The sequence below is a fragment of the Argiope bruennichi genome, chromosome 4 (assembly GCF_947563725.1).
Source record: "Argiope bruennichi chromosome 4, qqArgBrue1.1, whole genome shotgun sequence".
Taxonomy (NCBI): Eukaryota; Metazoa; Arthropoda; class Arachnida; order Araneae; family Araneidae; genus Argiope; species Argiope bruennichi.
This window is the reverse complement of record NC_079154.1, coordinates 78672918-78793995: the sequence shown is the minus strand read 5'-3', so window position 1 is coordinate 78793995 and position 121078 is coordinate 78672918. Positions and strand designations below refer to the sequence as shown.

Sequence of the window (121078 nt, the reverse complement as noted above, 5' to 3'; positions counted from 1 at the left end):
TGTCTGATAAATGACGTGAGAGCGAGGAAAAGAAACTGTGGGGGAAAAGAGAAAAATCTAGTGAATGAGTGAAACGGGTCTGCTAATGAGACAGTCTACTATCTAGATCTGTCTTCTTTTTCCAACTGGATTGCCGAAGTTGGCGGTTGCTCCTGACAAATGCGTTTCTTGTTGCAGCTAACAAAATGCGTTTGTAGCGTTTTGTTCGGATGATTCCTGTTGAAAACATTTAACGTTGCTGATTCTACTTCTAATTTTATTTCATTTGATGAAAGGTCTGTTGATGCGTGCAGCAAAACCTGAAGTAACATAGTAAAACATCTGATTAAGATTAACTATCACGCGCCTGCTTTAAAATCCAATAAATTAAAGTGAAGGAATAAAAATAATTTTAGGTCTGGAACCATTGGCAGAGTGGTGGCAAAAGATTTCCGGAGTATAGTATGGAATCGTGACTTAGAGTCCTATTGGTATTCTAAATCATCATCAGTAGTTTTGTAAGAATAAACTTCCGCAGGGCTTGGTAATGATATTATTATTATTTTGCCCTTCATCATATTTTTCTCTAAAAAGTCTCAGATACGAATATTGACATTTTGTCCCCATGAAACTCCCTAAAACTGGCGCACGAAGCATCAGTACCTTCCCTCTAGCTCTAGATGGCTAAACATATGTCAAGAACTAAAAAAAAAAAAAAAAAAAAAAAAAAACCCTTTTAAACAGTACAACTGATAAAGAGGGATGTCATTATTTGTAGGGCGGAGCTCTTGAATGCAAATGTGGTTATTGATATTCTACAACACAGATTGTTTGACCTAAATTTGGCACAGATCTATTTTAGAGGTTGAGAATGTGCATTTTAGATCTATGTTTTTTGAAGTTTTAATTAGAAATTTATTTAATTAAAATTTTACTGAGATTTTAACGCTTTTCTGCCGTAGCTCTTGAAAATATAATTGCACAAATATGATTTTTACATTATTTTAAAATTAAGAAAAAAGATAAATATTTTTTTAATGAGATCAAATTAGTTGTTGTGCATTTTTTTTTCTTAGGTTTGATGATTGAAAAATATTTTTTTCCCCTAATTTTCAATAATAGATTTCATTTTTGTAATGATATTCAAATCGTTTTCATTGTTTCATCAAATACTTAACCGCGTACTTTTTCTTTTGTTGTTATATGCATAGGGAATAATATTTTTTTATTTTTTGTGCAGCTTCCAAATAAGATATTAGAAACTGAAATATTACGTCATGGGATTAGACTCCATTAGTAAAGTTCATGTACATAGTAAATAAAACAGGTTTAGGGCCATAAAAAAACATGGTTTAATTTCTGTCTTGATCCAATAACTTGTTGAGGAAATATGAACATCAAGTTCTGCATAAAATATTTTATCGAAATTAGCATAATTAATTCTCCTGACGAACCAGCTGATTGTCAAAGATATCTAATATTAAATACAACGATAATAAATGTTCCTTTTTAAAACTTACAGTATCAATTCTAAAGATTAAAGTAATACTTTAAATATCAAGTCTAAAGACTAAAGTAGTACTTAAAGTATCGAGTTTAAAGACTGAAGTAAAAACTGAAATTCAAGCTATCTTAAATATTGCACCCATATAATATGTTTGCCGCAGTATAGAAAAATTTTGTCCTTAAGCAATTAAATCGGCATCATAAGAGGTGTGTGTTGAAAAGAGAGGATATTGATACTTCGAGACCCTGTCTCATGGGACTCACTCGAGGATAAATTTTTCAGTTTTTCTTCAACTTTTTAAAGCCAAAATTGACCAATAAGTAAGAATATTATTTACCATGGGCATATTGCTTACCATTTTTACGTCGCCATATTAAACCTAATTCAATCAACTAATTCAAATGCATAACCTGATGGAAGTACGGAACATCGTGGCCAATATTTTCCTAAATGACAGAAGGCGTTTGAAATTAATGAATCTATTGGATTACAAAGCGAAAGCATTTTTCAAATATGTATTTCAGTGACACTGGCTGCCGGCACCCTGTGGAGAGAAGAACAGGCTAGTCTTACAATAAATATCTGTGGGTTGATCGCATGTGAGGCATTTTTAACCGTATGACAAGAGTATCTATAAAGCATATTAAGCACTTGATAAAATATATATTCATAAATCGAAGGAATTATAATATATTTAAATTAAATCAAAAACTTATAGAGCTTATATCCTTTAAACGTGATTAATTATGATGTTTAAATCCATATTTCATGTAAGATTTTAATCTTGATTTAAAATGATATCCTAGGCGCACAATAAAGTATTTGTAAAGAAGAAAGGTATTCTAGAAGTAAGATATGAAAATTTTCAATTGAAAAAAAACACGCTTTATAATTAAAGGAATTTTACTTTCCCAATTTTCAGAAATAAAGTTTACTTTGGGAACGAATGAGGTTATGTAGTACATTTGTTGTTTAAAAGCAAGCAGTGCTACAATATTGAAATGAATATAATATGAATGATTGAAATGAATATAATGTGAATGATTGAAATGAATATAATGTGAATATTTGAATGATTTTCGATGTAAGATGAATAAATTCTATATTCATTATTTTTTTCTTAATTAAATATCTATCTTATAAAACTAATTTTAACTATAATGATATCCTCAATTCCATGCCTTATCTGAAGATATACAATAAATTAAAAAAAATTCTAACAATTTGTTACATTATATTAGAAAATAATGATGTTTTTTTAATGTATAAATTAGATAAATAAAATTAACACTAAACTGACATGTAGATCTCGTTATTATTGCTATTTGACTTCAAGACTCACATACACGATTTAATTGGGGAAGAGTAGAATTAATAGTTTAAAGAGAGTAACTTTAGAATACCCTTGAGAAAAACATCAACTGAATATACCCCGATTTCTTTTCAGCTTAGAAGAGAGGATGGTCCAATTCAGTTATATTAACATCCCTTTAAAAGCAACATTAGGACTATTTCGGGACAGGTTTCATAATTTTGAATTATGGTCAGATAACGACGACGACACCAGAGCTGGTACCCTCTCCTTTCCAAGGCTCCGCGCTATAAGAGCGCGAGGACATTTTGGCCCTGAAGGATGTAACAGTTGCCAGACACGACGGTTTGTCAGTGGAATCAGGTCTCGAACCTGAGCTCTCCGGTTCTCATTCCGAGACCTTAACGCAAGGCAAACTTCAGCGCTTATCAAGCTTTATACACTATTGTAAATATTATAGCTTCATTTTGTCTGTTGAATATGCCTTCAAAAAGTATTCATTACGTAAATAAAGACTTTCCTTAGGGCCAGCAAATTTTTTTCTGAGTTGGTTAAAATGAAAGTATCAAAAGGATATTATTTTAGGATTTTAGTTTATATGTCAAAATGTTTCTTTTTTGTGTGTGTTAAAACGCAAAATCAGAAATTCTTTACTAACAAATCAAGATTATTTCGTTATTAAGATACTTTTTATATGCCTTGAAGCTTGAACCTTTTTTTTTTTTAATTTTTATAATTGTATTTCTTTATTTCAAATGATTGTTAAAATTCGTCCCTAAATGCTCACAGAATCAAGAGAAAAAAAAATACCAATCAATGGAAAAGCCCAACAAATCTTATTCTCTGTTGAATGAAGTTAAAACCTCAAAAACAATTCAGTTGAGCCCAACAAATAATAAACTATTTTTTTTCGCAATAACTTTGATTGGACACATATTGCCCTCACTTCAGCAAGCTAAGAAACAAGGGCCCTATTAAACTTTCTGAGGACCCCTTGGATAGTGTAAATCTCGAGGCCTTTTTTCTCTTCCACAAAATTTTAAAACAATTTTAAAGAAAGGTAAATTTTGCGAAAATGGAATAATAAAACATTCAATTGCGGGCCACTTTCAAAATAGTTGATTTCTGTATGTCGCGTGTAAAAAAATGCGAAATTAAAATTTAGAAATGATTTTAAAAAAAGTAAACAATTGAAAAAACAAACTTTTTTTAAAATATTAAAACAGCACATTCTTTTAAAATTATAATATGCCATTCTATAAAATTGTGAAATGATAATTAATTGTGAATATAACAAGAATAATGTTATTAAACTTGTACAATACTTGCTTTTAATTCGAGTAAGTTCGATGGCATGGCTTTTATAAATACGCATTTTTACTACTATCATGAAAAATAAACTTTACGTCTTTATTAGTCATTATTTGTACGAACGAACAAAAACTAAATATCTTTCAAAATCTCGTAAAATAAATTCCATTGGTTTAAAGTCATTTAACTTCTCTCATAAACTATTTCACTTATTTAACAAAATGGCCCTGGTACCGAATCTAAAAGGATAGCTTTGAAATTCATCTCAAGATTGGCGCGTGTCAGCGATCGAGGGAAGTGTTCCTTAGGTTAAAAATACAACTAATCATTAACTTGGCATGAAAATGCAATAATTTGGCGCAAAAAAAGAAAAAAAAAATCCCAGAATTGAATTTAGCAGCTCATCCGAAACAGAGGCGTGGAAAAAAGACGGCGAGTATTTTGACATGTGAAGGTTCAGGAATGGCAAAGAAGCGCCAAATTCATGTCAAACTTCAACAGCATCGGCTCCTTTTACCCCTCTTTTATTTTCTGTCATATAGTTTAGTTAACTCATTAGAGTGAGAGGGCTACTGTTTATTTAAGGAAACGCGGAAGATAGCAGATGCAGTGTAGGAAATAATTGCTTTCCTACGTGTTAGAATCTCCGGTATTTTTACGAGCAAGTTTAAAAATACACAGGGAGAAAGTGTGTTTTCTCAAGTACTGTGGATGTTGGAATATGCTTTCACTTCTTTAAACGTATTTCCTTGTCTGAGAATCTTAAAACGATTTATTTAGAATCCTAAATTTAATTTAATTTTGTGTAATTCAGAAAAGTTCATTTCAGTTTCATTAAAATTTGTTCAATTAAGTGAGTGCAAAAAAAAAAAAAAAAAAAAAAAGTACTGTAATCGATAAAAATTTCATTTTAGAATTGATTAATCAATTTTTTTAGTTCTGACTGAGTTTGAAAAACACATTCCTGGAATTATGTATAATTGTGAACAAAATATAATTGAAAAAGTGTAACGAAGCAGAAGGTTGAAATATGGTATTTTGTAAATAATCGAAGGGTGTAAATTCTATCACTTGGTGTGTACAGATAAAAATATATACACCTGTCTCAAAAATATGAATGACAAATTTCATATGAAATCCTTCAGAGGCTGATCAATTTTTCTGTGTATTTGTATATGACCATAATAATGCAGAAACATAATCATCTTGTTCGATGAAATTTGTCTCATAGCATTATGGCCTTATTATACATAAGTATCAAATTTTAAACCGAATCCATTGTGGCGGATTGATGTGCGCACATCAACCTTGTGGTTCGCAGCCCAGTAACATGACCACGATACAAAAGCAACTGCTCATGTAGCGTAGCTGTTAACTGGCTTATAAGCTTTCACTGCACCATAATAAGACTGACTATTTATCAGTTTTGTAGTTATGCATATGGGAATGTGTTTATTCCAAGATGCAACAAGCTATATTTAAAAATTTTGGCAAATTATCCCTAAATTACATTTGTAGATCTCTATCAAATTTTGGATCAAGTTATCTGAAGAGTTAAGGGTACTGTTCCAAAGAAGATATTCAATTCCCTTTAGAGTTTTGGCGAAACTATTCTCAAATGCATACGGTGGCATGCGACAATATATCAAAGGTGATAACACATATGCCAGGTTCCATAGATACAATATCTTATAGAATTTGCCTTTGTGGACTTTATAGCTTTCAGAGGCAGATTTCAACGTCAGCCAGCCAAACCGAATTCTAATAAAAGAATAAAACCATTTGCACTTTTAAAGCCAATAATGAAGATTACGGGCGAAAAAGCCAAATTATGTCCAGAGCGAAATTTACTTTTCCTAAGCCATTGAATACTGTGTTCTCTTCTGTGTATGGCTATACTCAAAGCGCACCGTATTGTGGATCAGAGAGAACACTTCCTCTGATTTTCTTTAATTTTATTTTAGCAATATTTGATCAAAAACTACATGTTGAGACAGAGGTTGCATATACATTTTTACTGATTGAACTTTTCTGGTAAACGGAAAAAAGTTTATTCTGGGTCAGAAATACAGTTTTAAATTGATAAATGATGGGCTTAAATTCATAAACTTGACAGCTATATGGCTTTCATATATTGAAACATGAGGTATTCTGCTAATAACAAATTTCTTTAAATATTGATAGTGTAAATAATGTGGATTGATGTTACAAATATCAATATTAAATTTTCAATTTTTTTCTGAAAAATTGTGTATTATAATAGTGGGAAAATGAAAGTGCCGGAAAAATTTATTTTAATGTACACTAATTTTAAAAGGTTTGCATCATGATTCGTAATTCAATTTTTTCTTAAATCAAATTTTAAGGCTGATAAGAAAATTAAATTATTTCTCTTTCTTTGAACCTAAGTATGAATATTTTGTTTCCAGTGTTCATTTTTCCACATGAAATAAAGTAATTGGAGCCATGCTACAGTCACCTGATAAAAACACAAGCCTTTATCATCTAACTTTCATTTTTACAGTTTGTCAAAAACAGAATGCAATAAATACAAATATGTAAAGATGAGTATTACATATTTATATGAAAATTAATATGAGATGGTAATTTATATTAATTCGTTCAAGTCGTATGAATTGCCCGCTATTTTATAAATTTTTACAAAATCTGCTTTACATAAGTAGTATTTATACTACTGTTGGCAGTGTTTATTTTTCGACATGCGATAAAATAATTGGAGCCATTCTACAGTCACCTGATAAAAACACAAGCTTTTATCATCTAACATTCATTTTTACAGTTTGTCGAAAACAGAATGCAATAAATACAAATATGTAAAGATGAGTATTACATATTTATATGAAAATTAATATGAGATGGTAATTCATATTAATTCGTTCAAGTCGTATGAATTGCCCGCTATTTTATAAATTTTTACAAAATTTGCTTTACATAAGTAGTATTTATACTACTGTTTGCAGTGTTTATTTTTCGACATGCGATAAAATAATTGGAGCTATTCTACAGTCACCTGATAAAAACACAAGCTTTTATCATCTAACATTCATTTTTACAGTTTGTCGAAAACAGAATGCAATAAATACAAATATGTAAAGATGAGTATTACATATTTATATGAAAATTAATATGAGATGGTAATTCATATTAATTCGTTCAAGTCGTATGAATTGCCCGCTATTTTATAAATTTTTACAAAATCTGCTTTACATAAGTAGTATTTATACTACTAATGTTGAGAAGAAAGTAGAAGTACTAATGTTGAGTCAACTTTCTGAGCAAATTGAGACAACTTATAACAGAGCAGTAAACACTCTACTACTTGAACAGATGTTCACAAATTCACAAAAAGGAGGAAGAACAGTTCTAAATAGTTACATAAAAATGAATCTAACATTCTCCAGACAGATGTCTTTAATCAATGTCGTTTAGTTTCTTTCATGGTCGTTTAGTCAGACAAAATAGACAGAAAAGTCGGGCCCACCTTGGTGGAATGAGTAATTGAATGAGTCCGACGAAAAATCGCTTTCGATCTTCTCAGCTCCGCGGCATGCTTTGATGCGTCCTGATAAATCGACCCTTCAAACTGAGTTATCAGGGAAGAGTCAGTGGTAAGCGGACAGGACAGACGGGATTTTTCGCAACTTCAAAGGTCCTGAGGAATTAATCATGGCAGGTCGTGTTTTTGTGAGATTGTGGATTCGAGAGTCGAAATAAAGCTTGTATTCTTGACAAAAAAGGCAACCTTTGGAGACATTTTTGGGAAAGAAGCTATGAGTAGAATTTATTAAATAAGTTCTCAGGAATCAGTTTTTCTTAATATGGTTCAGAGCTGTTGCTGAATCTGCACACGAAACCAAAGGCTACTTCAAGGAAAAACGATAACAAATTCAAAAATAAATAAATACATAATTGCATGTAATTAAAATAAAAAAACAAATTGCTTGCAAGGAATTTGTTTAATTCAAAAATTTTTAAGAAGATTCGATCCTCTATTCCGTAATATCGTAGCATGATAAAGTTCCAGTATATTTTTATTTTTTACTTAAAATTTAATAAGATTAAGTTGAAAAAATGTTATTTTTAAACTTTTAAATTTACTCTTAATTATGTACAAGCAGCGATAACGTGCATACACATGTGCACACACATACATGCAAAATATATTTAATATTGTCACAAAGTGGATGAGTATAAATGTAGAAATATTATAAAATTATTATGAGAAACATAAAATGTATTTAAAATATTTTTAAAATGTATTAAAATTACAGTAAAGAAGTACAGAAATAAAATTAGTATGATCGAAATACTTATTTTTTAATTTTAAAATCGTATAAAAGCAATTTTCATTCAAAAATATGCTTTAAAATTATTGAAAAAAATTCTGATTAATTTTTAAGGAAAAATTCGATTTTAAATCTTTGAAAAATTTGTTCTTAGTGAAGTTCTTAGTTAATGGTCTGTCTTATAAAGAAATTTGAATGATTTTTTTTCCTACTGCATATCGCATTACCCATATTGTATGACATAATTTATAGAGAATATGTCAGACTATAAATAGTATCATGTTAAAAACAACAACAGTAAGGGAGAAAAGTCACATGAATAATCTATTTTGCTTTTATTATTTCCCATTTTGCTTGATTCAGTCCCATTGGTCATAATTTATAGAGAAAATGTCATAATTTATAGAGAATATGCCATTGGTCATAATTTATAGAGAATATGCCAGACTATAAATAGTATCATGTTAAAAGCAACAACAGTAAGGGAGAAAAGTCACATGAATAATCTATTTTGCGTTTATTATTTCCCATTTTGCTTGATTCAGTCCCATTGGTCATAATTTATAGAGAAAATGTCATAATTTATAGAGAATATGCCATTGGTCATAATTTATAGAGAATATGCCATTGGTCATAATTTATAGAGAATATGCCAGACTATAAATAGTATCATGTTAAAAACAACAACAGTAAGGGAGAAAAGTCATATGAATAATCTATTTTGCTTTTATTATTTCCCATTTTTCTTGATTCAGTCCCATTGGTCACTTAAATGTATTTATAGTAATAGCTACTAAGTAGAATTCGACAGAAGCCAAATTTTTAACATTTTAAAGTTCTATTTTATCTTTTTCAATCAAAAACATTTTTTGATAAATAAAAATCAACAACGTTTAAACATTTCATACGAATAGGTGGGAAATTCGGAAAAAATTTTCAAGATAGTACAGAGAGTCCTAAGGACAATAAGTCCTGGGGGCTTTGCAGCTGATTTGGGATATCTGAACAACTTAGATGTATTAATACAAAGGAGAAGGAGATAAAATGAGGTTGCTAGTGATTTATGTTTATAATAATAATTGTTTAAAATAAACAATTATGGGAATTTTTCAAATAAACTATATTATGTTGTTTTTTAATAATGTTTATAATGATATTCAAATAAACTCAAATTTCCATTTTTAGTTAATTTTCAAAAAATTGTTTCCGTTTAAAAAAAATTAATCTTGCCGTCTCTGGTGCAGCAAAATGGGCGGATCTTTGAAGGATGCGCAGACATGAACTGGTACGTCATCTCTGTCATATTCGTGCGCACATAAGTAATGATTTTATCGTTTACATTTCTAATACCAAATACCTGTAGTATCTTCAGTAGGCTGTGAATAGAAAATAATCGCAGTAAAGGCAATTTTTAAAAACTGTTTCCTCAAAATATTGAACTTTTCGAAAACATTTTTCATCGATTCCTAGTTTCATTCTCACAATGCACATGTTGCAAATTATTACTGAAAACTGCAGCAGCATAAAACATTTAGACAATTTGCTGGAGATCAACACTTCAAGAAGTAAATCGAGTAACTACTACTCCTGTGTATACGTCTCTTTTTTTATAGCTCCCGTCACATAAAATCGTATTTTCGAGGAAAAAAAACACACTATAAATCTCAAGTCCTAATAGAGATATCACCAGGATTTCCACATATTCGAGAACCTTCAGTTTGGTTAGAAAAGTCGCTCAATTCGTTGCCAAATAGTCTCCATGTTTGCGGCCACTGTTGGGGGTCATTGACGTGGCACCATTTGTCCGATCTATCTATAAAGCTCTCTTTCTTAATTATGAGATTAGTTGCCTAAGAAAGAAATACAGGGCATCTTAAAGCGCATCTACCTTTTTCATACTTTACTTTTAATTTACTAATACTACCTTTATATACAAATATATATATATATATATATATATATATATATATATATATATATATATATATATATATATACATATATATATATACCAAAGTTTTTACTTGCCTTACAAAAGATTATTAAATATAAACATTCTTCGTGGCACTGTAGATATCTTTTTCGTAAACGTTTGAAATTCCAGACTTATTAGCTGCAATTTGAGCAGATCTTGAAGATGACAAAAAACTTCTCAAAAGTTGATAAAAAATAGACTAAAGATCACAAAACACTTTGTACTATCTTCAATGTAGACATGCTGGTATTCCTGGAAAACGATAATTTTAGGATCAGGGTGATGAGACTATATCAACAACAAGAAAACATGTTGATTCTAGAATAGGAGAAATGGATTATTCACTCAGATATTTGATGTGGCACGAAGCCGGCTCATATTGAATCTTTGCACTGTAAGTAAAACACTTAGATTTATTATTTTAATTTTAGTATGTAAAGGATTCTAATGTCACGCCAAATTGCCCGAACATTTTTTTTTAAAAGATACATTTTATTTTCAGCCATCTTGTAATTTAGTTTCGTCACAATATCAACTGACACGATGTTTGTTAGTTCCATCATTAGGCACCATGAAAACGTCTGAAATCAACGACAAAGATTTCGATCTATTCCAATAATTTCCAAGATTTCACATTTGTATAAATCATTGTTAATTTTGAAACTTCGATATATTTTAGTATTCTGCATGGTATAATTATTAATTCAGATATACTTATTTAAAGGATAAGTTTATAATGAATGTATATCTTAGTATAATCTGTTACCTAATTGACTGATCGCATAAATATTATGTCCACTTATATAACTTATCTGTGAAGTATATATTAATATTCATTCGTTTACTATGGTTACCTTATTCTGCCATCGCGTTAACATGCACACGAACAGAAGACATACGAACAGTCAAGTATCCTACCGATAGGCGCCTCAGATATGAAGATGAGAAGCTTTGGGCATGATAGTTGGTTATTGCTGACCAGGTCGGTACAGAAATGGTGTCGGGGTCGACTACCACCTATTGATGACAGGACGTTGCTTCCAAAAGGAAGGGTTGTACCGCTGTCAGTGATGGCCCTAATGATTAAACTTTAGTTCCCGCAAATGATGTCGCGACGATCAGATTCTGATTTTATCCATGTGCCCTCAGGGCTTGTAGGAGTAGTCAATGTGTGACTACCAACAATGACGCATTTAACTATTTAGTTTATTTGGTACAGAATATAATTTACAATTACTTTGATTTGGAGTTATTACTGTGATCAAAACTGTACTCTAAATTTTATCCATCGAACTCGTTCAGCTTTTGAGTTATGGTGTTCAGATACACTCGGCTGAACAGATAGACAAAAAGACTTGTATTTGAAAAAATTTTCTCAGAATCTGATAGAAATCTATTATTTTAGTGAAAACACAAGAGGCAAATTCCATTCGTCTAGCTCCTTTTGTTTTATCCTATTCAAAGATAGAGTGACATAATTTTAATATGATTTTTTTAGACTAAGAGTAATTTGAAATGTGAAGATTCATTAAAATTTCGCAATCGAATTTTGGTGATCTTCGTATGTGAAAAAGTAGCAGGAGACGATCAATCTATAAACATTTAAAAAAATTGCATCTGGTTTTTATTTTTTAATCCTTGATATGATTAATGCAGTTGTATTTGATAAATTCCTATAAATGCATACATATTTATATTCTTATAAATATATACAAACTAAAAAATGTGCCCTTCTAGAACGGACTATTATCCTGTTAAGAATATTTCATATATGATTGTCATATATTACGTAATGAAAAAAGCATGCAGAAAATATATTGATGATTAAAACGAAAATTGATTAAATGAACTGAAAAATGCCTTTTGCGTAAATTAAATGCTGGTTTATAATTTAAAAAACAAAGAAAATTTGTGCATCCTATAATCATATTTCATGATTATGATATCATGTTAAAATGTACTATTTATTTTATGATCGGCATTTTTATAATTCGCCACTGTGCACACATTATTTGATTTTTAATTAGTTTAAAGCTTAATAAAAATTTTGAAAATTACTTTCTGACTACGTGCATATTGTCCCAGAAATAACTAAATTCTAAATGTGGTCAATGATCGCTTCTATCAAATATTTAGAGTGTCTTTCTTTTTATTCACGGCGTGCACAATATGTAGATAGCATGCATCCTAAAAATTTTACCAAGCCAAAATTGATAATTTTTTATTCAAAGTTTTTAAAATTCAATTTTGTTATATCTGGTTATGAATTTGAACATACATAAACAATAACAAAGTATATATAATTTTATGTAAAAAAAGAAAAAGTAAGAATTTAATGAAAAATATTTGGCATAACCGTGGCCTGAAATTAAAAATTTTTATTTTTAATTTTATGTATTTTCATATAGTACTTTGTTTTTCATCAAATTTTTAATAGATGGCGCCACAATATTCCTTGGACTGTTGAAAGGTAAAATAAGATGAACGATATTTCTCTCCAAAACAAGTTTCAAGATTAAAAAATTAAGTAGGACTCAGTTTTATACCAAAATTAATGATTTCTTTAAGAAAATTGTTCAGAGTGGAGCTCGCTCACTATACACAAGAAAAGTAATTTAGTATTAAAAAAATGTCGCAAAAAAATGTAGGAAAAAAATTTAGTATTAAAATATATATATATATATATATATATATATATATATATATATATATATATATATATTACCGGTCAAAATTAAACTTTAAATTTTATCTATATTTTTGTCGATTGATTTTGAAATTCTTATCTTCTGCTTTAAGTTAAATCAAAATCTTAACTAAACCAAACGAACAAACTTTATTAAATTTGATAAAAACTGTTATTAAATATATAAATATATTATTATTGTAAAATGATTTTTTCCCTCGTTCTTTATTTTATTTATTTAGAATTTGCAATTCGTTATTGTAAATACTTTAGCTTAAAACTAATTTTTTTCAATTTATCTGTCAGATACAGGAGTGAATAAAAATTCTACAAAAGTCTATCATTAAAAACATGCAAAAATCAAGTTAACATTTCCGAAGATATAACAAATATATATTTTTTTCTTCTAATTAGTCTAAGATAGTGACTTTTCTTTTTGGCTCAAACAATATACTCACTAGAACAAATCTATGCATGAGCAAGAATAATTCATTGCAAGTTTTCAATAGAAGTACTCTAATGTATTTCGGTAATAACCTTTACTTATAATAAAGATAAATGAGTGTGTGTTGGCGCTCTACATGCTAGGCCGTTTGAGCTGCAGCTACCAAATTTCGCACATGCAAAACCTTGAAGGTCAGAAATGGCACCTAGAAGCGACTGTTTTTAATTTGAATTTTTATTATTTAAAAATTAAGCGAAATTTTGGAATTTTCCCGCTTTAACTTCCGAAAATATTACAGCACCAAATTGATTTTTTTACATCATCTTAATACTCAAAAAATAATCTTCTAGTAATACAAATGTTTTAACCTATAAATTAAGTTTGAATTTTAATGAATTTTTAAAAGAATATTTTAAATTTGTTATATTTTAATTTATTTCGCGTAAAATGAAAATAAAATTTAACTTGTACGAGCACGTTATGATTAAGGGACAAAATTAGCTTTTATCAGCGTGTTGCCATCTCATTGACAAAAACTGAAAATAAAAAATTAAGTTAACTCTTACTGCCAACAAAACTTAGGAAAGTGTAATGTTCAGCACGTGTTAGGATGGTATACAATAAATATGAAATCTGATATTTCCTAAAAAAAAAGAAAATAAATGCAAGAAGTAGTTTTCTGTGACTTTTATAGTAGTTATATTATTAATTCAGTATTATTTAAGATTTACAATGTTTCATATATATAGGATATCTCCTCTAATCAAGACTCAATACTAATTTCTGAACTTTTATTAATTGGCGCATATCTAATAATTTTTTTAAAATAAAATAATAATTATATTTTCTATAATTCGAATCAATAAACGTTCTGATCAATTAGAAATTTTAAATTTTCATACAAATCCTCTGTTTTGAGAGTCTTATTTAATAAATTATTCTTGTGACACTAAATTTTTAAATAAAAAAAGTTTCAGTCTTTTTTAATTAAAATTGATTGAGCTATGAAAATTTTAATGCTTCCATTCTATTTCTATAAAAATGCGCGATTTTAGATCCTTTCAATGACTGTCTTGCAGAAAATGGCAAATCAGCGCTTGTACTTTCTCCGAGACTGATTATCTAAAATAATGAAATTGTTGAGTGTTCCAATATAATCATATATTTAAAGCTTTATAACTCATTTAGGCTTGATCTTAGAAAATTGAATCAAGATTAGCCAGAACCTGAAGTAAAAATTTCGAGTTCCCATAGAGCATAATAGTCCGAACTAATTATTTCAACAGTTTTCGTTTCGAACAGTTTTTCTTTCATGCAAACAAAACTCAACTACTTTTGTCTCTTTCTGTCTAATAATAATGAAAATTTAAAGGCGCTAATGAAAATAAGGTTTGATTCGATGCTGGAATGCGCATATTTTGGTGATTCTTAGAAAAATACTTATTTGATTTTAGAGAAATCAGTAACACAATTCACTTAATCAGTTCGCTGCCTTCCAAGATCTTCTTTCATTTCAAAATTTTCTTGACCCACATATATTAGCAGAAGATGGTATATAATATATTAGTTTGCGAAAATTGTATTTTATTTGTTACTCAGGTGCTGCTAGTTTTGATAAAGAGTGCTAAATTTATATGTATTCAAATAATAGTTATTTTTTCAAAAAAATATTTCATAATAGTCATTTATCTTATTAGGAGTTTTTTCTAACAAACAATTTATCTTAACATCTTGGTGTAAAAAAGAAAAAAAAAAATTCAGATTTCGTCAGCAGAAGGCGTTATGAAGATTGGGCCTGGAATATTTATTATATTGAGGCTTGAATTCGCAAGTGGGTCTGTTAGCATTATGCAACATCTTTAGGATAATGTGGGTGGGGGAAGTCAATTATTGATGACGTATCTAAAGCTTATGAGCTTTTGTATGATAAAAAGCTTTGAATTCGATACTGTAGTTGGGACTAGGAGATTCTATCAAGGTTATTTCGCCGTAGAGAGTATCTCTAGCTCAAACAATGGTATGGACTGTATTCATTTTTCAGACAGTTAATTGCAAAAAATATCAAATTATGATTTTATTAATGTAAACTAAATTAATAACGATATAAAATTAGACTATTAAATCACCCTCGTTTCTAGAAGATAAATGTGAATAGCAATCCTAGATAAGAGAGTTTTATCTCCTATTTAGCAGAGACGCATTTATCCCATAGCCCAGCTCACATGAATACTCATTCTGCACTTCTCTCTTTCGCCACCTGAGATTGGCTCAAAAAGGCACTGCAAGTAACTAAATAGAAAGTATACAATAAATTAGTTTTTTTTTTTTTTTTTTTTTTTTTTTGAGATTTTCTAGAAAACAGATTATGGTTAAGGGAAAGCGACCATTGATGATAAATCTAAAAATCATGAAATTCCCTATCAAAAAAATTTTTCAAATTGGACTTATAATTAGAACAGGGGGACTTTTTTTTTGTTTTATGGGTGGATTAGATTTCATCGGGTTTCAAAGCCCAATATTCTGTGAATACCTTTGTTATTAATTACTTGACAGTGTGAGAGACAAATTCTTTGAAAAAAACATCAATAGTAAAAAAAGTAAGACAATATCAGAAAATAACAAATTACAACAAGAGCACACAGTGTTCGAGGGCAGCTTCCGGATAATGATTATTATATAAGCTGTCTCTATTCGAATTAGAAATAGAAACACTCCTTCAATAAACTGAGAAATGCTTAGCTGTGTAAAAATCTTCTGAAGAATGTTTCGCAAGAACTAACTATGGGAAGAAATTCTAGTCAAATTAGGAGCACTTATATGTTGGATTTAAGTGTTTCTCATTACTTCGCTTCAATGTAACAAAAACGCCCTCTCACTACTGTCACAAGAAAATGCATGTCTTGCTCATCGCATCAGCTCGAAAATTCGGCAAAAAGATTTTTGGAACTACTCATGAAAAAATGAATCATACTGGAATAAAGCGTGCATTATAATGTGATGAAATATTTTTCTTATGTCCATGTAAAGTTTAATGCCATCTCTAATAAAAAGTGCCAAGATTTTCTGTCATTTAATAACAGAAATTATTATTTTCTTGATTCTTTTGGTATAGCATTTCCTGATAAACGAATGTTGAAGCAAAAATGCTTCTTATTCTTCATAAATTCTTCCTTTCTTTCAAACCTAGAAATTTATTTTAAATAAAATTATTGTAATCTAGCTATTTGAATGAATTTCTTTTTATTTGAAGTAACCAGATTTAATGAATAGTGGACTTTTCTAATATTTGATAATTATTTTCAATCCATATTTCCGTTTTATTCAGATGCTGAGAAATATTTCTGCTTCTTTTCTTATTTTTTTTTTTTATCTTACTCAAATTTTTTTTGATTTGAAGTAAACAGATTTAACGAATATCAGATGAATTTTTTTCTAATATTTGATAATGATTTTCAATTCGTATTTCGATTTTATTCAGATGCTGAGAAATAGTTCTGCCCCTTTTCTTATTTTTTTTATTTTACTCAAATTTATTTTACTCAGATTTCTTTTCATTTGTAGTAAACAGATTTAATGAATAGCAGATGAATTATTTTCTAATATTTGATAGTGATTTTCAATTCATATTTCATTTTATTCAGATGCTGAGAAATATTTCTGTCCCTTTTCTTCTTATCTTATTCAAATTTTTGAAAATGAATAATTTCAGATACTGGTTTCAAACTCATAGTTAAAAGTCTAAATTCTAATTATGTAATAACATCTTTAGGCATTTTCTCTTTTAAGAATTCTTAAGCCAACACTGAACAAATTACAGTTTATTTTGAGTAGTTTTTACTTTAATAAGATAAAACTGAATCATATACATGAATTTTAAAATAATTCTTTACAAAAAGAGTTATAATTTTTTTCTGTTTTTTTAAAAATAACTATGCAAAAAAGAAACTATTTAGTTAAAAAAAAAAAAACGATCTGTATATTATGTAAAAAACCCTTTCTTGCAATGGTTTTTTATATTTGGGATAAATTTAAAAAATCTGAAAGCCAAAGAAATTATTTGATTTTTTTTTTTTTTGAATAAGAAACGAAATTTAAAAATGCATTCGAAGTATTTTCTTCTCTATTTAAATGTCCTTCCAAAACTTTTTTTAGAATTTTCTTTTATGTTAATAAATTTTTAAATTTGAGCAGTTTAACTTCCACATTTTTATTTATCTGAGTGATAGTTCATTTAAAGAAATTAATCGAGGAATTAATCATTAGAACATTTTTTAAATGTTTGATGCAATCATATTCCGTATGACTCAGTCCTGAACTTCCTTGAATAGCAAGTTATTTTAATCAAAATATTACAAAAAATCTAAACTGAAAGCTTAATTATAAATAAAAAAAATGCATTTATTTTTTAAAAAAAATCCACAACGTCATGTTTTTCTAGTGTCCTTATGTCCTGTTGACGTTCTTGTGTCAAATTCAAACAAACAAAACAATCACAACTTCCAGGAGGGTATAAAATCTTTTTTTTTTAGAAATAAAACAAAAAAGTGCGATAATAATCATTTGAAAGACAACCATTCATGCGTAATAAAGGGAGGGGGCGACGGGGCGTTTTCGGTTCAAGTGGTCGCCGCGTTGAAACGGATCCGGCGCGCGCCACTCTGGCTTGCACCCGATAGAATTACCCTCTTAATTCCGCACACACGGAGCTCTGGAGGGTGACCACATTTGGCAATCGATGTAGTGCTTCAATCCTCCGTGTTTGCTAGAAAATAAAATGGCCAGAAAATGTTTTACGACTGAAAATTTTGTTGCTTTACAGGAAATGGCAGTTTTATTCATATTCCAGATTTCCAAAATCGTATATTTTTATCGATTTTGATTAAAATTCCATATAAGCAGTTTTTAAATTATAAACATTAAGATAAACTGAAATAACAAAGTATTAAACTACGAATCACTTCAAAACCAACTTCAGCATTTAGCGTATTAGTAAAAAATGTCTAAATTTAAAAGTAATTTAAATTAAGTAGTTAAAAATTACATTCAGCGCATTCTTAAAAAAAAAACACTGATTATAATGGTAGATATAGGCTTAAGATTTAATTATCCAACTGCAAAAGGAATTGGAGCTTATTGTTCTGCAAACGAATTTTTAAAGGGGGAAAAATCTAAAGTTAATGTTTTGAAATTTGAACAACACTAGACTCTATCTTAATACGCTTAGGTTCGAGTCTTTTGTAAAATAAAGAAAAGAATAAAATTAATAATACCTGATAATATTGCAAAAGATGCAGTCCCCAATGTTACTGTCCCCCTAAGGAGTCATCTATTTTGCCTTTTTAATAATTTGGCTTACTAGAAATTACTAATTGATATACAATTTTCAGACATTACCGTCAATGTATAAAATCCAAGTATTAAATATGAAACACAAGATTCTATTTTTCATATAGAGGAGACCGGGGCAATTTGAAAGCGGGGCAAGATGAAGAACGAGTTTATATTCATACTACTCAAGTTTCATCATCTTACGGATTTTGTTAGCGCTCTGCATTATACATACAAAGCAAGATGGTACAATTATAGGTACAATGTAAGAAAACGCCATTCTAATCATCAATGCAAAATAAAATAATTTGTCTCAAAAGTTGAATTTTTTAAAAATTATGATCTGCGATCATGACTACCTTATACCAGTTTCCCCTATTTGTTTAATAGGTAACTATCAGGTGTAAGTGCTTTTAGGGTGAAAGTGTAGGAAAGAGATTTTATTTGAAAACGTGAAAAGCTACATTGGGCTCAAAAAGAGTAATTTTGAATTTCCTGCTGACGTATAAAAGCAAATACATTCCAAAATGTTTTTTAATTCATTTGCACTTCATTCAAGAAATAATATGAGTTGCTTAAGTGTTAATGAGTTATTGTATTTAGAAATATACTGTTAACTCCCGACTAGCCACTTAGATGAATTATACGGCAATAGCTGATAATCGAAATCCATGGTTAACCCACAAAATGGTTTTAAAAAATGCAAATCAGTACATAAATACTTTTAGCACTTTTTATTTATTGTTGGCAGCCTATACATATCATCACGATTTAATAAAAAACAGATTTCTGTATTTACAAACTTCTAGGTTTTGCTCTTTTTTTCTAGAAAATTGTTTATTTATTTTTATTGTTCCAATACATTTTTTTATTTTATTTATATCTAATTGCATTTAACGTTCAGCTGGTTTACCAAAAATACTGGTTGTACTTTTAACTTCAATTTTATCTCTTATGAAAAGCTTGAGGTGAGGATTTCTCCAAGAAAGTATTTTAAAGCTCCAAGTTGTAATAGAGTTAAGCTCATGTGTTATTTTAATAGCCTTTAATAACCTCGGTTTGTCATGTAAATAAATTTCCCTAATGTCAATCTCATAACATCATAGCGCCATTAAAAATATAACTGTAAGAGTACATAACTGAAACTGTAAACGGATTAATTATGCCTACTCTTTCTCTGTAATATAATTTCATTTTCCGATTCGGTATATAAACACCATAAATATTTAATGTAATCTTTCTTCTTTTCTTTCAACAATGGAAGACGATCATGTAATTTGAAAATTTAATGAAGTAGTCAGAAGGAATTGAGGTTTATAGCAACAATAAAGTGTATTATTAAAAATTAGGGAAGAATTCTTTTTTAAAATTTTCAAAAATCAGGGGAGAGAGAAGCACCAAAACTAAATCTAAAAGAATAGTCTTTTGAATTTTAAAACCGTGTAAAAATTATTTTTGCATAATAATAATTTTGGAAGTTATTACTGAAAAATGTCAGAATGATATTTCTATCTTAATTAACTAAAAGATGTGCTCATCCAGATGGTCGCATCTTCTAGTTAATCAAGATGTTATTTAGATGTTATAGCTAATTATATGTTAGCTATATCCTATTTGTCACAAATTAACTAACTAAAGCTGTAGTAGAAAATCCCATGCACATTGACAGAGCGTTTAAGAAATAAAACAAAGCATTATTTGCAGTACACTTCAATTGTAAATATGTAACAACTTTAGAACTCTTAAATCAAAACTAATCACAAAAATGGTACAAAAAAATAAACAACTTAGATAAGAAACCTTCTTTAACAAACAAACAGATAAAAAAAAAGCCCAAATGCAAAATAAAAAAAATGCTAAAAGAAAAAATTAGCAATAATCTTCAGTTTGGTCTAAGCAAAATATAATGATTCCTCACAAGGTAGGTTTATTCGCACGCTGATAAATCAATCACTTTAAGCATTAAAAAACAAAAACACGTTGAGTTCTTAACGCCAAAACAGAACTGGGGATTTACACATCCAATAATTATACACTTAAAAGAGGCAGGAAAAATTTAGATTTCTCCCACCGTTATAGACGTTATATATATATATATATATATATATATATATATATATATATATATATATATATATATATATATATATATATATATATATATATACTGTTTAAAAGTCTTATTAAAATTTCAAAAACAAAATCGTTTCGAAGTGCAAAATTGTAATATTTAAAATGCATTTACGATATATTTGGTAGGTATAGGTACAGCTTTCTATCCTATAGAGCTCAATTGATACAGTATATTTTCTTCTCTATTAATGAAGCCACATACTGTTTTTAACAGCATCTGGGGATTAGTGATGGCGGTTAATCGAGAATTTGCTATCATATAATGTTATCATTTATAATTCAGGAAATATAAATGCTTATTGTTAATTAATAATTAATTGTCAGACTGAAATATCATCTAATAAGATAACAAAAGAGGCAATGAAACTAAAATATAAAATGAGAAGAAACAATGATTTCTATGGCAAATGCAAATTTCGTACATCACTTTTAATTGATTTACACAGCGATTGTTCCCGATATTTTGTGCGATTTTTATATAATGCAAATAAATTCTTTACATAAAATTATCACTTTATTTGTTGATTATATTTGCTCTTAACCCTCATTCTTAATCTAAATTTAAATGAAAATTATACTTTAAAAAATTAGAATATGTAGTTTTTCCCACATTTTCCCTACAACTCTTCATAACCAATTAACATTTTTCATCTATAAATGCTCGTAGCTCTTTTTAATTCACCAGACTAGCAAAATCCATGATGATATCTTTAAAGATCGATACATGTTTCTTGTTCCGTTTTTTATTTTTATTATTATTATTTTCTCTTATATGAAGAAAAGAAAAAATGAAAAATTCGAACTCTTGATTTTCAAGAATCTTTACGTTTGAAATCACATGAATACGAAAAACATAATTATGTCTATCTTTGAGCAATATAACTCAAAACCGCTTTGAGCTTGATGGACGAAATTCAATATATGGAATTAACATGAAATGTTTATATTTCTATAAAATTTTCAATGAAAAGTCATTCAGATGAATTTAATCTGCCCTGCTGTTTGGATACAAGTGAACTCGTTAAATACAAAACTTTAAGATCTAAATAAATAAAGGTTCACAAATTTGGCATCCAAAATTTAAATTCCTATGAAATTTTGAACCATATCTGACAAAAGTTGATCGCCTGTTGGTCTGTGCTGTCTCATGAATGTAAACACAATAACTCAAAATGCAATTATTTATATAAATGAATTTCGGTATGTGATCATGTGACTATAACTGTTGTTCTGTATCAGATTTCCGCTTATTTAGAGAAAAAAGCCTCCAAAATGTATTCAGTTTTCAAATACTTGTGTATTAGCTGCTTGTCAGGGATTAATCGCTAATGATCGGACGATAGACTCAGTAAAAAGGCTAGATTCATAGCAAAGATAAATATTTCATAACTAATTTTCTCTAATACCATTTAAGACAATTGCAATCTTTCTAAGGTCCACAAACTTAAGTGGGAAAGGGGATAAAACTTTTATTAGAGAATATACAAGAAAATTTTGATGAGATCACTTCTCTAGTTTTCTAAGAATATTACCTCAGTTGACAAGTATTGTTATTTACTTCTCCTTAAGTTGATTTCGACCGTTGCAGCTCTTTTAATATTTCGAATAAAAAAATATTTTGATTATACTAGAAATTGATTTTTTTTAGCATTTTTCTATTTTGTTTTTTAATTTTCCATTATATACTAAATCAGCATTAACCATTATTCTTTATAAAAAATGTTGCATATTCCTTAAGGTAAATATTCAAATTTTTTGTTTGTCTTTTCTTTTACGTCCCCTTTTTTTATTGCTACCACATGGATATTATACATTTCACTAAATTTTGCATTTTTTTTTTTTTTTTTTGATAATTTTTTTCTTGTTCAAAATTTTATGCCCAGAATTTCAGCTACATGTCGGATAGACTATAATTTTTTGACTTTTCAAAAATTTAAATCCCAATTATTATTTTAATTATGTTAAAATAGTGCACGAACTTTTATGAATTTGCAAAAAATTTTTTATCAGCTGACAGATTACTCCTAATTACTCCTTTTAAAAGTTATTTCATAAATTTCGCATGTTTTTGAATATGTATATTTTTTTCACCAGACAAAAAAAGAAAAACACAGTCCCTTTCCTTTGCTTATTTAAAAACCAGCTTTTGTAATAAGAAAAGTCATCATATTATAATTTAAAATCTAAGCAAATAATTAGTGAAAATGAAATTATTCTAAACGGAATTATTGTTAATATATTACATTAACAGCTTCCGAAAATGGCTCGAGTATTTTTGTTAATTTTATTCATATGCATGAGAGAAAAGTTTAAGGTTTATTTGCGAAATCAATTAACAAAACCGTCTTATCAAATCTTATTTATCACGCTAAAATTAACCATGTAAATAATTCTAACTTTTTCTTAATTTTTTATTAATATTTTGTCTATTTATCTACATGCTTGAGATTAAGAAAGAAATATTTTGCGAAAAGAAAGAGAAGCATTCTCTTTAACCCTCTTAAATAGGGAGGGACTGGAATCTCGATAACGCCTTTCCCCACTAATATCCCCTCAACCTAGATCGATTATCGTATATTTCCCTTTCTTATGCGCGAAATGTTATTTGCAACGGACTACTATCTGCTTCCTATAAAAGTTCTTCCCCTTCTTTTGAGATAAAAGTACTCTTAAGTTCAATACTTGCTGGCCCCCAGATTAACATATTTTAAAAGGGGACTTGTAGTCGCCACTGATTTTGGGCTCCCATAGACCACCCAAAAACTCCAGCTCACCACCCACAAACACAAACATACTTGTCTTATCAGAATTCGAACCAAGTTTCAGTACTGTGCGAATCGGTACCGCGTAATTCGATCGACTATTTAGATAACATGCAAAAGCATAAAATGTGAGTTTTTTTTTAATTTTATTTTTTTACAAAATTTAATTTTTTTTTTTTTGATAAAGAAGTTAAATTACAAATGTAAAATTTTAGACAGGAAATACATTTTCTGAATCAATACACTTTTTTATAACATGATTCCTTCAAAGAATGTATTCTCAAAAAATGTAGTACTTATTCTTTGAATAAAGACTAAAGTTTTTTTTTTATCATTTATCAGGTGTATACCTGATGAATGTTAGAAAAACTTTTATTTTAGAAAAAACGAGATTTATTTGTTATCAGAAATTTAGAAAGAATTAAAAAGAAGACGCATTCCATTTTTTTTTATAAATTCAATGCAACAATTTGAATGAAACAAATACAAAATTTTGTAATTGCTGTCGAAATTATTTTTGTTAGTCATTTTTATATTTTTCTTTATTTTTAGAACTACTATTACATCTTTCTCACTTCTTTATATAAATTATTCACACCATATACTTGGTGCAGCTTGGCCAAAAATGGTTCTTGCGCCAAAAAAGTCCAATCAACCAACCTACCATCTTTATATGAATTATATGTTTAAATTTCTTAAGAGTATATTAATTAATTGATACAAACCAAAAATTTTAACATAAAATTACTGAAAATCTTTAACTAAAAAGAAACTTTCCTCAATAAGGGATTCAATGTACGTTTTTTACTATCGTATTTATATAGAATTTTACAATTTTTTTCAAATTGGTTATTCTATAAAACAACATTTAAAATCTTTGTGTGAGTCTTTTCCTTCGGTATCTTCTTGCTGTCGAAAGGTTTTATTAAAAACATCGGTTCATGATCGTAGATTCATTTTAAAACTAAAATTGCAATAATTTAAAAGTACTGAAGGAATTTATACCCTACTTGATTCCATAAAACTGTAACGAATAAATAACTATCAATAAAACCATAATTAATAAAATAATTTTGATCGTTCAATCTCCGAAAAATTTTTTCGCCAAATGCAATTTTTTCCCCATGAAATATAATCTTTTTTTCAGTAATTTGAGTTTAAGTTTTCAATGAGTCTAAACATATTTTCTTCTCATAATTACATAAAATTTTAATAATTAAAATTTTTTATTCCAATTTTTCAAGGCCAATTCATAAAGTAGGAAAAATATGCAAATTTGATGGGATCGAGGCATCAAATTTTTACATTTTCAGATTATTCTGTATTTTTATCTGATTTACGGAGGTCATGTATTTTAACATATTCAAATTAAAACAACCAAGTGAAGTTTAAATTTACGAACATCATTTAAAAAACTTATTCCCACATCAGTGTATATCAAGTTCACAGCCAAGAAAAAAGTTTAAATTTGAGTAAACTGAAATGCAATGAAAATTTTGTGATATGTTTTAAACATTCTGTTTAAAATTATTTTTAATGCAGATTTTCGTATGCAGGTAATGCTAAAAATAGTTTTCTTGAGGAAAATTTGCAATATCGTTTTGGTTACTCGTTGTGTTTCTACTTAAAAACTTCTTATACAAATATTATATTAAAATCAGTAAAAAAACATTTCTTTTTTGGAAAGAAAAGGGTGACTTAGAAACTTGATTTGTCTAAGATTGATTTGTTTGACTTTCAATGAGTTTTTTTCCTCCCCAGTGTGGATTGAACGAAAATTATGTTATGTTAATGTTATTGACTCTTTAAATGAAATAACTATATTTTCTCCCTAGTTAAAGAACTAGTTACTATTTGTTCTACGGTCAAATGCAAACTTGTTTAATATTTCATTATTTTTAGAAATCAAAAATTTTCTAAAGAAATTTCAGTTTCTTAAAAAAATTTTTTTAATATCATTTCACATCAGAACAGTACCATATCCTATCTTATAAATATGTATTTTATTCTTTTCAAGCTGTGTGTATAGTGCTCGTTAATCATTATGTGTTGTTTAATAAAATAAATATAAAATGTCTATGAATTTTCCTGAACTGTTTTATCAAAAGGATAAAAGAGAACGTATAAAGAAGATACGATTTTTTAGTTTGAAATGCTCATTGATGTTATAAATTTGATCCGTCTTATTCTAAATTGTAGTAACAATAACATGCACACGAAAGATGTTTTTAACATTGTCGCAAAGCATAATAATTAAAACAATGAAAAACATAGTTGTAAATTATACATAAAAATATATTTTAAAATTTATTGAAATGAGAGGGGAGTAAATTGTACAAAAATAAAATTAATATCACTTAAAATCCAGCTTTTTAAGTAATTCTAAAGTGGCATAAGATTCCAATTTCTGAGAAAATGTGCTCTAAAAATATATATAAAAAGTAATAGCGTTTCCAATAACTTTTAATTAAGGGTGTAATTAAAATTTTAAAAGATCTTTCTTAATGAAGAAATGCTACCGAGGATGTCAGTGATTGCCAAATTTGGTATTTGTATTGTTCAATTCACAAATAATACTCAGCCTACTAAATTATCGTATTAAAACTGCTAATATTTTGAATGCTTGAATTACACCTTGTATGAGTAGTTAAAAATATAAAACAAAATTATTGCTATTTGCTTTTTTTATTAAAGCAAATATTATCTCAAAAGAATAATTATTTGCATTCATATATCATAGCAGTACCTTCTGTTGACTCCATTGCAACTTCAAAGTCTAACTCAGTTTTTTTTTTATTTATTTAATAACAGATCTAATTTTTGAAAGCTTCTGTAAATTAAGAAAAAGGTTTGAAAAAAAGTACTAAAATTTCGTCATTTATATTTATTTTATGAACAAGTTCACAACAATTATTCGTCACTGCTCTATCTTTTTCTCCTTTTCAAATTGCCGGTCGGCACTGTAGATTCTTTTTTGCAATTTTGGTAAACTTTTATCAAAATTTCAGATATCTTTTTAAGGTTTATTTATTCAGAAACAGACTATTTATTGAAAAAAACTTAATTTTATGGTCTGTCTAAGGTTTGCATTTTTAAAAATCCAGAATTCAACAAAATATTTTCCAAATTTTTTAAAATCTTTTACAAAAAAGAAAAAAAGAATCGTTTGTAAATTTTACCAATAATTTAAAAAATATATTTGAATCGATCATTTTCAAAAAAAGGTCTATTTTTTCACAAATTCTCTTTTTGATGGTTTTACAGTATTCTAACACCGATTCATTTTTCGTTATAAAAACAGGATGTATTTCAACCAGTATGTATTTCTAGGATGGATGTAGGAACGGGATATATTTCACCTAGTGTGTATTTCTAGGATGGATGTAGGAACGGGATGTATTTCCCCTAGTGTGTATTTCTAAGATTGATGTAGGAACGGGATGTATTTCCCCTAATGTGTATTTCTAAGATGGATGTAAGAACGGGGTGTATTTCCCCTAGTGTGTATTTCTAGGATGGATGTAGGAACGGGATGTGTTTCCCCTAGTGTGTATTTCTAGGATGGATGTAGGAACGGGATGTATTTCACCTAGTGTGTATTTCTAGGATGGATGTAGGAACGGGATGTATTTCAACGAGTGTGTATTTCTAGGATGAATGTAGGAACGGGATGTATTTCCCCTAGTGTGTATTTCTAGGATGGATGTAGGAACGGGATGTATTTCACCTAGTGTGTATTTCTAGGATGGATGTAGGAACGGGTAGTATTTCTAGATAGATCTCATTTCAGCATTCATTGTGAGAACGGATCATTTCTTAGAGAGCAGGTATCATTTCCTATACTATATACACACAGGCTACTTAAATTAGATAAAATCCTCAATAAGAACATGAAATCGAAGATAAGAAATGCAGTACGTCAAGAAGTAGCTGATTTTAAAACTTGGCTGTAAAACTTTTTAAAAAAGAAAAATCTTTCAACTAGAAATTAAGAAGAGTTGTTTCTCAAGAGCAGAAATATTAATTTGAAGTGAATGATTATTATGAGTTCCACTTCATCAGTAAAGAGCTTGTGAATACCAAGCTCTACATCAACAGAATTTTGGAGGAAAGATCTCTATTATTGAAGTAACAAGAGCAAGATGGCTATACATAGTTCATTTAAAATTTAGAAAAGAGTTCTGCCTTCCTAAGAAAATTTCCTGCCGACATTAAGAAAACACTGGTCTGTCATAAAGCTTTTTCCTAAAAAAAAACATTCAATTTAATATTGCAAAATTCTTTTTCTAGAATAGTCATGATTCTTTTTAGTTCAATAGGTATCGCAATTAGCGCACAAATAGTGATTTCACTTTCGATGTTTTTAAAATGGTGCCAACGCATGGTTCAAATCTGCCATTACTGTTCAGTGTCAATTTTGGAGTTGCATAAAGGATAGAATGTTTGCAACTCTGATGGAAGATATAGAAGCACTCAAAGTTAGGACCATAAATGGTGTGTCTAGTGTGAGAACAGAAATATTGGACAATATTTGGCTAGGATCGGATTATGGCCTTGACGTTCTTCGATCTACCAAGTGTTGTCACACTGAAATTTAGGATTTGATAAATTGTGGATTTGATAAAAATATTGTGGATTTAATTGTGGATTTGATAAAAATATATGTCTTGGTAAGTTAAAATGGAACTGATCTTTTATAAACTCAAACTCAATTTATAAAATGGTCATCTACGACCAGTATACAAGCCCATTGTATATTGTACTTCTACGACCAGTATACAAGCCTATTTTATATTGTACTTCTACGACCAGTTACAAGCCCATTGTATATTGTACTTCTACGACCAGTATACAAACCCATTGTATATTGTACTTCTACGACCAGTATATAGGATCATTGTGTACTAATTTTGTATATATTTTGTAATGGTCCTTTATAGAACCATTGTAAAGGACCAGTGTACAGGGCCATTTTGTAGGTCCATGAATAGTTATATAGATATTTTTACCTCATATGTAATCTCTTTTAATGATTAAAAATTATTGTTTGAAGTTTCTTGGAAATATGAAAAGCAATACTTTCTTGGGTCCTCCTGTAAATATGAAACAGTGGACATGACGTATTTATTTATGTCATCTTGTTAGTGCCTTTTCTTTAATAATCTCTGTCAGAAATGCCACTCCGCAATTCGATACAACTTCTACAGCGGCTCTATTTTGACAATTTTGGCGGCGAAATAATCTGCCGTAAAATTTCGTAAACTGATAAAGATTTCGGCAACCATCACCTAACCTCCAACAAAGTGGCCTTCAAAAACTACGAAGAGCCATTCCTCCAAAAAACCACAAAAAAAAGTGTGCAAGGAAGAAAAAAATAATAACAAAATTACGTCACGCGTCTTTAATCGCATGAACGCCGCATTGTGGTGTGGCCGACTGCTTGAAACGGATTATACCGTTTATGGCCGTAAAATAAGAATTTCTGATTATTTCTGCTTTTTTTTTTCCTTTCATATAATGTTCTGGTTTTCTTTTTACTTTCCTTTGTTTTGCGGCATATCAATATCACATTTTTGATGGTATAAAAGATGATTTTGTGTGAAGTAGTTTTCCACAATGATTAGTTGTGTGTTATGGATATTAACTTTTTTTTACAAGAAATATTTTCCTTTCTTTTTTTTTTTTTCATTATGCTTCCCTTTTTTGATAGAAAGACAATGCAGGTTTCTTTTAATAATAACATTGCGTTAGTTTTTAAATATGTGCGGAGAGAAGCTTTTAAGAAAGATATCATGTGTGTATCGGAATAAATAAAAAAATAAAATAGAGATTTCGAAAGAAGCCGTTGTTTTCAGTTTATTTTCGTGCCTGTGTTTATGCAGAAAATGATAGATTGTAAATATAAACTTTAACTTTATTATAAACTAATTGGCGCCTTTGAGTGTAAATTTAAACCTTTATCTTCCAATTCTTTGAAAGTTTATTTAGATGCGTGATTTAAAAAAAAAAAAAAAAAAAACACCCTTAAGCATTCGTCAGTGAGTCTTTTGCCGTCAATTTTCTTGTGTATTTATAAGCACTGTACGTCGTATTTTGTATTCGAATATAAAAAAAATGAGTTTCATATTGGATTTTTCCTCTTATATATATTCTATAGAAACAATATGAACAGTAAACAATATGTTCCTCCACAATATGTACTCTATAAAACAGTTTTAATGGAAGATTATGTGTACTAAATTTCATATATCTTATTTGTTATGTTTTTGAATTATTAAATTGACTTACATATGAACAGATAGATTAATAGGCAAGAAATTCATCAATGGATTTTGTCGAAAATATGGTACATATCTGTATCTCTATCAAAATATGATACATATCTGCATCTCTATCAAAATATGATACATATCTGTATCTCTGTCAAAATATGATACATATCTCTATAATTCGATGGTTAATATCAGATGCAAAATTTTATCCATCAAATTCCGCTTCGAAGTCATCATTTTCAAATGCACACGAGCGGTTAGACTTCGCTGACGGTTTCGTCCGTGCATGACACAGAAATAGTTTAAATTACTTATTAATGAATGGCAAAAGCAAATCGTAAATAACCGTTGAAGGAATTTTAGACTACTTCATTGAACGTTTATGCAACTTCATTGAATTCAATGCTATTAATAGAATTGCAAAATATTATTAGAAATGTTCTGGAGAAAATTCGCCGTGTCACCATAAACTCCGATGAATGAAGATATGAAATAAACAAATACAGGATTCAAACACAAAGTTTAATCGAGTCCAAAAATAGGTTTAATCATTCCCAGACTGATAATCATAAGACTTTCCAACTGAAATTGATGTTCATATCTTTCAAAACAATTATCATACGAAAATGTTTTTTTTTTATTATCTTAGAGCTCAAAAATTATCATTCTAAAGATACCATTTTCATTTCCAACAATTTCCCCATTTAATTTAAGAATATTTTAAATTTATTTTGATACAATATGTCACAGTGTTTTAAATACTATGATGGAATTTAAGCTCATTCAATCAAAACATTCAATCTTGTGCTTTTATCATGATTGGATTTTCTAGTCAGATTTTGTATTGTGCATAGTTTTTAATTTCGAATAATATAATTTATTTGAATTGGTATTTTTAGAGGTATCAAATAATAAGATATCTTTTTAAAGTGCATTCCATATTAATCATTTAACAGCCTAAAAATTAATAATCTGGAAGAACAAACTGGTCGTCAAAGGTGGCTAGTTTAATAGAAATCTGTATTTCGGTTTAAGAATGAAAATACATTACCCTGCTTTTACGATTGCGTCCTTAATGTTTAGGCGTCGTTTACAGTACTTTTTTATTTGTTCTTTCAGATTAAGTGATAGTATATGCAGATAGTTTTCCACAATTGAAATTTTTCACCGTTTTACATCAGTACACCTTCAATCCCTTTAACCAATATCTCCGTAAATGGATTGAATCTTAAAGCTATACAAGAATTAATTTCAATTATTTTGCATGCATAAATTTCTTTAATCGACTAATAGTAGATAACAAATGAAAATTCATTCTCCTTTAAATATTTGTAAAATCAATAAGGCAATTTATAAAAATCAAAAAATAAACAAAGATGTGATATCGATGTATTTATCGATCACATCTTATTTTATTAATGACATTTATTTTTTATTAATGCAAGTAAAGAATTAGCTGAAAAAGAGTTCTTTATGAACACATTTTTTAAGATCACGGAGTCTTTGCAATCATGAGACAAGCATAACAGACTTCTCTGGCATGGCTGTAATAAGATGCTATTCAGTGCTAATAATTTGAACATTTTTGAAATGAGAAAAAAAATTATTGTTCAGAGAGCTTTTGAAGTATATAATAAAAAAGAAAAAGAAAACATTTTTTTTTCAATTTCTAGTAGTGATTCCAGAGTTTTTTTTCAAAAGCATAAACAATGAAAATTTGGAAAAAATTAAAAATTTTAACCGTACATCTTAATTTGTATTAACCGTACATCATTATTTTTAGGTTGATATTTTTCCAATATACTAATGCATATATTAATATTTAAAAAATAAAAAAATAGATACCTGATAAATAATTTAGACAAAGTTAATTATATAATTATATATTTTATAAAATCATTAAACGTATTTTAAGTTAGATTATATGTACTTCAATAATGCTAATGGATGCATTGATTTTTATGAAAACAGAATTATGCAAAACATGAATTAAGTAAAGAATAAACATGAATTAAGTAAAGTTCAAAAATTTCTAAAAACTTGAAAACATAGTTAAAGCATTTTTGTAAGAAATTTTATTATATAATAGAAGATGATATAAAGGAAAAATAAATAATAATTTAAAATAGAAAAAAAATATAACATTACGGAAAGAAAATGGATGATACTTTATAGGATTCTAATTTGAATTGATGCCGGAATATGTAATTTATTTTTCTTTGATTGATTTTTTTGAGTAGCCACGATTTAAATTTAATTCCGAGAGTTAACTGCAAATTATCGTCTTGATAAAAACTTAAGGGGAAGATATATGCTTGGTAAATTCTTTATCTAGGCAATTTAAGAGTTTTCATTAACATGTGATATGATAATGTATACGAAGGCGTAGCTTTTGAACTTTCTCAAAAATAAGCTCTGTTTAAAAATAAATTGGCTCTGGAGATCTTTTAGCGAAATTGCTTAAAAATAGAGTTTGATTTTTATGAATAATAAAAAATATTATTTTGTTCTTATGGTTTCTTATTAATATAATTATTTTATTTATTTATTAGGTTAATTTTAAGAATAAAAGAAAAATTTTTAATATTACAGAAGTATAGAATTTTATAATTGTGATTTATTTTTATTGAAAGAGAAAACTATGTAATAAATAGGATTGCCTAAATTATTATTAATTTGATGCCTTAAATCTTGAAAATAAATTGTGGTATAAGTTAAAAGAGAAATTTGGAAAGTTGATAGCAGATACTAAGAAAACTGTAAACCCCGGGGGGCACCTCGAAATGAGGATGAGATGCTTCCGACATGGTGGTTGGATCTTGCCACCCTGGAGAGTACACTAATAGGTAGGGGATCTGACTCCTCCCATTGATGACGGAACGTACTTACTTCGGGTAGGGTTGTACCGTGGCAGGTGACTGCCCTTAGGACTCAACCACAGTTCCCACCAATATTGTTGTTGCGGCGGTCCGGTCATTCAGTTTTTATGGTTTAAATCCGTGTGCCTTCGTGGCGGGTCGGAGAGTTAGATGGTTGACTTACTAAGAAAACTGTTTAATGGAATTTTAAATATTATATGATGATATACTTTTTTCATTATCTTTTAATTAATTGTATATAAATTAATAAAAATGTGAAACGTGTTCATAAAATTGATTTAATTACATAATTAATTTCATACCATATAAAAAAGTAGGGTTGAATCATTTTTAATTATATACGCCTTTCAAATTCCGTAATAGTCTGAGTGTGGTTCAAAATACCTTAAAGAGAATATTACACCAATCGTTTCTTTTGTAATTCAAATTCAAATCCATAAATTAAAAAAAATCACCATCATTTTTGAAATTTTGTTTATATTTCTGGCTAAGAGAATGATTCCCCTCCCAAACTGCATTTTGTATTTTATGTTATCAGATGAATTTCTCCTATTTTGGTTTCACATCAAATTGTTTCTCTTCATCAATAGCATATTAAATATGTGGAATAAAGAAAAATGTTTAGACTTATAAAAATGAAAAAAAAAAAAAAAATTGCTCTTTACTGAATGTGAACTGTGTACTTAATGTGAATAATACTCTGTACTGTGGTGAAAAATATTGGAGCGTGGAGTGCATATTAGTATCATCTTTGCTATTAGATATCATTGTTTTCGGTATTTAAAAATTTTCGTCCAGACTTAGATTAAACTGACTTATTAATTAATAAGTCTGATCAAATCTAGACTGTTTTGACACGCTCTATAACTTTCCAATTCTGTGAAAAATATTATTGATAATCATGCCAAGAGCACAGCTTAAATTAGGTCATCCCCCCCCGTTTTCCTTTAGTTTTTATTTGTAAGGAGAAAGTTGTTCATTTTTTTCATCCCGTGTTTTGAAAAAATAATTTTCTTTTGTTCAGTTCCTCCTATTCACCGAGAACGTAAAAAACAGAAAGAAAAGACGAAAAAGAAACTCGAAAGATAAACCGTGGGGGACCGTGGCTTTTCATATGGTTTATGTACATGTCAAGAAGGTATTATTCATTGCTGTGTAAACAAACCATCTTCGGAAAAGACTAGCTTTCTTTTAATGCAGTTGTAGTTAATGAACTTGACAAGAGATGGAGCCACAATAATTTATCAGAAAACGTGTGCTCCGAAATGATTTTTCTTTTGTATAGTTGTGAGAAAAATCACTGCATACAAAGGTCGGGGGAAGGGGAGAGGAAGAGAGAAATTTTGACTTGTTAATTGATTAAATTTGCAGTTACATAAGGAATGTTTATTAAAAATTCAAAATGAAGAAAGGGAAGATAAAAAAGCATAAGCGACATAATATTTTCTTCAGTTTAATTCTTTCGTGATTTTCCTAATATACACACCATAGTTTTTCATTCCCTATTGAAATGCTGGAGAACAGAATTCTTTGAAAGATTATTAAAAAATTAAATTCATTTTTTATAATAAAAATATTAAATGATAAACAGAATATTGATTAATCTATGACGTTTTACTTAAATGTGTAACAAAAATCTTTAAAAAAAATGATTGCCTTAAGCTAATCCGAATGGTCCGTTTCTTAATTAAAAGAACACATACATTTAATGAAAAAAATTTGGTAGAAGTAAAACATTCTGAGGATGCAAACGATAAACTACCGGGAATAGTCTCCACAAAACTTTCTCGCATACTCTCTAATAAACTTGTCACGTCAGAGAACGTCTTGCATGACGTTGGCGCACAATAGTTAGGAAATATTAACTCTTGGCTTAAATTCAGCATTTTTACTGGATTTATCGGGTTGTCCTTGGCGAGAAATCTGGCGATTAATCCTTGGCATGCGCTTAATAGTATCCGAAAATCGTATTTGTGTTTTAGACACTTTTTTCTCAATTGTGTTGAAGCAAATGTTTGATACAAAATTGTACTGGTGGTCAAAAAATCCCACTACAAATTTAATATTTAAAAGTCATTCGTTTTTGAATTATCGCTTTTATATACTTCTGAAAGTACAGACAGACAGATAATCAACCCCTTTATTAGATTTGGTTCAAAATTTGACAGGGGTCTACACTATAGATTATTAATTATGTGTACCGAATCTTATCTGTCTAACTCTCTTCGTTATGTATTTTTCGTGTTATTTTATATTCTAACAGTCGGACAGGCGAATTTCCTTTGAATAGGTTTTACACAAAATTCGATAGAAATATGTAATTTTTTAGTAAATGCAGCATACAAAATTTCTACCTTCTAGCTCAAAGCGTTTTTGAGTTATCTTTGTCACAGAAAGACGGACATTTTTCAAAGATGTACCGATCGAATTCAGGAAAGTCTAAATCGCGAGAATTTCTCAAATTTTTTGACGACTATTATATTCTTTATATACTATGTATACGAAAAGTAAAAAATAAATAAATAAAAACTTTAACAGAAGTATAATCCGAAAGATAGTACTAGAAATAAACATAAAAATACTCATAAAGAAGGAATCTCATTTTCAAAAATCTAGCTTTAGAATGAATGAGAAATTACATTCTGATTTCCTTTTCTCATCATCTGGATGAAGAATTTGAGCCTGCTCTAATAATATATCATCGTTAGGTAATGTGTACCATTGAAATACATTGAATTGAATTTATGCTCATGAAATTCATGTGATCTTTTTCTTTCTGGATCAAAAACTGTTTCCTATACGCCTATATAACATAAATAGAGTTCTGAAAAAATGTCGAAATATTTGTTAAAGTTAATGCTAAGAAAGTAATAAGAAATACTAGATTAAATAGCAGCAAAAATTAAAATTTTTAGTTGTTACAAAGAATTTCTTAATTATGCGTACTTTACAGATTCATCTGAATTCATTCAATCTGTGCTATAGAACCATATATTTAATAAAACAATTGTTGAATGTTTAAATTTAAAGTTATATATAGTGTTTAGATGGATTTAAACAAACTAAAAATTTTGGAAGCTTCAATCTATATTAGATGTATTTTTGCATTATTGGCATATTCGTCATCTAAGTGTCTAAACAATTTGTATCATAAAGTTTTACATGCGATTTTAATTGTTTGGAAACATTTTTACCACAAATAAAATATATGTTATCGTACTTAAAGAAAAATCTTCAAATGAAGTTTCACGTAAAACGAATCATTCATTTATTAAAAACGCAGTGGCAGATTAAGACATTGTGCGGTCATATGCAGCGCATTTTTTGAGGCCCTTCTTTTAATAAATTGGATGATACAGTTTTACATTTTCAATCCAGTTCCAACTTAATCAACGTGCTTATTAAAGATTAAACTATATCAAGTTTTGAAACTCTTATTTTATTATTTTTGTTGAAATTTACTTTTTTTATGTATTTATTAATTATGACTTGCAATTATGAGTTATTCACTCTTATATGCAGATACATTTAAGCAGATTTATTTATCAAAAATAAAATGGTAAATAAATGAACTATTTATCAAAAATAAATTGATAAATAAGTGATCGTAATTAAACAAACAGAACCTGGACAATTATATTGGATAAGTGTTGATTTTATTCTAATATTTTATAATACTTGACAAATGTACTGATTTTATCCCAATATTTTATTTTCGATAGATAAGTCAATTCAAGTTAGTTTCTAATATTGTTTCCAAGTAGCATTTTTATTTCAAATGTTTTTTATATCAGAAGATTTATTAATTTATTAATATTTAAGTGAAAAATATTTATGAATATTTTTGAATTATTTATATGAATTATATATTATTATTATTATATTTATTTTTGATTATCACTGCATGAGATTTCTTTAATCTTAATCATCCTTTTATTATATCTTTCATTTCTTATTTCATCATTTTTCTGTAACTTAATTTCTTTTATTTCTTATATTAATAATCTTTCAGTTTTAAGTAAAAAGTATCGAATTTATTATCAATGATAAGATGCATTAAATATAAAATTTGTGTATGTGATAATGTAAAGGAAAAAAAGCGAAATATCAATATATATATAATTTTCTTTAACTTTTAATACAGTTATTGTTCTATAATTGCATTCTAAAATAATCTAAAATCTGAATTATGAGATAAGATCCAAATGACTGCGTACATTTTAAGAGGGCGTTATTATCTTCCTTAAAATAAATAAATAGAAAATAAACTCATTTACTGTTTATTAATTTACATTTGCAATTAATTTTTGCTGGTTTAAAATAAATAATATCAGATACAATAATTCAAAATTTGATAACCGTATTTTGCAGTTTTATTTGTTTCAAAAAACGATATGATACAACATATAAAGATTTAGAAAGAGAAACTAAAGCATGAATTATTCCATAGAAAAAATAAATACAACAGAATGTTCATTCTTCAATTCTAGAAATGATTTCAATTCACAGTATTAAAAATTGCAAAACTTGTTATTGCAAATCTATGTCTTTATTAATAATGTATACTATATAGAAATCTAAACTACAGAAATAATCTTTTTCAAATTTTTGCTTATAGAAAATTAATCAGTTTTTGCTTATAGAAAATTATTTAGATCAGAATTATTACCAATAAATCATTCATGCTGTATGAAAGTATTATACAAATTTTAAATTCTTGTATTTATTTTCCAGTGAGTTGGTTCTCGAAATAAATATAATATATAAAGTATACTAATCATGTGCAACATTATTATTTATTCTTTCAAATAGGCTATTAGTACTCAAACTTAGTTCCCACCTTATTGGCAATGATGGCAATTCAATTTCATCCTGAATATCTCATCCGAAAGCCTCTGGGTTGGGTAGGAGTAACTTAGGTACTGATACACACACACACACACACACACACACACACACACACACACACACACACATGCACACGCACACCTTACGTCCATTGTCGTAAATAGAGCGGAAACTAATATTGAGTGTCAATAGCCTATTAAAAATTACTAAAGTTACTCATGATAATTGTGCTTCATAAATTGTAATATTTGCATAAAGTACTTTTTGAGCCAAAATTTTGATGTATTATAGTTTGGAATAAAAACAACTTTCCACGTTTGGAGGCATTTGCAGTTATCATCAACTAATGAAGGAAATATCATATTTTTTATTATGAAATATTTATAATCTAAAATATTATATATTATATATAGACTGTGAAAAAGTACAATGGAATGAATTCCACTTGTCTTTCCATCTTAAAAATTTTAATGACATAAATTAGTGGAAGGGAAGATTTTGGTACTTTTGTAATGAAAATGGGTTACGATGGATGCATACAAAATAGATATAACATTTCAAAAATGATGGAATTATAAATAATAGATAAATTTTGAATAAAGTGATATTGAGTATGAAACTCAACGAAAATTATCATCGCTTAATCAATAACAGGTTTATATTGGCATGCATACCACATTTTCAATTTATTGACTTTCAATGTACTCAAGATATTACATCGATAGCTTCTAACATTATTTTTACTTTCTCGTATACGTAGTATAAAGAAAGTATGCTTTGAGCTAAATGGTTGAAATTGCGTATACGGTCTTTGCACCAGATTTGCAGATTTCTATCAAATTTTGAATAAAATCTATTCAAAGGAACTCCGTCTGCCTTGCTGTTCGAATATAATTTAATATGATAATTACAAAAGGAAGACAGCTAGATAGATAAAATTCGGTGCACAGATTTTACGTCTATAATGTAGACACCTGACAAATTTTGAGCCAAATGCAACAACAGGTTAACTGTCTGCACTTTCAGAAACATGGAAACGCATTAATTCGAAAATGCAATGACTTAAATATATCAAATTTGGTATGAGATTTTGTGTTAACAAGTGCAATTTTATGTCAAATTTTTGTTTCAATCGGTTACGAAAAACATGTCTAAAATAAAAATTCATTTTTTGGATACTTTAATGCATGGCAGGAATTAACTGTCAAATAAGCGCCAAAGATGACAATCAAAATTCTAAATTACGCCAAAAGTTAATATTTCATAACTATTGTTCGCCAATGCCATGTAAGCCGTTCTCTACCATGGAAATTTTATTAGAAAGTATGCGAGAAAGTTTTGGGAAAACCTTCCCAACTTTTTAAAAATTTTTTTTTACAGTATTTAGTTTTTTTTCTTTTTTTTCACAGTCTTTACTGGGAAATTGGTTTTATTCATTCATTAGCGGTAGATGCATCCACACGGGAAAGATTGTTTTACGGCCACTTTGTATTTTATAAAATGACATGCTTGTTGGCATTTCAACGAATGTTGATATAAATATATTTTTACTCTCTGACATATACGACAATTACTGATTTAATATCTAATAATTTTTGTATTTCAAATTACTCACAAATGCTAAAGCGTAGGAAAGATTTTTGAAAAATTAATTAAATAGTCATTTATTGGTGAAGTATATTTAAATATATTCACCCCAAGAAAGGCGGGTACATCATCTAGTGCTGAATGAAGAAGATATTTTTTTTTCTATTCTTTTAAGAATTAATGCTGCTTCCTAATTACTCTAATCCTATCACAACCTGTGGAGCTTCTGCCATTTCTCAAACAGCTGTCTTCTTAGAACGGCCCGTGTCAGTCTGGCCCTAATCGTTTTCACTGAACCTCGGTGGATCTCAAAAATAAACAAACATCTGCCTTTGAAAAACAAATTGCTCGTTCCGACCGATACGGCTGAGATACAGAAACAAAATATGACACCGCTTCGTTTTTGCTTTTATACCACTGTTTCTTTTTTTCAAAACGAGGAATATATATAAATTCTGCTGACACGCGAAAGCAATTAGGAGACGTTTAACCGGGCGCCCAGAATTACTTTTCGATCTTGAGCTCACTCATCGACGCTGGGGAATTAGTGATATCCTATATCTCTTGCCTTTTTAATGTTTTTCTTGGCATCTTTTTTTTTCTTTTCCTTTTATCCCTCGCAGTTTTGAGCGTTAAAAGACTGTCCTTAAATGCGCGGTGTACCAGAGATTCTGGCGCTTTTCTTATCAATAGTCTGGCTTGTTGCGATGGGCCGGCCATTTAGCTATCAATGCTCCTGTTGTAGAATTTTTTTTTTCATCCTCTCGTTTCCCTAAGCAGAATATTTTTTCAGTAATTTTATGATATCTGTTTTCTTTTTTTTTTGTGTTGATAGAAAAAATTGGATTTTTTTAAGTTTCTTGTTCCGTTATTTCGAATAATATTTTTCCTTAGTAACGTGTTATTATATATCAATCACATTTTTCATGATTTTTTAAAAAATAAATAGCACATACTTCTATGAAAATTGTACTTATAAGGTATAAAAAATATGTAATGAAATGTAAGTAAACATGCATAAGTTAAAAATTTATAAGGTAAAATTAATAAATGTTTAGTTTTTTTCCTGTTGTTATAAGAAATTTCATTCCGTGTATGCAAAAGTAGATTTTGCATATTTTTTAGAATATAATTTACATGAAAGTAGTAAGCAATTAATTTGAAGCTATTATCAGTAGTTGATAAATTATATCTTACATTAATAGCACCGAAATTAATGAAATAAATTAAGTTAAATTTAGAAGTGAGGAAACTATTGTAACTTAATCAAAACTATTGTGTTATTATACTTCAGTGATGTTGCAATATATATTTTAACCAGATTTGTAAGGGTTTTTTTTGTAATAAGCATACAATTTTTCTCTGAAAATTTCATGCACAAATCATTTTAAAATATTAAAAAAAATTAAACTAATTAAATTAAAATATTTAAAAGAAAATATGAATAAGAATTTAGATTATAAATATTTTAAATTTAAAAATATAAATTTTTAATAATACAAAATCTGTAATATTTAAATCTGTAACAATATCTTTTAATTATATAAATCTGTAATTATACAAAATCTGTAATATATAAATCTGTAATAATATCTTTTAATTATATAAATCTGTAATTATACAAAATCTTATTGCATGCGTGCGATAGCTGAGTTTGGAAATTTTAATTATTACTTTACTTGGTATTAGTTGAATGTGCTATTAAAATTACCTAGAGAGATACAAACAACATGAAAAACATTATAAATAAATCCGTATAGATTGTAAAAATATAAATACTGAGTAAATAATTTAGGTTTTTTTTTTTTTTTGAAATTCTATTATATATCCATTTATTAATTAAACTACATCTGATAGAAAGGTATTAAACTGTTGATAAATTTATATATTTTTAAAATCTGGCAACATTTTTTTAAACTTTTAATATTTATTATTATTAATACACAAAATATAAAATTTCTGTTGAACTACTTTTGATGAATACTTTATGAATCAATAATAAAACTTAAGATGTTGCTAATTGACAACAAAATATATTTTGCAATGCAACTAATGAAATCACAGAAGATAAATTTAACTTAATTTCAGAAATAAACAAAATCTTTCGTGGAAAAATAAAGCTCCTTTGTTCATAAATCAGAAAAAATGTTGCCTAATTTCATTTATAACTGCAGGTAACTGGAAGAAATCCAGTGCTTGAAAATTTAGTTCCAAGTAAAGCCGTATACAGAAAATGGGGAGATTGACTTCCACTAAACGCATAGGTAGAGTGGAAGAAAAATAATCATAAAAAACAAAAAACAAGGTCTGAGAGTTAGATTGGTATGATATGATTTACTTTGAAAATAAAAAAGAATTCAAGAATAAACTTTCTGTGGTAATTTTTTTTATATTAAAACTCATGTTTAATATTATCATAAAGACTAATATATACTATATATATATATTCACTTTAATATACAAAAATGTGTACGATTGGAGATTTATTTATTTCATCGCGTACAGTATTTGTTAAAAAAATTAATAAATCAATAATTGGTAAAAATTAATCGATTATTAAATTAATAATCGATTAAAATTTATAACAATTTATTAATAAAGATGTCATCTCTGCATGGTAGAGTGATGGAATGTATCTTCTATAGTTTTCCCTTAGCGGTGCCAGGGATTCATCTTGATATTGCTCTGTTCAAGTTCTCTGTTCCAAGTTCAAAATGTAAATAAATTCATTAGTCAGCAATTGCTTTATCATACATAAATTTCACATACGAAATATCGAGTGATCTACTTATCTATTTAATCAAATATTTTGTAAACCGATGCTCATCTTGCGTTGTTCACCAGCATCTGAACATGCTTTGTAAAACAAAAGACCACGGGTTCATAATTTCACAGAAATAAGGAAACTATTCTCTTTTTGACATTTTAAATAAATTACCGAAAACAATGTGCTTATGACTAAGAAACCGCCGCCTTTGTTAAATCTACACGGATAATTCCGTGTTTCAGGAAACTTAATCCACCCCGATATTAATCACCGCTCACTTAATAGAGAGATTTCATCACAAGAATCTTTTGTGGGGTCCCATTAGCCAGAAGCACATATACGCATTCTTTGCATTTGCACCGGTTTTTAATAACTACCGTTTTATAATATAATACAACGGGGTTAACGACACGATATCTTTATTACGTCATAGCCGAAAAATCCCGAAAACGCGCCCTTAAACAAGACATTAGTTGTCGAAGGAAGAATAAAGAACTTCACTAAGGCCTTAGATTACACACCGCCAGAGCCTTCGACTTGACCAACAACGTCGTCATGACTCGAACATTGTTTTCTCGCAGGGACGACTATAAAAGACACGGTACTTGGGCGGAAACACAAGACGGCCTTTGTTTCCTGCAGTGAAAAATCTTATAACGCAGACGCCTTATCAGTTCATAAACTGGACCGATTTTTCAAGGCTAGGAGCCGGGGGCGAACGGTGGTGGGGCGGGATATTTACCTCATCGGGTGGTTCTTTCGCGCGTTCTCTATTTTTGAGTCAATTGGTTTTTCAAGTGGGGTGGCCCGCGACAAACCGTTTGGTCGCGTGCCAGCCATTAAAGCCACCCGCGAGTGCGATTTGGGATAAAGGCGGCAAGTTGTCACGGTGATTGCGAGTTGTTGTCAGGGTCTTTCTGGAATGGCAGATTTCTGTAAGCCCCCTCGAAATTTGTGGCGATATTGCTCACTGTTTTAAAACAGGGCTTCTTACAATATAGATTATGAAATGTTATTTAGATTGTGTGTCACAAAAAATGTTCACAGATTCTTCAATATTTGCCAGCAAAAATAATTCTAAAATGTTTTACTTAAATTTTGAGATAAAGGAACAAATTATCACAATAGTTCTAAGTTGTTAGAATGACCTTTTGGGGGTGATTGGTCCTCATAAACCTCTTGAAGCCTGCAGCGATATTTCTCACCATTCGTCAGTTCTGTTCTTTTAAGTAGCAACTCCAAGAAGAATGAATTGTTAAAATAGAAACAATTACAAAAATCTTTACAGTAGTAGATTTGCTTAGTAGTAGACTTGCTTAGAGAGAAAATATAGTCCAAAATTTTGTCCGCATTTTTGAAGTTTGTAAGCAAAATTAGTTTAAGGAGATCAGTAGTGTATTTTTAATCAGACTATTGCCTACTATTGCTGCTCCGATTGAGAGGACGACAGTAGTTCGTTTAAATAATCTATTAACTTGCTTATCAAATAAATAATCCTGTAAAAAATACAAATTCTATGCATTTTAAAATAATAGAATGATATTAGCACATTATTAAGTGTAATTAGTAAGGTGATAGATAGTTGATGAGCGATTTCTGATGTTCGAGGTATAATCTGCTTGACTCTGAACAAGCATCATTACAGTTCAGTATTTTCGTTTCTATCTCACAAAGGAGAAAAGTTATTATTTTTTAGTTGATAGTATTTGTTAAGTACCTGTTTAACTGTAGTGCCTGTTTCATTAGGTTTCTTACAGTATTTATGAAAACTAAATATAAGTTTAAATAATATTCTGCTCAAAACAAATGCTGCGCAATCATCAGTTAATATTAATTAAAGAAACAAAAACATACATTTTCACAAAATCACTAAATAATTAATCTGAGATAAAGCATTAAATACTTTTATTGAGATGCGAAATTAAATCGACCAGCTTTAAAAACAGGAACCTTATAATTTTAAGGAAAAAGTCTACTTTTTTGCGATTTTGTCGCGAAATGATGAGCATGATGAAAGAGAGAGGGAAGAGAGACCCTGAAAAAGTATCCCAGAAGCTTCTTCAAAAAGCTTTTTGATTATCATTTTATAATTTTTTAGGCATTTTCTGAACAGTCTTAATGCTATTTTAATGCATTTGGCTTTTCTTGCTTGTATTTCAGAGCTGCATATTTTCATTAAAAAAAATCCATTGCCATCATAGTTGTTGATTTATTAATTGCTAATATATGCATTTTCAGTTTTCTTATATTTGCTTGTTTTTTCAATTTTTTTTCTTCTTTTTTTTAAATTTAGAGGTACAAATTGTTTTTGAAAAATAACTTCAGTCAAAACGATAAATCAGTTCATTAAAATTTATACACAAATAAAAATTAATCCAAAAAACTTTCTCGTTTTTTTTTATTTTTATTTATTTATTTATTTTTTGCATCCTTTTCTAAACTTTTAAAATGATTAAGCAGCTTTTCAGATTTTTTACGTTAAATTTAAACAATTAAATCCATATTTATCTTTGATTTCTCTTCAAAAATCTCTTGGAAACCAGCGGGAGTAAATAGCATAGTAACGGTAAGATTAGTCTGGTTCATAAAGTATACGTAAGGTAAGTCTATCCCATAGAAAGGTAAGATTCCTTCACATAAAATTGTGGACTTTAGCCAAGGTCGTTAATACCACTAATGCTCTGATTTTTATTTTCTCACACAACAGAGTTAAGATTCAAAAGTCATATACATGAAAATTGTGTATAATAAAGTATAATAAAAAAAACGAAAATTGTGTATTAACTATATAATATTAGTGAATAATAGTTGCAAAAGATCGATTTTTCGCTTGAATTTGGTATTTTTACTTTTTTGGGGATTAATCACAATTAATGATGCGATTAATTACATTTATTGATAAGTAATGATGTACTAATTATAATTTGCGTAGATCACACCAAAATCATTGGCTTCCAGAGAGTAAAAAGTTTAAAATATAAAATTACGCAAAACAAATAAGTAAATTAATTAATTAAGCTATAATTATATGCCTCATAAAATAAAATAAAAAATTCAGGCCCTATTTTGCTTTAAAAAATGCTTTTCCATTATAATACGTAACACTATGTTATAGTCTAAAAATAATATTAAAAATAATAGAGGAACCGTGTTAACAACCGAATTCCGGATACAAAACGCATTAAGGCGTCTGGAAACAAGTCTAACTAAAATTAAAACAAGGAAAAAAAATGAATCATTGTCAAACAAAACCCTCCCGCTATTCGAACCGTTTGCCAATACAGACTATTCCATTCTCTTCCTGTTCACTTCGTTTTTTTTTTTTTTTTTTATTGCTGCGTTTATTATAGAAAAAGAAATCTCACCTCGCAGCGAGCTGAATGCCAATCAATAGCTTTTGTTTAAACTGGTTTCGGATATCGCGGATTGGGATCGTGAGCCAAGAATGGATGTTATGGCTTTTTACAAAGTTTGCTCTTTAAACTTATAATGGACTGTAATGGCGGTATAATGTTCCTTTTGATCGAGTGCAGTCGCGTGGACTCACTTAAGTGCAACCGCATATTTTAAAAGTTCGATCCTTCTCAATTGCATACCGAAGACTAAATGCGCAGAGACATTTGATACCTGGTATGGCATGCTCCCAGCCACTTTGAGCAAAATTCAGAAACACTTTCGTGAAATAGCAAGAGTTGTTTTCGCTTTGTTATTTCTAAGAGGGCTGCAGGTGGATGTTGTTTTCTTTTCAATAAATCTCCACTGTCAAATAACGCACTTTTGGCCCCTTTATACAACACCTTCAATTTCAGAACTTACTGTTGTATGTTCAAAAGAGTTTCTTTGACTTTCAATCATTTACTGATGCATATATTTGAGGAAGCAGTTGCAATGGAATAAAGAAATAAAGGATTTTCAATTAGGGACTTCATTCTATACGTTTTAATGTATTTATAAAATCAACAGGATAGGTCTCGTGAGACTTCCTCACTCTATCTAATAAATGTATTCTTTTATTATTAGTCATAGGCTAATGACGAATAATAGTTAGCCAATTAGAGTGCGGTCATTGGCGATGAATCGCTGGAATGCGGTTGACATAAAAGTACCAAATCCGAATGTGTATTTTGACCACTTTTTTCCCAACCAATTAAACCCAAAATTCGGCACAGAACTGTAGTTCTAATCACAAAATTGTACAGCAAATTTCACATAAGTAGGTCGTGACGGTTTTGAATTATCATGTCTATATACCTGTGAAATTACTGACCCAACCCAATGATGCATTTGAATCCAAATTTGCTGTATTTTATTTTGAAATCTGAGTGCCAAATTTTATTTATTTAGTTCTCGTCATTTTGTAGTTGTATTCAGACAATCATGCAGAAAGATTTCCTCTGATTTGAATGCGCTCAAAATTTGATAGCAATTCACAAATTTGATGTAAGTAATATATATCAAATTTCATCTTTCTCAAAGCATCTGTTAACTGTCGTGCTTTCAAGCAGACAGACCAACAGTCGCATAAAACAATGATAAAATTTGTTATTTTGCGTTATACTATTCTTCTTTTGCGTTTCCCATCTCTATTGTTTTCCCATCATTTGCAACATATTGCATTTGTACTCTCTCATAAAGGTTAAATGGGAGCTAAACAAGTGGTTTCTCACAATTTATCCTTGGTTTACACCATTATTGCTTTTGCGCTAAAAATATAAAATCGTAATAATAATAATAAAAATATCTGAAATTTTGCCCTTTTACTTTCTCGTAAGCAAAGCATACAAAGAGAAAGTAATATAATCATCAAAAGAATCTTCAAACTTGAGATTTCGATCATCTCCACATTTTAGACCATTGAGTTGTAAAAACATAGTTGGAATTATATGTGAAAACGATAAATAAAATACTCTTTTAGTTAGAAGTGGATGGAATTTGATATGTAGACTTAAAACCAAATCTGAGACTTTTTTCAAATTTGGAAATAAATAAATTCGACATGGTAAATACAAAACATGAATAAATCGAAACATCAACCATATTTTCTAATAAGATAATAGATGAAAATAAACTGTCACTTAGCTAAAAGATCCGTTTAACACGTCGAATTCCGCGTTCGTTTTAGAAGGTTTGCCCTTGACGTCACTGTGAGTTTTTTTTATTATGTAATACATATAAAATTGAAATATTATCTAAAAAAGATATGTTACAGATTACAATCATTTCTTAATGAATTTATTTGATGGATGCTACACTATAATTTCCATGCCATCACAGTCTAGTCAAGTGCCGGTCATTGGTGACTCTCATAGCACTGAATGTGTTAATGAATTATTATTGAAATTGAGGTTTGTATTTCTCCACATGAAAGTTTGCTAATAAAACACGACATGAATTAAAAACAATGCTTATAAAGGCTGTAACTATGTAGAGATTTTTCAAAATATGTTATCAGAAATATTCAAAGCAACTAATAAGAATGATTACAAAAAAAAAAAAAAAAAAAATACTAAAAGATCTTGTAATTTTATAAATACTGTTGACTTATCCCTTATTTATTTGAAGTGCTTCATTATGACGCATTGCAATGGTTTATATTTCTTCATGCAACAACAAGCTTATATTTTATGTTAAAATAAAACTATTTTTATATGTTTTATAATGCATTACTTTCTTTACACCCCTTATGGTAACAATGGTAATAAAATTTATAAGTATTAACATTTCTTCAAAAAGTGTATCTAAAAATCTGGTCATGTCGGTCATCCACGCCTCCCCCCACTGCCCAATGCACTTGCAAAGTGTTAAAACGTATATATGGCAGTTATATGGGACAATCTAATTGATTTATATGCTGCATGAAATGAGTAAAAAATGCTAATAATTTTTTATTATTTTATTATATATTAAAATTATTAACAAAAATAATTAACTTCTTAAAGAAATTATATTATTTTGGAGTTAATGTTGTAGCGAAAGTTTTCAAATCTAGCCTTTTTTATTGCACAAATTATCAGTTTATTAGATCTTTACAATTAATCAATTATTCGATTTATTGCTGATTCTAAAAGTGAATTTAATAAAATTTATTTCACAGTGACAATATAATTTTCTAATTCCTATTTAATATCATTAGTCATCAATTAATATTATAATTCCTTAACAATTAATTTAACACAACAGATTTATTACCCTCTCTAGACAGATAAGATTAACAAATGATGACAACAACTTGCAAAGAATATATATTATTTAAAATAATTGTATCCCTTTTCCAGCAAAAAAAAAAAAAAAAAAAAAAAAAAAATTGCTCAAATTCCACGACCGTCCAGTGTCTTCTGCACAAAAAAAAAGTAGATAAAAAATCAATCTACTAAAAGTGGCCCATGCCCGGCCAGAGTGATTTTCGATGCACAAGTTATCTATTGTTTAGATTGGGCACAATGCATGCACCTCCACCCTTCCGAGCAGGCGCCAACCCGGACAGATCCTCAAACTAAACACAACATGATATTCGCCTATCACTGCTCTATGGGAGAAGTTTTTTTCTCCTTTCTCACCCCGAGCTTTTATTCATTATCTGGCTCTCTGTGGGTCTTTCACTGCTCGCTTAGAGCTCCGATAGCGGGGGAGTTATTGTGTTTCGTTTTTAATTTATGTGAAAGCGGAAAGTATAAATCCTTTTATGCTGAATAAGGATGCTGTTGTGTGAAAGAGTGATTTTAGGGGGAAGGGGGTTGTCCACTGGAGATACTTTATTTCAGGATCCCCTGTGATTTTTTTCAAAGACAATGAACCATTTTTACTCTTTTAGAATATGAAATAAACAATGGGACGATATTGTAGTACAAAATAACCATGATTGATTGAAGAACAACAATGAATCTCTACGTTTAAAATCTCCCTCGGTTCGAAAAGAGGATTTCTAACTGTTTTTATGTGACAAAGATAACTGAAAATTAGAAACCAGATTGAAAAATGCAATTCATAATCATTAATCTTCATACTAAAATCGACGATTTGAATTGAAGTTTTGACAGAATCCATCAAAATGAAGCCTATCTGTCTGTAGTGGTACAGCAAGAGTAGGTGGCGCTCGGGGAATGTTACGATTATTTTACTTCCTGTTGTCATTAGTGGTTTAGCAAGAGTAAGTTGTCCCGGGCGTATCTTCTTTTGTCTATTCATCATATTTTATTTTAAGAAGTGGCGTTTAATATGCTTATATTTCATCACCATGTAACGCTCAGGACATCTGTTTCTCCCTGCGTTTGTTAACTATCCTATTGCCTACCTGTTCTTTCGTGTAAATGTAAATTGTATAACTTAAAACCGAAACGAAAAGGAATAATGCTATTATCAGCAAAAAGTACTTTTCCATTAGTAAGGCATCAGCATTAACATGCCAATGTTGGACTTCAGCATTTGAACACTAATACTATGTTCGTACGTTGGCCCCAATATTTAGAGGTAACATAAGGCTTGGTAACAAGTGATCACTATTTTAGCTTGGCAACAATCGATACCATACTAAATACTTCCCAGAATCGTAAATTTATATTAAATTTTAAACCTATTTCTACAACAGATTAGCTGTCTACTACTCTCATTATTTAAATGCACATAAACATGACAACTAATGCAAACTGCATTATAAATGAAATCGTGGCGCCCAAATGTGTAGATGTGAATCGTGTAGATCGTGTAGATGTGAATCAAATATTGTACTTAGTTGATCAAAGGAGAGGAATACAAATTGCATGCTCGATTTTATTTTTTATACTTTGAAGCTAAATACAAAGCACGTCCTATTTTGGAAGAAGGGAATGGACTTATGAAAAGACGGGCAAAAGTATTTAATAACCACAAGAGTCGATGTTAAATCATGAAAACATGAAAAGTTGGAAATATTCCATGACACATGAGATCAAATTAAAAGCCCGATTCTTTTTGCGGTCAATTAAGAAATTTCGAAAATCATTGCATATTTTGTTAACGAAAAAAAAAAAAAAAAGAGAGAGAGAGAGAGAGAGTGAGAGAGAACTGATATATGAAATGAAATAAAAAAATGTAGCATTTCAAGAAAATTCAGCAATATTTGCAACTTTGTTTGGCTAACTCTTGTTTGCTAGCATTTCTTCTTTCTTTTTTCTTCCTCTATATTGCACTGTTTTATTTTCTCTATTTCAATTCTTTTTTTTTCTCTGCACTCCACTTAATGTTTTAATTGCCTATTGTAACTCAATTCTAATGAATTTTTTTATCCTCCTTGGATGACTTATTTTTATCAGTTATCATTAGGCAGTGAATTTATATATTTATAACTTTATTATTTTGTACTTTTATTTTGTTTTGCCATTTGATGTTTGCTATTTTATATTTAGTTTGCGGGGTTTTTTTTAAATGTATACATGATTTTTTTGTTTCTGAAGTTTAGTTTGTGTTTTGTTTCGTTGAAATGAGTTTCGATGATTGTTTTTCTGTGTTTCAATTGATTTATTTTTCAGCTGTGTTGTTCTTTTTCTTGTCGTTAATTAAAGTAAGATTTTTTTTGTTAACATTTTAAAATATTTTTTCAAGGCTATTTTTTTTAAATTTCTATTAAATTTTCTTCTGTAATTTAAATTCTAACAATGAAAAAGCTATCAAATTATTATTACCTTATTACCCTTGTAATTTTGTTGCAATTTTATGTAAGTCTAATTCATCTTGTCTCCAATTTTGCCTCTTCAATGTGCCTGACCCTCTTCATACTAGAATGTTCTCTTCCAGTCGAATTAACTTCGGTTTGAAAAACAAAAGGTGTAAGGTGTTAAATTTCTGGATGTTAAAAGAATGAATTAAATAACATGCATAATAATACTTATGAAGTGACTTTGACAATACAATCAATTAAATCCGTTGAGTCTACCTACATTGAAATGGTGCTAGATGTAAAATAACATAGGTTGTATACGAAAGCTATACAAAAGAGGTTAGAAAAAAAACTGTAAAGCATGTTAAAGAAAAATTCTACTTCACTAAATTGGTGTTATCTTTTATATTAGATAAAAATAATAGAGGTTTGTGAAAAAAAAACACCCACCAATCAAATTTTTAACATTACGGCATTATAATTTAAGTAATTTTGAAAAGAAGAAAATTTTGATTGGTTTGTATTAACAATATATGGTTGTATCATCGTATTTGGCGCTGTGTTATTCATTAATTATTTGCATCGGCGTCATGTATAATATATTTCTGAATCTAGGACAGTATAATTTCATATGAACATTTATGTAATTTGAAAAATATAATGGAACTTATTTAAAATTCCGAAATAGGTTGAGAAAGAGAAAAAGTCAGCAAAAAGACATTGGGGGAGATTAGTTTAAAATTGATATGTAAAGTTAGACCTTAAATGCCAAAAAGATTGAGAACATGTGCAGTTATCAATTGCTTACTACGTGGTACTCAATTTGGTTCTTATTAGGGAACTTTTTAAAAAAATTTAAGCACTCATTGCTTTTATTTAATTTTTTAATATTTTAGTTCATTCAGTTTTAAATATCACTTCAAAAATGTCGCGCTTTTGTTCATTTTTCAAAGTCATGCTTATTTCTAAATAATATTCTTCACTTTCTGACTATTAATAATATTAAGACAAAAGTTAATGAACAACATGATTAAAACCAATAGACCACTTGCCATTACTTTGACATAAGAATACTTCCTCCGACCTTCTGCTAGGCTGCCTGCTTTGACTAATCAAAAGTCCGCCATTGTCTTGATCAAAAGATTTCATAAAGAAAAAGTAATTTGAAAATATATCCTTGTCATTTAATTTCGCAACTTAACTATTTTTATACATTTTTACGATTACAGAAATAGATATGAGCGATTCGTTTTTTGCGTATCAAAATGCGTGCTAATTTTTGAACGGTTTTTCCTTACAATAAAACTGTGTTTAAAAATGTGTGCCATTCATTCGTACTTAAAAGTTTCAAATACATCCTAGAAACCGATTACTTTTCCAAAAATTAAATCTCATTTGAATCCCCAGAAAATGCCACTTACGCCACACAAAAAATATATATATATTAACTAACTTCAATCAACTAATAATCATAAAAAATTTCCTATCGGTAAAATTTCCTCTCAGAAATGGTAGTTCCCTAATCAATCTAAATTAATATTTTCATATTCCTTTCAACCCTTTCACTAAAGTCATGAAATATTGCTCTGCAAGTAACGCTAAAATTTTTGCTTTAATGTAAATTGTCACAAAAAAATATAATTCGGAAAAGAATTATTGTTTTATTATTTTATTATATTTTTTTAACATTTTATTATATTTTTTCATTTTAATAATTGGTTTATTTAATGGAATAGCCAGTTAGGGGTCGAAAATTATTTTTTTTGCCCCTAGTTTCTACATACACGCACATGTTTTGGAACTAATAATAGTTTTGTGTTCTAGGGATCATAATCGATGAAGATCTGCAGAAATGTTCCAGTAGCTGTGTCATGAGAACCTTTGAAATAAACAGACTTTCTCTAAAGAATCTATCTTAATAAAATGGCCACGATAATTTTTATTTTCTTTTATTATAAGAAGCAACATATTCCAGTGGCAAGATGAAGATGACTATAAAAAAGAATTTTCTTCAATTTGAAATAAGTCATTGATTTTGAGGAAAAAATACTTCTTTTTATCATAATGTCATTTTTTAATGAAATGTTTTAAACATAATTTAAGAATGGAATTTATTTTTTCTTTAACGTTTTGCAAAAACAGTTATATCACGAAGTGTGCATGTTTTGGCGATAGTTCAAATGAAATTTGAACTATCGCCAAATGAAATTTGATCGCCAAAATAAAATTTGAACTATCGCCAAAATAAAATTTGAAATATCGCCAAATGAAATTTGAACTATCGCCAAACTATCGCTAAAATTTTGGCGATAGTTTGAAATGATTTTGATAATAAATTTCTCATATTGATGTAATACCGTTGCTTGCAGAAAGAAATTCCTATTGTCCGTTAGTTTAATCAATAAAACTGTTTTCAAAAATATTCTAGAATCAAAGTATGTATTTCCAATATTTTATTGATGTTATTAATAAGGAAATGAATAAATAAACATCACAACAGTAAACATGCTGTGCCGATTTTTTTAAATTCAACTCACGGATAGAATTAGTATTCTTTAATGGAGTTGTCACGCAGTGCGCATCAAAGGCATAGTTTCTACTTGAGTTTGGATGCATTAAGCAATTTACAGAAGGAAGACTGTCTTTAACGTATCTTGTCAGTAAACGTGAGATAATAATTGAGCAAACGCGAAAATTACTAACATATGAAGAATCCTAAATGACATCGATATAAATTCTTCACATTCCAATTGATCACATGACTGATGCCAAATATTCTGAGTATAACGTAAAAAAATATTTTAGAGAACACGTTAATGCTGTAAACATGTGATGAAAAATCTCAAGTGACATACATAATTATATTATCCAACTGACTAAGATATGAAACTAATTGAATCCATTATTTTGCATTGACTATTCTCAATCTATATGTAACTCTCCCTTAAGGGTATCAGAATACCATACCCTTACTAAATCACTAAAATTTAATATATCATTGATACTGGCCTAATTAATTTAAAAGAAAGCTCAATGCGGTTTTTAACTGACTCTCACAGTTTCTTATCTCTCGATGCACAGTGTGCAAATGCCTGATGTCAGTTCTCCACATAATGATTGAAAACCCTTACTTTAATTATCATTTCACCCGTTCCTTATTTTCCTGTACTAAACTAACAAAAAAAATATTCTTCAAAAAGTTCTCAATCCCAACCTTTTTACTTTTTCATAATGATTATTTTAATTATCAATGCATCCCCTGCTTTCTTCTTGGGCTAAACTAAAAGACATTTTTCAAAATGTTCCAAATGCCAATCTTTTTTCTTTTTTTAAAAATGATTGGTTTATTATTATTATTTATTTATTTCGAATATTTTGCAAATACTTTTTATTACATATCATAGAATTTTCAAACAATCTCTTAACCTAAACTTTTCACTTTAGCTCACATCATATGTTTAGTGTTGTATAATCAAAAATGATTTCTGAGTCAGTCAATTCAACCAAATCATTTCTAGATAAATAAAATAAGTACAGATAATTTTTGTTTACATGTATATTGAATATCGTCATTTAATCAATAACATTATCTATCTGAATTTTGTAACTAATTTTTGATTTTGTTTATGATTTAAAAACAAAAAACAGAAATATTCATTCACGTTTGTGAAAAATTTGAATTCCTTCTTAATTTTTTTTTAAACTTGCAAATTTGAGTCAGGTCGTGTTGCTAGTTAAGAAATAATTTCTTCGTTAATAAAAGTCATTAGCTAATGATTATGATTTATCACCAAGTGCATCAAAATCCTGCCAATCGTCCAAAAACTAGCCGGAAATCTGTCTGCCATCTTGGATGGATACCAGAAATGGTAACAACGGCTTAGGCTTGTAATAATAAAAAAAAAAAAAAATTGCAACCGTTATATTTGGTGGCAAATAGCCTCCAAATAGCTTAATTTTGGCAACTGTGTATTAATTTTTAGTAGGTTATTGCTTGGAAATAACAAACAAACAAAAAATATGTAATGGTGAAAATTAACTAAAATTTCAAAATTCCATGGAAAAGGTGCGAATTATGGAAAATTAAATGTTCAATAATAATGGTTAAAAATCAGCATGATAAAGAATTCCACGAGTTTTAAATAGAACTGGTGCTTATTTCTTGGAATTATATCTATTCGAAGCCCAGCAATATTACTTATTTTGCTTTTTAATGAATAAACAAACCTTTTCAGAAGTTACTCAAATACTTTATTAGTTTATATCGGTTGCAATATTAAGAATAAAAAGATGACGCCTTTCAACAATCTGATTAATTTTTTTATAAAAACCATTCAATTAAGATTAATTTTTATAATATAAATTTGCATAAATCGGACGAAATGAAAAAAAGCAATGACACACGAATGAAGAAAACCAAAAGTAAAATTAATTATTTTATTTATTACTAGAGACAAAGATGGACAAATTCTACGTAGCACAGCTACTATCTAAAAAATTATATTACAGAAATATTGCACAAGAATTCGCTTCACATACAATTAATGCAATAAATGCTAATACATCCTTTGAAAAATGACTAATACTTTTGACTACATTTTCTAGACAAGATAATCATTTTTCTAGACAAGATAATCATTTGACTTATAATCATTTAGACTTACTGAAATTTTTGTACATTTATATGTATATATTTCAATGTGTAATAATAATTCGAAATTTTTTGGTAGTTATTTTGTAATAATGCTGAATATGCCAGCTATTCATCATTGAGAACTTGGTTTAAAATTTTTTTTGACGTTTAACAAAATTTGTTTGCATTTCATTAATTTTTATCTGAATATATATATAAACATTTACTTATTTAGAATTTTAAATGACACTAACATAATTTCTTCAAAAATGTCTAAATAATTTTTAAAAAAATGTATTATAGAAGAAGATTCTAACAGTTTTTTATAAGGCTTCATATAAAAATCTCTACTAAAACTTTCCCAAAAGTATTAGCGATAGTATAAATGACATTATAAAGAAGAAGAGGAAGAAATATTTAATTTCAAGATAAAACAGATTTTTCTTTTTTTTTTATAAACTAAAAAATGTAGTCTATAAACTAAAAAAAAAGGTCTTTTTGATGTTTGATTATAAAATAGCGTCAAGGAAAAAAAATAAAATTTCAACCAAAATAATTAAAAAATCAAATAAATATTAATAATATTCACAAATAAACAATGAAAATATCTTTGGCGCAAACTGATATACAAATAATAAAACAATTTTGAATTTTAAGTATTTAAAATATTCAGTAGAATCAAACAATTATTATTTTTTGAAAAACGTTAATTTTTAAAAATTAGTTCACTAAAAACAAAACAATTTAAAATATATGTTCAATATTGAAACAACAAACTAGTTCTTTTTAATCACAGGATAGTTGAAAACAGTTTCAACAAAGGAGTAATTTTATAAAATATTTTAGTAGCAAGTTACTTGAAAACTAAAAATAAATGTTTATTTATCTTTGGTTTCTAGACTCCAAATCTTTGGCACGTATATTTTTCTTCGAATATTCAAAAAGGATTTCTCTACTTCAAATGTAATGAACTGAGTACAAATGAAGATGTGTTTTGCTACTAAACAGATATACTCATACTACATAAATTTATTTTCCATTGTCCTATAATCTCAGTTCCAAATCCAAAGAACACGACACAGTTATAAGAATATTCAATGATATTATGACCAGCACAGTATCATTGTTCTGTACCTGATTTATATCAATCACAGTCAAAGTCATTACGTAAAACAAGTTCTTTGGAACTCTTTCTTCGTGAATTATAATTATTTTCTATAGCATTTTTTGCTGTTTGTTTGTTATCATCACAACAGTTTAAGAATCGATAATTTATTAATTGTCTTATTTTATTTAAGAAATGTTACTTAAGAGTAACACATGAGGTAATCTGACGGCTTAAGAGCTTGCTTATAACTTGCGGATAGCATTTACTAGCATGAGTAAAAAAATGTGACATTTCATCGATTTCACCATCCAGCAAGTCCAGGAGATGAATGCAATTGCTGCAGATTGCTGTACACACTACCACCATTGGTCACAGAAGTGTTCGTAGCACCGTTTTGCTGCACACTGGTCATCTGAGGATGAGAATAGTGTCCAACACCAGTTGGATAGGAAGAACCCGAAGTGGGTACGGTAGCTGCTGTTGGGGACGGATAGTATCCTGGATTTCCGCCAGACGGTACAGATGAATACGCTGAAGGACATGGTTTACCATCACGAACCAAAACCGGTACAGCTACCCTTCTAGCTTGATGCAAATTTGCAGCAGTCAGTTCAAGAGTTTTATCCTGCCTCTGGCGTTTGCATTTGTATCTCCTGTTCTGGAACCAGATCTTGACTTGGGTTGAAGTCAGTTTCAAGACGTTGGCGAGTTGCTCTCTTTCTGGAGCAGAAAGATAGCGCTGCTGCTTGAATCGTCTTTCCAGCTCGTAGACTTGGGCCTGTGAGAAGAGGACGCGGGGCTTCCGGCGTGTCCTCTGCCGCGTGGGCTGCGATGAGTTGCCGGAGGAAGTTGTCTCGGATTTGACAGCAGTGTTGCTGGGGACGGACGGGCTGATGATTCGATTGTTGGAGTTGTCGGTAGTCTGGCTTATGTTAAGATGATTTGGGGTGGTTGTTGCAGTGTTGTAAGACTGTATCAGTATGGGTTCTGAAATAAAACGAATAATTTTTAATATTCACAATCGTATATGAAATCTATGTTAAAGAAAATAAAAAAAATTTCAAGCAAAATATTAAATTTGTACAATTTGTTAACTGTTTAAATATTTTTTGCTTATGTGTACAATTATCTTACCTTCAATTTTTTTAAAAATTAATATCAAGTCATTTATTACATAATAAACATTTAAATTTCTATAGAATTCTAGTTTGAATTTAAAACCACAAAATGGCATCTTATTAGCAGAGAAAATTGAGCCTGCTAAATAGGTAAGTTATATAATTTTCTTCGTTAAAATTTTTTTTAATTCCAGTCTCGTTTACAATGAAGAAAAGTGCCCATTTTTTAACAAAAGAACTAAAATCAATTTTTGTAAATTTTTAGTCCTCCTTTCTTACATTAAAATACGAGTAAAATTAAGGAGGAAACTTTTACTCAAATCAATATGCATTATGCCCACAATTTCATTTTAAAATGTCTACGAATTTTTAATAACATATTCGGAATTTCCTAGAAAAATCTTAACTTCTTTATAAATTTGTTTTTATTATCTAAATTCTGAGATCTTATTAAGAAACATTTTTCAACATGAATTTTAGAGCTCAAAAATAAATTAAAATATCTAGGAGAAAATGCAATACTCTCTTTTGTAATTAAATTGATATTTGCTATTTGCAGGTATTTTTTCCCATTCTGTTTCAGATTTCTCAGTTCTTATTATTTTCTACATTTTTCTTTTACATTTAGTATTTCTTTTTTAATTTCAAAGTACATCATTTTAATGATTTAAAATCACGTTTAAAAAGTATATGCCACGTATAACATCATATATTTTATTTTTCTTTAAAATATTTCTAAATATGGACGTACAATCTGAATTCTTCGTAAGCTTAATGAAATGTAGATTAGAAATTAATAAAAATTATTTTATAAATTTAAAATCATGTGAAAAAATTATGGTTAAAAATATTTTTAAACCACTGATGTACTTCAAATAATCACGAATGTGGTCTTCACGAAGCGTTGTGAAGTAGCAAAACGATTTTGAGTTAATACATTTACAAAAAATAATTTAATTATCTTAGAGGTCAATATTTTCATATATAATTTACTTAACATCAAATTTTTAGAAAAGACTTACTAATTAAATAAGTTTTTCCAATCTTTTGTTTGCTACTTTCTGTTTTCCACACCGACCTAGTTTGCCTAAAGGGTGTATTCTTTTGTTACAATTGAAAAATCAAAAATATTTTTTAAACAGGACAAGGTTTATACAAATCATTCAAAACGTTTCGCAAGTTTTTGCTTAAAACATTCTTAGAAAATAAATGCGCACTAAAAAAATATTTCAATCTTTCAATTAATTACAAATCAATTTTGTTGTTTCCCTTAATAACAACGGAGTATGTTATTGCATTAAAAACCATTGCTATAAGACTTTAAAATTCAAAAAAAGCTTTTTTAGCAATACCAATTATCTTTTTGCACAGTCGGTTCTCCAATTTTAATAATTTTTAATTATATTTTTAAGTAAACTTTATAACAACATTTTTTCTCGCTTAAATTACTTCGCTTCAATTCATGTGCTTTGCGACGATATTAAATACATTTCTTGTACGAATATTATCTCTGTTATATAATTAAAAATAAATTATAAAGATAAAATAAAGACAGAATAATGAAGCTTAATGAAATTATCATGCTACATATTGCAGACAAGAAGTTCGAATCTCCTTTACGTTTTTTTCCTTAACTATTTTATTTTTAAAACTATTAACAGACGAAATGGAGTAGAGGTCGATTTCTTCTTTTTTTCGAACCAGATATTAACCTAAAATTAAATTAGGTTCTAAAGATAAACTCGGAGATGTTTAAGATTACAAAAAAACGCCTTCTATATTTGGTTTCTAAAAGTAAATTATATCTTCCATTGGAGGTAATTTTACACTAGCCATCACAGGATTTAAAAAAATAAGCCTTCATTAAATGAACAAAAAAAAGTATTGAAACAACCAGATGTGCTGTGTCAAATATGCAAGACAGATAGCTTACCCATAAATTAACAGCGGTAAAAAGATTGCCCACAACTGGAAAATAAATAAATAATAACAAGACAAGGACATCATTCTTGCACAGGACAAAAAAAATTGTTGTCTGGGACTTCAAAAACCGTATAAAACATTATGCTCCCTGTATGTGCAGCAAGACATTTGATATTCTGCTAGTAATAGGAAACCCGTAACCCTGAACGGTTTTTGGAGTTAGTTTTGCAGCTACTGATTTTTCTTTTTGATTCCACAGACACCTTTATTGAATTTGATACTAATCATACATTGAAGGTGTCTAGGTAAACAGCAAATGAATGTCGCAAAATTTGTTAGGTGATTTTGTTGCATTATACATTTGTTCTTTATGTTTTAAAAAATGAGAGAGAAAAATAGGCATGTTGGAATGTTTCTTCGTATTTATGGACAACATCCTGAAAAAGTGTTAAAAGGAACGTAGTGAAAAAAAATCATGTATTTAAAAAAAGTAGATCATTAAGTTGATTTTTTTTCAAGGCATGATAAAAATATGTTGACAGTTCTTGTTTCATTCTGCGTTCATGTTCATTTTTCAACGATTTCAGTTTTTTTGTAGCTGAATACTTAAAACTAGAGAGTAATAATTTTGAAACAAACTAACGAAATATCTGCAGTCTAACTGATACAATAAATATTCAATTTAAATGAATGATTAAAACTTTTAGGAATAGCAAAATATGAGATTTCCTGTTAAAATAGTAATGTCGAACAAAATAATAATAATAAAACAACGGAATAAGATATTTGAAAGAAAAATGAATTGGTTAGTGATTTAAAGTATGTTTCTCTTTCCCTATTTCATATGAACATTGATATTTAAAATAATTACTCTCAATAAATCTTTTGATGAAAAGTTTTAAGATGTTTAAAATATCTAAAAATGAAGGTGACAGATAGATGAGTGACTACGTTAAAAAGTCGGTTTTATGAAAAATTATGAATTTTTTAAATTTAATATCTTGAATGTTTAAACAGGTTTCTTTATAAAATCGTTAGAATTTTGTTTCTAAGTTTATTTTTACGAAGTTACTCTGATTTTTATATTTGCATTTTCATACGTCTTAATGCTATTTTACATGTTTAGATAAAATTTTCTCAAATTCCGATCTTTAACAGAATTTTTTCTACGAAAAACTTCATAAATTAAAATCTAATCCATATTTTCAGTTCCAATTTAGTATAATAATTTCACAATAGGTTCTTCAAATTTATTACATCTCAGTTGAATCCCAATATTTAAAGAATGGATTGAAATAGACTTATTTTTAGTTCAGGAACTAGATAATGCATTTCTTAAGTTATCTGTAAAACTTTAAGCAAATCATTCATAAACCTAAAAATTTGAAAATTTTTGTTTTATACCTAATTTTGGACATTTTTTTTTTCTAAATTAAAAAAAAAACCCTTTGAAATTTAACTCGTATAGTTTGGCTTTATAGAGATTCACCCAATCTTTTTTTTTTTTTTAGAAATATTAAAAAATATAAGTATTTTCGAAATTTCTAAAAAAAATTTATTCAAAATGTAGCCAAAATTTTATTAAAAAAAGTAAGAAAATTGAAATTTAATAATCATTTGTAAAATAGGAAAATTTTTGCATTTTAAAAATGATAAGTCATGGCATTCAGATTATGCATTGGTTTGATTAATCTAAATTAATTTATAATTGATTAAGGAAAATTAATTTGATTGATGTAAAAAGAACGTTCGTGTTAATTTTTTTATTGGAAATTCCATTCACTTATTATTTTCTTATCTAATTCAAAAAAACGTTTTCACAAAACTTTAAAAAATTTGCATTCTAAAAATGATGAGTAATCTCAAAATTATGCATTAACGAACCGCATTAATTTGGTTTGGCGTGCATCGTGCGTTCTTTTTTATCATCCGTTTCATTTATTTGTTGTTTTTCCCTCTTATGCAGAAAAAAAAAGTTTTTACAAAACTGTTTCAAAAATTTAAAAATTATAAAGAAGAAGAGAAAGAAATCTTCTTTAATTTCAAGGTAATATAAATCTTTCTTTTTGTAACTCAAAAAAAAAAATATTTTTGATGTTTGTTGCCAAGAGAATGATAATAATGCCAAGAGAAAAAAAATCAAAATTTCAATCAAAACAATTAAAAATTAAATAAATATTAATAACGTTCACAAATAAGCAATGTAAACTATCTTTGGTACAAGCTGATATACAAATAATGAAACAATTTTTGACTTTAAATATTTAAAATATTCAATAGGATCAAACAATTATTCTTTTTTGAAAAATGTTAATTTTCGAAATTTATTTGACTTAAAACAAAACAATTTAAATTACATCCATGAACCATCTAATTTAAAAAATTGGTTTCACAAAACTGTTTAAAAAAATTGTATTCTAAAAATGACGAGTAATAGGTACTCAAAATTATGCATTAAAGGACCACATAAATTCAATTTGGTGTAAAGAGAATCTTAATGTTTCCTTTTTTATTGTTCGTTTCATTCGTTTATTATATTTCCCCCTCTTATATAAAAAATTGTTTTCACAAAACTGTTTACAAATTTTGCTTATCATTACATGTCTACAAATTTTATAGAAATATCTGAAACATATAAATAAAATCACCAGTTTTTTTTCAAAATTTAACCGAGGACGCATTATATTTTGTAATAAAAATCAATATTTAGCAAGGAGAGATAGCCTGTTAGCATGCATAGACAAACTAGGAAATCTGGTTCTTTTTTTACTTTTGACATGATAGCAAGTGTTTACACATGAGATGAATTAATAATTTCGAAGAAATATAATTACTTCCTTGTCTATAATGATACTGAATTACCAACATGTGACTACTGCAAAAGTAGAATAGAACTTTCTAGAAGCAAATTTTAAAAATTTTCTGTCTCAATTAGCTTCTTTTAAATCTCACTTATTGCGAGAACATGATTTGATAAATCACTATAAAATAAAGTTAGTGATGAGCTATCTACTTACCAGTAAAATTCTAGAGAATTAGATATATTTTTATTTAATACAGAAATAAATATAGAACATTTTTCAATTGAACTTAATCAGTGGAAAAATTGTTTGATTTCATTAAATTCAGTTAATGCTTTTTTTTCTAAAATAAATTATTTATTTATCACTGAAATTCTAGAATATCATATACGTTTTATTCAATACTGGGATATATTTGGGGCATTTTTAAATCAGGTCTTGTTCCACGAGAGCTTGATTTGTTTCCATTAAATACAATTAAAAATTTTTATAAGATGAAAGATTTACTTATCAGCAAAATCCGGGCCAACAATCTTTATTGTATTCAATATCAGAAGAAAATTGGAACATTTTTCAATTCGAAAAAAATAGTTGAAACTCAAACTCGGTTAATTTGATAATCAGATATTTAAAATGATTATCAACAATTTAAATTTCACTTTATGCAGATGGATATGTAAAAGAAGTTAAATTTTTTTCATTTCTGCTGCTAAAAAGTATAAATAGAAAATTCCGGAACATTTCTTTATAGAGAACAAAGGATTAATTACCTGAAATATTTCGTTTAATTCGAGAAATCTAATTAGTCTAGTTTTAAAAAAAATAATAAATTCTCAACAAATCAAAATTTTATTTGAATCATTTGGTGAAAATAATTCAAGTATCTCACTGTGCTGTGAAACAATGATTAACTTTTTCCGAACTAATCTTTCTAGAAAACTACAAATAACCATTCTTTACAATAGGAGAATTATTTAACGAATGGCTACCTATAGTTTTTTAGAATTATTATAAAGAATAACTTCCCGAATTCTTGTTTCCGAATTTGGGGCACAAATTTGGAAACTTCCAAGAAGTGTAGTCATTTTAAGTTTTAAAAAAGTAGTTTTTCGAATAATTGAAAATTCTTTCCATCAGTTATATCGATGAAAATAATCCATATTTTAAAAATTCTTTATAAAAGTTAGTGCTAAGGGCTAACTTTTATAAACAATAAACGACCGACAATAACCATTTTAGAAGTATGTCTAGAAGTGTTTTACAAAACATTTTAGTAGGTCATTAGTAACCATTTAGGACAGCCGGGACAAAACTCAAAAACGCAAAATGCCTAGGATAATTCGATAACGGGGATCATTAAAAAATAAGTTTTTGAAATTCATTTCATTCGATTATCTTTGTAAAAACAGTTCATTTTTAAAAATGTGCTATATAAAAAAATGCTAATTGCTATTGATTGCTTAGGTGATTATTTGATTCGGTCGCCATTTAAAATTTGCATCTTAATCTTAACATCAAGGTCGGTGTAAACTCTCCGTGACCTTTGAAATAATCCCACTGACTACGGTTTAAAATAAAGACAGATGATCGAACCGAGATAATGCATAATTTAGCGACAAAACAAGTACAGTTTTACGAACTCTGATTAAAGAATTAACAGTTAACGTTATCAAAATACCGAGAAGTTCTTCTTTTTTCTTTTTTGGCAAATCTATCTTTCAGAAAAGAATGAAAACATCGGAGAAAAATATATCATAAAGTCTCCATTTAAATATGAAATGAATTTTTTTTTTGAAAATAGAACAAATTAGATATAAAAATTTTTATTAGTAATGTTTAAGTGATATTAAAAAAGGCTTTTAAAATGAAGCTTATTTTTGTCCGATCGAACTAATTTATTTAAATGTTTTTTTATCTTTAATATTTAAGTGGTACTCAATAAAATATTTTAGAATTAAATAATTATCAGCGATATCAATTTTCTTAATTTTAATTCTTTCAAGGTTAAATAATTTTTTTAACTTAATATAAAAATGTTCAAGTTAAATATCTATTTCGATTAAATCTCAATATCTAGTTAGTATAGGCACATAACCTTTAAATATAGGCATATAATAAAAATGAAAAAATTGTTTTTAATGACCATTGGGTCAATATACATATGTACTGCTAAAAAATAATGCATTCTAAATTTCGATACATTCGCCTGGTATTATTGGTCATATTTAATAAAATGTTCTTTGCATAACTTTTTAAATAAAAAATTCACATGTATGCGATTCAAATTAGAGCAATTGTAAAGTTTTGATTAACATTATTACAGAACTCTTTGATAAGCATTATTATCAGATAATTTCATTTAAAGTCTCAAGGAAGATCTACGAATCAATACACGATCCTTCTACGAAGCGGCTGTCGATTAAATGATTTTGCTTAAAATGCTTGTTCCTAAAACATACTTCATTAAATATACCTCCAGTCATTTATTGATTAAAGGAGCACCCTTTATATAGCTTGGATAAATAAAATTTAATGAATGTCTAAGCAAAACTTAATTAATTAAGAAAAAATCTGGATAAATTTATGAATCTCCACCATGAAAGATTAATTTTTAAATAGCCAGTTTAATTTAGAAAATGAAGGTGATTTTATTTTCTACGGAAATAGTTAAACGGAAAGCAATAAATATTAATAAATTTGAATTAAAAATCGATTGTTTTGTTTAGCTTAAAAAAATTTTAAATACACGCTCGCATATTTAAAAAAAATTCTCAAGAATATTGTTATAATGTAAATGATAGTTTTAAAAAACAAATATGCGATAAACAACGGCTTAATATTCAATAGAATTTCGCTTCAAACAGTAAAATTAGAAAAGACACTAAATTATGTTTATTTTGTGGCATAAAATTTTTTAAATTTAGGAAACGTAACTATTTTGCTTATCATATTTTTCAAATAAAACCAGATTACATTATAACATCATGATATCGTTAAACATGAAATAATTAGATTTTATAAAAGACAAACATATATCTTGTATATTTTATGAATCGGTATAATATTTGATAAAATTAATTTTGCATAATTTATTGATTTCCAGTTATATCGTATTATTTAGGAATTAACAAATAATTAATCAGTTAAGTGCGTTTGATGCGTATACACATCAATCCAAATCTTCACCTTGGTCTATGCGTAATATTCATCTTGGTCTGCTTGTGTTGTCAGAAAAACAATTTGGGAATTATATATGCATATCATTCTGACTGCCTGCGATCACGCTAATTCAAAAGTACAGCAAACTACAAGCAACATTTTGGTGTTTGGTATCTGTACCGAAATTAAGGATTTCCCTCAAATTTTGGATGAAATCCAAAGTTCATACATTCATATCCAAGCGTCATGCCAATTCATCTAGCCGAAGTGATCTCCTTGAAAGTTTCTCGTATATTGCTTAATAACAGTATTAAACCCTCCCCGCATAAAATTATATCCGAGCTAAGGGGGGGAGGGTCAACATTTTCTTGTGAAACTCATGAACCCTACCAGTACTTAGATTTGTAATTTCAGAATCCCTCACATAAACTTTCTGTGCTTCGTAGCATCGTGGGGAAAAGAAAATCGATTATGCAATTTGGCCTTTTTTACGACCAAAAGAAAACCAAAAATTGATACACAAATACAATTTTAGTAACAGGATCATATATCAAATTTTATTTATCTAAGTAGCTGCGTTTTCGAGTTATCACATTTGAATATGCCTCTAAGTTGAGACAGACAGATAACCAATCCGTTTGCGGATGCCCACTCGGATTTGATTTAAATTTTAATGAGGATCTATATTATAAATGCTGAAACTATGCATCAAATTTCATTTATCCAAGATGTTGCATTTTTGAGTTAGCGAACTCTTGCCAGATTTGGTTCAAAACTTCAAACATATCTGCATTTTAGATGTTAAATCTATATGCCAAATTTTGCTCATCTAATTCTACGTTTTATAGTCATCACATTCTCTTGTTCTCGCACAGACAACTGGACTTGCTGTAGATGGACTTATTTCATTCAAAATTTGACGGAAATTTACAAATTCGATGTAGAAACCACATACCAAGTTTCACTACTAGTTTAATGCGTTTTTGATCTGTGCTCACAGACAGACATGATTTTAAAAAATGTGCTTTCTGTATTCAGAAAGGCCTGGAATATGAATATATATGTGAAAATCTCAAATCAGATTTTTTTTTAACGATTATTATACTTTTTCTTTATTATACTTCATATACAAAAAAGTGAAAATGCTAATAGCTCAATACACTAAATTTAGTATATAATTTTTTTCATTCGAATTATAGATGTATTCAAGATTTTGGACCTAATTCATAAAGAATGGCTTGTCTTTGAACAAAAGCAAAATCGAAAATTAACAACTTAATATAAATTAAATTCGATATGTGATGTTACCATTACCACCGTAAAAATGTATCAAATTTTAGACCTAATCGGTGAAAAAGAATATACTATAAGACAATAATTGATTTTTTTTCACTATATGGTGAAATATAAAAAGCACCATATTGCGTTAATACAGTAGACTCCCGATTATCCGCGCCTGCCGCACTAAGTTTTTTTTTTTTGATTGATTTTTTCAAAAAGGTGCAGTTTTACAGCTATGCTTTTGTAATTACATAATACATTACAGTATTAAAACAGTACATATGTATTAATTTTTCTGTGTATCCTTAACGCCTCTCGTAAATACTAAGCACTTTTCTGTTTTCATTAACAAAAAGCATTTTAGGTTAGTTTTGAGTGATATACTAAAATATTAAGCGTTAGTTAAACATTTCCTGCTGTTTATTTTACGTTTTATTGTACATAAAACGATTTTTCAAAGTTGGAATGGCTGTTTTCTTTTTTGCTATAACCGTTTTTAGCTTTTTTTCGGATTATCCGCTATTTTTGTTATCCGCGGCGGCCGCGCCACCCAATTCCGCGGATAATCGGGAGTGTACTGTATATGAAAGTATCGAAATGCAGAACACTCCGACTTGCAGCAGTTCTGGTTCGCTAACTCCTCGTGGTCGCGGCAGCCTGACGGCAGAGTTATTGCCCGCAACGCCGTAGAGTATTCGAAATACGATTGCACTCAAGATCTACAGAGTACGCGAATTTAGTGTAAGACTCTAATGACCACCAAGGTTACTCATACGAGGGATATCCCACCAATCTTGTGGAGGTCATAGTACGACCCCAGTGGCCGGGCAGAAGTGAGGGCACAGAGTAGCGAAAAATAATGAAAATGGATTCATGATGAATACGCCCCTTTAGACAATATAAACTCTCAATTCTGTAAAATTTTAGCGTAAATAGTTAAAAATTAATATATTTAGTCAAGATAAACTGCCAATAGTACTAATATACTTTTCAGTTTTGATCAAAGTTTGATTCAAAATAGAAAACAATTGTGACATGCAAGTCAGCTTGAACTGTTGTATTAAATGAGGAGGAAATAGGAACTTAACTTTTGATGCACGTTTAGTCAATCGGTATCAAACTACCTTTTGCTCTGTCGAACTTAAGAGAGATGAATGCCGTCGGAAGTGTGATTTATATTATCAAATCACGATTACATATCACAATTCAAAATTAAGCAATGTGCACCAAAATATCTCTCCCGTAGTTTCTAAACAAGCAGATTTCATATTCGATGTAGAAACCTCAGGCGACAGCGGAGAAATTCACAGACTTATTATTAATAATACCTCAGATCTCAGAGAGATTCTGTTCTTTAAAGAAATATCCATATTATTATTATTTAATTTTTTTTTTTTTGTATTTGGGAGAACTTCCTAAATGGGTCGTTTATGAAACATCGTCAAGTCTTGTTATATTAAAATTTCAAAGCAATGCTAGATCTATTTTGTCATAAACCTTGAATTATGGTGCCGAGCTTGCACCCTTCTCTCAATACTTTCACACCACGCCAAAGAACATTCTACTCCGACGAATTTAACATGCAGCAATGCCGCGTGAATATGGTGAAATTGGTTGCCAAACCAGGAACCCTCCAGTTACGGAGCCGAGATCTTACCACCAGATCACCGCAGATCAGAAACGGCTAATCCTGTTCGATACTGCTTCGTTTAGTAATGGTTCTCTGTAGAAGAAGGTCACCACATCTTCAACCTAATCAAGCAAACATCATCTTTGTATTCCTAGTACAAACATAAGAGAGATCAAACAGAAATTCACAAACTTTATGAGAATCGTGATCAACAGTACTTCAGATCTCTTCTGAGGTGCACACCACTGTTTATTAACCAATCCACTATTTATATTCGACTTAACTTCTAAATGGGATGTAAATCAACTAAATTCAATCAAGACTGAGTACATTTTCACGAGGCCGAAACCCCAAGGCGACCGAGAAGAAATTCTCAGACTAAATTAAACCCATAATAAAGAATATTTTAGACCTCATTTGAGTGTGTATGTCCTTTTAAAGAGTACACATACCCAATTTAAAAAATAAATTTATTATTTCAATTTAATTTAAATATTTACAAAACTAAAGTTTTAATTTTTTTGGGAATGAATTATTTTTAAAGCTTTTAAAAAGTGTTTATATTTGAGATGCTCACAAATTCTTCAATTGATTTACTTTCATAAGAAGTAATTCTGTGCGTTCGGGCGTGTGAAAATATTCTTCTATTCTACCTTCACTTATCATTCTAATATATTTTCCCGAAATTGACATTCCTTTATCAGCACCAGTTACTTCCCAGAAAAACACCCCAAAGAAGTTACAGTTAGCGAACAAATAGCACCTCATTAATCAGATTATTTCCAAGATTATTAGGATCGAAGATAAGAATGATGTCATAAGGTTTGCAAAAATTTGACGTTCCGTGAATAAAATAAAAATAAGAAAAATCTGGGTCGTGCATTATCGGACGCCTTCCATCAATATGGCCAAAAGATAAATATCGATTTATGGCTTTCAGATATGCATAAATTAGAACTAAATATGGAAACACTGATTGGCTTAATAATAGGCTTTTATTCGATGCAGAAGATTAGAACGAAGATTTTTCTACTTTCTCGTATATGAAGTTTAGAGAAAAAAACTGTCGAAATTCGAAGGCGAGGTTTTGATCAATCTTCCCAATTTAACGTCTATGAATTCAAAAACGCATTTTTGATATTATGTATGTCTATTTCTCTGTATAAGAATAGAATAATTCATAAATGTTTTGAAACAGACGAATGAGATTTGGTGTATGGATTTTATATCAAATTTGTAGATATTTATCAAATTTTAAATGAAATCCGGCTGTCTTAATATAAATTAACACGATAGCTACAAAGCGAAGAGAACTAGATGGATGCAATTTGTTATATAAATTTAACATCTCAAATGTAGATACCTTTTCAAATTAGGAACCAAATCTGCCAAGAGGTTGACCGTCTGCCTCTGTACTTTCACAAGCATGTAACGCGATAGCTCTAAAACGCAAGGGTTTAACTACGTGGAATCTGGTATGCAATTTTATGATCACAATTGTAGTTCTATGTCAAATTTTGGCTCCATTCAGGTGTAAAATACTGTCAAAAACATAAATTCGGTTTTCAAGTACTAATCACCGCATGCCAGGAATAAATCACCAAAAATGAAAAAAAAAAAAAAGAAAAAAAATGTCGCCAAGGATCACATGATAGATTCAGTAAAAACACTAGAATCACACCATAATTATTTCGTAACTATTGTTCAATAATTAAGTAAGTAAGTATTGTTCAATAATTAAGTAAGTAAGTATTGTTCAATAATTAAGTAAGTAAGTATTGTTCAATATTGTTTCGTAAGTATTGTTCAATATTGTTTCGTAAGTATTGTTCAATATTGTTTCGTAAGTATTGTTCAATATTGTTTCGTAAGTATTGTTCAATAATTAAGTAAGTAAGTATTGTTCAATATTGTTTCGTAAGTATTGTTCAATATTGTTTCGTAAGTATTGTTCAATATTGTTTCGTAAGTATTGTAAGTATATTTATATTTCGTAAGTATTGTTCACTAATGCCATGTCAGGAATTCACAGATTTTACCAAGGTCCACATTTTTATGGGATAGTGGGGAAAGGAATAACATATTTATTAGAGAGTATGGGAGAAATTTTTGAGGAGGTTATTCCCACTCTTATATTAATAGTATCCCAAGTATTAATTACCAAAGATATACGCTAATAGTCTTTTTTGTCACTACTGTTAGCCAATGATATGAGATTAATAATATACATCAAGTTCATTTATTAGAGCGTATACGAGGAAGTGCCGGGGTTATTACTTTCACTGGTTTAGATACAAATGATTTTAGGGGAAATTCGAATTATGAAATTGAATTCAAAAATTCAAATAGTAAATATAGACATGCAAACAAAAAACGAGTTCATTTCTTGTTGCTAATTGCGCATAAATTAGTTGTACATCTATTTAGAATTTAAATAATGAATAATAAATAAATATTTGTGTATTAGAAATAAAAAATTTTGTTTTATTTTTCCTATTAAAAATTTGGAATCCCCTTGAGATGCAACCATAAATATTCTAAGTAATCACATTATAATCATATGTTTAAAGTATTTTTAAATTTTTATGTGCTGAAAGTTCAATGATTTTTTTTATTTCTCGTTCATCGTTATTTTATATTCTTCTACTGTTCAAGATAGTTATTGGGATTTTAAATCATTGTTCTGTTATCTTCTCCTCATGCATTTACGAATTTTCCTTGAATTTTTTTCTGTTTATTTTGCATCGCTGCTATATAATTAAGAATAAATGCTAAAATAAGATGAGAATAAATGAATGAAGCATAAAATATTATCATACTATTTAGGTAAAAAGTTCACATAGTCTTTCAATATTTCTTTTATTATTTTATTGAATGGTACCATTTTAAGACGAAATTATATGAACAATATTCATAATTATATCTAAGAAAGCATTTCTAAAAAATATATGAATAAATGTAGGAATGTACATGAGAGAGACAACTGGGATGAACTTTAGAAACTTCTTAGATTAATTTACAGCAATTATTGTTGTTGATCTCCTAAATGTGAATCATGGTCAGAGGAAGAGGATGAACAATTGAATTAAATACATGAATGCACAGGATAAATACCACATAAATCTGTGACCAAAGAATAAAGGTGCTGACGAATGGGTATGCGAAGTATTTGTTCAAGTGGGGAAGATGGCATCAAATCTGTCTATATGACGCGTTATTAGGTACAGATCTCGTAAATCTGAATAAATATCGGGGGAGGAGTATGATGCCCTAATGGATTATTGGCGACTGATCTTGAAAAATCTAAAATTAGGGATAGACGACTTTACTATCTGTCTCTCTTTTTAATTATATCTCCTCTTTTAATCCCAAGACATATAGAATTACGTATGACAATACGATTTAATTACTACCTGCTTTTACTTTAATTATTTTTTATTTACTACCTAGTTGCTTCAGATTGTAACATCGCCCTTGTCGTATAACCATGGTTCAAAATAGTTAACTTCTGTACAAAACAACCTAGGAGTATTTTAAAAACGGAATTTTAATATTGCAAACTAAATCATACTGTTTGACAGATATACTTCCACAAAATATTTTTCTAGTGTAATAAGCATATTTTATGTTATATTTGAGAAGTGACATCATAACTAATTAATTAGCTTTTCGGACTTAAAAAGTACATATATTCAAGTAAGAAAATGTTCCACTATTTGCATCTGAATTCTAAACCATGCTCTCCATAAAAAGCTGTTATCGCTGTGTTTGCTTCTTGCTTTTGATGGAAAGTCAAAAACCCCATGTGCCAGTCATATGTGGCAACTCTTTACGTTTGTCGCGCATTATTGGTCCCCAAAGTATCAATTCGACTAATTGGGATCAAGTTTGTTAGGGATCAAGAGAAAGGGTCGTTCTCTAGGGTTGCACGTTAAGGGTGGTAATGTTCTTGAGGATAACTCTGAGAGTATAGGCTCTGGCAGTACGAAGATATATTTCAGAGATGAGAATCTCATAGATACCCAGAGCCGGCAATCTTCCAATTAATTATGGACTTCATATGGATACTCTCGAAACGAATTACCATTGATAACCCTAACTCCTATGTTTGATTTGTTATTATCACTCCCAATGGTTCTAATAGAAAATTTTATCATGTATCTCCCCTCCCCCCCCTAAAAATACTTGAAACAGTCGCTGATGATATGACTCCGTAAAGAAACTGATACCAGAAGATTTTTGCACATTGAAACCAAAATCTGCCACAAAAAAACAAAATACTCTTCAGTTTCGGTGCTTAATCGTTATGGCTCAACTGAATATCCTAAACTGAACTTTTAAATATATCTGAAAGTGACATTCATGAGGATTTGTCCAATCGAAGAGTCACGTTCGTGTTGGTCGCATTATGATTGAAACTATCAATACAACATGCCGATCCAACCTTCTAGAAATGTCAGTTACCTAAAAGCAGGATACATACTTTGTCTTTTTTTCATTACGTTCAAAATCTTACAATCCTTTGGTTATAATTGTCAAAGATATGATCACTCTATAGTAGATTATCAAAGGAATATGTCCCCAAAGTGAAACCAGTGGTCAATCTTTCGCAAAATGTACTCGCGGAACTCGAAATGTGAACTGTCAACAGCCTCATTCGTCGGATACTTTGTCCTGTGTACAATGAAGTATTGAGAAAAAAATCCATAAGAGTAAAATAAAGCAAAATCTTTAGTAGATCGAATTATTCCCCAAACCTGTTTCCTGCTTAAAATGTCAAAAATATACTCAATCGCAGTGTTCGAGTTCGAACGATGACTTCAACGAAATTTCTCTAATAAAGACAATACATCTTTTTTTTAAATAAAGGGATGTATCTCAGTAAAAAATTTCGGAAAAGAAGAGACGATTAAATAGAGAGTTTTGGCTCTTGTGTCATTAAATACCGAACAACTGTATGCATCAAATGGACCAGCCATTTTCATGCCACCATAGAATAAGAGCTGTAAAATATTTAATATATTAAATAATTTCACTATAAAAGATTATCTTTATATTGCATTTGTTATTACAGATTTCAAATGGAGGCAAAAAAAATTTTCTTGCCACATTTATTTGCCACTTATGAAATTCCTCAGTCGTTCAGTCAACACGTGTGCGAAGTTCCTCCAAGATCTCAAAAAGTCATTTCGAACATTGGAATGCATCAGAACTCAAGCCTGGTATTAAGAAAAAAGGCACCATCTCTACAAAAGTGCCAACCTTTTATTTTAAAAAGTCATTACAACATTCACTAAAACTGCAGTTATGAAGGTGCTTGTCTTATGAATGGGTCCAGCAAATAATAAAGCATTTCAACAACCTGTTGGCAGAGACACCAGTCAACAACAGGCCACTGGAGCTTCAAGTGACTCTTCTACAAGAAGATTCTTCAGACTCACGATGATTTCATGATAGTCTACGAAGGATACTTCTAATTTTGAAGAGGGCTCAGCCCTAACCACTTGGAAAAACATAAGTAGCCATAACTCTTAAATATGTTTTATTAGGAGAGTATACTAAAAGAGAGTAAAGAGTAACATTTGAATCCAGTTGAGATATACTTTTGGGAAAGAGAAGACACGGAGCTGACTAGTCTGGGCGAAATCACTCTATTTCGGATTACTTGCAAAATATTCTTAGCTCGAAATCCAGGTAAGTAAGAAAATAATATTTTAGTATCCTAATTATTATAATCTGATCTGTAGTAATGATTGCGTCATCAAAAACGCATTTAGCAGATTATTTTATAATTTTAATGTTTTATCAATGGGTGAAAGGTAAAAATACACTTGGATTACTCATAAAATACATTCAGGTCAACTTTTATGGTAAGTACATAAGCACTGTATTCCGATCTTAGACACAAGATTTCGTAGTTTCTTCTTGTGTACAGCCGACCACCCCACCACCATTGAACGAAGCAGTATCGACAGGATTTGTTGTGGCCGATTGAAACATTTTTAGTCTATGGGACTTGCACCACTAATGGATCATTACATTTTTGCGATTCAAACTTTAATAAAAGATGTAAATGAATGTAAAATAACGTCACTTCTAAAATTTTGGCTTAATTTACACACACACACACACACACACACACACACACACACACACACACACACACACACACACACATATATATATATATTTGTTTAGGTTGCTCGATTTAGATCGGTGTTTATAACAGCGACCACATTGGCCATATGATAATTACGGTTATGAGAATAATACTGAAGCGAATAACAAGCGTTTGCAAGAACTGACGAATAACTGCACTACTTCATTTTTTAATTAATTAATTCAATTTTTGCATTGATTTTTAATTGTAAAGTACTTTTATAACGGTTCATATATTTTTTTTTACTTATTTATGTGATGTAGAATTAGAAAAAAAAAGTCTCAAAATTCTTGATCTAGTCTGTTTAAGTGATCACGCCATAAGTTTAAAAGTTATGATTAGTAAAATTATTTTACATTTTCCATGGTTTAGTAGAAATAAGGTATATTTGAAAGTTCTAAAGTAAAATTAGTCTTCCTAAGGACAACATAGAGAGTAACATTTTATATACCAAGTTATTGCACTGCATTTTTTAAAAAATCTATTCAATTTGAGAATAAAATGAAAGCTACTATTGCCTATATCTAATGGTTTCTCCTTTTGTTAAAATCTATATTCACCTCAGTTCAGAATGAATTAAAATTAAATTTTATTTTTATATTAAATATAAAGCTGCCTTAAATACTTCTGCAGAAAAGATTTAAGATAAAGATTCTTTTTTCCATGAAACGTATATTTAATTTCATTTTTTGTGTATTTATCGAACTCGATCTCTTATTTCATGATTTTTAACATATAACAGTCTAAAAATTTCCATGATTGGTAATATTTTCTTAATAATAGTGACTGACTATCAGGAAAAACCTTTTTTGATTTTAAACTCAACTTGTGAATTGTGAATTCAATTAATTCCATTTCAGCTTAAAATTCTGAATTAAAAAGTTGTCAAACTGTAAAAATTAAAATTTTTCAAGCATCATACGTATGAATGTAATGCATGTAAAAAGTAATTCAATAACTATAAAATATAAATACCAGACATTATGTTTTTAAACAATAATTTGTAATGCTTAGTGATCAATAGAAATTTACTAATTCTTTTACCAAGACTAAAAAAAAAAAGCGCTACACACTTATAACCACTTAAAGATGGGTATGAATTGTTTTATTAAGGTATTACTTGATCAGCTTTAACTATTTTATTATTTTAATATATTCTTTTTGTGATAAAAATATATTAAAAAAATAATGGAAAAGTTAAAGCTAATTTTTCATACCAAAAGCAAAGATCTTTCAGTTCAATATTTTCTTTTTGCATTTTAAAATGCAATTAAAATTAATATTCTTTAAAATTTGTGACTTATTTCCACGCATTATGCAATTCTTCAAATACATTTTTATTCTACATCTTCTTTATTAAAACAAATATTTAATAAAGAGAGTGTAAATCTTAATTTCATTATTTCCTGATATTCCACATTTTACTAATTATGAGTAGGCAGATTTTAACTATCGAGAAATAAAAATTAAATGAACCGAATCAATGAAAACATGATCCAGTTCTTTCACTTATTTAAAATGTAGGTTCAAAATATATAAAAAAAGATACTAACTAGATGTAACAAGGAAAAAAAAATGAAGGCTGAGAGAATCTAACTATGACATCATCAGTTAAATGCATGAATAAATGCTCGCTGCCTTGATTCGTCTTGCCGCATCGTTTTCAGAAACACGCTTAGTCATGAAATGTGGGGAAATTAAGTTTCATCTTCTGTTTGTGGTTCTTTTAAATATTGCCATTTTGTCCGCATTTCGTTATTAATTCATAATATTTGGATTAAATACATCTTTATAGCAAATGTAAACTAATGAATGCATGTGACTTATTCGATACTTCGCGATAAGCAGCTATAACAAACGATACCTGTACTTTGTTGTTACTATTTAATTTGTTATTGGAATTCGGTTGAGGGCCAAGACATTGCCACAACATATTCAATTCTGAAGAAATCCCAAGATGAACGGATAAAAAAACGTGCTATTTTCGCTCTTGATCGTTTATGTTTGTGTTGACGGTATAAGGAAATATAGCAATCTTAATTAGGTTGAATATGTTTTTTCAGTTGCCAAAATAGATAATGATCACACATTTTACATAGATAGTTGACTCTGTGATTGTTTCATATTATTTATTAGCCATTCTTGATAGTTGGTTCACCGAAGATACTGCTTATATTTAATTTCAGTTTAATCGGTTAGATATAATTTCATACCCATGATTTTATCAGTGTCAGAAATTGAAGTCGTGCATTTTAATTGTTTTGTATACGTTCTGATAATTGTGTACCTGAACTTTATTAATGACCTTATGATGTCATAAGACCAGTCCCATGACATCACAAGACTGTAAAATGTAAATATCCGGTTCATCTAGTAATTTAGTGTAGAATTATTTATGTGTTCGGTATTGTAGTTTCACTTTTTTATTCTTTGGTAAATTACACAGATATTAAACAGAATTCTTCTACTTTTAGTTTTTAACAATGAGAGAAAATCATTGATGAAGTAATGAAAATGGTTTAAATCTGAGGGCAACTGTATAATCCATTGATGAAAATTAGGCATAAAATATTTTTAAAACGAGTCAAAATTTAAAATAAATTTTACGCCTTTCAAATGAGTATCACTGAAAATATATAGTTTTCAGTTTTAAAATGGCGTTAAAGTCATTGTTGTGCTGTAATATTTTCGGAAGCTGTGGAGGGGAAAAAATCATATTTTCGCTTAGTTTTTAATTGATTAAAATTGATTAACTGATTAAAATTCAAATCAAAATTTCAAAAAATGTCATAGACAAAAATATATATTCAATAAATCTGCTTTTCATAATTTTTCAACTAAATTATAAAAATAAATATCAACAAATAAATTCTAAGATTCAAAGGAAACATTGATTTATTAAAGAATATAATACATTTTCTCATAAGAATTTACCCTTTTATTAATATTTATATTAGCCATTTTTGGAGATCAGCTGGTTTGCCGACAATATTAGTTTTGCTTGATTTCATTTAAATTAATTATTATAGTTTAAAGTTCATATTTTCCCATTGAAATATTTTATTATTTTTTGACAGATATTAAAAACGTGTTATTTTAATAGTTTCACACTTTTTTTTGTTTATTATGACCGTGATCTAATTGAATCGACTCCTATAATATCATAGCACCATTAAATTTTAGAATTAAAGTCCGGATAATATGTTTTAAATCCCTTTATATGTATTGTAATAATTTCTGCAGATAGACATTTCTAGTTTAATCTTCAAAGAAATAAAAAAAGTAGGGTAAAAAAAAAAAGAAAAAAAAAACCCTAACGAGCGAATAATGTTATTCAACGCGAAAATTTGAATATTCCTGTTGGATATTTTGAAATACAATAAAAAAAGAATTCAAGTTATTTAGCTTTAGTTAAAATTCAGAATTTTAAAAATTTCTATTCTTACACCAGGAAACGGATGTACAAGCCGGGTTGTTAACTAGAGTGTAAAATAAAGGATAACGGATATAGATTGTTGCATTAATTGGACAATGCAAAAAAAAATAATAATAATAAAAAAAATAATAATAACATTTTTTGAACTTTTTATAACTTTTGTAAAAAATGTAATAGGATATGACGAAATAGTATTATGATTTATTAATACATTTATTATTTTCACTTCCGATAAATTCACCTGCCTTAGTTATAGAAGTATTTTCGTTTTATCGCTTATGTTCGCGTTCATAAAAACTCTCCAACGGTAACTGTAGAAATAAATGTTATCAATATTTTAGTGTTTTTTTAAAAAATGATTATGCATTTATCAGTAAAAACTGAAATGATTCAGAATATTTTATTCAGAACCGGAACATTATAACAAACCGGAATTGTCTCTTCTATTTTCAGACGTTCCTTATTTTATGATATTTTAAAATAATTCCGACACATTTCGATTATATTTCTATATGCTTTGTAATGATGAAGCAAACCGTCATTTAATTCTAAAAATGAGTTGTAACAGAACATTTCTCAGTTGATTTTTCTCCTTCTTTTCACATTCTTTTGGCTGGAGCGAAAGGCAGATATTGGTTAAATTAAGGATTATTTTCTGTTCTATGAGGATCATTTTTAATACAAACCAATAAATAATTTTTGATATTCACAATAAAAAAAAAGATAATGGTGATAGGCCGTTTAATGAATATTTTATTACTTTTTCTTTACTTTATTCTTAGGCAATTCAGTTTAAACTTAAGTAAATTATTCCGTAATTTATAAAATGATGATGGATGACCTTCTTGAGTTATTAAGTAAAATGTATCGTGAAAAAACATGCTGGATATCAATTAGATAGCTGAAATTTGAAAATTTTAATAACTTTTCTGATCGGCTGGCTATGTATTTATGTGCATTCACAAAAGATTGCTAAAAAAAATGTAACGATCTAGATAGGTGGAATTTGGTATGTGGTTTTGACACTCAAATTGTTAATTTCAGCTAAATTAGGTATAAAAGCATATAGTTTTAAAAATACACATTCTATTCTTTTTATTATCGCTGTATTGTGAAAGTAAGGGGTTAAGTCAAAAGTGGAAATTAATAATGTTTTAAGAAAAGGGTGAATATTGGGATTAAATCTAATTAAAAATCAACCAATGGTAACACCCCATTGATTTCAGTGATAACTTACCATAATGAACATTTTAACTATTCTTGAAAAGCTGATAGGTTTAAAAATAATATATCTGAAATTTTAACGATTTTTAAAATTAATTTTTGTGTGATCGTAATTAAGTTACCACCGTTTTATATATTTATTTTAAAATTTGTAGGAGAATTTTTATCTTTAAGATCTGAACTTTTTCATCTTTTAATCATGTAATAAAAACATATATTTTCTTAGTTACCATTAAATGAAAATAAAAAAATCATCATCAATGATTGAAAGAGCCAACGAAATGCTAGCACTATCGATAAATTTTGATGGATCCAGTGTTTCAATAATAATTAGATATTTGAAAACGAATGATTTTTGCTGCAGATGCTCTCAATATAAAGTATAAGAACAACTCATAATGCATTTCATTATGTTGATTTATGCAATTAAAATAATTTTAAAATGATACCTGTCTTAACGTTTTGATTTATATACATATATATATATATATATATATATATATATATATATATATATATATATATATATATATATAATGCCTAAATTAAAAGTAGAGATCAGTTCTATCGTATCTCAATCGGCAGAAATCTAAAGATAATGCATGGAATTTTTCCATGAAAAGAAAATATGAAAATATTTGCAATGAAACGATAAGAATTTTAAGGGCTTTCAACACAAAATAAAAATTCTTTATAAATTGTATTCTCAGGCAAGACATTATTTGAAAATAAATATAATATACGATTGCAACTTGAGTCGCACTTACGCTTGAACGAATATAAAATCTAGTATACCTAGGTTACTTACAATGAAACAGTCAGGCATTAATCCTCATTTCAACTCTATTTCTATTAGTAATAAAGATGAATGTGTGCGTGTGTGTGTTTGCGCTCTAAAAGACCAACATTTCCATTAAGTTTAAAACTACCAAATTAAGCACAAATTTTTAATTCCAAAAAAGGAAACATACATATAAAAGCATTTTTTTAAAATTTAATTTGAATTAAGTCAAAATTATTTTTTTATTATTTATATTTTTTTTCTGTATAATTCGTCAGATAGATGTTACAGAATTAAAATGATTTGTTTATACCATCTCATAATTCCAAAAATTATCTTTTTAATCATAGCAATTATTTTGCCATACAATAATGTGTACTTTTAAATTTACAAAATAATTGTCAAATTATCAGATTATTTAATTAATTAAACTATACAATATTTGCAAGTTTATTTTACAACAATATATTTTATTGTCGCTGCAAATCCTTCATCCTAGATTTTTACCCGTTGTTGTTAATAAAGATTTAAAGATAGGCTTATTTTCCCATGTTAGGTAGATTCTTGTTTCAGACATGGTTTGAATTAATTTTTAAAATTTTATTGCACTTACAAATAAAATTTAATTTCGATGGTAGTTCAAGATTAAATTACCGATAATACTTTACATTTTATTTAACACGTAAATAGAATGGATGAGTCTATATAAATAGTGCAAAATCCATGTCTATCAAAATTTGAATTTAAAATATTTTTCTTAGAAAATTATCAAAATCAGGTTACAGAAGATATTTAATTGAATGTTTTAGCAAGCATTAATTCTGGTGATCTAGCAAAGGTAAATATCAATAGCGATTGCCAACAATTGCTATGTAATATTATACAATATTTACTTCAATGTATATAGACATTGCAGAAAATATTGGATAATACGAATTTTTCGAATTTATAAATATTTATTTACAAAATGTATTGAATAATATAAATTTTGAATATTTTGTTTTTTGATTATAAATATTCCATTAAGGATTGATTGAATTTGATTTGGAAAATTGTTTCATGATGGTACATATTTTTTCAATTCCATTTTATGCGCTACAAAATTTTAAGAAGTTCGAGAATCTCTGTTTTATGTCATTTTATATCAAGGCTACAGTACTGCATTTTTTTCTTTTCTTTTATAAAACCATGTATGTTGAAGTCATATTCTAAATTTTGTGAGATTAGGCCAGCACTTTTACATTTTATATTAAGATAATTTTGTTCTATATTATATAGAACAGCAAATTAGAATTCAAGACATGAAAAAAATAATAATAATTCAAAAATTAAATGTTTAAAAATTTTTATACATATAGTAATTAAACTAAAAAAATATTTATTGTTTTAATGATGATTATCCAGTCTTATTGTTGCCTGTTGAATAAACGTATCTTGAGAAAGAAATGATATATTCTTTCATAATATTTGAAGCCAATTACATATTTTTATTTAATGTAAACGTATGATCAAAACTAGCTTTCACATAAATATCAAATTATAGAAAGGATAAATTTTTTTGCATGATTTAAAAACTTAAAAAAAATATCAATAAATAGCTATTCTAACAATATATTGTCAAAATTAAAATTCATACAGGATGCATTGCTGTTTTTCTTTTTTAATTTAAATATTTTTAAGATTAAAAATTTTCATTTTGCGTAATCCGCCTTTTTACAAACTGTAAAGATAACTGAGATTAGTATCGAACAAACATGACTTTCCTTTTTAAAATTTATTTTTATAAAAAGATTTTATGATATTTTTTTGAATTATTGGCACTATAAAACTGGATCTCATATTTTAAATAAGATAATAACAGTTAGGTTTCATAGGAATAATTCATCTTGAAATTTCATCTTGAATGATGTTTTTAACGAACTTATTTATAATTACTTTGTGATTTGAAATGCATCAAATAAAGGTATATATCAATGTTACTTACTTTTATCTTCAGATTCTGCAGGTGAACAAACTGTAGAGTGCCTCAGGGTGTTACTATTATACCCCATTCCACTTTCATCATAGTTGCCCCCATTGCTGTAGCTGCTGCAGATGAGTCCAGGACTACCGCTTGGAAAAGGAGGGCACAAGTGGGACAGGCTCTGCACATGGGGTGACGTGAGTGGTGTAGTTTGCTGATAGTTCTGTTTGACAAATTCTCCAAACATGTAAGATGGAGCTGGGGATGTCGATGGCACCATAGCTCCTGGACCCCCTCCCATATAGAAGGTGTCCATTCCATCATCGAAGAGTTTCTCCAGGCTCTGCGCGTACAGCAGAGCCTGGTCAAATCCTGCCTGGTCCGTCAGGTTGAGAATGTCTTTGACTGAAAATGGAGTTCCTACAGCCTGTTGAGGGCTAGCTAGCATGGTTTGGTATGGGGATGACAAGTCCTGGCCGTTGTCACACCACTCCAGCTTCTCGTGTTTAAGCTGGCAGATATGACAAAGGTTTAATATGAGGTTTTCTGAAGTCTTTCGCTTAATGAATAGCGAGGATGTAGAATGTTAATGCACTGATGAGGTTTTAAAGCATCTTAAAAAGGTTTTTGTTGAATGAAAGGATCCTTACACCTGTAAGATAAGTGAAATCATAAATTATGTTGAAAATATGATGAGATGCGATATTCAACAATTGAGAATCTTATTTTCATAAAAACAACAACAACTTGTCATTAAATTGTGTTTTAATTTTATTGGATGCTTTGCTTCTTTGTATTTGTGGGCTTTTAATACGTAACAAGACCTTCAAGCCTTAAAACCAGACCTTAATAACGAAGAAGCATCATAACAAAATGCAAAGAATTTTTTTATATATATTTCCGATTAATTCATGTTTCATTTATTGATTAGAGAAATATTCACCATTACTGAGATTTTCATAATGAACAAAAATTTTATAAGGATTATTATTTAAATTATATTTAGTTTTATTTAAATATTATTTGATTAAAAAGATTTTTGTAAAAACATTAATATCTGAAAAGTAGTTACATTTTAAAAATTCTACATGATTTAAATAAACCCGGCACCATTACAATTTGATTTCTTTGATATTATAAATGTTTTTAAGATTTCATTCATAATTATGAAAGTTATCAATCTTTAGTAAGTCTTTTTTATTATGATGAGACAGAAATTTACTGTGGGCTTTTATTGTAGAATGCAATTGTTTTATGTTGGAAAATTTTTAATAAGGAATTATTTAATTGGTTTTAATCAGTCTCAGCTAAATGGGTTTTACCCTTCCCCATATTTTTTATTCCTTTTTTTTTTATACCAGAGTGTTGCTTTCGGCTCTAAACCAAACACGCATTGAGAAAAATACAAAATAAATAAATTTTCGAATTAGTTTAAAATCTGGAATTCAGTATTTAAATAAATCCATATTTTTTTTAACAAAAACATACTTTATTTAAACTTTTAAATTTCACATTCATATTATTTTTAGATATTGGTAATACAAGATCGTCATGCCGGATGATAGGTATTTACATTGATAATGCAGGACGTAAATTCATAAAATGTATTTTGTTTTGAAGTTCTGAAAATAGTGTAGGTTATATATTTTTTAAAGATTAGATTTTAATTTTAAAAAAAGGACACTGAAATTCCTATTCGCAGATTGTTTTTCAATTCCATCCAATTTTGTCTAAAAATTATCATTACTCCAGAAGATTTAAAGGTAATTTTTGAAATCCTCAAGGTTGTTCATATAATACACGGATATTTAATAGAAATGATTTGATAATAAGGATAGATATATAAGAGTGGCTAAAAATTATCTTTGACAAGTTGGATAGAGCAATACTAAAATAATGTCTACTATTTTGAGGAATTTATGCAAGTTGGAATTTTCTTAATTTCTAAAAAAATTCTGCATATCTGCTTAAAAATGTGCAATATTTATATGCAGTCAATTATTCCGAGTGTGTAATGAAATGTGCTCATTATTAACTGAACAGGTTAATTTAAAAATTATGTTATTAGGCAATAGAAATAAAAAGTCTTATTTTTTAGGAATTTAAATAGTTATATCGGTTTACTAAAGCAAAACTATACAATTTAAATATATGCAACCATTTCTGATATGTTACACACACATACATCTCAACATTTGTGTGACATACTAATAATATTTTTTTTTTTTTTTTTTTTTTTTTTTGGAATTAGAAAGTATTTAGTGCTTATCAGAACATTACATTATTATTTCTTTTTTTGCCAAGAAAAGGCAAAAATCATAGTTTGTGGAAAAAATCACAAGTTAATAATTGTATTAGCATATTTTGGAATTACACGGCACTTTTTAGTAAAGCCATTAACACTATTTTAAATATCTAGCATTAAAAAACATTTGATAAAAGTGAAGTATTTAAAATAAAAGATTATGGAACATACTAAGATCAAGGAATTCTACTAAATGAATTAGGTTTTATGGGCAGACTTTCTGCAACTGCGATACTATTAGAACTAGAATTAGAGCCATGCTATTAATTAGAAATTATTTAAATCAAGAACTCAACTTTTTTGTTTTTAATTTATTTTCAAAGGTTCATTGTCATTTTCAAATTTAAATAACAAACTTAAGATGATTTAACTAATTTCACAGCTCTTAATACACATAAAAAAAATGCCTTACAGAATTTTCCCATATACTATAGTACTTAATTTTGCACTCTTTTATACGGCTATTTTAGTTATTATTATTTTTTAATTTCTGTTCATTAATTTTTGAACTGGTCATTTTAAAAAGTTTTTTTTTATGGGAATTGGATTAATAATCGAATTCACAACAAATATCGTAAATTGCTAATATGTAAAAGATATACAAAGGAATTCTAAATATTCTTAAATATATATGTAACCAAATAGAATATGCATGTATATACAGAATTATTTTATCTTAAGAACCAGAAACAATTCTATTTTACTAAAGAAAAATATTTGATCTTGAACAAGATAATCTTTGTTTGAGAAGTATACTTTTTAAATTGGAAGTAAAAGAGTTTTGATAATGAACATAATAAAATTTTCTTGAAAAGTAATAGTTTTTAAAATAGTATTTAAGTGTTTAAATTTAATTTAATAGATATTTATTTTTATAGGAAAAAACTGCAGCTAGAAAAAATTTATACTTTGGATTCATATCCTATTAAAAATTGCTATTGAATTTTCCATGAATATAAATTATACAAATTTAATTTACTGTCGCTATTGTAATTATAGAAAAATAATTTAACTCTTTTTTTTTCAGTAATCAAATGCAACTGCACATGGAGAGCGGATAAATAGTTAATGCATCCCTAAAAAGCAATGTTTATGATAGGCATTTGAAGATTGATGAAAATATCAGCTCATAAACGTCACCCATGAAATAAGCAAGCGTGATTGATTGGATTGCGATGAAATTTTTATATACTAATCTTTAAAGAAAAATCAAAATGTTTGGAAAGTCTCAAGAGTGTATGTTTTAACAAACTATAAATAAGAAACCTTGCCTTAAATCAAACATATTTTTTTAATCATGCGTTTAGAATATGGTTTTTGTTAAAAACATTTACAAAATAATAATATATTTATTAAAAATAAAATAAATTATGTTTTGATGCAATATATTATAAACTTAGATGGGTAATACCTACATTTAATTAAGTGATTTATTTTTATGATTTAAGGCAATGAATGTTATGCAAAAACTGTCATAAATAATACTATATATACTATGCTCAATAAATCATTAGACCATACTAACACATATATAAGAAAAAATGCAAAACATTTCTACAATAGATAACAGATAAAATAAGTTACCTTTATTTCTTCCTTGGAGGTATATTAACTCTTCACCAAAAAAAAAAAAAAAACATGAAAAATATTTTCACAACACTTGAAACAATTTCTTTTTCTTGTATTCGCAAGATTTTCTTTTAATTGCCGAAGTAAAAGGAAAAGATAAAAAAAAACAGTTTTCGCACTTGCTGAGCACTTTTTTTCAAGTGACAATAAATTCTACAACTGTTATTTAAACGTTCACTCTTTCCATACTTAACACTGCACTTGCAAACGTCTCTTCAGCTTTTACTTCTCTAAGAAGTAAGCCATGCTTTTTCTCCTGTACAACCTAGCGATCTAGCCGACTCTTGAAAAAGTTTCAAGTAAGACCCATTCATCCCGTCGCATGGTATATCAAAATGTGACAGACCCAATGACGATAGCCGTTTAATCCTCCCGGAGTTACGTCACCGGGACACAAGCCACGCCCGTATTTTGCATGGAAGGAAAGATGCTTTCTAACAATGCTTTTCCTTCTGGCAGAGAATTTTAGTCCCCCCCCACCACGTTTCTGTACTTTCAAGTGAAGCTCATGCCCGCCCCTCTGGGTTTTAGCTGGCAAATAGGCATTTGACATGAAGGGGGAGGGGGATGAAATGCTTGGGGGGGAAGGGAGGAGTTGAGTCGCTCTTTAGTTTCGTTATCATTGTGACATCAATCATAGCGGCGTGGTATCAACGGACACGATTTGAGTGAAAGCGCCGCTATGTTCTCTGTGGTTCCGCCTCGCAGATGAAAAAGTTTATTTTTTTATTGATTCATATTGCTTATTTTTCATGAAGTTGACGCCAAAAAGGAGTGAAACGGTTTTGTCCCTAAAAGTGGAATTATAGCTTAGTAGTTTGTGTCTCTCTCTAGTTTGGTTTTTAAACTAAATCTTGTATTTTACTAGCAAATTTTGATCCTTCTATTACGTAAAAATAGCAAATTATATAGAAATAATTTCGGAACAAATTTGTGTGAAATACATTCCAATCTGCAAGAACAAGACTCCTTTAGTTGTGGGTTCTGGCCCCAAATGGGATGCCGAAAGTAATGACAGCCCTTGTTTGAGTAAGGTTCTTTTATATTAATTACAGATTTTCTTAATTAAATATGTTGAAGAAAATCATCTACCAAGTTGTAATGATTCTTCCTTTTTACAATTAACTTTACCTTTTTTTTATATATATATTTTCTGATCTAAAATATGTCTGGGGTAACGTGCAATTTTTTCTCTTAACAAATCTTAATTGTCCCAATATAAAGAACTGAGGTGGAAAAAATACAGAATACAGTGTAAATAATGTGAAATCATAGTAATTCCCTTTTGTTATTTTAATTTTGATACCGCTACAGCATGGAGAGGAAAACCATCCTTTTCTAACAATACCAATATTGAATGCAAATTTAGACCAAGCGCCATCTATATAGGGTATGTCATCTTTGTACTTGTAATTTTTTAAATTTCAAATCCTATCAGCAATGGCGGATTTAAGTATTATGCAATATTAGCAATGTACATCACATGGCCATACTTTCGATAAAATGGTTAAACGCATTTTTAAGATGGTAATGACTTATTTTAGATTTATCTTTTTTTTATTTTATTAATTTTGCTTTTATTGGTTTATTATGACACTAGACTCCCTATGACTCTAGTACATATTATTGTTAAAGCAGGAGTTCGATGATTATAAATATCCTTATGACTTTCAGAACGCAATGAGGCATATAAGAACCTGCGCATAACTGAAATAAAATTGTAAAGACAACTGAAAAAAATATACAATTAATGAATAGCAAATAGCAAAGTCACTTCAAAATATTTTTTCTACTAAAATTTGGAAGTATCTTTAAAGTATTTATAATTTTTAGAATCATTTTTGCTGCTAAATTTAGAAAAACAATCTGATAGATGAATGTCGTGAAAAAAATTCGTGCCTCCTTCCTTCCATGAAAATTCTTGAAATAGCTTTATCCACTTTTTAACGCAGGCCTTATAATAGATTCCATTGAAGCGCGATGCTTTTTATATTAAAATATATATATATATATATATATATAATATTCAAAGTTGAACTCGTTTGTCGGACTTTTTTCAATACCTAATTAATGCCTTATGATCTGGTAGTAAGAATTAGGAAACTAGTAATCGTGCATTTCTCATTTAACTATTAATTGATCGAAAATTAATTTTAAAATCAGAAATAAGCATACTTAATAAAAATAATTATAATAGATTATTAAAAAAACAAATTATATATAAATACTTAATAGTCCAGCCTTGGCATTGGCATGTGGTATTTCTCTATTATGAGTACTGATACCAAAAATTATCCAAATAAGCAACATCTGATGAACCAGCTCCAAAACTGAATTGCTAGAACATTTTTTATTATTGAGTTCCTTGCTACTCCAATTTTTGAACTAAGTTTAATTATTATATTTGTGCAGTGATGTATTTAAATCTTATTTCTGTTTAGTTCTGCTTAGTTTCCATTGCAGCTGATTTAAATATTTCAACACGTTCATTTACACAGGACCGATTTTTAAAACTATGATATTAAAAAAAACGATTTAAAATTGTTTATCGATTCTTTTTATAGCTTTAATGATTCAAATCTCGATTTAAAAATACCTTAGATCTTGAAAATAGTTTTGAATAGACAACAGAGTACGAATTTCGAATTTAACCCGTCAGTAAAAAACAAATAATAAATAAATAAATAAAATAAAAATTTAAAAAAAGCATCAAGGAGAAAAAATTGAATTCTTCCGGGATGGCGAAAGCTTTTTTCAACAAAATTCTTTTATTGTGCATAGCATTTATAATTAATGACTAATGCTTTTTTTAGAAATATCAAAACTTCGTTTTCTATTTACATACTGAAAAGTAACACTATCAAATCTATTCCATAAATAAATTATAAAATTGAATTGAATTTTCTTCAGAAATTGATTGATTTTGTGCGTTATCGTGTTGATGATAAATTCAAGGATTTCCATCAATTTTTTTGGGTAAGCTTTTAACTCAGTATGCATCTGGTAGCAGGGGAGATAAAAAGATCAATCCATTTTTGTTTTATTCCTTAGAAGTGAATATCCTTGAAACGAGATCAATATTTTTTAAAAATGTTTCAATCGGATCTGTTTAAACAACGAAATATCAAAACCTTATAATAATTCTATTATTTATCAAAATAAAATGTCAAAAAGTGTTTTTGTACAAAATTAAAATAGATAAAATAAAAATATTCAACGAAATTTCAATTCATTATTCATCAAAAATACTTAAAATGAGAGTAAGATTATTTGAAATAAACTTGGTAATAATAATATTAATTAACAAAGTGCTATTTTCTGGAAGCTCTGAAATTCATTTATGTAAACTGAGGAATATCATACAATTTTATTGTGGCATTTTATTTTTTTAAAAATTAGCATATAAAAATAATTATCATTTTGTAGCTATTAAAAGGATTGGTAATCATTTACATGTTTGAAAGTAGAAATGTTCCAATTAATAATCGTAGTTGCAATTGAAATCGAACATAATTATTCGGAGATTGGGAAAATTTCAACAGTGCCTTCCTATTAAAGATTCTACATCATTTACGAATAGATATGATTAAGGAAACCGCCTCAAATTCTAATATTACTCATATTTTTTAAAAAATTACTTAAATTGAATTGAATTTGATTTATTTTTAACTAGCACTTAGCTATGTACTTATTTTCCTATTCTGATTTCACGACGAAAAATTATAAAACAAAAACTGGATCACAAAAATACTTTTCCTCTCAAAATATCGTATAAAATTTGAGCTAAAAATGAAAATATTTGATCAGTTTATAAAATTATTTTACAATTTTATTTATATTATATAAAAATAGTAAGTTATTGCAATTATTTGATTTTTGACATTGTTATTGGAAATTAAAAGACAGTTCATATAAATATTATTTTGTAGAAGCTGTTCTCATTAACTGTACAAGTAACTAAAGGCAAGTTTGAAAAGGAAGTTTTGTACAAGTACAAGTTTAAAAAGAAAGTTAGGGATATTACTGAAAAATAATATCCCTAACTTTCTTTTCAAATTGTATATAAATCTGAATAATGAAGACATATAATTAAAATCCTACAGTTTATAAAATCCAATAGAGATATTTTTTTTTATCTATTGACATTAAAAAAGAGAAAGCGTTTTATTTTTTCAAATTACAATCAAAGATAAATTTTTAAAAAACTATTTTTCAACTTTTATACATTTAATTGCAACCTTTATTTTAAATGAAAATTCACAACTTTCCTCTTTCATTATGATTTCAATTAAATAATAAAAATTTAATTTCAAATAAGGTTTTAATTTAAATTGAAAATCAAAACTTTGATAACTAAACTAGAATGCTTCAGCTAATACTATTAATGATAATATTTTAAATTTAATTTAATTTAATTTAATGAACTAAGTCAATTAATGAAAACACATCTCTTTGATGCAATTTATTTAAATACGATTTTGAGACTTATGAATTTTTATGTAAAGATTATTAATATTCGCAAAATCAATAAGAATATATTTCTTTAAAAAATTTAAGATACAAATTCCATTTAAAATCTGTTTGGACAGGGCGGTTCTTTGCATTTGTACGGAAGGTACCTGTCTGTTGACACAAAAAAATTCTCTGGATATACGTTAATATTTAATTTTTAATATAAATAATAAGATTAACAATTTATTTACAGATAAAGTAAGCGAAAAACAAGGAGACTGAAAAAAAAATAAGTATGTTTTTAAGCAACAATACAGAGTTCCAAATAATTTTTTTGATATGCATTGGAACTGATTTATTTTTGCCTGAAGCTATATAACGGGAACTTTGGATTAAAAATAAGAAAAAAGTCTATGTTTAAGAAATAAATAATGCATTTTCTTAAGTATAAGCAGTATCCCTACATTCTTAACCTTTGAAGAGAGAAAAATATTTTTTCGTGTGAAAAATAAAGTAAACAGATTTTATTAATATATAAAATTATATTCTATCAATTATAGTAAGGTTAATTTTATAACATCTTTTGTCACATTGAGGAAAATTTCTGCTATGATTGAATAAAATACATAAATAGTATTAAAATACGAAGAGAAAAACACATAAGCTTTTATCTTTTTTAAAAAAACAAGTAACTTACATTGCTTATGAAAATAATGAAGATCTTATTTAGTCATCAGTAAAGTTACACTGCAAATGTTGAATTACTAAGTAGTTTATTGAAAAGGTCAGATTTTATTTAAAAAGAGCACTGAATCTACATACTAAATTTATCCAGTAGAAAAGCAGCATTCGTTGGAAAATAAAGGCAGTTACTAATACTAAAGTATCAGTGAAAATAAACAATTGATAAAATTTATCAGTGAATAATTTTTATTAAATTCAGAACAGAGACAATATCACTTTCATATTTGGACTACTTTTAAATAAAGTTCGGGATATTTTGCTTGTTAGTCCATATTTAATCATGCATACTATATGTAATAGTCTTAGGAAACAGTTCTTATAAATTTTCTTCAATAGCAATAATAAAGAGACTAAGATAAATGTGTGAACAAAAAAAATTGTGCATTAAATCTCCTAAGTAATTTATTTTCCAATGGAAATAAACTTGCCAAAGAAGATTATTTGTTTTTCATTGCTTATTTTATTATTTTTCTGCTTTTTTTTTTATATTATATATAATAATTTTAAAAAATTCTATACTATTATTAGAAAAAATAAACATCTTATTCTAAGCCATGTTCTTTAATCAAATATTTTGATCTTGAGCATATTATTTCCAATTTTTTTTCTTAAAATAAAATCTCTATTTACAATCCCTTAATACAAATATTTAATCCTTTTGACTTCCAGTAAACTCAATAACCAATTGCATCTACTTTTTTAGCGCATTGCAATTTAAATAATTTTTCGTACAGAATACTAATTTATATTTTATTGGTATAGTTGTAAAGGCAAAATTGCCAAAATAAATCATTAAATAGGCTTTATTTTGCGATATATATTCTGCAAGCACGAAAATGATTATATTCATTTAATTTTCTTTTGACCTACTTAATAGAGTAACAAAACAGTACATAAAAATATCTGATTAGCAAAACTGATTATAGAAAAAATTTTATACTTGCGAAACGTATTGAGACCATGTCAAGACGAAAGTAATTACTGCAAGTAACATAATTAGCTTTCTTCTAGTTTAAACCCTAAAATATTTGCAAACCAGTTATTTGCAAATGCGTTTTTGAAAGAAAAAAATCTTAATATGAATAGATAGATTAGCTATAGATTTTTCTAAACCGGATAAATATTCTCGCGAAATAAAATAAATTTAAATATTAATTTAATAATTGTTTTATAAATATTTTAACAAAGTAATTAAAATTTATAAAATATTTGGTAAATTTGTAATGCACCAGTACCATCAATTTTATAAACTGCATTCCTTTTAATGATTTATTTAGGATTTTTTACAAGCTGTTTCTGACTTATTTTATTAATAGCTCCATTCTACTCCATATTATAAATTTTATTTAATGTTTATTTCAATTAATTTCTTATTATTCAATTTTCCTCTCTCAAGATGACAATAAGCCTTGATGGGAAACAATATTTAAAAAAAAGTTTGGTCATACTAAAAGGATATTGAGACTTTTCTGAAAAATAGGTTGCACGTTACATAGAAACAACAGTAGCCTATTTTACCATGATTTAAACTCTCCTAATCTTATATAAATTGAAAGCAGTTTGTTTTATCTGACAGAATTACGCATCGTGCGGTGGCTACTATTTATCTCTTCCTCCCCTTTTATCTGCAAAATGCGACAAGAAAAGGTTTCAAACCCAAACACCATTGGACAAAAATATCTTCCACAAACGCCTCCGGTTATCGGAATATAAATTATGCCTTTGTTTATCATCTTCAGGTGTAAGAGAAAAAAAATAAAAGAAAAAGTAAACCACGGCTGAAAGTATAAAATCTTTTTCCGAACCTTCAGAACGGGGGTGGACCACGCCTCAGTAGGATCTATATTTATATACAAAAGACGAGGGTGTAAGGAAAGAGAGATATTAAAAAAAAATTGACAATCTGCGCAGGAAGCCTGTCCCATGTCACACTATGCGTTACTCACCCCTTTTTATCTCGGGACACTTTTATTCTTTGAGGTTCTTGCTTTCTTTTCGATTTTTTTGTTTCTGCTTTCCTCCTTTTCCGTGCTGTTCTGTCTCTAGATACATTTAGGTTGGGGTCAAATCCGTGACACTTCCGAGATAATGGATTCGTTGGATGTGACACATTAGTTTCCAGATTCCCATGGAGCTCCAGCCCCACCCTCAGTTTTTGAGATGCAGAGTTCGGTAACACTTCCGATTCTGCATAGCGTCACAAAATTTATTTGGAAAAAAAAATGTTAGATTGTATTTATGTATATGAAGCAGTTTCCGATTCTAAAATTTACAAATGAAATAGTAAATGACTGCAGTGTTTGCAATGCAGTTTTGTCAAGAATTGGAAGATTTTAAACCAGTTCCCATATCGGAGATAATAAATTCGTTGGCTGTGATATGTCAGTTTCCAGATTCCCATATGCCCAATTTTCAATATTTGTGGTGCACAGTTCGGGAAAACTTCCAATTCGGCGTAGCTTCTTAAAATTTACCAGAAAAAAAGTTAAAGCATATTCATGCATATAATAAACTCGCTGTGAACTTTTAAGAGTTTAAGAATGAAGAAGTAAATATTTGTGATGTTTGAAAGCAGTTTTTTTCAGATTTGGTAGATTTTAAATCGTGACACGTAAGAGGTTATAGATTTGTTGAATACGACACATTAGTTTCAAATTTTCATGGGACTTTGGCTTAATTTACAACATAGCTTGGTAAGACTTTCTATTCTACAAAGCGGCATAAAATTTATTTGGAAAAAAGTTAAAGCATATTCAAGTATATAATTAACTCGTTGCCTGCTATAGAGAAGAAGTAAACGCTTGTGGTGTTTTGAGGGCAATTTTGACTCATTTGAAAAGTTTAAATCATGACACATGGGAAACAACGGATTCGTTGGATGTAACACACCAGTTTCCAGATTTCCTGGGAACCTTGGTTTCACCCACACTTTTTCAGATGCATAGTTTAGCAAAACTTCTGATTCTGCAATAGCATCACAAAATTTATTTAAAACAAAGAGAAAGCTTTTACTTTTACTTAGAATCGTTTGTTATGTCTTCGTTTAGCATCACTGCGTAAGTAGCCCCACCATGCACATCAAATGCTTTGCAGGAAGAATGTCAGCATAAAAACACATATTAATGAAAAGAAAAGGAAAAATCCGACTCCGAAATTACTATATAAAAAGAGCATTTCTTTTTGTCGGAATGTTGACATTGTGGAAAGCATGCGACTGAAAAGTTTGATGAAACAACGGTTTTTTAACAACAGGTTTTAATTTCATCACAACTCTAAAAAGCAATGTTACAAATTCTGTTTAAAACTTTACTAAAATTAAGTTCAAAAATTACATAGAAATAAAAATGATATCACTAAAAAATTAATTTCTTTCAGAATATTAAGGTGATCCGAAAATAGATTTTTTTACGAAAATTTAAATCGAAGTTATTTAAGAAAAAATTTAGAATTTCAATTAATTTTTAAATAATTAAAAATTAGAAAATCCCTTTTTTTTAGTAAACAAAAAACGAAAGTACCTCCAAATTAATATTTTTAGATCTAGCAATCGATGTACAGCATTGCATTCAACGCATATGGTATATGATTTTTACATTAGGCAGTCAAGAATGCCTAAAAATATTATCCTGTTAAAATGTTAAAGCATATCTATGGGCATAAGTCCGTTGCCGGCTCTGAAAACTTACAAAGGAGTATATGATATCTGTATTTCCGCAGCAGTTTCGTTCATTTCGGTAATTTTAAAATCACATGATTTAGTAGGACATCATAATTTTGTATAGGATATCAAAATTTGTTTGATACAATTATATAGCTATGCGGATGAACTGTTATCGGCCGGCAAAATAAATAAAGAAAGAAATTCTGTCTTCTCAGTTAAGTGTTGTTAAGTTGTTGAATTTAAAATAATTCCAGTTTTGTTGAATTTTTAAATCTGAAAAAAATTAAATATTTATATAAAAATTAAAATACATTTGTATGTACATATGTTTATGGCAGCTCTATGAATTCATAAATAAAGAAGCAATTATTTCAATATTCTCAAAGAAATATATTTAGATAAATAGCATTTAAAATTATGTAGTTTGTTAAGGTATTATATAGATAAGACCTCTAATTCTGCTGAATATTAAAATATTTAATTAAAAAACTTTAATAAAGTGTCATAAATTTGAAATCTACGTGATAAAATCTATTTTATAATGTTCTGTTGGAAATCTATTCTATAAAAATTCGTAAATGAAGGAAAAGATTGTTTTATTTTATAATTCTTAATGCGACAATTTATGTTTTTGGAATTTAAAAACTCACAATTAAGTAAAGGAACGTGTTCTAAAAAAAATTATAAAAATTTTATTTAAAAAAACCTTTTGATTTGTTGTTGTAAATCTGAATTTGGTGTTCTCAAGCTTAAGCTGTTATAAAAATAGGCAAAGGTTGAGAATTTCGAATTCGTTTCATTCTTCATTTATAAATTCGTTTTTGAAATTTTATAAAATTCGTTTTTTTCCTTTTAAGGGAGCGTGTTCTGAAAAGTATTTAGAAGCATTTTAAAATGCTTTTTTTTTCGGCATAAGAGTAATTATTGAACTTAATGAAGCTCTGATATAACGATAATGGTTTAGACTTCATAATCTTATTAATCTTCAAAATAAATAAATAGATAGATAAAGTAAAGGAAATACAAACCAATAATCGGAAATTTCGAAACATAATTCAAATATTTTTATTTAACTTTAAAATCAACGCTTAGATTTACGGTTAAGGCTTATGTTTTACAATAGCGAAAACGTGCACACAAAAATTTATTCAATATTACTGCGATGCATGTAGGCATAAATTCATAAATGAAACAATGACAAGTTAAATGTGCGTAAATATATATTTTAAAATCTTATAAAGATTATAGAAAAATTTTAGGAAAATAAAATTGATATAAATGAAAAGTTTTTTTTTTCAGCAAGATATTTTGAAATCAGTGAAGAAAAAATGTTAAGAATTATTATTATTATTATTATTTTACATATTGAGCATTTACTATTTCAAAAGTAATTATTAGCCAAACTTAGCAATTTTGTTGCCTTAGGATGCATATCAAATAAGTATTATTATTATACAAAAGCCGGCGTCCTGGCATAGGGGTAGCGTGTCTTTCCGTCATTTGGGCGTCCAGGGTTCGAGTGCCGGTTTGTGCATGGTTGTTCTTCCGTTGTTCTATCTGTGAGATGTGTGAATGTGCCCTGTGAAAAGGGGAATGGGATGCTCTAAAAAGGGGTTGTGCAAATGAATGAATGACGCGTGAGTAGCAAAGTCGTACTCTTAGCCCTAGTTGACGCTACTAAAAAGAAAACAATAAGAGACGCTCCCCCACCGGCTTAAAATCGCTATCTTCGTAACATCGGGCTTGTCCATGGTGAGTGCCATAAGAAACTAACAACAGCATTATACGCAAATATTAACTTGCGTATTATCATATAAATATCATCATGAGCTGGTATATTAATTGTTCAAATTATCGTTTAAGGATTAATTTTGTTACAATATAAAGACGTCACTTTTTTTTTTCAAGATTGCCATAGATTGCGAGTTCTTCTTTTTATTTGAATGATATAATTTAAGAGATTCGATTACGACAAAAGTATCTTACGATTAAACCCAAGCAAATAACGGCCCTTTTTTTTTTTTTTTTTTTGAAAAAAAAAATGCATTAAAAACATTTTTATATTTTAAGCACGTTCATTCAAAATAAAATTATAAAAAAAAATGAATGAATTGCTGTATAAACGCCAGTGGCATCAATAATCCTTTGCATTTTTTTAATGCAATTTTTCGTCAGAAATCTTTATTTTAGTGATTAATTTCAGTACTATTGTAAGTAATCACTGGAAAAAAAGCATTATCAAAAAAAAAAAAAAGTTTGAGAAAAATAAACAGAACAAAAAATTCTGATTGTTGTTTATCAGAAATTCAGGAATTTTTTTGGCCTGTGAAATAATCTTGAACTGATAAATTTTTTCAAAATTATTTTTTCTTCTTTCTTTGTTACTTATTTATGGAAATTTAAGCGATTTGTATTGAAAAATAAAAATATTATGCAGTACAAATTAAAACAAATCCCTGGGCTAAAAATAATTAATATATTATTTATTTTTCCACAGGAAATAGGAATATATTTAAATCGAACTTGGGCATCATTTCTGCCTTTATAAACAATAAACAATAGAACACTTCCATTTTTGTTCAGTTTCAGCCATGAGTTCTATATAACGAGGCCTTGGTTGAATTATTTGGCAAGCTGGAGCACGATAGATTTATTTTCATCTCTTCCTTCAGAGGCCTCTTGATAGCGGCAAGTGTTTATATCCGTGCTGTCTTACCATCCTTACATCTATTAAGGATATAAACAGTGGGGATATTAGCTACTGGAACAAGGCAATAAGCACGATCTCAGCAAGAAAAATTTATGATGGAACCTCCTGAGGTCAGGGGAAGGGGGTCGAGCTCTTTAGTTTTTCGCACCATTGCATACATGTGCGGGTGCTTTATTGAGATGTTGAAGCATGAAGTAAAGGTGCAAGATGTCGGCACATCTATTTGAAAAGAATTTTGGAATGTCTCGAGGGACAAAAGGGGGATAGGATCGAGTGAATGTAAACCTTTCTGAATCTTTTTAAGAGGAATTCTATACGGATGTCAGAAAGGGCAATGGCTTTATATAATAGCCTTCCAAGGTGCAAAAAGTGTTCAGTTTTGCTATTTATTCTATTTAAAGTTCGCTTGTGTTTCTGAATCCGTGTTTTCGAACATTTAATGGATCGCATGAAATGATATTGAAATGGCGAAAGTGGCATAACGAGGGTAAGTGGCGCTCAGAGAATAATAAAATTTTGCCACCTTCCTTTTTTCCGTTGTCAGGACCAGAGGAACAACGAAAGGACAATGGGTATATAGGCAAAGGAAAAAAATTCGCATATTTTATTAAATTAATCTTCGCATATAATTTTTATAGTAGCTTATAGAATCTTCATTTCTTATTTCCGGCTTCTATTATTCTTTCTTTATTAACATACTCAATAGCACCATTTCAAGTCAAAGTTGAATATGTTTTTCAAATTACCATTTACTATGATAAATTGGTTTTCCACTTAATAATATCTAATTTAATGTATCGACATCAAGAACAGTTCCAATCTTTTGTTTAATTCTTATAATTGCCTGACACTTTTTGGAAATGTTTACTGATTTTACTGATTTACTTAGTTTACTGATGCTTATATTGCAAGTTGATAAATAAACTTGAAACATTTTTTAAAATTTATGTTAGTCTGTATAAAATTGTTTACTGTCAAATTGTTTTTGGAAACTTAGGAAACTTATTTTGCTGTTGCGTACAAATATTTATTTATCCAATATTTCGTGAATCATTATACTTAAAGTATTTTTCTCTAAAATTCTGAAGAATGATAGTTTGTCTCGTGGGAAAATTCTTCACAAATTCTTGCACCCTCTAGCCGATCGTTTAGGATTATCTCATGGTATAATTGACTGCCCAGTCTACTTCATCAGTGGGTTATCAAATGATTCTATAGTGCTTGATATTATTATTATTATTATTTTGCGTCGTGTTTATCTTTAAAAAATGAAAACATGAACTCACAGTATTTCTTACCCTCGACAATGCCACTTGATGCCCGTAGCATTTTCTCTTTCCTATTCTGCTTCATTATCTTTTGATATGGAAAGATAAAACTTTCGAGAGACTATCTTATTTTTGTGTTCTTCAACATTAGAAAACATAATTAATAAAGGAAATACTAAAATGAAAAAGATCATCATATCATTAGTATTAACAGAACTGTTTTAAATATATTTTTTTTCATTTGAGATTATTGAACCCTTAATATTTGTAATTACTTTAGTCTTAATTTTACGAAGTAAAAGAATTTACTAAATCTCCATTTAATTAATCTTTATTCCATTTTGAAAAAAAGCCGAAGCTTTAGCAAATGTATAATCATAAAGCATAAAAAATAAATCCCATCTTTCTTATGTATTTGACTAAGTAAGTGAGTGAATTGGGAGTTGTAGTCAGTTACAAAATGGCCATCAGGGAACCCGCAGCAGCTTCTCCTACATCATCTCCTTCATCAGAAATGTGACCAACGTAACAATACCCTTTTAATGGTACCCTCAAGGGAAGTGAGAACCCTTTTTAATTATCAGGCGACTTCTTATTCCCAAATGTGAGGTATTCTCTCAGAGAAACAAGCAGTAATGTAAAGAAAGCATACCTTCTTAAATAATTTTCAAGAGAAATAAAGCATGTAGTAGCTAGCTTTATGTAATTAATCAGTCCGAATCCAAGGTAGAAATTTCTCCTTCTATTTGTTAAATGTGGCGAAACTAAGATATCTGACACATAAGGCAAAGTGGCTTTCTTCTAATAATTTTTTTTAAAGTGAAATTAATGCTTATTTTATCTTAGTGGTAACTCTAACATCATGCCACACACACCACGGTAATTGAACAATTGAATCGCAGCAATATAACACTGGTATTCTAGTCAGGTACAAAATGGCTATCCTCATTCTGAACTTCTGTAGCAGTCTCTTCTTTCTATTAGACCATGGTAAGGACAAATCTGCATCTAATCTTTCAAGTTCCCTTTTCAGTTCAAGACGTACATTTAGGAAATCGCTATTTGTTATTTGTAGTATAACTGAGGTATCGTTCATGATTTAAATACATTTTATTTTTTCGATAGACCCTGTAATTTTCGCTTCCGGGAACAACAATTCTTTAATTCTTCTTCCTTTTACTGAGATAACGACTGCCGTTGCATCATATGCAATAACATACGGAATATTAATTTTTCATTTTTCCTTGTGTGCATTCTAAAATTCACATTATTTAGTTTACCAATTAACTTATTGGTGAATCCTAGAACTTACACTCCAAAGATTAGCTTGAAACTTATTTCACCCTTCACTATAATCTGGTGTCATTTTATTCGAAGTTAATATGTTTAAAACTAATTTTTTTTTAATTCCAGGAAAAAACAACAACAGATAAAGATATGAAGAAATTTTAAATAAATTCATCATCTTTTAGGCATATTTTTATATTTCCAAGAGCCAACTGGATATACTATACCTGCTATTATCAATGCAATTAATCCGATATTTTTAATAATAATCGCAGTTTGTGTCATTAATGACCGCCCAATGATATAAAACAATTGATCATTTTTATCATTATTATTAGTAATAGCATAATTACAATAATAATGTTGATAAATTTAAAGTTTATTTTACCCTTTGTTATATACTCGTGTATAGAAAAACTAGTATATTTGAATTATGAATTTTTTTTTTAATTTCTTGAAAATGATAAGTAGAAATGTTTAATAAATTCATCATCTTTTAAGCTTATTTTTATATTTTCAAGGATTAACTGGACATAATATACATGCTATTATCAATAAGATAAACCAAATCTTTTAAATAATAATCGCAGTTTTATCATTAATAGCCGGTTATTGATATAAATCGATAGATCATTTTTGATCAGTTTTCATTAATAATAACATTATTACAATATTAATGATAATCATGATTAACCATAATGTATATATTAAGTTTTCATAACTGTTCTTTAATATTAGAAAATGTAATATTATCTCATCTCATACTGATTGGACTTTTGAATAATTTATCATGAATAATTACCGTGGATAATATGAATAATAGCTAGTATTGTTTCGTGCTAATATAATTTATTATTTTAACAGTATAAGCAGATATTTAAAAAATGTATCATATATATAAAAAAGCAGATATATGCCCAGCTTCATTCTTTACCTGAGTTCATACATCAGACATCTTTTGTAGCTATCTTTCTAACAGCCAACATAAGCTTTTCGCTCCAAGGAATCTCGTGCAATCTAAAGCCAAATCGTAAAACAAACTTCTAAAAATGCGGAAATAAATTTCCCAATCCCTTATCGTGATTAGTGGGGGTCTAACTTACACGACGGTCTACGTGTGTGGGGGTTAAGCTGGGGTTAAAACCTGTCGCATATGTTTTTTGTAGGCTTCTCACCCCACCCACGAAGGCGTAGGCTTTTAGCTTTTTGCCGTCCTTCCATATCACCTTAAAAGTTAGGGGGAGCTCTCTGTTTCTTCGATAAAATCAGGTTAATATGTCAGTATAAGCCTCCAGGGGTGTTGGATATTGCTTGTAGCGTTGAGAAAAGGATTTAGTATTTTAATACATTAGTTGAAATATGACGCACTGATTGAATTAATACTATATTATTGAATTCACTTCGAAAATACCTAATGGAAATCTGGGAGATCTGATTCTAATTTTAATTTTTTTTATAAATATTTTGAGATGTATCAAAAATCTGAAATCTGGGAGATTTTGAAATAATAATCATGAACATTTAATTTTTTTATAATGGAGAAATGTGCAAATTATAAAATTATATCTTACTTAAGCATAAAATAAATATATTTTACGAAATCACTTAATGTCAAACTCTGTAAAGAGACAGAGAGAGACTTAACCATTAGATAAGCTTCTTGAACTTGTAGGAAATATATGGCTAAATATTTCAAATAAACTTCTAGAATAATTTTGTGAAGGTCAGAATGTAGGGCAATCATATTAAGCAGAGAAAATTTTCTTTTTCTTTTTCTTTTTAATACCTATAGAGTAAATACAGTGGAACCATTATTCGTTCTCAAATTTTACACGTAATGTGAAACAATTTTTTTATAGGAGTCTGTATTAAATAAGACAGTGCTTACCATTCGGAAATAAAGAACTCAGACAAATTAATAGTAATGCAATTTATTATTTATAATGCATGCTTTTTTTACAAGAAAATTATCTCAAGACTTGTCATTACATTACAGCATTATCGTTAAATCAATTTGAAATGCGCAGAGCTATAACTTTTTCAGGGCAATGTTTCTCATTGCAATAATTTTTTTATGATTTTAACATCCCCTAATTTCACAGAAGGTTATTGCTATGTTGAATTTATTATTTCTCCCTGTCTTGAACAAATGTTCTCTGTTTCTTTTAGCTGTGAGATAGAATTCAGCTTCATGAGCTCTTCGGTAGCTCTGGCTATGATCTTTCATCGATGCTCATCGATGTCGTTCAGCTCATCGATGTCGTTGCTATCCCCCTCAAGACTCCAAATTTTGAGACAAACTCTCATCAGTTAAGGCTCCACAGGCACTTTCTCAAACACCACGGAGTCGGAATCGACAACGCTATCCGACCAAACTTCTTCCATCTAAGGAGTCTCCTTAAACAAACTCTCAAAACAGATAAATATAAGCCAACACAGCACATGATGTCACGATGTCTCGTCGCTTATTACAGTAAATCAATAATATTATAAAAAAAATAAATCATCTTAACTAATACAATTCGTGGGATCAAAATCAAATCTCAATGATTCAATCTGTTTAAATGTTTTAATGCTGGCAACAATATTTTTCATTTATTTCTAGGTGTAAAAGATATTAGAAAAAAAACAACACCAAGATGAAAAAGCACATGCTTTCAGTTGCCCTTGATGATATAATGTATTATATTTTTAGTTGCAATAATTCAATAAAATTAATTTGAAAATTTTACAATATCTGAATTTTTATGTTGTCCCCCCTCTCTCATTTATCATCTGCCACGAAAATGCATTAAGACCTAATTAAAAATTTCTGATAAACAAAAACTCTAAATAACAAAACTAAATAATAAAGTTACTACAATATATCAGCGGGATTTCCACTGTTGGTTGGATTAAAAGTGTAGCACATTAACAAATCTAATGCGGTAGAACTTTCTTGGTTTGAAAGCTCTGTTATCAACGTAATGAAGAGCTAAAAACAGGCTTTAATGAATATTACACCGCCACGGAAGTGTATTAAGGCAATGCGTGTATCTCACGTTTTTTCAGTTTCCATTTGGTAACCCAATAAACTTCGCTCGGAAAGCCTCAGCGGTCTTTTATCTATTGAGCGATAATATGAGTAAGAGAGTGGCTGGCGGATATAGAGACGGAAACCCGCTTTTCGGAGCTGTCCCGTGTCCGCATTTCTTATTGAAAAAATGATCGCTGCGGTAAGAGAGGACGAGTCATGATCTCCCGGGATGAACGATCTAATTCATTTATTCGGTGACGGTGTCTGGCGATTTGTAAAAAATCAGTGACATACGTGTGATGCAGGAATTTTTAACTCATTTCTGATTCATGATGTGTGTAGTATGTATAATAAGGGTTTTTTTGAGGGATTGCATTCGTTTTTTGGAAGCTACATAGTAACCACTTTTTATTTTTATTAAAAACAAAGAAGTGCCAAAACACAAAAACAAGAGGCGATTGTTTTTTGAATGATTTTTGTCGTCCTAGATTTTGTAAAAAAACAAATTGTAAGTACAGAAATTTGTTGTTTATTAAGTTAAGAATTTTTCAAATGCATTTTCGTTTTGATTCGTGTTTTCTTTTTATCGACATTTTGGGGATTAATTGTAATTGCCATGCCATTCATTTATGCTGATTATTAGGAATTTATTGTATCGGAATAAACAGACATAAAACTTTTTTTAAAAAATCTTTCTGAAGTTAGGGCTCTCTTAACTTAGTTAACACTTTAAAAAGCAATTTTTTTAGTTATGGTATATTAAAATATTTTTAGAATTGAGATTGGCTTTAGAAAGGCTTATTCATTTAGCTTATTAGATAAATTTAATTTGATTAATTAATTAATTTGGTTAAGTAAAACATCAAGGCACACCATTTTGTGTGAGATATGGAGCTAAAGCATCTAAGTTTCTGTCTTATTAAAAAATTTGTCAGAACTTATGTCAACCTACACTGTCAAACCTTACTGGATTGTAGCGCAAGAGCGCCGTTTATCCAACAGTCCTAAAAAATTATTATTCCGATTTTATTTTAATTTTCTTTTTGAAAAACTATATAGCCTTAATTACAGAAAAAAGATATTTTTTAAATTGCTAGTTTATTTTTCTCTTCAATTGTTCAATAAGTTAATATTTTCATTGAACCAAGGGAGACATGAGATTCTGATGGGAAGCCAAAGAAATATTCTAAAATATGGACTGTTTAGCGTTTTTTTTTTTTTTTTTTGTCTTTCTTTATATCAAAAGAATTGTCATGATCTAAAATTATTTTCTTACTATTTAGATATTTTGAGCATGATAACGTCTTTTTGAAGCTGAATGGTGTTTTTTCCTTGATAATCTTTAACTTTTTCTTCTACAGCTTTTTATTACTAGAAAATTCTTTCCCTCCAGCTCCATTATGGAAAGTAACGGTAGTTTTATGTTGACATAACTTTTTACTTTATTTTCATTTAATGTTTAACCCAGGGCTCTCAAATTTGCTAATATGGCTCTAACATGTGACGCATGCATCCATATTAGCAAATGAAAGACATTCAAGGAAAATAAATTTAGTTTCAAAATTTGAACTAATTAATTAATTAATTAGGAACAACCAAATGATTTATTTTAAAAAATAACTTTCCCTCTATAAATAAATTAATTTACTATTATCAATTATTAAACTATTTAAAATAATTGGAAAGAATGGCGGTGATGCGATATGACTACAGATCTGAATAAATACCATGAATATAATACAGATTCCTTAATATACAAATTCAAACAATTGATAGAATGTTACCTTATCATTTGTTTCCATTCGTAAATTGTAATGAAAACAATAAAGTAAATTTAGAAAATACAAAGAAATTACTTCAAACCTTTCAGTACAATAAAATGTAAAGAGAACTAAAGTAACAGGTGAGAGGCGAACTTCTTTAATGTTGATAAGTAATATATTCACATCAATCTTAAAACTCCAGAATGCTGCAGTGATTTTCCTACATTAGTGAGTCAGAATATGACCTCAGTATAGCATATCTTTATCTCCCAATCCTAAATTCAGGATATATATTTAGACTTTCAAAAGTGCCGTTATTTTGATATTTTTAGCTTAAGGTTATTTATGCAGAAAGTAAAATGAAAATTCTTAATTGAAAAACCTTTTTTAAAAATCAGCAGAAGTGCTATCCTCAAGGCTGTCGTATATTAAAACAATCATTGATTAGTTTCCTAGTTCTGGGAAAAATACTGAATACAGATATTCGCTTTTTCCTTTTCCCCTATCATGCCCAAAATTTGATACAGATTTGTTGTTGAGGTTTTTTGCCTAATCAAATTAATTTCATTTGTCCTAGTCGGGGAGTCTGCTGTCGATTAATACTACGTTTACAAATATATACTATAATACTCGATTAATACTACAAATACTTACACTATGTCATATACAGAACGACAGTTCATCTACTCTTCGATAGATTGAATTCAAAATATAAGACAGATTTGCAATTCTAATGATAAATCTATATATTTCATCCATCTTGTTCACATAGATATGGATAACCGAATTAACTTATTTCCAATACTTGGAGGAAAAGGTAACATATCGAATTTCATGCTCGTAGATTTTTTTGTTTTAAACGTTATCACGTTGACAGATCGGTAGACAATCCAAAAAGTTTTTTTTTTCAACTTGGAGACATCTGAAACTTGAAGATTCTTCAAAATCTCGAGACCGAATTTTTCGACGATTACTATACTTTCCCTTAGCATACTTAGTATTATAAGAAAGCAAAAAGCTGCGTAAATATTAAACTGCTATTTCTTATTTACTACTACTAACTCCGAGTAGTATCTTCTAACTGCTATTTCTTATTTACTACTGCTAACTCCTAGTAGTATCTTCTAACTGCTATTTCTTATTTACTACTACTAACTCCGAGTAGTATCTTCTAACTGCTATTTCTTATTTACTACTACTAACTCCGAGTAGTATCTTCTAACTGCTATTTCTTATTTACTACTACTAACTCCGAGTAGTATCTTCTAACTGCTATTTCTTATTTACTACTACTAACTCCGAGTAGTATCTTCTAACTGCTATTTCTTATTTACTACTACTAACTCCGAGTAGTATCTTCTAACTGCTATTTCTTATTTACTACTGCTAACTCCTAGTAGTATCTTCTAACTGCTATTTTTTTATTTCTTTCCACAGTGGTGTTGAATACAGAATTTTCTCCGACGCTATAAAGCTGATGAAAATAAAGTTAAAGCAGTTTTATCGAAGAAAACTCATTCAGCTGCAAAAGCTGTTAATATGAGCAAGATAGTGGTAAGTGGATAAAATAATAGGAAAGTTACTTTAGATTATGGTAGTTCTTTTTAAATGAAGCAAGACTAGAGTATTTCCAAATAGTCCATTTTACGAAAAGATATTTCTGTTTTATATAAAATTTTATTTTATATGAAAAATTTATTGAAAAATGAAAATTGAGGTAAGTGAAAAAAATTAGTCAAAAATATTTTAATTTCTGAAGTTCGTCACATTTTATTTGTTTAATGGTTCAGTTCTAATTTTCAACGATTCTCCATGAAAAAATTTGATCATTTAGAGATAAAACTTCGGAAAAGGAAATCTGATCAAGATAATCTGTTACTGAGATAATTTTGATAAATTTTAGTTTTTCAAAATGAATATTTTTTCCAAGCCTAAAATGAATTCATTTTGTCGTTAAATTTTAATATTATGAAAAATGCAGTTTTTAAAATACTCTTTGAGTGTTTTTTTCAGTATTTTGGTTCAATTTATTTCTGTTGTTAATATGTTTTTTGCAATTAAACACATATTAAAAAATTAAATTTGCTAAATTAATTAAATTTGAATCTAAATTAATTTTGCATTTTTCAAAATTAATTTAAATTCAAATTTATTAACATTCACTATTTTTTTTTAAATTTTTATTTTAAGTTTTCATTAAAGCGAAAAAAAACTTTCCGTTTTGGTTTCTTTTTAAATTCTAGAAGAAAATTTTTTTTTCTTTTTTTCGTTTTCTAGGAAAGTGTAATTTTATCATGAGGATTTAGAAATTTTGTACAGTAAAACAGAGCATTTAAAACAGTAAGAATTTCGTAGGTATTTAAGACAGGAAAAAAAATCTGTAAAAAGATTACAAAGTTTTATGCTTCTACTATTTACATATTTAAAAAATTATTTTAAAAATTAGAATTAAAATCACTTACTTTTTGTAAGCATATATAAATATGTACTAAATATTTGGTGAACATCAAAACTTTATCATCGATATCTTTGAAATAAGAAAATCGGTTGCTGCACTGCTCGGCTTTTATCAACACCATAGCTCTTACTAAAATTCCACTGCAGGTTAGTAAACTTTTGAATACCATCTGAAATTTATTCTTATTTCAATTGATAATGATGGAATGTGAACATTTATTTTTAGATTTTGGTATAATGGACTTTTGTCTTCATACTATTCGTTTTTATTAAGAATAATTCTCGAATATAAAATAAGGAATAATTTATTTTGAAAACGGCTTAAAAGGAGAGGTAATTTCTATCAATAATTTCCCTAAGACAAACCTGAAAATTTTGGCTTTTTCATCTTAGCCTATTGTTTCATATTATTGAATTTAATTTTCATTATTAAAAATTTTGATTGATAAGTCTGAATCGTAAATAAAAAAGGATTTTTTATTTTTTGTAAAAATAATACTTATATTTTGCCTTAACGTGTTGTTTATCTTAAAAGCATATGTATTTATAATTTATTGTTCATGATTTCATGTTTCTCTTGCAATCAAATTTGACATTATAAAACTTATTTTTAAATGCTTACTATATTTTTTATCTTGAAACTTACTTCATATGCCATACATTTTTAAAATATACTGTAAATAACAAATACTTTTAAATTAGGAGCCTTATAAGAAAAACAACAGCAACAAAAAGTTGCGCAAAATGTTAAGGCATTTTGTAAGCAGAACTGAGTAAGAAGTAAACTTTAACAGAATAGCTGCCTTTTATCGGTAATTCTCTGATCTTACTAATAATTTGGCAAATTATGCACATGATTGTGGTACACTTTTTTTGTATTTATTCGCTCTGCTGTAATCATTATGGGGGCAGCATTAAACAAGATGATAATTCTTGATAAATAAAAATAAAATGTTTTTTAAAGAACTAGGTTTTTTTTTTCATTGTACAAATGTAACGAGTAAATAAACACAAATAATTTACAATTAAAATAGTACTAGTAATTCTTTATATGTAAATATTACTTGTAATTTTTATACATTTTATTATTTTTTTCTTTCTGTTATTATGTTCCTAAAGATTTTTTTATATACTTTTGTAAGTATATAAAAGTATATAAGAATCAAATAAATTATTTCTTGCTGCTAATTTTTATTTTATGTTCACAGTTTAAAGAATCTCCCTTATTTGATCAGTCACTCTAAATGAAATTTTTACCAAATTGCCGGTAGTAGAAAAATTGGTTAATTTGTAATTCTCGTGCGTAGTTTTCTATATTTGAAGAATTCATAGATTCTCCTAACACTACAGGACAACGAATAGTTAATAAACTCTTGAATACGTTTTTTGCCGCACTACAACTTTTTTTCGAACTTCACACTTCATTGTATAAATCAGAAATTCTATGGAGAGTTTAATAAATGCGTGATTGCCATCAGAAAAAAGAATGAAAAGAAAAATGCCTTTTTCTCTTACTACACGGATTCCTTTGCCACTGCACATCCACCTACGATAACCCCACACGGCAGCTGCTTTTTGTCAGCAGACGACTTTTATTCTGCCCTGTAAAGAGTTAGTTCTGGAAAAGAGATGACCCTTTCTGCGCCAATTAAATCGCCAAATATGTAGAAGCACTTTTTCCTGGGTAATAAATTCGAAGGGTGGAGTTTTAATTAATAGCGCTGTGATATGCAGATTTTATTATTGCTTTTTTTTCTGTTTATATCCTTTTCAAGAGGTGTTTTTTTTCTTCTTTCTTTTAGTAAATAAACATTTAAGTTGTTTATGTCTGTAAAGTTTATTCACTTAATTTATTTATGCGTTTCGCATGACAACGAAGAGTCTGTTTGAAATTTGCGTAGTTGAACATGAAATAACTTTAAAAATATAATGTATCCTTAAAGTAATGAATTAAAGTTTGCCTTGGAAAAGATAAATCTTCTTTCTTAACAGCACAAATGTGTTGTATAATTTTTCAAATAGTAGAAATATTTTTCAAGGAAATAAGATTAATATTCTTATTTTGACTAGAGTAAAAATGCCATCTTGATTTTATTTTTAAAAAATTATGCTACTGAAAATAAATGTTTTCAATTCATTTTATGAAGAATTCGTCAAAATATAAATATGCGAATAATAGTAACAGAGTTTCATGTTATTGTGAATTCATGTTTTCATCCATTTTATCAAGATTTGGCTAAACGATAATTATATCAATAATGAGAACTATGTGGATGAAATCGAATAATAATAGTATTATGCGTCGCATATTATACGAAAATTCTCTTACATTTTCCCGGAAATCTGAGTTATAAAGCAGAATAAGAAAACGACTGCTTTAAAAGTTCGGATACCATTTAAGTGATAAAAAAATCAAAATGGTTTCTGTCTCGCAAGTAGGTTTCAACTTCCCTCCCTGATTCTATTTTACTGTCGAATTTTATGGTTTTAATTTCAATTTAGAAATGGAGTTAAAAAGATTTCTTTCTATACATTTTCAATTATATATTATTTGATATAAATGACGTCAACTCTACTGTAGGCCTAATAGCTAGTTTACAAACCGTTAAAAAGGATATATAATTCCAATTGAAAAAAAGTTTCTTTTAACTTAAAAAAAAAAATTTTTTTCGTAATAGTCGCACTGATGACAAACTTACGTCTAAAATTTTATATGGTCCCTCAAGTTTTATTTGCTTTGCTTAACGAAATATTTCTCAATGCGCTAACATTTAGAAAACAACAGCAGAAAAAGTATCCCATCCTTTACAACCTAAACTGACCGAGTTATGAAGTTTAAATATCACAATTTTAGAAGATCTTGACCCAAAGATATTTCAAAGAAAATCAACCAATCTACGAGGTCCATTTCCATAGTCTATAATAATGACATTTATGGCTTTGTGATTCAATCAATTTTGATAGAAGAGTGGATTTTTTTTTGTTTAAAATATTAATTCAACGAAGATATTTTATTCAATTTGACTGATACGATCAGAGGGGGGCGGGCAGAAAATTCAGATTCGGACTTTTTTCCAGCACTGCATAAATTGACTGAAACAATTTAAAATTCTTCACATTCGTTTGAAGCAGTTACTCTGGTTAGAAGTTTACTCTGTTTCTAATGCTTTAGAAATTATATTTTGAATTACGATTAAAATGAACATTTTTTATAATTAATATTTTAATACTAATATTAATTAAGTAGTAATATTTTATAATTAATATATTAATATTTTATAATAATAAATTAGCATTTTATAATTAATATTCAATTAATTTTATCCATTAATCTAGAATTTACATTTCCATAGAGAAACATCCTAAATGTAAATTAGCAACTATCTTTTATTGAATAAAAAGGGTGTTACCTTACATAACGGGATTCTTCTTATCTAATATGTTTCGACGGTGTATTTCTGACGAATTATTCATAAACAGTGATCCCAGAACTGATTTGCTAAGGCCAAAGTTTTTGTGTTATTTATAAAACAGTTACTGACAGATACTTTCGATTTCATTCCTCTTGTAGAAATAGATCTGTTTATTAGATAATCATTTCCCTAGTTATTCTAGCAGCACGTTAACGAGTGTTACAGCACAATATCTAGAGCGTTATCGATAGCTTCATTTTTTCTCTTTTGAAGCCTGTCAAATTGTTTGTGGTTCATTTAGATAGTTATTGATTACGAAGATAATATTTTCATAATATCGATGCGTAGTAATTAAAAATTATCGAATCTGTTAATCTCAAAGTTTATGGAGCTAGAAGAAAATAGACGATGTATAGGTGTTGCGAGTAATTGATTATCGATTTGTATTATTCTATATAGTATTTTAATCGACATTGGTTACATATTGAATAAAAAATAAAAAAGATATAATGAAAAAAGCAAGCTGTAATTTTACTATCATTAGATAGATGTTTGTTACTTTATTTGCAATGTATTCATGCCAGGTGTGCATGTAACACCATACGATGGCACTAATAATATAATAAATGTCACCTTCAGCCACTAAGCAGTAGTAGATTTTCAACTAGGCAATATATAGGGTCTCTAGGATGGAAGGGAAAGGGGTTGCAGAATAACGATCTAAAATATTATTAATTTGATTGCCAAATAAATAAATTTGTAAAAAAATGTTATATAATATTAGAATAATTTTAGTATTTTATTCTTTCAAATATCCTGATTTATTTGTTGAATCATTTATATCAAAGTATTTATAGCATGGTGATCGGTTTTTAAGCTATTTAATGAAGAAAATAAGTTTGGAAAACTATTTAAAAGTATACTTTCTTTATTAAATGTTTTAAATTCTGAACTGCGCGTTATATACTTGAATTAAGTAGCCCTGGAGGCAAAACACCATTACATTCAATTAGTTAGTACAACATTTAGAATCACTAAGCATTCTCTCAAATGGAATCGTGTGCAAATATGAATTCCCGCGTCAGAATAAATAAAAATTTACATTTTCAGGAGGTTATTAAAATAAATAATAATTTAAAATGAATTATTAATGTGTCAATATCAAGTCAAAATACTTTGAAATGTGAAGCTAAATCGACCACTTTATAAAAAGACGTGCCTCAAACCTGCGTTATCTAGGGCTGCGAAGTATTTAAATCTAAAACTGACAATTAGAATTGATTAGAAAATTATTTTAGTTCAAATAGGCGCACACATTCCATTTTTTTAACGGACAAATTGTAAGCGGCAAAATAGGGATTTAGCATTGTGACGCACGCATATGGGTGATAACAGAATTGGTATATCGTACTCAGATAAGTTTCGTTTCAGTGATCAAACTGGGCCAAGTTCATTACTTTAAACAATATTTTTGATAAAAAAAATTTAAAAAAAAATTAAATACTAAAATTAAGAATTACACTAATACAGCATAGAGGTAAAAATGTGAAGAAATACAAAAATTTAATTTTTAAAAGTTATTAAAATAAATAACAACTTAAAGTGAATTATTAATGTCTCAATATACACTTAAAATGCCTTGGAATGTGAAACTAAATCGACCACTTTATTAAAAGAGGAGTCACACAATGTGCATTATCTAAGGCAGTAAAATATCGAAATCTGCCACAGCCAATTAGAATTGATTAGAAGATTATTTACTTCAAATAAGTGCATATATTCCATTTTTTTGTCAGACAAAGTTATTAGAGGCAAAATGATAAAAAAGGGATTAGCGTTGTGATGCACATAGGTGATAACAGAGTAGGTGCATCGCACTCAGGTGCAAAGTAGCACTCAGCTAACTTTGATTTTCAGTGAGCAAGTTTATTGCTTTAGACATTTTTTGTGCACTTATTATTTATTTATGCAATTTAAATATATATTTTCACAAGATTATTGAAATAAAGAACTACACTAATTTAGCATAGAGATTCAAGTGTGAAGAACTGTAAATTTAAATTAGTTGCATAACAAAAGAGAAATCTTACAGTGTTCAATGTCTAAATCCACTACTATTTGTTTGTTAATAATTCAGAAATAGAAAGAGTTACATAAATAAGATTTCATATGCAATCCATCCACCGAAATTGTAGAGCTATACCATATTTTGAATGAAATCCGTCTACGTGAATCTGTCTATACTCCTGCCTGTGTGTAAGTGAAAATTATATCTCATCAATGCATCTAGAAAAGCATTGATGAGACCAGCTATTGATGAGCTTTTAATTTTATTATTAGATTCCTAGATTTGCTTCAAATATTGGATCAAACTCATAAATGGACTAACTTCCTGTTTTTTTAAAATGCGCATATGAAACCGAAAACTCTAAAATGCAATGATCTAGATGAAGGAAATTTGGTATTCAATTCTGAAACTGTCAAGTTTGGTATTCAAGCTGTCTATTTGTATCAAATCTTACATGCACTGCTTAACCCTATAATGACGATTCAGATTTTTTCGATTCATTAGAAGCTTACCGCTGTTGACGGAAGAATGCATATTGTTGTTAAAATATTAAAGGAAACAACAAATTGTTTTAATAAACAAAAAAAAAAAAGACACTCCTAATGAATTGCGTTGAATAAAGACGTTTAAAATTTTGCCCAAGGTCTAAAATTTGATGCAAGAGAAGGGAGAGAGTAGACGAGAAAATTTTGGGGACCCCCCCCCCCCCTGTTTTTTTCATGAAACTTTAAATGCTTTTTCCTATTAGATTTCTTATTCTGCCATCCTCCTGAAATTCTGGATTTGCTCTTGTTAAAACTTTTCAATTAGAATTTTCTGTTGATGCTATAAACAATTAACCAGACTCTTGATGACCGAAATATCTGTAACAAAATATTCTAATTGAAAAATATTATACTTCTTTGTAAAATACCCTTTTAATTATTCATGTATTTAAAAGGCTTCACTTCTGAATCTATTGTTCTTACTATTGTACTTACCGAGCAATAAATGCGACTTAAGTAATTAAATTTTTGTACTAGAAATTTTAAGTTTTGGAACATATTTTTCTATTTAATATTTTTTTCTCTTTTTAGATAATAAAAAAGAGCAACGATTTTCGTTCAACCAGTTTCAATAATTCGCTATTTCAACGGAACTTTATTCAAGTTTGTTGGCAGTGCCAGTTTGACTCCTTTTCCAATATATGATGTTGATATTTTACATTATTGTTTTAAAATATTTGCTTAGTAATTATTTTTGGCAACCAACTGGTTGAATGGAAATATTGGCAAAACTTGATTTCAATTAAATCTATTATGGATAAATTAGATGTTCATGATATCCTGAACAAAGTATCATTGAACACCAAATTTTGATTGATGTTAAGGAATGTTTTTTTTTCAAACGTCTTATTCCGTAGTTTTCACTGAGTAAATACGCTTTTCTAAAGAAATAGAGTTATAACATCTTAATGCCTTTAAAAATATAAACTGTCTGATTATCTATCTTCTATGCACTTCGTCTCTGAAGATATTTTAATGTAAATTTTTGATCCCTTATATTAATCATATAATTATGCTGTATCTTTCTTCTTTCCTTTCAAAAAAGAAAAAAAAATTACATGAAAGTAAAAAAATCACATGTTAAAAAATAACATGTTTAAATATAAAAATCCCATATAAAATCACATATAAATCACATATAAAAAATGACATGTTATTAAAACAATTTAAAAGTAGTTTATTTTCATTACAAAATGGCTATATATTGTTAAAATTTCAATTATTTAATTGCAAATTCAGTGCGAATGTATTATTGAAATGACAAAAGAAACATTTCAATAGATTGTCAGAATTTAAAAAAAAACTGTTTATCAGTTAAATTTTTAATATTGAAGGTATGACTTTTTAAATTTGAAAATGGTATAAAAATCTTTTTTTGCAGTAAAACATTTTCTGAAATTAATTCGAAAAAATATCAAAACTGGATTAATTTTTCGATTAATTACCATTCTGATTAAAATTTCAAGAAGAAAATAATGTTGAAGTTCCCATCGTCAAAGTTTATTAATATCAAATTTTATATCACTGTATCTAATGGTCTGCCCTATTTAGTCCAACATATCAGAGACACATTTTAATCAATTGGCCGAAAATGTTTAAATTTTAATTTAAAAGTTTCTGTTTTATGATGTGCGTTTCCAAGAGGATGTCAACTTCATGAATTTCTTATTCTTACTTTAAAACTTCTATAAATTATGTGTGAAAATATATCAATAAATGATAAAAGTGAAAGTATCTCTGTGTATTTGGATTGATATTCAATAGGGAGAGTTTATCAAACAACTACGAAGCACGTGTACACCCCAAATTGATGACAATGGAAAGAAAAGCATTGGCACATCAATATTCAAAATATTAGCCGTTTCCTTCAAATACCTTTTAAGACATGGAATGATAACTGGAAACTTTCAGAACAATATGAATTTCGTTTTCCTTGGGGGGGGGAGAGAGGAGCATCTCAACTTTATAAAATGATTCTCAGGCTAAAATGATTAAAATAAAATTTAAATATATCAAACCATATCTTCAAACATTGATTTAGGTATAGATATCAGTATAGTTTACTTCTGTTTAAAATAATTGTAGAAGTGAGGTGAAAGCAAGATAAGTATTGAATAATTTTGTTACAATTAAAATAGGTGCATAAAACGGGTTACATAGGTACTCCACTATCAGTGAGGTAGAGTAATGGTCCATCCTCCATCTACCCTTTATTGTTATGTTCTGTTAACTCATTAACATTCGGAAACATATATGATAATAGTACAAATACATGTGATTTATTCTTCCTCTTATTCTTCCTCTTATTATTATTTTCAGATTTATGGATTGAAAATAATGACCTAATTCTGATTAAGCTTTCAAACAAGAAAGTTTGAATCCACGTGTTACTGGAAAAGCGAAAACATAGTACAAGTGTATTTCGTATAGATCCGACTAGTAGATTTTCCATAAAAGGAATCAGAGGGAAGTTTGAAGTAACATAAATTGTGCTGTTCAGTATATGCGGAGACAACATTCTAAAAGAGCAAGATCATCGAATGAAGCAAACACGGAAGAAAATATGTCTGTGTCTGTTTAATCCAAGTGCATCGTTTGGCCAAGCTCAGGTGAATTTCAAAGTATAGTGTTCCACAATGTTTTGTAGCGATTTAGATGGAAAAGCTGGATACTAACGTTAGTATACAGTTTAAATGAAGATTATTCATTAGAAAAATTGAATTTGTGAGTGTTACTTGAAGAAATGACAAAAAGACAAAAAATTTCAAAGATTATTAATTTAGTTATGAAATTTACATAATTGTGCTTTTTCTTGTACGTTTTTTTATTAAAATTAAAGCTTATGATACGAAATCTAAATTTTAAAATTAAATTGAAAGTAGGCACTGAAAAAAAAATGTGATGAAATTTCGATGCCTTCATTATGTCATTGACGTCGAGTCGAAATTGTCATCTATTTAAAAATATGAATTAAGTGAGAAAAAAAACCCCTTTAAAGCAGATAACTTATAAACAATGAAAACAAAGTATACGAAAATGAAAGAGAAATAAGTTATTTGTAAGTAGTCATGGTTGTAGTAACTTTGACACGTTGTGGAGTACAATAGATATGTATAAAAAATTATCATTTATAATTTTTTGGATTTTTTGATAAGGCATCAAGCTTTCTTATGATATTATAATTAAATCAATGCATTTAAATATTAATTAATTTAAATGGTCACCCACTTTTTATCTTATTAAACCTGAAAATAAAGAAATTATTTTTATGGTAAGTAAAAAACGCATATGTATATTGTATTGCTTAATATGAAGATTCCTTAACATTTTTCTTTCAAATAACCTAAAATTAGGATGGTCAGAGGATTCTTTCAAAACTTTCTAATTCAAAATTCAAATTCAAAAATTTCTAATTCAAAACTTTCTAAAACATTTTTAGGAATTTTTCGTTTTGTAACAGAAACGGCAAAAAAGTGAAATTAAATAATCAGTACATATTTGATTTCATATCTTCACATTTAATATTCCCCATTTCTAAATTAAAAACATTCCGTTTTTTTATGTATGTAAATTACAGGACATTATAAGTTTTTTTCTATGAATGAAATTCGGAGAGAGAAAAGAACTTTATTTATGTTTATGTTGTTTAATGTGTGATGGATATTCAAATATGACGATAGGCGAGAAACAGCAAAAAAAAAGATGGCAACATAAAAAAATGAGGGGAAAAGCTGAATAAGAAAATGTATGAAAGAAAAGAAGAAAATATATACAAAAATAACGGAAAAGTTTTCTTATATCAACTATTTGAAATTTTAGAATTCAGGGTAAACAAAATTCGAGAAGGAAGATGGGTGTGTATAATTTCCCGATTTCTTCGTTTTTAAATTGGAATCCGATTAAGAGATTCCAATTTCACATAATTTTAATTAAAAACTGTGAGATCTATTACAGGTAGTATAGTTGGGAGCAATATAGTCATCCTAATGGCCTTGGGTAAAAAAAATAAACCCAAACTAGTTTAGTTTCTAAAAGGATGAGAATTGTTGATTTAAGTAACTCAACCAATAAATTAATAATTAAAAATATAAAATTAAATCTCGAAATGATTAGTTAATCTTTCTCGATTACAAGCATCGGGATTGTATATTTACAACGCATTTTTGAACCACAATTGGCGCTTTTCATCAAAGAACCTCCGTCCAAATCTCGCCAAGTCAGAGTCGCCTGCTTATCGGCAAGCGGTGTGCGACAGCCGCCATTGTTAAAGACCCACCCGGTCTCCAGCAAAAAGAGGAAAGAAAAAAAAAAATATATACGCCCCATTTCAGAGACCGTCAGGAGCCCGTAATCTGCGCTTTAGACAAGAAAAGGTTTTACGGGGACGCTGTTCTTTTTCTAGATCTATCCCCTTCCCTGTCTGCCGTTTTAAAAACGGTGGCAATCGCCAAAACAGTCCCTCCCTTGTCTTGCCGTATAAATGTTTACATTAGCTCCGATAGCCGCTCAGATAGCACCACGGTGCGCATCATAAACAAACACGATTAGTTCATTTAGCATAACCGCTTTGGAAAGGAGAATAGCGCTATTTCATAAGCCAAGACTTGAACAAAATAAAAGAAGGCGCTTTTTTTGGTGATTTTTTCTTCTTTTTGACGCCTTGGTGCGTTGCCGGACTCGTTATATTTAATGCTCTTTGCCTCGGGTAGTAAAATGGAGAAGACTCGCCTGTATTTTAATTTCTGGCTGTCAGTGTCGGGGCAGGGCCCCGTTGATTGACGCGCTGAGAGTGCTTCGTTTGATACACTCGCTTCGCTTTTATGAGCTGAGTGATTTATGCGCTCCGAATGGAGCTAATTCATCCTCCAGAAACCGCAAGCGAAATGAATATTCCCTTCTGGGAGATTAATAACTTTGTGTACGCGGATGCGCGTAGTTTTCGCTTATATCAATGTTGACCATATATTTTCGAAGAAAATGAAAATCAGGTTGACTATTCTTTCAAATAAAGAATAATAGGAAATTTAATCTAAAAATATGCTTGAAAATAAATTTTAATTAATCGTGCGTGATTGCCGTATCGTCGAAAATTACCGTGGATTAAAGCGTAATTTAATTTTAATAATAGTAGTAATTAACTTAAATTTCGAGAAATTTAAGCATATTTAGTACTCTTGATAGACTGGATTAATATTGAGATACGAAAACTTGAAGAGCAATTTAGCACTAATGATAGCAATAATTAACATTGAGCCTCGAGAATTCAAAGCATATTTTAGTACTAATATAATACAAAAACTACTAATATTTTTTTAAATACTTTTCGTATAGCCTAGTTGCAATTTCACCTTCGCCAATAACGGTATTTCACAAGATGAACCAGGTTGTTGAGACTCTACCTGAATTTCATTTCATTCAGTCGTTTCTCCGCTAATAAGATTCAAAGATGTGGGATCGTAATGTGAAATAATCCACTCATTATTAATCTGACTCCATTTTTTTATCTCTCTATATTACAATTTTATTTACATGCTATATTTATATTTAGTTGCCATATACAAAAACATACATTGGTTTCACGCGCAGTTAATTCTGATTTTAAAGTTGTAAAAGCAAGTTATAACTCTAGTATGATTAAAGTTAAAATTAGTTTTTTAGAGAAAGGCCAAACTTAAAACTTAGCTTAGCAAAACTTAATGTCCCACATCGTATATTATATTAGATCGCGAATATAGGACTTCAAGAACTTATGACAAATTTTAGCACTAAAAAGAGCAATAAATAAGATTGAGCTTCGTGAACTTAAGGCATATTTTAGCATTCATATAATTAAAACAAGATTATATTCTTTTAAATCCTTTCCGAATAGCCTAGTTGCAATTTCAGCTTCGCCAATAATGGCATTACGGTAGGTCAGTCAGGTGTAACTTAATGTTCCATATCGCGTATTAGATCTTTAATATCGGACTTCAAGAAGTTATGACGCATTTTAGCACTAAAGATAGCAATAATTAAGATTGAGCATCGAGAACTGAACTTGTTTTTAGCACTATTGTTCCTCAAAGTAAAAAATTAAAAAAATAATAATAAACTTTTGTCAAATAGCCTGGTGGCAATTTCAGCATCGCCAATAACGGTCCTATGCTCGACCAAATCAGATCCAGCTCAGTAAGATCAAACGCAATATATTACGAGCAGATCACGAACATTGGACTTCCAGAGCTTAAGACGTATTTTTGCACTGAAGATAGCAATAATTCAAACTGAGTTCCGATATTTAAAGATATGTATACCATAGTTTAATGCTCTCAAAAAAGGTCAATTTCCTTTTAAACCTGGCCGAATAGCCTCGTGGCGATTTCAGAATTGCCAATAACGGCGTGGCGATCAGCCAACTGCAATTTAATAAGGTTTCACACCAACATCATGAAATCTATCCATATTTATATTCGTATTCCTTTCTAAAACTCCAGCTAAATCTGAAATTAGTTTCTGAAAGCTTAAAATAATTGTAATAATATGGGTTGTTTAAAGTCCATTAGACAGAAGATGCATTATCCAACTTAATTTTGATTCCCTAACATTAAAGTAAATTACATTAAGGCTTATATTTGTTAGTAATAGAAAAATTTGCAATATTTGAAACAAAAATATTTTGGTTTTTCTTTTAGATTAATATTAATGATTTGATAGTTAAGTATTTCCATTTAAACAAGAAAAAAAATGTGGTATATTTTCCTTCCTTGTAATAAATATTAATATTTTATATAATTATTTCTTTTTCTATTTTCTAGAGTACTTACTCCATTTTTGCGGTCAGGGCTCAAAATCCCAAGGAATATGCTGAGCTTTCTGTTTGAAGGAGAAAGCTTAAATCTCGATTCCAATGAAGGTCTGTCGAATCTGTGGGGATAACACACTTTTATTCTAAATAGAGTCAGACCGCTTCACGCTGTTTTGAGGCCAATGATGGCTCATCGATTTCAATTACGGCAATGGCATATACTACACAGTGCAATGATGCATTTTTGCATGATTTAAGTTTTGCTTCTTCAAAAATTGCATGATTTAATAAAGAATTAAAGAAAAATGATAAATGGATTCTGAATTGGATGTAGATAAGTTTTCAACAAAGAATTAGTAAATGATTTTTAATGAGCAATTTTTAATTAAAAATTGAGCTTTGAAATAAACTTTTGTTCATTTCCTTTTCCTTTTGACGCATTATAAGAATTTAGAAAAATTCGATTGAACAATGCAAATCATGAAATGAAAAAAGTGAATAAATGCAAGTATAAGAAATTATTTCCTCTTTAGCCAAAAGAAAATTCAAGTTTAAAATTCAGAAATTTTAACTGATTTTTATTTGCAGTTAATTATCCATTTTTTTTTTTTTTAAATTTTCAACTAAATTTTTTTTTGGCGATAAATTGCGTCTGTGGAGTTAAAAACTGCTTCTAATATCCATGAAATTGCAGTTCTCTACACTATCTTCTCACCTTGAAATCACGTGGTTAAAAAGAAGGTTCCATGTTATTGCTCATAAGCAGCAGAAAAATTCGAGACTGAGTTGAAATGTTGTATTTGTAGTAATTTTTTTCTCTTTATGGAGAAAGGTAGGCTCTGTTCTCCTATATTTTTATAGAAAACGATTGGTTTAATAGAAAAACGGCGCGATATTTTTAAAAGATGTAAATTAAATAAATTACTCTTTAAAAATCAAATAAATTACTCTTTAAAAATATCGCCAAATAAATCATTAAAATGAGTGCTAGTTTAAAGTCCACACCCGGTTGCTTATATTTGAAGCTGA

The 121078-nt window shown here is 28.5% G+C and overlaps 1 protein-coding gene and 1 long non-coding RNA gene across 3 annotated transcripts; one reads left to right on the top strand and one right to left on the bottom strand.

The window, feature by feature from the left end:
• Positions 1-55803: 55803 nt before the first annotated feature.
• On the bottom strand, positions 55804-86193 carry LOC129967024 (homeobox protein Nkx-2.5-like). Of its 2 annotated transcripts, XM_056081656.1 has the most exons (3): positions 85837-86193; positions 81969-82599; positions 55806-57458 (listed from the first exon to the last, which is right to left on the bottom strand). In XM_056081656.1, exons 2-3 carry the CDS (start codon positions 82393-82395, stop codon positions 56773-56775), a joined length of 1113 nt encoding a protein of 370 aa, XP_055937631.1. In that variant the 5' UTR covers positions 82396-82599; positions 85837-86193; the 3' UTR covers positions 55806-56772. The 2 variants fall into 2 exon arrangements, with proteins under 2 accessions (XP_055937633.1, XP_055937631.1); XM_056081658.1 differs by lacking the exon at positions 85837-86193 and having other exon boundaries at positions 55804-57458; positions 81969-82531.
• Positions 86194-86703: 510 nt separating this feature from the next.
• Positions 86704-120253, top strand: LOC129967025 (uncharacterized). Its single transcript, XR_008784339.1, has 4 exons — positions 86704-86910; positions 106220-106336; positions 115585-115874; positions 120060-120253. It is a non-coding gene; the product is annotated as an uncharacterized LOC129967025 (long non-coding RNA).
• The last annotated feature ends 825 nt before the right edge of the window (positions 120254-121078 follow it).

What these genes read in the sequence shown, in the direction of transcription:
- LOC129967024 (XM_056081656.1), bottom strand. Translation starts at nt 82,395, where the DNA reads ATGCTAGCTAGCCCTCAACAGGCTGTAGGAACTCCATTTTCAGTCAAA. An exon ending in TGCAGAATCTGAAGATAAAA is followed by an intron (nt 57,459 to 81,968) that starts GTAAGTAACATT and finishes GTTTTATTTCAG; the next exon opens with AACCCATACTGATACAGTCT.